This window comes from Epinephelus fuscoguttatus, linkage group LG14, assembly GCF_011397635.1.
Source record: "Epinephelus fuscoguttatus linkage group LG14, E.fuscoguttatus.final_Chr_v1".
Taxonomy (NCBI): Eukaryota; Metazoa; Chordata; class Actinopteri; order Perciformes; family Serranidae; genus Epinephelus; species Epinephelus fuscoguttatus.
This window is the reverse complement of record NC_064765.1, coordinates 8,717,803-8,839,572: the sequence shown is the minus strand read 5'-3', so window position 1 is coordinate 8,839,572 and position 121,770 is coordinate 8,717,803. Positions and strand designations below refer to the sequence as shown.

Below are 121,770 nucleotides of genomic sequence, written 5' to 3'. Positions count from 1 at the left end.
ACACCTGAGACATTTTACTGTCTGTGAGGAGGATTTTAAAGAATATTCAGTGCCTGATCCAAGTGAGAAAAATGCTTTGCCCACATGACAAATATCCTCTTCTTCCCATTTAAACAATATGATGCCTTGATTACAACTTAGCTAATTATATATAACTGTACATAAACACTCAAACAATATACACGGGACACATTTACACTCTTGTGATCACCTTGTATCAATGCAAAAAGACTTCTAGTCATGAGATGAATAACCAGCAGAATATTGTCTGCTTAAAAAAAGGAAACAAAAATCTTATCCTGTGAAGTATCTCAGCGTCTACTTCATCAATTGGCACATACATTTGTAGTTCACAGACAGTAGAGCCTACTGACTTTGATGATCCCTTGTCCTCTAGCGCCACCATGAGGTTCACATCTGTGGGGAGTTTTTGTGAACAATTACTGAGTAGACTGACATGAGATAGGGGAAAGTGGTGTGGACATTTTTGCATTGACATAAAATAACCCTCTGTCACTCACAGACAACTTGGACAGTAATGAAAATAATTTAGTCCCTGAACAGACACAAGTGTCTGCTAACAATTTATCTGATTTTTCAGAGCCCAACCAGATCGTGAAAGGCATGGTTTTGTAAAATGTACAAGGAGTGTTTTCCCAAAATTCAGCCTCCCTGGGATGCTTGAGACAGTGGGTAGGTTTAGTTTGGACATCTTGTTCTGGGCTTAAAAAAAAAACCCACCACCACCATTTAACCCTCTGAAACCTGAGCAAATCGTCTTGATTTCTTTTAAAAACATGAGCAACGAAACAAGAAATGACTCAAAAAAAACCCCAGCAACAACAAAAGAGAAAATTAAAAACAAGAAAATTAGTTTAAAAACCCCTAAAAGAACAAAAGAAAGAAAATTTAAAAACAAACAAATATGGTAATGAGCTGAAGAGAGTGCTTAAAAAATTATAATAATTCTGTGAAATAATTTTAAAATGTAATGATTGTAATTATATATTTTTCTTCAGTAGTTTTTTTCTTTTTTTTCTTAAAAAAAAATCTAAATCTTTTTTTTGTTTGTTTGTTTTTCAGTTTGTGGGATTGTTTGCTCAGGGTTCAAAGGTATAAATACCTGCGAAAGGCGTCTGAAAGCAGTACAAAGAAAGGGATGTTGCTCCACATTTAAAAGGGTTGGGGGAAAAAATTCTAAGTTTTATATTTATATTGTCACTTGTTCACACATTTGTTTAAGAAAGAAAAAAAATGTAAAATTATTATTATTTTTTTATATATAAATTACTGAGATATGTAATTTGGCTACATGTTGCCTATAGCAACTGTCCCAGCCCAGCCGACCCCGCACTCCCCTACGTTCCCATCCATTTCAGGACAAAATGTAATAAATATGTTGGGTCCAGTGTTTAGGATTTAGTGGCATCTAGCGGTGAGGTTGAAGAAGTAAAACTTGTCCTGTGTAGTAGAACTACAGTGGCTGATGTGAAAATGTGAATGGTCCCATCTAGAGCCACTGCTTGGTTTGTCCATTCTGAGCTACTGTAGAAACAATATGACAGACTCCAGGGAAGAGGACCCGCTCTGTATGTTGATATAAATGGCTTATTTTAAAGTGACGACAACATTATAAACTAATGGAAAAATAGTCATGAATATGATATACAGTTTATACCTATAGATGCCTCTAAATCGTACACAGTGAACCTTTTAGTTTTTGTCTAGCATCATTTGTATTACCTTTTTGTTCTTAAAAATGAGTTTTAGTTTTATGTTGTGTCATCTATGACCACAACCTTGTAGAATGCCACTCTCAGCTGTGCTTTGTCATTGGTCCCTGTGCCACAGATGTGTCTAACTGGCTTTGGGCAGATTTGATTTTACTGACAGGTGCTCAGCATCATAAACATTAAAATAACAAATGCTGCATTGAATAAATTCAATAACGAGAGCCCTCATGGAAGTAATGAAACTGTGACATCTAGTGGCTCATGTTTGACTCACATCTTAAAATGAGACTCTGTAGCATTCTCCTGTGTTTATTATTTTTTCTTTCATTATTTTTCCTGGCTATTGATAATGTTTACCAATAATTTCCTACAAGTTCTATTTTTTCCCTGTTTGTGCTGAATTTGTGAATTATTTATTCACATCAAGTCCAACTCAAAAAATGTGTTTTGCCCATAGTTACTTTACATGGAGGTCTGAGCTGAATCAAATAATTTTTACATTCATAGGTTTTTGACTTTTTATTATTATTATTATTAAGGAGAAGGAATAAATGTAATTTAAAGATTTCTAGTTAAACTTTTCTTGAAAAAAAACCCACTATTTTTTAAAGCGGGATATTTTTAAAGTATGTTTTTATCATGTTTTTATTTATTAAATGCAGTGATTAATTGTTGGATATTATTCCAACTTTACTCAAAAATGTTTTATGCCTATAGTTACTTCACCATAAATTATTTTCACAATCATTAATGAGAAGTTGAGAAGGAATGAGAGTAATTTTAAGATTTTTGATTCAACTTTTTTTTTTTCGAAGCAGGGTCATTTTAGAATGTGTCTTTAATAGGATTTTTAATTGTTAATGCTATTTGTTAGTGTTTTTATCATGTGGTGATTAGCCTTATTGTTAGATATTATTCCAATTCCACTCAAAAAATATGTTTTGCTAATACAGAGTGAAGGATGTTTGAGCCTAATTTAATTACTTACACATTCATAGATTTATTTAATTTCCATTAATTTTTAATTAATAGAAAGAAGTAAGAAGAAGAATTGTAAGATTTTTTTTTAACATGTTTTTAAGCCAGGGTGGGGGCACAAATATTTATTCAAAGCAAGGTATTTTTAAAATGTGTTTTTAATAGGATTTTTAATTGTCAGTGCAACTCCACTCAAAATGTGCTTTACTCATATGTTGTGAGGGATGTTTGAGCCTAATTAAATTACTTTCACATTCATAGTTTATTATTATTATTATTATTATTATTATTAATGAGAAGAAGTAAAAGTAATTTTAAGATTTTTGATTCTTGGTGGGGGAAACACACAAATTATTATTCAAAGCAGAGTGTTTTTTAAAAATATGTCTTTGAAGGGATTTTTAATTATAAATGCTGTTTGTTATTGTGTTTTATCATTAAATGCCATAATAAATTGTTAGATACTATTCCAACTCCACTTAAAAAATGTGTTTTGCTCATATATAGTTAATTGTGTTTGAGCCTAATTAAATTACTTTGACCTTCATAGTTAATTTAAATTATAGTTCATAGTTTCTTCATAGTTTTTTTAATTAATGAGAAGAAGTAAAAGTAATTTTAAGATTTTCGATTCAAATTATTTTAGTGGGGAAAACAAAAATTATTATTTCCTCTTTAAATTTCTTTAATTGGATGTTTAATTGTTAATGCTATTTGTAATTGTGTTTTTATCATTAAATGCGATGATTAATTGTTAGAAATTATTCCATCTCAACTCAAAAATGTATTTTGCTCATATATAGTGAAGGATGTTTGAGCCTGATTAAATTGCTGTCACCTTCATAGTTTTTTTTTTTTTTTTAATTTTAATTAATGAGAAGAATTAAAAGTAATTTTAACATTTTTGATTCAGCCTTTTTTTTTGGTGGAGTAAACACAAATTATTATTCAAAAGCAGGGTATTTTTAAAAATATGTCTTTAATACAATCCTTAATTGTCAATGCTACTTGTAATTGTGTTTTAATTGTTACATATTATCATGAATTTAGCTCTATATACGGAGATATATATATATATATATATATATATATATATATATATATAATATTGGAATTTTCTATAGCATCTGACCTCAGCAGCTGACCGACTGTTCCGAGTGTGATTGTGACCCCAGCAGGATGGTGCCACCTCCGTAGCTAGCTTGTCTTTAGCTTGACTGACGAAAATCTGTGAATTTTTAAAATAACAATTGTTAGTTTAATTTTCAACTGTTAATTTTAGTTTTATTAATGTGTTAGAGCGATAATGTGCTGGTTTAAATCGAAGTATAGTTATATACAAGACTTTAGCTTCGAATTTTAAGCAGGCAGTAAACGTTGCTGCCTAAATCCGTGTCAGCCGTCCTCACAGGGAGGCGGCCTTTTTTCAGGACCTGCCCTCCCACCCCGTAAAACAGGAAGGTAATTTGGCCGAAACTCGTCTTGGGACCATGAAAGCACGACAGAACATAGAAAAGCTTTACTAGCAAACGGACTACCGGCCGAGACACATCACTCTCAGGACAGGAAACAGCTGCCTGGACTAAACCCCTGTTAGCTGTGACAGCCTTGTTAGCCCCTGACTGCTTTCACCGGTAAAGCAGGTTTAGCTCGCTGCGTTAGCTTGTTTGCTAACTTTAACATAAATCCGGATTGAGGTTTTTCCACAGCTGGGTAGGTTGCGCAAGACTGCTAGCTGGTCCACTCGTTTATAATACCTTTTAGCATTTCATCATGGGATCCAGGGCGTCTACGTTACTGCGAGAAGAGGAGATTGAAGAAATAAAGAAGGAGACTGGCTGTAAGTTCAGACTAATTCCTGTGCTATACATTACTGTTGCCTCTCACTGCAGTTAGCCTGTGACTTAAAGCCTAACATCCAGTAAAATCCCCTAATCACGTACCAAAAGGAAGTTGCGCCAATACAATATATTGCATGACTTATTGCAGCTGTGTCCAATCTCTTGGCTGCTTAACTGGGTAATAGTGCACACATCTAAACTCTGAAGAAGACTTGTGGTTGTGTAGTGAAGTCCAGTATTTAGGTGAAAAGCTATTTGGCCTGAAGCACTGAATACCTGTTATCTTCTGCTCATCTGGTTGTAATATCTTCCCCCTCTTTGGTTTTCTCTGTTCAGTCTCCCACAGTCAGATCACTCGCCTGTACAGCCGCTTCACCAGCCTGGATAAAGGAGAAAACGGCACCCTTAGGTAGGTAATATCATAACCATCACTGTGAGCATAAACACATTAAACACCAGCCAGATGTTGAGGCTGATGTTTTGTTTATTTCACAGCAATTTGGCAGGTGACAGACTGATATAGCAGGACATTTCTTATCATGGAGGACAGATTGGAGAGTTAAAAGACAAGTTTTGCTTGTATGGGTAGTGTTTTAAAGTTAAAAGTTAAGAAGACATTAAGGATTAATTTTCACACTTACAGCTTTGCAAATTGTCATCGCTGTAAAACTGCCGTGAATATTATGTTTATTTGCTAAAATCCAAAAATGTACTTATAAAGCGCTTTTTAAAACAGGGTTACAAAGTGCTTTACATGTCAGAAATTAAAACAGATAAGACATGAAAACAACAACTTTTAAAAGAACTGATAAAACACTTTAGTGTATAAAAACTGAGGAAATAAAAGACAGTCTAAATGAACTTAAAACTCAAGTAAAATCAGGAAAGGCTCTTTAATAAAAGTGTGTTTTAAGAAGGGACTTCAAGAAGACCACTGACTCTGCCGACCTGATTTCCTCAGGCAGATTGTTCCAGAGCCTCGTGGCCCTGACAGCAAACATTTTGTCCCCTTTAGCTTTCAGCTGGGCCTCTGGAACAGACGCAAGACCTTAAAGTACGTCCTGGAGTGTACGGTGCTAAGAGATCGGAGGTATAGCTGGGAGATAGACCACAAAGAGCCTTAAAAAGAGAGCCTAACTGAAATCAACAAGCTTATATTTGGGACAGGCCTTTAATTCCTTTCACGCAGAACTGATGCTCAGCAAAGATCTGGAAATAGAATCAAATTGAAGCAGTGTGACTTGTTTAAAAATTAGGCTTCAGATAACATATCAATTATGAATCATTCATTTGATGTAGCTTCAACAGACAATGTGTCAGAGAGACGGCACCAGGCGTACTGACACAACACCACTTTAGACAGACAGGCGTTTATTTGTCCAAATGTAGCCACACTGGGCTACTAAAAGGGGCTGGGTGTTTAATTGGGACTAGACTTTTAATTGAGGTTTTACAGTAATTGAAGATGCCTGCAGGATACACTTGCCTTGTATGAGCTTTGCCCGTTTCCTCCCTTTTTAGATGTTTTTGCATTCATCAGCTGACACAGAATTTTCCTGTAACAGAATTACAGGCAAACACTAGAAATAAACGGAAAGAAAAATATCATTTAAATTGAATTAAACAGCTTGAGCATTTTAATAGACTTTACTCTTGCTGTTTAAAAATGTTCTGTCAAACAATTTCTATTCAGTTAATGCACTATTTGAATAAACAGTCAACTGGGCAGCACCCCTGTATTGTAATTAAAAGAAAGGTCAGCCAAAGTGTAGCAAGGCGTCACTCATTCTCTGATCGGTTTCATTGTGATTGATCATGAAATCTTTCATGTGGCTTAATCATCTGAGCTCAGGCAGATTTCAAGTATTCAGTTCAGACCTCAGTGTGACGTTTTTGTGGTTTGTGATTAACTCCTCGCTCCATCCTAAGTCTGGACAAAACAAGCAATAGGTGAAGAAACAGGTAATCATTAAGGCTGAGCAGTCATCGGCAGATCAATGTCTGAAAGGTAGAATAAAAAATAAACAGCTCTACTGATTCTGAGAGGTCGTCTTTTTGAAAGTCGTTGTGTTTACACAAAACAAGTTCTTGGTTCCGCTCCGGTGATTTCAGTCACAGCACAGTCAGGTACATTCTCATTTTTCACCAAGGTGACATTCTTATCTTTCATTAGTTGCCACAACAGTGAGATTTTACACATATCTGAGCTGAACAACCTCCAGTCCTTCTGATGGGACAAGGATCTTTTCAGTGACTGACAATTTAAAGGTCCAGTGTAGGATTTGAGAGGGTATATTAGCAGAAATGGTTTATATATATTTAAGTAGTATGTTTTCTTTGGCGAAGATAAGAATTTTTGTGTTTGTTACCTTAGAATGAGCCGTTTATATCTACATAGGGAGCAGGTCCTCATCTATGGAGTCCGCCATGTTTCTACAGTAGCCCAGAATAGACAAGCCAAATACTGTCTCTAGATAGGGCCATTTGTTTTTTGCTTCAGCTATCGTAGTTAGCAGCCCCTCCCTGACAAAAGCATTTGAAAATCTTGAATTTTTTAAACGTGAAACTGCTTTATTCAGTGTTTTTGCCAGTTTAAATCTCCTGCATCATTTGTTTTGGAGATTTGGCTCCCAGTAAAAACCTCCTGAACAACGAACGGTGAAGGAATCCTAACCAGGAGTTCCCGATTGGCACATGGGAGAAGTTTCAGCTGGTTACAGTCTGCAATCTTCACCGTTCTTCATTCATTTTCAGTAACCGCTTATCCTGTCAGGGGTCACAGGGGGCTGGAGCCTATCCCAGCTGAGCGGCAGGGTTCACCCTGGACAGGTCACCAGACTATCACAGGGCTGACACATAGAGACAGACAACCATTCACACTCACATTCACACCAACGGGCAATTTAGAGTCACCAATTAACCTGCATGTCTTTGGACTGTGGGAGGAAGCTGGAGTACCTGGAGGAAACCCACGCTGACACGGGGAGAAGAAACTCCACACAGAAGGGCTCCCCCACCCTAGATTAGAACCAGGAACCCTTGTGCTGTGAGGCGACAATGCTAACCACTGCCTCACCATTAGATCCAACTAAATACTACACACTGTTCCTTTAAGATCTGTCGTAAATTGGGGCATAGGCTAGCTCACCTGGTAGAGTGGGCGCCCTATGTACAAAGGCTATGTCCTACTGTCTTTACTGACGTTATGTGTTAAAGTATGTTGTGTTGGAGTTTAATTTTGGTCGTATCTCCTGGTGTCTGCAGCCGAGAAGATTTCCAGAGGATCCCAGAACTGGCCATTAATCCGCTGGGAGACAGAATCATCAATGCGTTCTTTCCCGAGGGGTGAGTCGTCCCTGTTATTGGTGCTGCTGTGTTTGGAGAGCTTGTTTTTTCTTGCAGGAGTGTGCATTATAGGTTTGAGTCACCACCACCACAAATCTGAACGAGGCCACCAGGCTTCTCAGTTGTGGCTGACTGGCTGCAGACTTGAGACACTCTGTCTTCTCTGCCAGCTCTGTGCTCAGAAAAAAATGGACTGACCACTGCAGGTTGTCTCTGCGCATTCTGCAGATGTTTTGCTGTTTTATCAGTCTGAGAGTTGAAAACCAGATGTTTTCAAATGTATCATTAAAATCCCAAAAAGTCCGATGTGTAGGCGATTTAATTTTAGCTGCTGCTCGTAATGGTTTATAGACGTGTTCTTGTTGCACTGGGTTTGGGTTGTTTGCGTCAGAACAACTTGAGAGCTTGAAAAGTGTTTGACTTTGTAAAATGGTGTTAGGTTACGACTAGTTTTCATTGTGTTGCCCGCACGGATAGTGTTTATGTGGAGTATAAAGGTAATTTGAGCTGCCACATATTGTACTAAGTCCTTTTTTTCTCCTTCTCTGGTTTTCAGAGAGGATCAGGTAAACTTCAGGGGCTTCATGCGCACCTTGGCTCACTTCAGACCCATCGAGGACAATGAGAAGAACAAGAACGCCGCTGCCAGCGAGCCACTCAACAGCAGGACAAACAAGCTGCTCTGTGAGTGTACAGCTCGGTCACACGGGCGTGCCTGGGTGGAGGTGGTGACCAGTATTGTGTACATTCACTCACTGCGTCTGTCTTGACTTGTATATTTCTTTTATTTTCCCAGTTGCTTTCCGTTTGTATGACCTGGACAGAGATGACAAAATCTCTCGGGATGAGCTGCTGCAGGTAAGTGGGTCGGTTTGTCATGTAAATACGCGGCTGAGTCACGGTACAGTTAGTGGAAACAACAGGTTCACGCAATAACTCAATCAGCCAGATGGTGAATAATTTAATTTTAAAGCGGTCCAATAGAAATCTCTTGTAATAACCTCTGAAAATATTTGCTGTCCAGCCTGTTCAACAAAGGAACAAATGCTATTATGCAATATCTGTTTCAAAATATTCCACAGAGAGGCAATTTCCTTGTCAATGAGAAGACTTTGCCCTTGTGCTGATAATGATGTGATATCTCACCTTAACTACAGGTTGATTTTTCCCAGTGTGATATCCTGTATTTTGGCCTCCTTCGTGTCATCTGTTGTCCCTCTGTGAAGCCATCTCGGTTTCAGTGACATTGTGTGACCTGTAATTGCTATAAGCTCGGGGTTAAATGACTCAGACAGATCTCTTGTTTTGCGCAAAACACTTGTGTGTCGCTGCTTCATGTGAGGCACGAGCCTCTGATACCCTGAAACATGCAGCTCAGAGTAATGTATGTTTGCCTGTTTTGCAGTTAACACATCTCCGCTGTATTTCTGATCATGTATTTCCTGCAGTGAAGTGAGGCCGCCGCGTGCTCGCTATTTAACTGTAATAACTGCAAATTATCTTGTGTGGTGCTGAAATACATGCTGTGCCATCACCGTACTGTTTGGGCAAACATCATGACTATTGTTTAATCTTTGACACGAAGTGTTTCACGCTGCTGTTCATTAACCATGGAGGCATTTTGTTTATTATTTACAGGTGTTACGGATGATGGTTGGTGTAAACATTTCAGATGAACAGCTCGGCAGCATCGCTGACAGGACCATTCAGGAGGCGGACACAAATGGAGATAACTCCATTTCCTTCAATGAATTCATAAAGGCAAGTTTTGTGATGTCTAATATACATGATAAGACTTTGAAATCACTATTTGCAAGACTTCAACTAAATTCCTTGTGAGATTATTTCCCATCCTGCTCCTGGTGGAAAATATTACGCCAAACTCCCTTTAAGAAATACGACATATTAACCTTGTGTGTCTGCAAAAACACATCACTCGAGAAACACATGATAAAAGGCGTCATATTCTGGAATTTGTCACCATAACTCGCTACCAGCCTCTGTTGGTTAGCTGCACTGTTTCAGTGGGAGGAGACTGTGGGAATGAGAGGCCAATTGTTTCAAAAATTAAGATTTTTCATTAAAAAAAAAAAAGGCCAGTTGGTTGATCAGATACCTGCCAAATTATAACCTACTCTTGTTCACTCGACAACTCCACCAGTTTGTCTTTGTTTTCCTCACTACAAGAGAACCGACACTCTTTCACATTCTTGTGCCTCCCTGGAGTCCCCTCCATGTTTACTCTGTATCCAGTTTTCTGCTTTTTGCTCGGAGCTGGAGAGCACAGCTATTGGATGTTGACAGTGTCCACGTCATTGGACTTCAGTATTTGCAGGAGTCAAGACTAAAAACTCAAGATAATATTAAACATCTTTAATTTTATCTCAACGTCAAGCCAAGAAAAAGAAAAGACTTCAGACAGCTCACACTGAGTTTATGACCATCTTACACCAAACGATAGAGATCAACTGAGGTGATTTTATTCTGACACTGGAGAGTTCTCTGCGGCGGTGCAATAGCTTGAAAATTCATTTGGCGTAAGGCTGATATTACTCATACAAATTTCTTGTGTATGTTCTTATGCTAAATGTTTCTACTTCACTTGGCCACAGAATTAAAAAGAAGTCCAAGGACACATTTTACATAGTGCCCGATGTTTGTGCACAAATAGCACTTGTATCGTTTTTTAGTTACTCTGAGAACAAAAGATATGAAGGATGAATTATTTTAGGTTAAACCTGGTTTACATTATTTTGAGCACAGTTTCTCAATTTGTGTGAATAACTGCAAACTAATTAAAATGTTTTTGCGTGTGTTTAAAGCTGTAGACAGTTACTTTTACACAAAGAACCTTTTGTCATATTTGCTGAATGAGAGTGCACGAGACAGTCTGTGAAAATCAGGTTCCTCCTCCTCATAGTGCTTCTAATGGCATTTGCTAGTATCTGCTGCATGTGAACAAAAATAACCAATCAGAGCTGAGGAGACTCTAACACAGCTGTCACTTGTGTCAGTCACTGCTCATGAACTGTGGTCAGACTGGGCAGTGCTGATCAAATCTGAATCAAGATTCTGTCACTGCATTGCCTGTTTCTCACCTCAAATGTTTCCTAATACATTTTTAGTGTACTGTTCAGCTGTAGAATGAGAAAGTTTGTCCAAAAAAAAAAAATATATATCCGACCAACAGAGGTAAACTTCCTTAAATCTGACTTTGTGTGTTACACATTAAGCCCAGTTCAGACCAGTGATTCGCTACGAGATGAAACTGTTTTAGAACGTTGCAGAGAAAAGTTGCAGCGGTGTGAGGTCAAGCTGGCCGATGGTGTCACCTGCAACTCAGCTGGTTTTAGAATGTAAGGCCAGTCGCCTGTTTCAGCAGCCAATCAGCTTGTAGTGAAGTCCGCTGGTCAAGTCAGAATGACCACAGACGGCGTGATCGCTTGCTGAGCCCTCTGTTTACATCCTCACATTTTGCCAGTGGGTCACTGCTGCTGCTCGCTGCGTGTGCTGATGCTTATTGAGAGCGGCGCATTGCAAGTAGTTGCATGATTCATGGTCTCATTGCGAATCTTTAGCCTGAACTGGGCTTTACAGAAACACAACACTGAAATTTTATTTAGCATCTAAACTTGTTTTCTTTCGATTGTTTCCTCAGGTCTTGGAGAAGGTGGACGTGGAACAGAAAATGAGCATCCGATTCCTGCACTAAATTATCTTTTTCTTTTTTTTTTTTTCCTTTTTAATTTTGGGTAGAGCTTCAACATGTCAGTTGATGTCAGAATACAACCTCATCCAGCTTCTCCGCAGGCTGCTGTGGCCCCACACTACAAGTACTACACGCAGTCAGACCAAGCATTAGGTAGATCATGTCATAGACCTGGAGTTTCTGCCTCCGCACTGCTCTGTAAACAAAGGGAAAAGTTGCGTGCCTTGGGTTGTTTTATGCAATGTCACTATGTATTTTTTTCCCAGTTATGGAACATTATTTATTAGACAACTTTCAGAGGGTCACAGTTCGTACCACTGCTGTTCCACTTTTCACATGAAAAATGATTTCAGAGCACGGTACGATGAAGCTTTTTGCTATTGCGGTGAGTAAGTTTACTCTTGCTGTTCCATGGATAGGTAGCACATGTTGCGTCGGTGTCGGTATAAATATGCAGTAGTTCAAAGCGAAACGTGTCGGATGTGATTCCACTCCAAAACAGACAGTGTTTTTAATGCTAACAGGATCTTATGACTCCTTTTTTTTCCGACTTGTGGCAGAGCAAGTCAGACCAGCCGGCTCGAAGTTTGTCCCTTGAAGCAAAGCAGGACCTGCTCCACAGATTTTTGTGTTTTACTCACTGAAGTGCCATGGCTATGGTTCCCCCCTTTGTAACTTATTATCTCAACAGTAAACTGGAACCTACGGCCATGTTTGTGTGTATTTTTTCATATGGGTTAACCTAGCTACTGCCAATAGATTGTGATTACCTGTTTAAGTTGTTGGACTTCAACCAAAGCAAGTTTGACCCTGGTAACAACGAGGGGCCTGTTGGAGCCACTGCTGATTCAACATGTGGATAATGTAATATTTAAACTGCTTATTCATTTATAGCTAAAAACTGTGGTGGCAAAAATTAGGTTTTCATGCAAAATGCTGATATCTCTTGCCTAGTACGTGTGTCTTCCCTTGCACAAGTTTTAGTAGATTTGCAGAATGGTATCAATAGGACTTAGCTTTTAAAAGTGTCCCCCTGACTGAGTCTTAATAAAGCCCCTGTGGACTAGTTAGTTTATAGATTTAGAACAGGTAAACCCATATTTATATGATCAGTCTCCACAGTGGGCTCAAAAAATTGTTGATTGACGTATGCACTGCTCAACATTTGTCTGGCAGTTTATTTCCAGATGCTAAAGAGAATCAAATGCATTCAAAATATATTTTCTGTACAGGCTCGTGATCATGAATATTGCAAAATGTCTGACCCTTTAATGTTTAATGTGAGTGAGTTAAATCATTACAAGGACACCCTCCAGCAGTTGAGAGCAGGAAATACAACTTATTAATCATTATGTGATTACCAATCAGATATGATTCACATGTAATGTGACGTTGGTCTAGGTATTAAGGTGATTCATGAATTTGATTTGAATAAATTAAGTGCCATGCGTGCGTTGTCTTCTTCATTTACATTTTATTCTGGTTTTATTTTAGTACTTAGACTGTATGGACACTTAAATTGAGCGTAAGAGAGACAGCTTACACTATAAAGACTGGAAACATACAAATGCGAACTGATGCCCAAACCTGATGCAAAAAGATATGTAGCTATGATTTTATGTGTCTAATGTGTTAAAATAGGGTTGCAGCTGGCAGTAATCATTATGGCCGCTCATTAACAAACTCTCCATTTCCTCTGAGACGGTTTCTTATTTTGGATTTGGACTCAATAGTTAGCCTCACTAAGGAGACTCAAGGCTAGCCATTACTATTGAAAATTGGCAAATTTTAAGCAAAGGCACCAGGCCGTAGACATATGATGCACATAGTTGGACAGCTGTTGAAATTTTTTTTTTTTTTTTAAATTAAGTGTATAGGCCACACATTTATACATTTAGAAAATGTAAGAATCAATTCATGGCTAAAACGATAAAATTAAAATGTTCAAAAACAACTGTTACTCATTTCCATACATTTGTTTGTCAAAACCACAGAGAGCCACTTGAGCTTTAACATGTTTTATATGGAGTTACCAAGAGATTTTGTGGTTTAAAACCCCACCTAGAAATGTATTTTCATATAGGCTACTCTTTCTACATCAACACCATCTATTCTCACTTGTACCAGAGTTTTGTTCTTTATTATTTGTGTTTTTAATGCTTAAGTACATGTATTGTGAATACCTACACACTATCCTATAGCACAACCTCATTAATCATTTAATTTTTGCTCATTTCGGTGACGTTTGTGTTCACCTAGCGGTAGTAAACGCACCACAAAGCTGATTGATAACCGTCAGGAGAGAAGAAGAAGAGGTACTTCCGGGGCGGGCTTCCATTTTGATTGACAGGTCTCCGGCACAATCGTCGCGCTCTTCCGTTGGCTCGTAGTAACAGAGCGAAAATGGCGTAGAGCGGAGGGTGTGCGGAGACGGGGACGAGAGGACCTTCTCCTCTCCGGGGTGTAACGGAGGGAGGAAAGGGGGGCCCGGCGGGCCGGTTTGTCGGTTTATTCTTCTCTGACCGTGTCCTCACCAAGCGCGGCCACACTCCACAGAGGAAACCCGGCGTACGTCCAGTTTGGGAGAAATGTGTCACCGTAGAGGAAGAAACCCCCCTGGCTTTTGTTTACCATTGTGAGCTGCAGCAGCTCGAACCCCGGTGGAAATACCTCTGCACCATCTCGGACCAACGCTCACACCAAGGTCAGTCATTTGCAACCATGCCAGACCTGTGTGTCAGCTTTCACTGTAATTTTTCTGCTCATTTTATTCATGTGGGGAATTGGAAATGCACTTAAAAGGGGGAATTCACTCTTACATTAAATTCAGCTTTTCCAGTGATTTTTAGACACTAAAATGAATATACTATAAAATCAGACAACTGTCTTAGCTGGATATCAGAGGACTTCAGTGGACTCATTGGCCAATTATCAATCAATGTCTCTTTATTCTTTGTTATGTGTTTATAAGTCATTTACATTTTAAGTTTTTGTCAAAATTAGAGTTAGTTAGTAACGTTAGATACATTCAATTGTTGATTGGCATGTACAACAACTGTGATAACTGACAAGTTGTCTGGGTTTTTTTTTCCCAAGCAAAAATACAAAATAGCTCCAAGTCTCAGGTTCATCAATGTTAATATTTACTGTTTAAAATACTGTGAACTTACTATCTTTTTTTTTGTAATGGACATGGATGGATTACTTGAACAGGCCTAGCGGGCACAGGCCCAGGAGCACAAAGTGTTAAAGGGCCCTCCCTGGTCTTCACCTGCAAAATGTCACTTTAATTAATGCATACTGGCCAGGGAGAGACACAGAGAGACCACAAAAAGATTCAAAGGAACAGCAAAGAGACACAAAATAACTATCAATAGGGGCAAAACAACCACAATGAGACATGAAATGACTATAAAGAGACACAAAACTACCACCAAGAGACAAATGACTGAAAAAGACACTAAATTATGTCAAAGAGATGCAAAAGGACTAAATAAAGACAAAAAAGGTCTACAAAGAGACTCAAAGGAACAGCATAAAAGGGCAAGACTGCCACAAAGAGACATAAAATTACCCCAAAAAACATAGCATTACCTGTAAGAGACAGAAAATTACCAAAAAAAAAACAAAAAATGACTTCAAAGAGACACAAAATGACAAAAAAGGACAAAAAAAACCCCCAAACAGACACAAAATGATTACAAAGTTGAAGCGAAACTACCACTAAGAGACACAAAATGACTTAAAATGACACAAAATTGCCTCAGAGACACAAAATGTCTACAAAGACACACAAAACTACCACTAAGAGACAGAAAACGACCAAAAAGACTCAAAGTTACCACCAAAAGATGCAAAATGCCTACAAAGAGATGCAAAACTACTACTAAGAGACACAAAATTACCAAAAAGGTACAAAATTACCTGAAAGAGACACAAAACGACTAGAAAAGGGATGCAAAACTACCACTCAGACACAAAATGATCAAAAAAGACACCAAATTACTTCAAAGAGGCTCAAAACACCCACACAGAGACACGAAACAACTGAAAAAGACACAAAATTACCTCCAAGAGACACAAAACACCCACATAGAGACACAAAACTACCACTAACAGATACAAAATGACTAAAAAAAAAAGACACAAAAAGTCTGGAGCCCTGTTTACACAGAGATCGCACTATAGGGCCATTACGATGTCCTTTCTTGGCGCTGCTTTTGGATTTTTACACAGAACCAAGCAACGGCAACACAATGCTGCTCCAGTGTGAGTTTTAATTTAGAATTGTTGAAAGAAGAAGCGTAATGGCAACGACATGTTACACAACATAAGCAGCCTCTAGTGTAACATATAACCTGCGTTGGCAGCGTTTTATAAACAATAATAGCACAACATGGCAAAAATAATCATTTACATTCCAGATTATATGGCGACTGATCTAGTCTTCTGCTTCCAGAAGGGGGCTCCTGGACCTCATTGTCTCCCCAATTTACAGACTGTTTTGGCTGCTGTTCTTCTTCTTTGTGTTAGCTGCTAACTGCTACTGCTGCTTATAAAATCTCCCACCAGCAGGTTGCATACTGAACACCTTGTCAAAACATCACATCCGCCCCCTCTGTGGTCCTGTCCTGCTGGCTGTTACTACCTCCATGGCCAGCTGACATGCAACACAACTCGGTCCCCCCCATTCCACAATTTTACCTTTTGCATAGAACGATGAGGTGGAAAAACGGTGTGACATTCCCGCCTCGAACAGGAAGTGTAAAAGGGGCTGAAGTGTGGCTCGTGTAGGAGAGGTGGTGGGGCCTTTAGCATATCTGTGCCCAGGGGCAGATGTTTTCATAATGAATCCATGGTTGTGGACAGTTGGTTGGATGAATGTTGATGTTCATTTTATAAACAATATGACAAATAATAGGCAGATGCTGGATGACGTAATCAATATAGTCCTCTTGTCTTTCAGCTGCTCTTAAAAAAGACTGATTTAAAATCACAATTGGAACAAAACTATATAATAATAAATTAACGTGATTATTTTTAACTCTAGGATGGGTTTTCCAGTCCATGCCGTTCTGACACCAGCCGCAGCCCAGCCTGAAGGAACAACTCCCCTCAAATCAGCCCCAGCAACACCATCGACGGATCACTTCAACGGCCACCCAGACTTGTGGAGGTAAAGGACGAAGAGTCACTGTGAAGATGACCTCTTTTGGGCTTTTGGGACATGGGTGCCCTCCTTCCTGCTGTTACTGGGACATTGGCTCTCTCTCCTCCACACCAACCCCCCTCTCCTGGCCTGTTTCTGCAGCATGATCATCAGTCAGGGCGTCTGCCAACGCTGTGGGCTAGTCTGACTTCCATCAAGCACACTCTGACTACGTCTACATGTAGCGTAACGTCGGCTTTGCAGCCACTAAGTTGGCTGTAAGGTCGGGGGGAGTTTCATGTCTCAGTGCATATAAACATAGTCACTTCTGCCTCCTGATTAAGTAGGAAAAAAAGTCCCCGTACGCTCTGTAATTAGATCAAAGCAGTTTGATAATGACCAAACTGCTCCGGTGTCCTGGGAAGAACGCAAAGACACAAGATACTGTAGCAAAGATCAAGGCCTGTGATTAAATTAGACTCATAGGGTGTTTTTCGTTTGTTTCGTGCACTACCTCATCGCCATAACAAGTCCAACAGGGAGTGAATGATCAGTACAAGTAGCATAATGGTTGTCAAGCGCCACAGCAGTTTTATATGTTGTTCCTGGATTCATTGAGGTTTGAATAGGAGAAGGCTGAGTAGCCCAGAAGCACACGATGCGTCATTTACTATTCAGTTTAAAGGTTTTGACTGCGGTCCCCTATGCATCTGCTCTAAAGGACGGTCACAAGGAAGTGTTTTTACGTCATGCTCTAATTTGCATTTCAGTGCTCTCTTTCTGTGGAGGTTTATTCCCAAATTGAAGGTAAAGACAGAATTGGCAATTTCCCCCTTGTGACATCGTCCTTGAGATCCCAAAAATTTGCCGATTTACAGTATTTAAAGATAATCCTTTTTTTTTCCCTTTTTACTATCTTCATTTTTTCTTTCTTCCCCCTCCTTTAGTATACTTTTATGTTGTCTTTCTCCGTGGATATGCTCTCATTTTGTCCTCTCCCCCACTTGACATGAGCTCTCATATAAGAGACATACAAACATGGCATTCTCAACACGCTGCAGGTAGAGACACAATTGACTTTTTGATTCCTTTTGTGCCACGAGCCAAAACAGTCCCTAAAATAAGTGAACCTGGCTTATCAAACATCACGCTTCGTCTCTACCTGCCGTCTCTGTGTCCAGTAAGTGGAGAGATACCAGTGCTGAAGTAGCAGCTCCTTTGATTCAAGCTTGGATTCAAACCCTGGTCTCATTTCTTCAACTTTCTTTTGGTTCATTTTTTTATATGATGAAAAAAAAAATCACATTTACCGGGATTTGTGCAATATTTGATCTTAACTGTCATGTTGTTGACCAAACTGTATATTGTATAAACAAGTGACAAGTTGTTTGAAAGCAACAAAATCACCAATGTCTTCCATTAAGATATGTATAGACTCATGCGCATTAGCTTATTTAGCGGGACTTTTGCGGTGCCAACATTATAGTAGCCATGCATGACCAGTAGTGATGCTTGCTTCATGAAGAATAGTGAAATCAGTTTCTAGACTAAGCTGGAGCTCAAAAACTGCAGAAAACCATTTCAGTCAAATTAGAGGGTGGTAGATTGACGTACTGCGCCTTTAAACACACCACGGTTAGGTACAGCTTTGCCCTAAAATCTTAGACTAATGCAGGATCTCCTTTTTATTCCATGTCTTGGGTGTAGAATAAGAAACATACGATTAAACACAATCACGGTTTATGCAGTTAATATGTATTGATTCAAGTTTATTTAGGCGCATATGCTCAATATAAGTAAGTGCTTTTTAACTGAACTGCTGTAGGATTCTTGTCTGAAAAAACAAATGCTTAAGAGATGTCGTAAATTAACCCAGCTGCCAGAAAAAAAAGTTGGTGTTATATGTTTCTGCATTCCACGTGTTTACAGTGAAACAACACTGTGATTAATGTATCGTTAGGTTTAGGCACGAAAACCACTTGGTTATGGTTAGGACAAGATCGTGTGTTAACTTAAAATACCCAGTTTTCGGGGCACAATCCTGGCAGGAAAAGCAGCGATGTCTCGATGAAAAACAACTGCTTGTTCGTGACACTATCCCAGACAAAGAGTTGCTACAAAACACCCACGATTGGAGCCTAAATAGCCGCTCAAACTAGAGATGTACGATAATATCGGCATGTCATTGCTATTAGCCGATATTTAAGATGAACTGTTGGAATCGGCCAACATGCTTTTTCTTGTTTTGCACAATGAATGAATATTACGTACATTGAAAAGCATCATATTTCATGTCTCCATCTGCTGGTGGGCCATCATGATAAGATTATGCATGTATAATATGATGTTAATTCCACTACAGAAGAGACTTGATGATCACTAAAATTAGGTGAGGAAAAAAGTGGATATATCGATATCGGTATCAGTTATCGCCAAAAGTAAATATTGGCATATCAGATATCGGCAAAGAAATCCAATATCGTGCTTCCCTAGCTAAAACGCAACCTTTTTTTTTGTGCATGTTGGTCTCGAACAGAGGTCTGCTGTAGTGACGGGCAAAAATGAACGAATGAATCTTTTTGAACGACTCTTTTTAGTGTCCGATATGTAACAAGTCAGTCTGTCGAACATGCAAGTGCTCATGAATCCCTGACTTTTCCCACTTGCTGTTGTCACACTACATGCTATGATGAGTGAACAAGAAGCAATCAAATCATGCTTAAGTCAAGACCTCCACCAGCCAAGGGCAATGGTGCATTCACGTTCACCTGGATGGTCGCTCTTTTGACTTCAGTTTGGTCATGAGCTTTAAATTATAATGTTGAAACAACAAATTATCCTGACACCACATAAATGCAGCACAAGGCAGCAGAGGAAACATCTGCGTCTTGCCCCTCAAAGAATGATAGACTATTGGTCAGTGATCTTTCTGTAACATCAGCTTATATATTACATCACTTAAGAAACAATTATGTGGTTCATATGAAGCGTGCAAATATTACGTCTTTGTGGTCTGCAGAAACTCACAATGCCAACATTTTCCTCTGGTGACTGAGCTGCCTAAATCGTATTCATGCACTCTCAAGCAGCAAAAGAATTAGGAAGTCATTATGCAACAGCCAAAAAGCTCCTGAAAAACATGTCTCAGTTGTGACAAAGATAAAAACCTTTAGAGAAACGTTCTATGAAGAGTAGCGCTTTAATCTTAGATTTGGGTATAATTGGTGGGGATCCGACGTAGCGTTTTAGTCCTAGAATTAAGATCTCACCATGACATTGTATTGTACATAATACCTCATAGTTTTGGGATTCAGAGCGAGATATTTTAATCCATAAAATTGTATTTGATTATAGTTTTAGAAGCAATAACCTACAATAATGCATGAGTTTAGTGCCAGGGTGTAAGTGTTAAAAGGAGTCTGTAATGTCATGTGGAAAGAATTCCTCCCCTCTCTCCTTTATGCTTACAGTAGCTGTCTATTAGTCACTTTTTGTTTTGGGAGTGGCTTAATATTTGGCTTTAGAATACAGTATCACTTAATGAAGGTTTGGGATACTTCCTGTAGAACAAAGTATACGCGAGAACAGTAGCATCGTGGTATTACACAGACAAATTAAAGCAAATAGTTATATTTTTCCCTGCCTTGTATTCTTGTATTCAACACACACCAAAACAATAAACGTATAGGTACATGAGAGATGCTTTACAATTCTTGTAGCATTTTTACATCCACAAAAACCCGCCCCTTCCTTTTAGAACTTTCAGTAACTCTGTGGCTGCAAAGGACTTACTGAATGAACTTGACACTTGTTTGAAAAGCACTTTCTCTCTATGTACTGACTTGCACTGTCATCATCACCATCCTGTCTTGAATACTGTGTTCTAAAAACCCTGTAATGCTCTTCGTGGGGATTTATAATCACAATTTATAAGCAAGTAGGCATCTAGCAACATGAATATATGGGTTTAAAAAAATATGCATGACTTAGCAGAATAACGAATGATTTGTATTGCATGCAATAATCCAACTTTGTAATGTGAATGAGTGTAATTAGGCTCTTGAAACGTTCATATCAGATGTTCTGTGACAAGGTGACAACCTGGGGACGGCTGTTTGACACAACAGCGAGCATGTCGGAGTAGCTTCGATCACCCTTTGTGATTTTTACGGACTAAACTGCACCAAAAAATAAAGTAAGTAACAGAGAGTAGTTTAAAGTGTTTCCTGCTCTCACTCTGTTGTGTCAAACATGACCGTGGCAGTGTGGCCACAGTGCAGCTGAAAAACACTGATCAGCCTTTGTTCCCATGTTAAAAAAAAAAAAATTAACAAAAGCTTAGGTTAAATGATTAATGACATTACTTTGTTGATCAACTTTTCCACTGAGGAGGTGGACTGTGTAGAAACTATGCACTCCAGAGGGAGGAAATGGGCATGCTTATTACGTGTGAGCCTCTTGTCTGGTTTTGTATTAACTAAAGATAAAAAAAAGAATCTGTATCAGAAATTGAGCAATAAAATGCAGCATGGTGCCAATTGGATGGCTGCGTGTTGATGTTTACTTTTACTGTTTAAGTGCTGTTATGGAATGAATGACATAATGTACATGTTTGCAGTAGACCAAAAGGCTTCACTAACACCCAAGTGAGGAAATTATTAAATGAAAAATAGAGTGACTTTATTGTTATTCTTAGACCCTCGACACCAACAGGGCTCAAAAATTCTTTCCACTGCATTTTTAGCCTTTAGGAATAGTTCAGGGGCCGTATTCACAAAGCTTCTTAACACACAAGAGTTGCTCCTAGTGATGAAATTCTTTTTAAAGATAAGTTATTCACCAAGTGTCCTAGCCCTTAAAAAAGCTCCTCAAGTGAAAAACTGTTGGGAGCAGGGAGGAGGACTTTTAAGAGGCTTAAGAGTTTCTTAATCAGAGGAGACAATGGTTGATAGACGAAGAGGATGGAAAAATATTCTCCAAATACAGGATGTGAGTAAATCAATAATAGGAAGGAATGCAGGGATAATATGTGTGGTTGATCTCATTAGGGATACGCACACATTGCCCACCTAACGCTATAGCACCAGAAATAAAATGATCACAACACTGAGATATTTGGAAAACTGGAAACATGCAGCAGAAATGACTTTGGTCTGTCTCAACCTTCCATCAGCAGAGTGATCGTATTAACAATGACAACACATTTCCACACCTTGCTGGCTCACAAAAGGGTGTGTCTGTGACAACCAATCACATCTGTTAAAATCAAGCCTCACACCTAGCAACAAGGTCAACCACACCTCCTCACTAAGGTAAACGTTTCTGTCCCTTCCTTGCTCAGAGTTGCTCTGAGAACTTTCCTAAATCACTCCTAAGCTAGGACTCCTTACTAAAATATTTCGAGCTAATTTAGGAGCTCTGTGAGAGTGTTCAGTAAAAACATTTCAGTAAGGAGTCCTAGCTTAGGAGCGATTTAGTAAATTTCTCAGCAACTCTGAGCCAGGGAGAGACAGAAATTTTAACCTTAGTGAGGAGGTGTTGCTAGGTATGAGACTTTCTTTTAACAGATGTGATTGGTTGTCACAGACACACCCTTTGTGCATCTGTAAGGTGTGAGGACACCCAGTGGAAGTGAAGTCATCACTGCTGCACCGTTGCATTTTTCCAGTCTTCTAAGAATTTTAGTGTTGTGATCGTGTTATTTCTGGCGTTAAAAGCGTTAAGTGGGAAATGTGTGTGTAGTCCTAATGAGATCGATCACAAATATTATTCCTGCACGATTTATCTGTAGCATTTCATTTACTCACTGTCATGCTGTGTTATTCCTCCTACCTCTGTGTTTCCACCATTTCCTCCCCTGCAGGTGTACAGTGTAGAAAAGTCTTTGACACTTTCCTATTTCAAGCAGCACAAATATTTATTTTATCGGATTGATTTATTTAAAGGAGCTTTAAATTTCAGTTTTGGACTGGTATTGGTGTCTGGAATTTATTATTATTATTTTATTAATAGAATATTGGTGTGTGAAATCTTGTTAAATTGTTAACCTTAATTGAAGAAATTAAGAATTAAATGATGATTTGAAACTGATATTTTTGTAAAAATGACAGTGTAGGATTGTGCTTATTCTCCTGCCTGGCGCCCAACTTATTCTTGACTCAACCGAGGATAAATCTACACTACAATGTCTTCTTTGAAGAAAATTCATCATGTCAGTCCAAAATATTTTAGTGGAAATGCAGTCCCAAAATTCAATTTACAAACCAGCCAGGAGCAGTGTGTTTTTACTGCACCATGATGTACACAACACATCTGCAGAGATTGATCAAAGCTATTAAATAAGACCAGGAGAGCGGTGCCTGCATCATCGAAAAATGTTTAATGGAAACACAAAACACAGAAAAAAAACCTTACAAGACAAACAAGTCTACAAGAGGGACTGGAGAACACACAGTTCTCTCTGTACAGTCGAGATTGCCTGCGCACACTACTTGACCAATTTGCTGGTGACGCTCCTGTCGACCAGTCTGTTCTTAGTGCGTGACATGTGATCCAACTGGGCCTCAAACTTCTGTCTCACCTGCAGCGTAAAGAAACAAAGAGATTTTTAATTCAGTAAAAGGAATTTGTTTTCGGCCCAAACATCCTTTAATCCTGTGTCCCTTGTCAAACTTTAACATTTACACATTTGGGGAACCTCTAGAAGTACAGATTCAAAGGGATCAAGGTTTAATGGAATAATGATTTACTCATCACACTGAGGCTGAACCTTCAGACTTAATCACCTGTTTTAACAGCTCCTCGGGAAGATTCAAGTAAGTGCTTATCATGTCACCACGGAACAGATTGTACCCTTATTATGAGATTATTATGTGAGTATGATGTACGACAGTTGAGTGGACAGGTACATAATGGTCAGAAAGAACACTATTATATTTGGTTGTCTCACCTTATTCATGTTGTCTCTGAGGGGCTTCATATCAAATGTGAGTGTGGATGCTTTCACCATTGAGCTGCGGTTGAGGATGTAACTGCAGAGACAAATAGAAAAAGGGATTTGTGAAGAATCTGTTGATGTAGGCTAAAAGCTTTTCATACCATAAAATGAACCAGTCACTTACATGCTGTGTATAAAATGTGAATTTGGCTGTGTTTCATCTGTAACCCTGAGCTTTACAAAAGCAATTCATACAGTGGACAACACTCATAAGTCACTTGTTTATTCCAGCCTCTCCAGACAGCAGTAAACCTGTACACAAGGACTCAATATGTTTGTGTGCTCGCGGACGCAGCAGAGCTTACCAACTGATGTTTGCTTTGTAGAGGAGAAACATGGAGCGAACTGCGGCCAAACGCGACGGGGCTGAATGAATAACTTTCCCCACAGAACAGCAGCAGACGCGGCATTTTAGAGAGCTGTAGATGCTGAAAGAAAACAGCACCAGTGGAAATAAATGAGTCACAGACAGAAACCTTTCAGTCAAAATACCACTGTTTTTTTCACTCACCAATTAGCCATATCTCCTTTATGTCCTGTGTCCATTGAATCACTGATGACCACATCATCTGTTACTCCTGAAGAGAGGCACGCAGCAAGGTATCGATTAATGTCAAATTGTGATGAAGCACGTCTTGCAAATGAAAAATTAAAGAACATGGCAGGACACAGATTAGCAAAGGTAAATCTAACAAAACCATTGATTGAAATGCAGAAGGTTTCCATGTGAAATAATGAAACAAAATCATAAAACCATTGGAAGAAAAACAGCCACAGTTTGACCAAAAATAATAATAACTCAGAGTCCACTTACTAGCTTTTTTTTCTCCAGAGTTTTCAACCACATCATGCTGTTTCCTCAGTGGATAGACTACAACTATGTTGTCTACTCTGGTTGCCAAGCAGTTTGTTGTTTGTTTTTTTTATAGAGGTTCTTTGGATGTTTAAAACCAGGTTGTTGGCTACCTCAAATTATGTGTCCATTCCTTGATTATCCTGTAAATTATTCATATGGCTTTAGTCCGTACAGATCAAAAGAATCAAAAGGGTTTTTCATAAAAATTAATCCAAGTTGTGAGTATTGTTTTAACAGGATAAAGTGGTGTTGTGTCGGTATGCTGGGTGCCGTAACTCACACTCTCTCTGATGTGTTCTCTGTTGACGCTAGATCAAATGAATGACTCATAATTGATGTATTATCTGAAGCCTAATTTTTTAACAACTAGTATTCATACTGGTTTAAATAAACATTTTGATTAAATTTCCAGATCTTTGCTGAGCAACATTTTATTGTGAAAGAAATTAAAGGCCTGTCCCAAATAAAAGCCTGTTGATTTCAGTGATTTAAGCCAGTGGGGTCCAGATTTCTCCTTGGTCATTAGTTCAAAATCCACAGTTTAATACATCTGGCGTCATACTTGCATTTGGCCACATCGTCAAGCTAGTTTGCTGTCTCTGTCAGAGAGAGCTGTCCATTAGTCTCTCACAGGAAACCGCTAAGGATGAACCGAAATGAAAATTTGTGGCCGAAGCCGAATAAAATTAAATGCTTGGCTGAATACCGAGTACCGAATACCGAATACCGTTGTTTAGTTTTTCATTAGTTTTTGCAGATGAACCCCCTCCAGATTAGTGTTGTCACGATACCAAAATTGGGACCCACTGTACGATACCAATGAAAATATCATGGTTCTGAGTAGTATCATGATACCACAGCGAAAATGAGGCAGATGTGCCTTTTGTCATTTATGAAAAGATAAATCACTTTTCTATAATACATCAGTGATATTTCAATGGAATAAATTACTTATTGACTTATTCATACTTCAAAAACAGCAAAAAAAAAATCAACCAGCCACCCTCCTCCCCTGACAAGTAAAGAACAGTCCCTTCATAAGTAAAGAACAGTCCCTAAAGTACGGTGAGGTTTGTGGACCTTTACCTGCCACAAAGAGAGAAATGTGAACGGCTCGTTTCTGCTCTGACACGTCACATATCTGTGTGCTGCCATGGCTCGGCTGTTCAGGTACTTTTGGGCAGTCATGACACCAAGAAGAGAATATTATTGGAGCCGGACTTCTCCGTCGCCGGTAAGCCTTATCTTGGGCCGCGGAGCACTATGGCCGCCATATTTGACAGGAATACATTCCTGTCTGTGTCTGTGACCCCCGTTCAACCCACAACCGGCGGGATTCGCCTTTTGTTTCTGCTGCTGGTTGAAGTCTGTACTCACACAGCGTGCTGAATGATTTAATTTGCTCGCACAAAACTGTTTTTAGTCGCAAATGCGAGTGCGGTGACGGACGGAGTAAAATATCGCCACACTGCCGACATTTTACTCCGTCCGTCACCACAAGCTGTTTGTGTTATCAAAACATGCCGCTATTATTTGGCCTTGCTTTTCACTTATTCTACCGAATACCGAATGTGTGGTTTTTTTTGCAATATTCAGCCGAATATATTCGGTTACCGAATATTCGGTGCATCCCTAGAAACAGCACTTCAAAGTGAAAGCTCTGTGCGGAAAATTCACTGTACTTAAAAATAAAGTGGCATTTTTCAGTCTGGACATGTTTGCAAGTCACTTGTAATCGATTCAGAGTGGATCTGTGACCCTTGTTGGGACCACGACCCACCAGTTGGGAACCACTGATTAAAGCAAATAGTAGCCCGGGCTATTAAATGAAGTTCTACGGTAATCTGGCGACTATTTTTTAGGATTAATCGATCAATTGTTTAGTCTATAAAAATGAAAATTGTAATCACAAGCCTCCACAACTAAAGTGACGTCTTCAAATCGCTTCTAATGTCCAACCAAAAGTCCAAAACCCAAAGACCTCTTCAATTACCATCATAAATTACAAAGAAAAGCAGCAAATTGTCACATTTCAGAAGCTGGAACCAGCAAATGTTTGATAAAATTTTGGTTAAAAATCGACTAATCAAAACAGTAATTAATAGGCGATTAAATTAATTTCGATCGACTAACCGACTCGCCAATGCAGCTCTAATCCCGAGACACAGTTTCAAACGGCAAACAAACTTGTAATAAACTAGTAACTATTAATTTTTCTTTACTGTTTTTTTTTTTTTTAAATAACTGACGTGATTTGCTCCTCAGGCAGGGTTACAAACAACATAACGTTACACTCAACTAGCCCATCACTAGTCCACCTACTAACGTTACACCAGAGAGACACACAACAGGTACATTTAACAACCTGAACAGATATCTTAATATCTAAGACAGGCAAACAACTCTTGTATTATTTTCTGAGTTTGCAGTGAACTTACTCAGACACACGATAGAGTCCATGAATTTAACCTCCCCACAGACACCGAGGGAGTCTCCCAGCACGGTGTTACACTGCTGACAGTGCAGAGTCATCCTCTGTCGGTGTTCTGCCTCCAGCTTCTCACCGTGGGTCCGGTTCAATAAGAGGCTGTCGTCAAACTCCATGTTCACAAAGTTTAACTAGCTCAGCAAACAGTTAGCCACTTGTCCCGCTTGTCGATTTGAACTGAGGAGGAGAGCAGGACGTCTCTTCCTTGTGTGTTCTTACCGCGGCTCACTGTCAGTTTGCTCGGTGTAACAGCGCCACATTCGCCAACAGCGAATGTGAGAAAGGCCGATATACAGCGAAAGACAGAACAATCGGTTGTAAACATTTTACATCATAAAAAAGTGAAAATAAATTAGCTCATGCTAAAATAACTTTTTTACTCACCCTAAGCAAGAAAATGCAAACGTTAACCGCTTTAAATAGTTTAAATCGTTTATGTTGGCGCTTCTTCTTCTTCTGTTGTTTAATGGCGGTTGGCAAACAGCTTTCAGATGCGTTACCGCCATCTTGTGAATGTGGTGTGTATCGGAACGGCCAAATGCCAACAGTGTGTTCTCCTGCTAAGCCCTTTATTTTCCAAAAAATGTAAATATACATTATGTTATATATTCCACATGCCCTTATTTCTACTGTAGTAAATTCTTTAGTTCCAGTTTGATGCGTTCAATTCAATTAAATTCAATAGGCTTTATCGGTATGACATTTAACATGTGTTGCCAAAGCACAAATACAGTTAAAGGGCAGTGAATAGATCAATAACATCTTGTTTACTTGAGCATTTTAAAAATATAATAATACTAATATATTTTTTTCCAGATATTTAATGCTCTATTGTTTTTGAAACTGGGCCCAGTGAGTGACCCTGACCCCGGGAACTGACTTGTTGTTCTGGTTATTACTGCTTGTGAATGTTAATTGTTGTTTCTGTAATTTCTGTCACTGTAATTTGAAGCACTCTCTGGCACAAGAATTTCCTTTGAGATAAATAAAGTTCTCTTGATTTGAATCTGTATATGACAAAAAACAGAAATTATTCATTTAATTTAATCATTTCATAGTTTTTTTTTAGAGTTTATAGAGTAAGCATATACGTTTGACTATTATACAAAAAAGAAAGGAAGAAAACCATGACACAGATGAGTTTGCCTTTTACAAGGGCTGTACATAGCAAATGGTACCTTTTTGAATTTAGTGAGGCTTCTTCTTTGAGCACACACATTGTTGGACGCCTTGGTATTAATTTTCAGTAGGTATGTAATCTGCAGCCAAGACTGTAAATTGGGTTGGCAGGAACCTCTGGGTTGGATGTAGTAGCATCTATTGCAAATCCGTCTGCCAAATTGTTCCCTTCTACCCCCCCTTTTTTATTATGATATTTTTTGTATGTTTTTTTTTTCTCTTTTGCATAACTTAAACATAGTAGTATATACGTTATTCATGAGAATATGCTAAGTAAAAATAGTTGGTATAATAAGCTTAAGCTTCAGTCTACACCTTTTTTTTTTAACCTCCTGAGACCCTGTGTCACCATATGAGGACATCACATTTTGGGTGTACTTGACCATATACCTCATTCTGCGTAACTTACACCTGTTGTCCTCATTCATGGACACTTTTTTTGTGCCATCCAGTGGCAGCAGAAGCACAACACACTGATCCATGTAAAGAAAAGATGGCAGCCATCTCTGCCAAGTCAGTCTGCAGCCGATCCCGACGCAAAAGTGGACAAGGTCCAGCACCTGATCAAATTTAATGCTGAAATCTTGTTTATTTATGAAGGTTGTAGTTTGATATGGCAACAAATTTGACCAATTTTAGCAACACTAAGAAAGAAGTATTCCTTTGAAGACATTAGGACTTTATTATTGTCTTTGTTTGAGCACACTGGGACGTAATTATTGTTGCCAATGTTGAGTTTTTTATTCATACTTTTTTGGGTCCTGCTGAAACCAAATAGCTAGGACAAATTAAAAATTCAGACCAAACAAAATTTTAGGTCTGAAGAGGATATTTTTGGGTTTCCCGTTTGTTTTTTCCCTTTTAATTTAATACCTTGATCTAATTTATTTCATATCATGTGCATTTCTCTAGGAAAATTGTCAACAAGGACCAAAATAAATTGTTATGTGCTGGAATCCAGATAATTATCTCTAATATTTCCAGGTGGATGTCATGTCCTGTGTGACTGCACACTCTTCACACTGGTTGACGCTCTGATGGAACTCATGTTGTTGACAATGGGCAGAACACAAAATATATCTGCGCTCTGATTGGCTGAGAGGCACATCCGGTCCCACGCAGGAGCCAATCAAACGCCTCCCGCTGCTGTGTTTTGAATCGGAGCAGTTTTTAACCGTCGGGCGCTGCCGCAGCTCACCGTGCCTGACTAACTGAACGTGTGTATGTTGAGGTCTTCTCACAAAACGGATTAAACTATTATAACAACATGGATCTGGACTCCATGAAATATGCCGAGTTGAGGAGCATCGCTAAGACTCTCGGTCTTAAAGCGAACATGAAGGTAATGGAGTCGTACTTTTAAAATAAACTTTGAAATACTGCGAAGTTTTTTGTGCAATTAACGCTAACGGTTACTGTGAGCTAACGTTTGCTTTCGTGTGTAGCTAGGCCAAATAACCGCAACTATTTTACACTTTCTGTCCGAAAACAGGCCGATAAACTCCTGAAAGCGATCAAGCAGCATTATGAACAAGGAGATAACAAGGAGAAGCAGGAGCAGGTATCGTGAACTCAAGCTAATACTGGTTAATGATACTCTTTAATGGCAAAGCTAGTATTAAAACCTGCCTTCTGACATGAACAGGGACAAGAGAGCGATGTTATTGCTGTTCAAGAAGAAGAAACTGCGGCACAAGACAGTGTCCAGGAGAATGAAGACGCATCTTGCAAGGAAGAAGTTTCCTGCCCCACTGTGTTTGTGAACACACGTCGAGGCAAAGGAAACGGTACCAAGAGAAAGATCTCTGATACTGCAGCAGTGGATGAGAGTGATGCCACAGTACCGCCAAGTGCTGCAGAGGTAACTTACCACACCTCATAGCATCCTCAACACAAACACATGGCACCAACTTGTGCATGTGTATCCTCCATTTCTTATTGGTTCAAATATGCAAAGTTGGTACTAGGATCCCTATGCACAGCAGGGCTACATATTATTGCTTTCATGAGGATTAAAAAGTCAAACAACTGTTCCTTTCAGGGTGGCACTGAAGTGGCTGTGTCTAAGAAGAGAAGGGTGTCCTCTGCCAAGGGTTCTGACAAAAGTGAAGCTGAGCCTCCTAATGAGGAGCCCCAGGACACTGTCAGTGAGCAGCAGCAGCCTGACATTAAGGATGAAGCACCTGTACGTGGTGATACAGGTCAGTGGTACAAACTTCTTACTGTTAATTTGTTTGGTTTGAATAGCCAGTGTCTTCAGAGATTCTTGACTTTAGCACAACGTTGCAAACACACACTACTACTTCATTTAAATATATTAAATGTCTTTGTCCAGAAAAAGCACCCAAAGCACCCCGAGGGGGTAAAATCCCTCGTTACCAGGGGCGTCAGCAGAAGAACAAGCCACCGCTGAAGCCTATCACTCCTAGTAAGTTATTTGTTTCTTCGTTGCTTCCACTCCAATCACAATCGGGTTTTGAGCCAAAAAGTCCGCGACCACAGAACAGTAAGAAAGTAGATTTCCCCCTCAAACTCTCAAAAATTATTTTTGTAAATTGTGTCTCTTCTGTAGATTTCAAAAAACTCCACGAAGCACATTTTAACAAGATGGAGTCGATTGACTCCTATGTCCAGCGAAAGACCAAGCAGATGGAGAGCTTCAGAAGTTCAGTTAAAGAGCTGAAGGTAACCAAAAGCTTCCTAACAGTCTTGGCTGTCTTTATTTAGAAAGAATTGTGTGTTATACCTGTAAGTGAACTTGATGTTTTGGTTTTTAAAATTTCTGTTCTATTTTCAGAAGCTGTCAGACAAAACTAAACTACAGCAAGTTAATGGCAAAGCTCAGGTGGTAAGTACCACCACTTGTTGAACTTCCAGAAATGCGCACACACTACAAGTGCAGTTTACTGACTATTTACAGAGTGCATTGAAGCTGATGACCTATGTATGTATGTATGTATGTATTTTCCAGAAGGCCAATCAGAGTCGTGCCTCCATGTTCAGCCCTGTCCCGCTGAATAAGAAACCAGCTGAGGAGAAACGCAGAAAAACGTTGCTCTCAGCCAGTAAAGCTCCTCCAAACAAACCTGCCGGCAAGGAAGAAGCTCCGTTCAGACCTTCTGTCATTTCCTCTCGCAGGATCAATGTTCGGTGAGCAGCTCTTTCTTTCTCTGGCCTTTGCTTGACAGAAATTAATTTCTACAGCCAAATATTATTCACTCCTCCAAGAACTTTAGCAAGTAAACAGCCGTTGCGGGTAAAGTTTTGGGCCTCTCAGCCACTTTCATACAGACAAATTGCTCTCTGCCTTGACCTTATCTTCTCCATAACATTTTATTGCTTATGACATTGAGTCAAAGGGCATTTAGTGTGGCTTTTTTATGCTGATCAACCAAAAAAGACCCTATAGTTAAGATTACTTGATCTACTCTCACTATTATACTATTCTATTTTTGGCTTTTCCTTAAATTATTTGCAGAATGTCCTGATTTGTTTTCCAGGTCTGTTGAATGTAGACTTGAGTTTCTGTATACAGACAAAGAGTTTCCGTTAGCTCAGTTTGTGTCAAATGCTTACCAACGGGTATGAGGGCATTTTATGTTTGATATTTTAAAGATATTGTTTCTACCATGATGTTATTGCTCTTGTTTATAATGTTTTGTAGTGTCATGTACGCCCATGTGGGCTGGGCATCTTTTGGTTTATGACTGATATTAGTCACACAAAAATGCAAAAGTACATCACAATTCATTGCATAAGAGACTGCCCACTACTTCTGTCTGCAGTAGAAGCATTCCCCTGTTTTATCTCTGACATTAAAGTGACTGTTTCTAGTGGCTGTTGTCAAAAAATTCACATTAAGTGCCCTATGAGTCATGAAAACTTAAAAGGGGGATGAACACACCTTTTTGGCACTCTGTATGTAGTATTCAATGTGATGCTTTAACAATCACGTGTGTTTGCAGGTTCTCTGAAGCCACACGTGACAATGAGCACAAGAAGTCGCTGGTGAAGACGCCGGCATGCAAGTCACTCTGCGTGGCCTCAAGCACCCCACAGAAGGAGACCACAGATGGAGGAAAGCCCAACGGTGTCAAGACTTCCACTTTCTCTGCCACAAAAACAGGTAACTGTAACATTTTAATCTTTGGATTTATATCTGAATTTGCCTATAGATATGTAGAGCTGCCATGAATTACCTTTTTCTCCCCCTTAATTCCAGGACCATTCATTTTCACCGGCAACACGAGTATGACAACAACCCCCGGAACACAAAAGAAGCCAGCTTTTGATCTGAAGGCCAGTCTGTCTCGTCCACTGAGCTACAAACCTCACACAGGTACAAACAGCTTTTTAATATCTCTGAAGTGTAGGATCAGTAGACAGACAATTCCCTGAAGGTTTATTTTCTTCTATAGGTAAACTGAAGCCGTTTGCCGAGACCAAAGAAAACACGGCAGGAAACAAGTCGCTGATCGTAAACTCCCATCAGAAAAACTACAAACAGCACCAAGTCCAGACGAGGTATTTCTAAAATTAAAATACAAACTGGCTTATCTCCCATAACAAATTTCTCTCTTAGCATCAGCCTCTTATGGATGTTTCTGTGTCTTATTTTAGGGAAAACAGGAGAGCAAAACATACCGAAGACCGGAAGCAGAAGAAAGAGAATATGCTCGGGGCAAGAAGAGGCCTTGTTATGATGTAAAAATATCGCGCTTGTTTACAGACCTTTTGTACAGCCTGCTTTTCCAGTGTAAATATTTTGTTGTCTGCAGCTGAAGCTTTCATTTCTGCAGTCTCTTTTAGCATACTGTTAGGAAGCTAACGTTTTCTGCATCTATCTACTGTTTTTCAATTTTAGGGATAAATGAAGTTGATTTGCTTTTGTATTTTGATGTGTAGAGAATCAATGTCACGCTTTGCTGCTTTTCAAACTGGTACTTTTGTTGTAGGAGGCAAAAACGGATAAAAAAGACGTTGATAGAAAAAAATTCCTTGTCTGCGTTCTACAGTTTTAATTAAAGTTTGCTGCATTGCAGTTTTCCTTACTGTTGTGCTTTGACATTTGTGCACATTTGTGATGTGATAGTGAAAAATGTCCTGCAAAAAATGGTTTTTAATATTAAGATCTGGTTGGTTGACATTATCTGTTGCAGAATAATGTTTAACATTTAGACTGTTGACATGATGAACAACTTGATTTTGTTGTGAAAGAGCAGCAAGCTTGTCTCAATAACTGTCCTGAAATTGGAGGGTCATAGTTGTATTTAATCTCCTTCAACAAGACATCACCAGAAACATACTTTTGGGCTCTAACAAGTTCTGTAGGTAAAAAAAAATGGCCTATCATTACATACGTATCACAATTTGTGTTAGAATCCAGATTTACAGTGTTAACAAGAATTGCTTGTAACTGATTTTCCACCACTTGAAGGTGGCACATTTGTTTGTTGACAGTTTGAATATAGCCACCAGTGTTCAAAGCAGTTCATGTGCAGTGTTGTAGCTGTTGCTCTCAATCTTCTGGGTTCCTCTTGTAGGCCTCGTAGGCAAACTCCTCCGTGTGTGCGTAATCTTTGCAGACGCCAATAAAATCGATCTCAAGCTGGAATGGACCGTCTGCTTTATCCCCCAAGGTGAATCCAATGGTGTTTACCTGTAAATACAAACACATGTAGTGAATATAGGTGAGCAAAATGTGTTAGACCGCAACAGTTTCAGGTTAAAAATATCCAAAGGCAATGATTCATACGTATTTAACAGTATAACTGTGTGCTGGCTTGATTTATTCATATATCTGATGCTACATCAGTTTGACTTTTCTTTGCTCTACCTTGTCCAGCCAGAGAGGATGCTGGTCGTCTTGTATCCTTCCACGACTTGTGAGGAAAAACTTGGAGAATGGTATCTGTAGATGAGGAATACTTAAGTGTCAGAATGACTGCTTACATTGTGTATTAGACAAAAAAAATCCCGCCAGCTATTTCCACGAGTAAAATTGCTGCAAACGCGGGAACAATATTCTCCAAATTCTGTGATACTTCTTTTCAACATACATTTATCAGCTCTTCCCTGCAGAAAATTTATAAAGATTTATTTTTGCTCACCTTGACATCTTGCCAGTAGGGTCCTCCCCTGGTGTACAAGAAATAATTGTAGAGGTCATCTTTCTGGTGAGAGAAGTATGTTTCTGTGGTGATGTTGATCATCCATGGACGGCCGTCACCTCGCACACGCAGATGCAGGGTGTTGAAACTGGACCAATCGTAGTGCTTTTTTCTATCGAAAGACATCTAGGAGAGACAAAAATGTTTGAGGGACAGGCTGTATCAGTTATCTAACTGACAACTATATGAATCTAGAGCAGTTGAGAACTGGATGTGGGCAGGTTTTCATTCCAGTGCAGACTAGCACCAGTAAACCACAGAGAAGGAAGAGAAACTAGTCGGTAAATTCAGCTGGTGTGTCGTGTATTTGAAATGAATACCAATAGCAGTTGGTAAACAGAGTTTTAGTTACCTGCCACCCACAATGGTTTTGGAGTTATCGGCCCTAGAGATGTCTGCTTTCTCTCTAATATAATGGAACTAGATGGCACTCGGCTTGTGGTGTTCAAAGCACCAAAAAGTACATTTGAAAAACTCAACAGCAATGTCTCTTTCCAGAAATCATGACCTGGTTACTCAAGATAATCCACAGACCTTGTTGTGAGCAGTTTCATGTAGGAACTATTTTCTTTCTACCAAACTACACCTGCCAAGTGTATCAGCGCAGAAGGAAGTGTGCATCTACTGCTAGCTCACCTAGCCCCACCAAGCTAGCTAAAGTTACATCTCAGCCGAGGAGGACGCTAATTTGCAAATCCTAGGATGGTTAAGGAATGACCCACCCTACTCTCCCTATCATTGGCTAGTACTCATTGCCTTTGTTGGTGGGAGGAGTGGGGTTGGTTAGGGTAAGGGGGGCCATTCCTTCACCATCTTAGGATTTGCAAATACACGCAGAGGACGCCATTAATGTTTACATGTTGCTCTGTCATGAGCACAAGCCTCTCGTCCATGAGTAGATGCACTCTTCCTTCTGCATGGTGATACGGTTGGTGGGTGTAGTTTGGTAGAAAGAAAGAGTTCCTACACAAAACTGCTCACATCAAGGCCTCTGAATGGCTCACCCTGACATTCTTACCCTAACCTTATCTAATCCCACTCCTAGCTTGGTGGTGCTAGGTGAGCTAGCAGTAGATGCACGCTTCCTTCTGCGCAGTGATACAGGTGGTGAGTGTAGTTTGGTAGAAATAAAATAGTTCCCACATGAAATTTCTCACAACAAGGTCTGTGGATTATCTTGAGTAACTGGGTCATGATTTCTGGAAAGAGACATTGATGCTGAGTTTTTCCAAATGTTTTTTTTTTTTTTGTGCTTTGAGCACCACAAGCCAAGTGCCATCTAGTTTCATTATATTAACGTGGGAAGACATCTCTACGATCAATAACTCAAACACTCTGCAACTCACACACTTGATTTGGGGTTACTGCCCCTTTGAATATATTTGAAATGAGAGTCTCCACCTCAGAGTCCTCAATGGCCCAGGATACTTTTAGAATAACTTCCCAACCTTATTAGAAGTGAATGTATGATTCCACAAACTTTAGGAAACAGCAGGGCACTAACCAGCTGTTGCTTTGAGCGCATGGTGCAGTAGCCACTGTATCGTGTCTCTCCATCTTTTGGAGGAGTAGAGCTCAGAGTCCCGTACAGAAAACAGGTATTATTGTTTCTGCCAAGCTTCAAGAAAGCTTCACTTTGACCTCCTATCTCATGATCCGAGGACACCGTCCACTGCTCCAGGCTCTCTGGACCTCTGAACTCCCATATCACTCTGTTCTGCTCTAACATGTGATCAAGAATCGGTTTGCCCTCCGGACCGACCCATGGGTCGGTAAACTCCTTCTTCAGCAGCGTGAAATTCTTCTTTATTCCTTCCAAACCCTTTGTGAAGCTAAAGTTAATCCCCTGCCATGGAAACTTGTGTTCTTTGGGCTGGCCGGGTCGTCTGTATTCACCCTGACTCACAGCTCTTCTGGGCACGCTGAGAGGAGTGATGGAGGGGAGGAGGAGCAGCTGGTGATGGTGCACGGAGCTCAGCAGCCTCGCTGAGGGGAGACGTGTGATCTTTGGCAGAGGCATTTCAGTGGTGATATGGACGATTCACTGATGGGAAACATACAGAAAAATGCTGTTATTGCACTGGACTCAGTGTGGAAATGGAAGTTTGTTTTAGATTTACAAAGAGACAAAATATTAAAAGAAATCTTATTCAAGTGGCTTGACAGTTCCTACTACTATTCTCTGTTCTTGTGTTGTTTGTTTTTTCCATATGTGTAATGTGTACTTGGGTTGCCTGAAAGGCGCAATTAAAAAAATGCAAGCTATTATTATGTATATTCTTAACATTATTATTTGGTTTATGAAACACATCTCAGATTAGTGCTAAAACTGTTATCCTATCCGTGTTCTGCCTATTTTGTTGGTCCTGTTAAGAGGTGCATCACACATGATTCAACTTGTATTAACTGATCCATTGTATTTATAGTTTATTTTTGTTTGTTTTAGTGGTTTGGCAGGCTTTTAGCTACACTAATGTCAATTAGACACTTATATTAGTTTTAGTATGTCTTCATATGTCAGCTCTTGTGTGTTAAACTTGTGTTTCTTTCCTTTTCTGGTATAAAATATGATTCCCCAGTGCTGATAAATTATGAGGGATTGTATGAGGGATGCACAGTAATATCGGCACGTCTTCGATACTGGCCGATACAGGGTTTAAAATGAGCGGTTCTAATCAGCCAACATGCTTTTTCTTAATTGAATAAATATTATATACATTGAGGGGTATTGTATTTCATGTCTCCATCTGCTGGTGGGACATCATGATAAGAATACGCATGCAAAATATGATGTTAATTCCACTACAGAAGGGACTTGATGATCTCTAAAATTAGGTGGGGAAAAAAGTGATATAGATATCAGTTACCGGCCAAATGGGTTATGACATATCAGATATCTGCAAAAAATCCAACGTTTAGCATATCTGTCATGTATCTATTTTCTGAAAAAAAAAATGTGACATTGTACATCTATTCCACCTGTGTTACTTAATCAACTGTTAATTAATTTCACATGTAAAGAAATACAGAGCATTTGCTGGTCTGAGCTTTACACACATGGTAAAGAGTTTGAGTAAAGATTAACTTGTCTTTTTTTTGTTTCAGTATAGCTTAATCCGTTTTTTTTTATGGAATTTCCCGTAATTCTGACACCTCCATTGAGTAAATAAATTATACAGCCATAATAAAGTCGCTAATTACAGACACGTTATGACTCCATCTTGTAAACATATAAATACATAGCTAAGGTTACAAAAGATGACCAAGGCTACCTGGTTCACATTACTCTGACGATAATATGATACTAAATGTATGTTTAGTACAATCTGTTTCTACTTACTGTGATCACGATGTACCTGAAGGTGACGCATGGATATTTCAGACTTCGGTTCCTGTTTTACTTTAACTCGACCACCAATTTATTTATCCAAGACACTGTTATTAAATGAAACAATCAATAAACTGGTTGTGTACATTTAGTTGTAAATCCAGGACACGTAACACACGGGGCTACATCTTAACGTACAACAGTAAAAGGTTGATTTATCGTGGACCTTGAATGCAGCCGTAACATTAGTGCACCAAAGATTCCTGTCCTGACTGACACATAGTAAATATATAGTTCCACTCATAGCTAACTGTCGATGTCCTCGCGCCTTTGCCAGGCGGTTTTATTTATTTGAATTATATTAAAAAAACTAATTTAATAAGCACAAACATAAATGTGAATTTTATTTCACTGAAAAATGTATAAAACACAGCCGTAGCCGAGGTTTCTATAAGAGCGCGCATGCTCAGTGCTGCCTTTGTGTGGCTGACTGCAGAGCCAACTAGCTGGATAGCACGAACGGCTAGCCTCAAACATATAGACGACACAGAGGTAGCTAGCAGGTTAGCCGCGCAGCTAATCATGGTGAATGTAAAGAAACGGAAAGGTCGAGTCGTGATTGACTCTGATTCCGAGGACAGTGCTAGCGACGATAATTTAGATCAGGTAGGTGCGCCTTTTTTTATTATTTCCTTACAACCTGAGCGTTGGTTAAGTTGACAACACTTTGAGGTGAAGCTAACGTATGCTAACCGACTGCGCTGTGGTTTGCCTCGCTTGAACAAGCCGAGTGTGGGCCTATCTTATTTCCAGTCTTTACCTCCCTTTTCCAGTAAACACGCATTTCCCAAAGACTAATAAATGTTTAAATGTTTCTCCAGTGGTTTTGTGTTATATGTGAGGTTGTGTGCGGTGTAAGTGTGAGGTTGTACAGATGGCAGCGTCGTAGCATCAACTAGCTAAGTTATGCTAACGTTAAGGTTACATTCCGAGAGATACACTCAACGCGAGCAATCATGCAGTATTATGTTGCCACCAAAATGCCGCGCCACGGGCCTGTTACTGGTTTCGACTAGTAAGCTGCTTGACAACGGCCCGAGCTAGGGATTTAATTGTTAGCGTTCAACGTGAACGACAACGGGGTATGTTTGTACACACTGGAGCCGTAGTGGAGTCGCTCTTGAAATAGCCAGAAGAGCCTTATCTGCTCAATGACGTCGCTGACAAACAAGTGCTGGCAAGCTGACCGAGGAGCTCACCGGTCCAACCTGTCAGTCTGACGTGTTGTACATGTCTACTTCTTCAGTTACTGTGATCACCATTAAAGCCTCCGGTTTACATTACCTGACAGTACACAAACACATAGTTGGTGCTCACAGACAGCCTGTAAACCAGACAGGGTTTAGAGAAGTTCAGTAAGCCTTGTTTCCATGGTTGCTCAAATCAACATTTTTGTGTGTATCAAAGCTGGTCAGTTCTCTACAATTATGTTTTGCGATCATCTTGTTGAGGAAAGGTATGCAGGTTAAATATTTGCAGTATTGAATTACTGGAGTGATGGGAATGTGTTAGAGACCCAACTTTGTCTCTGGCAGTGTTGTTAAAATCTGCAGAGCTCAATGTGTGGAACTCATTAAAATCATGTTTATGCAAAGTAACATGAGGCCTGAGATTTGTGTGGCACGATAACCTGAGTCAGAAACCAATCCTTTCCTGCCCTCACCCCTTTTCATTTGAGCAAAACTTTGTTGACCTATATAAGAACGTGTTAAAATGTGGTTTGGCTAACTAGCATGACCAAACCATTCAGGAGATACAGGCCCTTGAAGTTGACCCGTATTGGATGACGACCTCACCTAAAGATGCAGATATGTTCTTCAAAAATAAACATAACATTTTGCTTTTCTGATCATTGGAAAGCTGACAAACAAGGTTCTTCAAAAAAATCAGTATTTTAAGTCCAAAATAAATCGATATGCAAATCAGGGCATTTTTCCATCCTTAAATCTTAACTTGCAGGAAATAAACCTTTCAAATCAAAAGGGGTAAAGTCAGAAAATGATTGATTTCTGACAGCACTGAATTATATTATAACACAAGCAAGGAAACTGTTTAATGTGATGCAGTGCACTGGATCTGTGCATCCCTGCTTCAAGGCCACCTCTACGGACTGCAGCTTTAATACATTTTTACAGCGGAAAAATCAGCTGTGTGTCCATGCATTTTCACGGTTATCTTATTTAGCTTCACATTCTTGCTTTCGTGTATGATCTTGTTCAAATGTGTTCAGGTCCTGATAAGAACTTGTATCTTGAATCAAAGTTATGCGTGAGTACACGAGACAAATTATGGCCCACTCTCGCCATCAGGATGTTATTCGATGACAGCTTGTGACCGGATTTTGCATCTTTGCTCACATTTTGTCTTTTCTGTGAGAAACTAACCGCTGCTTAACAAAAATACACATTTGCTCCTGCCCAGTCTGGAGTTAGTAAGCTTTCAAGCCCTTGTCTTGACAGTCAGCTGTGTTTGTAAAGTTTGTCCTGCTATATGTATATTATGAAGTTGACTAGTCGGCTCTTAAATATAATCGGGGGCCATATGCATCTCACCCCTGAATGTGGCTTAAAAAAATGGATTCCAATGCATCCTCCGTGCAGTTTGGGTTTATTTACACCTGTATTTAGAGATGACTTCCCAGGATTGGCTCATCCAAGAAGACACATGTTATTGCAGAGTACGAGCAGGGCTACACTTGCAGGAGGCATTTTCCCGCCTTTTCCTCTTTGTGTGATTGTGATTTTACTTGGCGCTCTTTCTGAACCACATCACCGTGTTGTCATTTTCAGGAGCTTTTATCGTTGGCAAAGAGGAAGAGGGTTGATTCGGGTGATCAGGAAGAGCCGGTTAGCAAACCTGCAGCTTCTACAGACTCTGAGACATCCGATAGCGATGATGAGGTATGTCAATGTTTGTATTTGCTCTAAAACACTTTGTTTTTTGTTGAAAATAGAGTTTAAATGTGTCAGAGTTCTTATGTTGTCATTAAGCACTTTGAAGTTAACCAGAAATACTGTCTAACCAAAAGAATAGACCACTATTCTTTGTCAGATGCAGCTGTTTGATAACCAAAACTGAATTTTACACCTCTTTTTCCAGTGGACTGTGGGTGGCACCAAAGGCAAAAAGAAGGTTAAGCAAGGGAAAGGGTCTGAGAAGAAGAACGCCACAAAGAAGAAGGTGAACAAAGCGACGGCGTCTGGCAGCTCAGATGGAGACAGCTCAGCTGAGAGCTCTGCACCAGAGGAGGGTACGTCTCCACTATTGTTGGGAAAAATATTTTATATCTTCAACAAGCAGGCTGACGTAATGCCTGCGTGTAAAACCAGAAACGTTTCAGTAACTATGTTTGATAAGAGTCGAGGAATTGGCTGTAGTGGCAGCTGTACAAATGCCAACTAACAGCTCAGCACACCGACACACACGTCCTCAGGTTAATGGCATCTTACATAAAGTGCAAACTGCAGAATGGCAACACATTCTGAACTGTAAATTACACACATGTCACCAGGGTGCCATATCCACCGGTATCAGGTGGCTGGGATTAGGTGACTCACACACTCATCCCCTTTATCCTCAGCTGGCACACAGTGTAACATCTCAACTGCCATTTGTTTGCGTTACTTTGTGCTGCTATACACTGAGTCCACTTAGTTATGGAAAACTTGGAAAACTCTTTAGGAAAAAGTTCTGGAAATCTTCTGGTCAAAATCCAGGATGATTTAAGACATGACTGGCAAGAATAAACACCCTGCATTATTGCATCTCTTTTAAAAGATTTAATTCAATTGAACACAATGACAAATTAAACAAACTTTAAGATATAAGCAGCTCTGTAAACATGTTAAAAACTTTAGAGAAAAACATTTAAATCACATTCCAATTGTCTTTTGTATTTGTACTAAATCATATTAGTCATTTTGAAGGAAGCTGTTATTGCCACATGGTGAAACTACACATGGTGTATTGTAGCCATCACGAGTTGCTGTTAGGCTGCCTTTATTTTTCAGTTACAAGAAGTACAATGTCATTTCCAAGTACTTGTTATCTTTTTAAAATGCATGTCTCACTGCCAAAAGTTGTCCACAGATTTTTTTATAGAAGACATAAAACAACAGAGCACAATGGAGCTAAAGGGTAACCTCAGTGTTTTCCAACCGGGACCATATTTTTCCATGTTTTTTTTTTTTGACTAAATAACTAATGGGAACAACAACTTTTGAAACAGGTCCAGTACTGAGCGTGAGTGCTGCAGTCAGCAGCCGCGAAACCAGTTGCAGTCTAATCCCGAAGTCCACTGAAAGTGTTTGTTTTCGCCACTGACAGGCTCAGATTACTATTCTTAGTGTCTTGCAATATTATGGAAAGGATCCCTACAGAGATAGACCTCTTTAAAGAGTAAGATCCTTTTTGTTTTACTGGAAACAGCCCTAGAAATCGCCATCGCCACATACACCAGACTCCATTTAAATAAATACAAATTTAAGCATGTGTAGAGTCAGTATATTTTCACATCAAACCAGATAAAGTAAGAGTTTATTTCAGCCAGACCAGAGCTATTGATCGTCGGAAGAGTGAAAAGACAAAGCAAGATTGTTTCTGAGAGTTTTATTCTGCCTCTGTTGACTTTGAACAAAGTGCGTTTTACAAAGATGAAATTACTGTTTATTTAACAGTAGTCTGGTGGGTTTGATGACAGTGGTTTCAGGCTGTTTCTGGTTTGACAAAAAGGATCTTGCTCTTGAACAAAAAGATCTATTTCTGTAGGGGTTCCTTTCCATAATGTTGTCAGAGACTCAACAAACAATCTGAGCCTGTCAGTGGCAAAAACAAACACATTTAGTGGACGTAAAGTTATGGTGTTCAGTTGCCAGCAGGGAATACATTGCAGCTTGTTTGCTCAGGACTGGACCAATGTTCTTATTAGGCACTTAGATATGAAAACATGGGAAAAAAGGGTCCAGGTTGAAAAATACTGAAGTTGCCTTGTAAATTAATTAGTAGAATTTATTGAGGTTGCTGTTATTGTCATCTCCAGAATTGATCTCAGCTGAATGATTGCTATTTGTGCTGATTAATTGCTCTTTATCAGGTGAGGTGTCTGATTCAGAGAGCAACAGCTCGTCCTCCAGCTCCGACTCGGACTCCTCAGAGGACGAGGTGTTCAGGGACGGCTACGATGACGACCTGATGGGAGACGCGGAGGACAGAGCTCGGCTGGAGCAGATGACAGAAAAGGAGAGAGAACAGGAGCTGTTCAACAGAATCGAGAAGAGAGAGGTGCTAAAGAGACGGTGAGTAGGGACAATGTGAAGAATCAATCTCAGTTAAGAGAGAACATTACATTTATTTGAAAAGAGCACCTGTGTTGCTTTTTCTCAACTTTCTCCTATTTCTCAACAACATATTTGTAATAAAATGAGGAAGCGTTCATGCTCTGTGAGTCTGGTAATTTAACATAGTTGAGATTCTGTTTATTCAAGACTATGTTTGTTTCGACAGGTTTGAAATTAAGAAGAAGCTGAAGACGGCAAAGAAGAAGGAGAAAGAGGAGAAGAAGAAGAAGCAGGAGGAAGAGCAAGAGAAGAGGAAGCAATCTCAGGTTCAAGACACACAAGTGGTGAGTCCAGTTTCAGAGACATTTTGAACCATAATGGACGTGTTGTTTGATGGCACCATCGTAAGAGTCATGCTGGAGGCTTTTTAAAAACTAAAAAGAAGAAGAAAGAAATGTCAGTTTTTTGATAAAGAATCACCGATTGCACCTTAATTTTATTCAGTTTCAGTGTTTTTTAAAAGATGTCTGACCTGTAGATTGTGATTTTGGTCAATTCCAGTTTTCTTTCTTTCCAAAACTTGAATTGACAGGATACACAACCATTTTGATATCTTTTCTGTAATTGAAAAAATTAATTCAAAATCGATAACATAGACCAGATTACAGGACCTTCTCTCACGCTCACTCAAACTAGAAATAAAATTTGCTCCAGGTTACTGTACAGAGCTTTTGTACAAATAAAATCCAACTGTAAATGAGTTGCAGTATATCCCACTTTATCTAACATGTTTACTTTCCCAGAAGAGAGCAGGTGCAACACATCTTTACATGCTCAAATTGTTGACATACCAGAGAAAACACTGTTCTATACTGTGTGTGTAGGCCGATTATAGAGCCAACTATTATCTTAACTCCCACTGTAGCAGCGAGCGGCGTCTCCTCTCCTCCTGCCTGCTCCACATTGTGTGCATGCCACAGCACCAGAGGAGAGGGGAGACCCCCCGCTACTGGCAGAAGAGTCAGTCAATGTGATTACTCTGAGCAACATGCATGGGAACGAATTACAACTTTTATACTGATGGTCCGAAACAGTTGCTACATTTGTTGGTAGTTGCTCTTTAGAAATAAAGTCACTAAGAGGGTCTGATAAGTCGCTAATGGAGGGTGTGACAGAGCATCGGTAATTGACGACCTAGGAATGAGAACAGGTTGCAGCAGCTGTGACAATAGTCAGTTACTGTCTGTGCTGCTGTGCACATGACATTAATCATCTTGCGGTGCAGGCATGTAAATTTGATCGCCACAGGATTGGCTGTATCTGAGACTGACCTGCTGGTTACTGGTCATGGCCGAACAAGCTGCAAATCAGCAAATACTTGTCACCAGCTGAGCGATTGGTGCATCTCTGTTTTTTGGGTGCTGTGTCATAATGTCTTTTGCCTATGTCTGAGTGTTGATTGCATTATTCCTGCTTATTGAATCAGCATTAAAGTTCGGCTAATGTAGTGGCATCATTCCACCTCTTCTTCATCCTGAGTTTGTCTTTGTGTCTGATTGTAATATCCACCTCTCTCCAGGTGATGTCACACAACAAGGAGAGGCGATCCAAACGCGACGAAAAACTTGACAAAAAGTCCCAGGCCATGGAGGAGCTCAAAGCTGAGCGTGAGAAGAAGAAAAACAAAACAGGTTGGTGTAACTTTTTTTTTCTTATGACCTGATTGTTGTGATAATTCAGTCTGTTCCAAAAAGCTGACGTTTCATCTCTTCGGTGAGCAGCAGAACTGCTGGCCAAACGTCAGCCCCTGAAGACGAGCGAGGTATACTCTGACGACGAGGAGGAAGAAGAGGAAGACGATGACAAATCCTCAGTCAAAAGTGATCGCAGTTCCCGTTCATCATCTTATGATGACGACGAGTAAGTTTCATTCTGCTCCAAGTGGTTTAATACTTTCATCAGAGGACTATACTGGATTTCAAATAACGTCTGACTGTGTTCTGCCAACAGAAAAGAAGAAACTCCACCGAAGTCGCAACCCGTTTCACTACCAGATGAGCTCAACAGGATCCGCCTGTCCAGACACAAGCTGGAGCGCTGGTGCCACATGCCCTTCTTCGCTAAGACTGTGACTGGCTGCTTCGTGAGGATAGGGATTGGAAACAGCAGCAGTAAACCAGTTTATAGGGTAAGCTTGGGCTCTACAGAACATTTGTGAAGATTCGGCACTCTTTAAAAATAGATTTTATATAAATAAAGTCTGATTAGCAAAGTGTGATTTAATTTAAGTCCTCCTTTGTTGTTGAAAGGTGGCTGAAATTGTGGATGTGGTGGAGACGGCGAAGGTTTACCAGCTTGGATCAACGCGAACAAACAAGGGATTACAATTAAGGTTGGTGTAAAATTACAGATACGTGTTAAACTAGGTAATCGAGAGTCACTTAACGGACCTCTGCTCACCAAAAATTTGACCATATGATTGTATGTCTTCCTCAGGCATGGCGGTGACACGCGGGTCTTCAGGCTCGAGTTTGTATCGAATCAGGAGTTCATGGAAAATGAGTTCATGAAGTGGAAAGAGGCCGTAAGTGTGTTTTGAATCTAATCTCTAATGTCAGTTTAAATGACTTGACCTATGTAGCTTCAACTGCAGTTTAGTTGACAACTTATTGATGAATCAATTAGAGGCAAAAGAGATGGCTCTAAGTTTAAATTTACGGTTTTAATTATGTGTTCTTTTCCAGATGATTGTTGCAGGAATGCAGGTACCGACTCTCGACGAAATCACCAAAAAGGAGCAGTCTATCAAAGAAGCTCTGAACTATAAGTTCAACGACAAAGACATAGAGGATGTGAGTCTGCTTCTCTAGACTGTAACTCATGTCTCAGTGCTCGGGCATGATGCAGTGGAACAAAACATTTTTTGTCTTCTGTCTCGCTGCAGATTGTTAAAGAGAAGGACAGATTCCGAAAAGCACCTCCGAATTATGCCATGAAGAAAACGCAGTTACTCAAAGATAAGGTAAAGGAAATGACTGTTTCTGTCGAGAGAATGTGTCGTGACCTTGAATCTATCATCAGTTCGTGACTATTGAGAGTCTTACTGACTCTTTTTATGTGTTTTAAATGAAGGCCATGGCAGAAGAGAGCGGAGATGGTGACAAAGTGAAAGTGATCCAGGATGAGCTGAACGAGCTGGAGGAAAGAGCAGAAGCACTAGACAGACAGAGGACCAAGAACATCTCTGCCATCAGGTACACAAGCTACACTTAGGAGTGCCTTTAAATCCCTCTGCAGTTATTTTTGTAATACGACTGGATAGAGATCCTTGCTTCAGACCTGTGGTTGTAAAGGACTGAAAAACAACATGAACATGGGATGGAAACATACCTGAGGATTGGTGCATGTCATATATTTAAAATCCACAGTCTTTAAAGCTGGAGTGCAGGACTTTGACATATAGATGAACGACTGTTACACTCAAGGTCCTGCCAAACAAGTTCGCACGATGCTAATTACACGTTTTGCTGCCAAAGCTCTCTGTATTTTGCAGTATATCAGAGTTTTGGTGTCTGTGGCATCTTTCCCGGGTTCATGCGCCTGAAATGATGCGTTTTATGTCAACCAAAGAAACGTTTCTGGAGTGGATGCTCTAGATAAAAAATAAACTTGGCATTCAGAGGAAGGATTAAAGTGAAAAGACTTAAAGAGAGCACTCCTGGGGGCGGAGGAGATACAGCGAGCTCACCTGCAGGCATACGTCATAGAATGCATCGACAGTGTTTATGTAATTGCTCTCACTGACAGAGGGGGGAGACAAATGTTGTGCACTCCAGCTTTAACATAATGACTCTGTGTTGGAGCTGATTGTGTTTGAAGACTAAATTGTTTTTGATTCTTTTTATCATGCAGCTACATCAATCAGAGAAACAGAAGCTGGAACATTGTTGAATCTGAGAAAGCTCTCGTGGTAAGTGTCTCCTTCACCTTCTTGTTTTAATAATAGGACTGGGATGATAAAATATCTGTAGGCAATTGATTATTGCACATACTTGCTATAAAGCTTTTATAATTTAAGTGAAATGTGTGTGTTAGAATATAAGATGAGAATATGGAAGTGCTTGTTGAAACAATCATGTTGCATCCTGTTCACATCCTGTAGTTTCTGTTTGCACTGAAGGGGTGTGATATAAGTACAACAGAAATGTTACTGAAGGGCAGGAAGGGAAGTTTACACCTTAACAAATTGTCGACAAATAGTTTCTGATAGTGTATTTACTCTCCACCAAGACTTTGAAACACTGCCTGACCCCAGATGTTTTCCTAACGTGGCAGCTCTCCACTGTGACAGTATTCAGTCATGCTGCACTTCACTTAAAGCCACTCACAGCAGTGTGCAGAGCGTTCTGTGTGTCTCACAGTAACACACCCCCTGTGAACAACTCCAGAACACTGTGTCGACTTTACTGCAGTTTTGATTATAAAATGCTGAAATTGCCTATTTTTTATTTTTCTCACAGGCTGAAGGACAAAATGCCAAAAACCAACAAATGGACCCTTTCACACGAAGACAGTGCAAACCCACCATGGTGTCTAATGTAAGATTACTCTTATTATTTCTCGCAGCATTCCTTATATGCAAGAAAACAATAAACACCGCTGAATCTAATCTAAACTGTCGACCTGCTCCTTTTGGATTTTTACAGGCCAGAGACCCGTCAGTCCACGCAGCTATTCTCGCTCACCTGAACCAGAAGTACGGCTCTGGGTCAGCACAAGATCCTTCTTCTGGAGAGAAGAACAAACTGGTGAGCAGGACACACACTCAGAGACACTCCCAGTGCTTTCACATATAACATGTTTGGAGTGTGAACTCTAAGGTGTTCACTTGTTTCACTTGTTACAAGAGGTGCAAACACTGCCCAAATCCTGGTTGTCGTCCTGTTTCCTGTTGCACCAGGCAAGGCGTGCTTTGTTTTATTTGTCTGAATTTGAAGACGTCAGAAAATGAACTCTCTCAGTAACAGTCGATTTTCTGAAGACTCAGAAATATTCCTCACAAGTATAGTTTGCCTGCTAAATCTTTTGAGAATTCAATCAAAATTTTGAGAATAAAGTCAGCTCCCTGCCCGTCAAATCCTGTCTTGTGATACAAGATATTCTCGCTGTCTTACACGCAGCAGTAACCATTAGTTTCCTTGCATCTGTCTGTCACCAGCTGCTTCTTGAGTTTGCACAAATGCTGCCGCTTTTTCCAAATGTGTGTGGTTCCTCCTTCTGAACAGACAGTTTTCAGCGCAATCCTCCAGTCCTAAAGCCCACTACCACACTGTGTTAATGCTCATTAAGAGAATTAAAAAAAAACTGTCCTTGTTACCAAAACCAAAGTACAATTTCACCAGTTCATCTACACAAGGCTTTTTGTTTTAAACTATGCAGTTTGATTTGTTTTCAAAAGTTCGACTTTTATCGTAAACTGTCAAGTTCATTCTAGACATTATGACTTTTCTCGATGTTCTGGCTTTGATCTCTGCATGTCGACTTAATTCTCAACGTTTCAGGTTCAATTTTGAAATGTTTCTACAACATGGAGTTGGACTCCCGTACATGAAGAAAAATTAACAAATAAGTCTTAAAGGAAACAGAATAAAACAGTAATAAGCAATAACATGTCACACATATGTCCTCGTACATCTCTCTACAGGGTCACATAGTCACAGAGCAGATTTATAATTATGTAGGCTTATATTCCATTTTGATATGAGTCCATAACCAGTCCTACAGAGATACTCCTTTCTCCTGAAATCCAGGGCTTTGTTTTCTTAGGATAACTCAACAGACAGTTATTAGACCCACGATAATAACAGAAAATGCACACTTGGATATGTTTGGTATTTGTGATCGACCCCCAGTAAACACAACTTTGGACTTTAAGAGAATCTGAACCAAACCAACAACTTAAAATTCCTAATACTGTAATCCCGAGTGGTCTGACCAAATTACATTTCCATTTACAGTGCGGGAAAGTTCCTATTTCAGTTACATTCCCAACAGGTATTATTATTTATCAGCTTCATTCTATCCTCTACATTTTGACTTTAATCTTAAATTGTCAAGTTCAATGTGGAGGTTTTGACTTTATTCATATTTCAACTTTATTCTTAAAATATCACGTTCAGTCTTGACATTTCCACTTTATTCAAGACATTTCGACTTAAATCTTGAGATATCAAGTTCAAATGGACATTTTGAGTTTTTCTTAAAATTTCAAATTTCATTTTGAGATGTCAAGTTTGTTCTTGACATTTTGATTGAAAGTTTGATATTTCAGTCTCGACATTCCAACTTAATTCTCGACATTTCAGCTTTATTTTTTTACTTTTCAGCCTTAATCTTGACATGCCAAGGTCATTCTTGACATTTCATTTATATCTCGACAATTCAACTTTATTTGAATTTCAACATTTAAACTTTACTTTCAAAATGCAAAAATACCCTTTCCTACTATGATGACTATACTATGATTTTTCTTGTGCGTGGCATCAACAGTGAAAATTCAACTTTATTCTCAACATTTTGACTTTATTCTCATAAAAATCCTCCTCTTTTTTCCCCTCTCATGTCTGGCCCTAATACTTCCCTGCAGAAGTAATCACTAGACATAAATGCAGACTTTTTTAATGGCTTGAGAGCCAACAAGACTACAGACTACAGTAGATAAAACATTTTATCAATAATTATGAGCTTTTGAATGCATCCTTAACAGAGAAAACGGTTTTCTGTTAAAATTTTGTAACATAAATGCAGAGAACAACTTGCAGAGGAAATATACTTCAAAGTATCTAAATCTCTCTTTGCTCTGTTTGTGATATTACAGGGTCAACCAAACCCAAAAGACAAAGATGTCCCCAAGCCAACCACTGACCTCTCAGAGGACTTGTTTAAAGTTCATGATTTTGACGTTAAGATCGACCTACAGGTTCCCAATGCAGGTGAGATGATTTTACTCTGTGGTACAGAGATGGTTGTAGACGTTAACCGCAGCACATTAGAAACAAGAAGTATTAATATTACTCTTGTGTTCTGCAGAGGCAAAGTCTCTGTCCGTGAGCTCCAATGCGCTGCCCGTGAAGGATGGCGCTCCCCGTAGGTCCCTCAACCTGGAAGACTACAAGAAGAGGAGGGGGCTGATCTGATGTTGTCGTCCATCAATCAGAAACCACATTGCATGTGTAATTGGCTGCATAAGAGAGAGTGTTTGTATGTGTGTGTGTGTGTGTGTGTGTGTGTGTGTGTGTGGTTGAGAGAGTGAGAGTGTGTGTGTGAATGATTCCCAAAGGACATGTATGAATGTTGATACAGCGGACTGTTTATCTGAACACAGAGGAAATACTGATTGAGCAAAGACAACATTTTTCTTAAAGGATCTCTCTCAGAAGAAAATTGTCCAGATATTTGTTTTTGTTTTTTTTGCATTATCACACACAAACTCATATATTTTTTTTATGTATTTAATGTCTTTTCCCCTTTTTTGGGTCGTCTGGAGTCCAGGTTTTTTTTTTTTCTTCTTCTTCTTCTTCTTCTGAAAGGACGCAGCACTTGCGGATTATGACCCGAGTACGGACACTATCTTAGAAGACTTAGATTGCTGAGGCATTTTGAAATTACTGGACTGGATATTTTACAGAATCGACCAGCTCGTCTTTGCCAACGATGAATTACTGTTGTAAATCTTTTTCCCCCCCGACACGTGTGATCATCTGCCCTTACGGTCCATCCGGAGTTTTAACAGCCTCATGACTTTTTTTGTGGAGTGTAGATGATCACCACCTCAGACTCGAGCCTGCCCTCCACGGCACATGTGAAATGTTCAGTTCATGTCAACTGGATATTTATCACTTTTTAAGTCTTTGAAACGACCTGATTTAAGAGGAACCCTTTTCTATGACTGGCCGAGTAATAAAAGTGTTTCTTTATTTCTGTTATCTCTTGGTTGGTTGTTCATGGGATAACTTCCCCTGCCCTTAATTCCCAGAGCAGATTCTATGTGTTATCGATTGTGTCCATAGTCAGTTCCTGTATTGATGTGGCATGCCATGTAAATATGCATTTTGGAGTGAGTGCGGAAAAAATAAAGAGGCACTGTTTCATAACTTCTGAGTCAGTTTGTCTCTTCACACATATAAAGGTGACACTGCAGCAACACAAGTCACCTGCTGAGGTTGTTATTTTGTATTTTTTGGATGGAACTACCTTTACATTTAACTCCTTTGAGTGTAACTAGGTACCTTTTGTGCATGTTTGTTTTAATTTAGGATTTATTTTGTTACTCAATTTAAATTTAACTGTACCTCACTGCAATTCCTTTCATCATTGATTCATATGCCCATCATCTTCTGCATTAGTCAAAAAATCATTTGGTGTATAAACTGATTGAAAGATTAAAGACTCAAAAATGTTTATCCCATTTTCTTTAATTCCAAAGTGATGTCTTTAAATGTCTCATTTTGTTAGTCCAAATCCCTAAAATATTCGCTTTGAAACAATATGGACAGAAAGATGCAGGAAATGTCCATATTCAAGAGGCTGAAAACAGTATGAAAATTTACTTTAACAATTAATCACTTTTTGTACCTTTGTTAATAATTCCATTTAATGACTCTTAACAAGGGACTGTTCTTTACTTATCAGAGGACATGGATGGCTGGGGTGTGACTATTTATAACCCTTCCTGAAGCTGCAGATATTTTCTCTGAGCCTCCCCAAGTGGCTTGGGGAAAATGCATGACCCTCCCTCCACCATAAATTAGTTGTTGGATTTCTAAAACTTGACCTATGATACCTGAAAGTTAAAAGCTGAAGATGAAATCCTGGTGTTGAAAAAAGCTTTGGTTTTTCACCCTTGTTGCATGCTGGTTAGTTAGTATAAATGATTTACTTGTAGCAAAATTTTAAATGAGACATGTAAAACAGTGATTCTTATCAAAAGCCACTATTTGTAATCTTGAGATGTTAAGTTCATTCTCGACATTTAGACTTTAATCGTCAGATGTCAAGTTAATTTTTTTAAATTTAATCTTGATGTTTCAAGTTCAGTCTCGACATTCCAACTTAATTCTCAAAGTACTGGCTTTAATTTTCAAAATTTCAAAAATTTCAGCTTTAATCTCAAAATGTCAAGTTCATTTTTGGTATTTCGACTTTTTTCTTAAAATTTCTACATTACTCTTGAGATGTCATGTTAATTTTCAACATTTTGACTTTAATCTTGATGTTTCCAATTTAATCCCGACATTTCAACTTAATTCTCAACATTTTGGCTTTATTTTTGGCATTTCAGCTTTAATCTTGAAGTGTCAAATTCATTCTTGACATTTCAACTAAATCTTGACAATTCAACTTTTTTCTCAAAATGCAAAAAAAAACAAAACAAAAAAAAAAAAAACCTTCATCCTCAGGTTTTTTTTCTTGTGCTTTTTATATATCTTTTTATTGTTATTTTTTAAAGACAGGTAAAGCAAAGTGATTCTGATTAAATATCACCATTTTACGCTCAGCTTTGTTTATGTTTGCCTGGTTATTCCTACACAGTATATTCAAGGACCATCAGAAATTTACAAATCCAACAATGCATTTCTGTTGTTTTTTGCTAAACACAAAATACAGCCATTTACATTTGTATTCCTTCCTCTAACCCAAAATTAAAGACAGAAGTCCACCGCCACCTCCCCTAAAATAAGTAACGAACAGTCCCTAACAAATACTTTAAAGGTGGAAAGTCTGTGGATAAAGTATTTGCTTGTTATGTGACAAAAAAGACTGAATACTTAATCAAATTTGTTCACCATTGCTTATATTTGTATTCATAAGGTGACACAAACAAGCAGGATAATGTACTGTATATTGCAAAGTTCATCAGTTGATTTGTGATCAGGCTCCTGTGAGGTCACTCTGTTGTGGGGTCCTCGCTCGGCAGCGCTTCCTGGTCCACGTATGAGAAGATCACCAATATCCTCTTTGACATATAATGACATTTGGCCGTGTTTATTTAAACGGTTTTTCTCGTTCATGCCCACAAGTGAAACCCCGGCGGTAGCCAGCTGACCTGAGACATTTTGAGACTTGGACGTCGCCTCAAACGGTGCGTGTGAGCCTTTGCTTTAGCAGCCAGCTAGCCTGTTAGCTTTAGCAGTGATGGAGTTATCCTGGAGCAACTGTGTTTACTTTGTGATAACGTAAGCTCAGCTGATGACGACCCCTGTAATTGCTCCTTTATGTGTATGAATCTGTACTTATAGCAATACAGTGTCATTATTATAACTAACTAGCTGCTTTGACTCTGTTGAGTTACTGAGCTAGCATGCTAGCTGTGCAGATATTGTGTTGTCACTGGGGAGTTTGAGTCCTGAGTCTAGTCTCTCAGGCTGCTTATAAAAGACTGGATCCTGTCTAACTTTAGATATGGCTTTAATATAATCTTTACTTTAACTATCTATCAGTTGATGATGTCATGTTTATTAAAAATGGATAGCTCGTGCTTCAGTGTGGTGTGAATGCACCTACTGTATGTGCCGTTTTACAAAAGCCTTTGCCTAATGAATGTCATAATGTCAAATTAGATGCACAATAATCACCTAAATCAGGATAATGCATGACGCAGATTGGAAAATGGCCTATTATAAGGCCCAGGCACAGTCAATAGATGCTGTTTTAACAATATAAATGGTTATTTCACACCAGTCAGAGTAATTCACATCCTCCCTGATGCTCCAGATATTTGTGTTAAAGGCAAAAAATGTTCATTAACACATTGTTGATGGGGATGTCCAAGGCTACAGTCATTATGAATGTAAACTGTTAAATGTCGAGCCTGTGTAACTGGTAATAAGTTCAGTATATTATGAGATTTACAGCGTACTGCACATTTATTTACCCAGAAACAATGTTGTTACTTTGCAGCAATTATGACTCATTGACTTTATAAGAGCATACCTTAAATAGCAGCTGAGAGCCAAGTTGTCTTTGCAGGAACGCCCTGATCACACTCTGAAGCTGCCTCATTCAACCACAGTATGATGTGTTGGGCACTGAGCAGCTCTTCTTGAGTAGCTAGGGGTTAATGGCCTTGCATTAGGGCACCACGGTGGTTTTGAGGGAGGGGCAAGTGCTACCTGTGCCCAGATTTACCCTGTTGGTCTGAGGATCAAAGTGGTGACATCCTGGTCACCTCCCTGACTTTTCAGCCACCTCTGCCCTTCGTTTTTTGAAGGAGTGGGCTGGAGGGGACGCTGTTAGCTATTGGAATTATTTTGAAAGTCACACTATCAAACTATTTTGAAATTACCCTCTGCTACATTATGCTTTCGGAGGATAAATGATTCCTATGGATCCTCCAAATTAGGGCTGCTCTATATGCAAAAAATAAATCATTTTGCAATTATTTTGACAGAAACCTAAAAAATATAAATCTATTAATGATGAGAATTTTGCTGGAGTCTGTACCAAACAAGTAAGATCCCTTGCTTCAAGAATATGCTTTGTAGGCCCAGTCCTCTGTACTGTAGCAACATAATGCATCATTTATCATCATTTTACCTTTACCAAGAAATTACAGCACCTGCATTTTGATATTGCTCTTGGCCATATTGTAATTTCAATAATATTTCCATTAACTGCGCAGCCCTACTTAAACTCCTTAAAAGTTTCTGAATTTGAGGAAGAAAATCAAGGTCTCTCGAAGTTTTTTAAATTAAGATAAACGAGCATGAGTCAATGAAAGTGAAAGGAAAAAGATTTTTGTTATCAATGTTAGTAAATAGGCTACATTGGGCTGTGTGCATGTGTGTCCCCTGCAGCTGCGTCATTGTTTCACACGCCACCTGCCACCACCTACACAGCACAATTGAGAAGTGTTGACACATTCAAGCCTCTCTCTTTGTATTTATTGACTGTGAGCATCTGTAAAGCCTGCTAGTTCTCATTAGAAAACATCTCAGTGTTTAAACAGTAATTAACTTTGATCTGTTTCTCCAACTATGCAGTAATGGGTCCTTGAGTTTGATGTTTAAGAAGGCTTGGAAACCCTGGTGTTAACGCTTGTGTAATATGTTTAAACTTAAATAAGAATATTATCTGTCAACTCAACCTAAGCATGTTGGAACCTGTCAGTAATAAAGCCATCTTCAAATTGTGCTCTTACGTTTCTGGCATCAGGACCCAAAATGTCTTGGTTTGCTGACTTGGCTGGGAAAGCTGAAGACTTCCTGAATAAAGTGGACCAGGGAGCTGCCACCGCCCTGACCAAAAAACAGGAGAGAACATCCTCCTTTTCGTCACCTTATGAAGTACAATCAACTGCCAAACCTGAATACAACACTGCAGGGTACAAGGCCCATGCAGCTGGGACTCATCATGCCTATGCACCCTCTGATGATGCACAGAGCTACATCTCTGCAGCAGCTGGCAACATCAAGAGATCCAGTGCAACCCTGCTGGCCGGCACTGCCAACATTCCCAGTACCTCCTCCGGTTCTGGCAGCAGCGCTCCCAACTCTGCCAAGGTGTCATCTGGCTTTGTGAGGCCCAAAAAGAGCGAGCAGAATGTAGACGATGACTTGCTCTTTGACTTTCTGAACAGCTCGGAGCCTCCAGTCAGCAATAGGAGGGATTCGAGAAGAGAGCTTGTGAAAGTGGCAGTTCCGGTTACTGAGGCCCAAAACCCAACACCTCCTCCTTCCTCGACTCCTCATACCATCCCATCGGCCCCGTCGACGCCCCCCTCAACTCGGGGTGTATCCAGGGCCTCAAGCATGAGCTCACTGTCTGCTCACAGCCTCAAAACATCAGAGGAGAACTCTGCAAAAGAACCAAGCCAAGGTATGATTATTAAGACCACACATACTACAGTTGTAAGTTTCTATCAGTGCTGGTAAAAAGTGCTGTGTTCATGCATAAAGCAGTACAAATACTAAGACAGAATATTACTTTGGTAAGAGTACAGTTGTTGCATTTAATGGTAAGCTCTGCATTTTTGTCCCTGGAACCTATTTTCCCATGTTTTTGTGTCTAAGTAACAAATGGGAACATGATTTTTGAATAATCCAATATTTAGTGAAAGAGCTGCAGCCATCAGCAGCAAAAACAGGCTTCAGTTTAACCACCCGGGGCATGTTTGCACTGTCACTTTACATCCACTAAAAGCCACTGACAGGTTCAAATTGTTCATCCAAATGTCTGACAAACATCATGGAAAGAATCCCTAGAGAAATCGACATTTTTGTTAAAGAGGAGGATCCGTTTTGTTTAACCAGAAACAGCCCTGAAAACGCTATCATCAACCCCACCAGACTCCATTTAAATAAACAGTTATTTTAGCGTGAATAGAGCCAGCATGTTTTCACATCTAACTGGGTGAAATAATGTTTTATTTTTTTCTTGTATTTTTGGTTCCGTTAACTTTGATGATTTACGATGATAAAATTACTGTTTATCTAAATGGAGTCTGTTGTGTTTGGTAGTAGCGATTTTGGGGTTGTTTATGGCTAAACAAAAATGATCTTACTCTTTATCAAAAAGGTCTGTCTTGTGAGGATGCTTTCCATAATGCTGTCTAACAAGCAGAATAACAATCGGAGCCTGTCAGTAGCAAACAAATACTTTAAGTGGATGTAAATAGCGGGTGTGAAAATGCCCTGAATGGTTACATTGCAGCATGTTCGCAGCTGCCGGCTGCAGTGCCCTTGCTTAATACAAAATCAATTGTCTCAGTCACTTAAGACACATAATCATGGGAAAATAGGATCCAGGCTGAAAGATACTAAACTTACCCCTCAAATTAAACCTTAAATTAATTCATATGAGTTTTCTGTATCTTGACTGTTTGTCTTTCCTGTTTAAAATGTGAAAGTATTTCATATGACAACATAGCTAAAAAACCTAAGGTGCCCAAAATGATCAGGGATGCATGATATTGGAATTTTTGCCGATATCCAATATGCGGATACGCCGATACCTAACAACTCATTTGACCGATAACCGATACTGATATATCGATATATCCCCACCTAATTTTAGAGATCGTCAAGTCTCTTCTGTAGTGGAATTAACGTCATATTATACATGCATACTCTTATCATGATGGCCCACCAACAGATGGAGACATGAAATAGAATACTTTTTAATATATGTAATATTATTCATCATGCAAAATAAGAAAAAGCATGTTGACCAATACTGATAGTTCATTTTAAAGCCGATATTGGCCGATACTGATGCTGGCCGATATTATCGTGCATCCCTAAGAATGACAGTAATAATCAGTCAATCAGGATTTTACTGAAGTACAGCAAGTAAGTGAAAATGCAAAGTACTTTATTGTGATATTAATATCAAAAGATGATATTTTGATAGGTTATCAAGGTGTTATTCTGTTATTACCATTACATGTTATTGTCCACCTGTAGATGGACAGCTGTGCAACAAATAAGAATTCCCAAAGGCAGCCAGCTTTATATTGCCTTATTTAAATAAATTGTATGTCCAGTTTATATTGGAATGATCATTTAGCGTGTTCTTTTTCCGCCACCACAGACACACCTGAGAGTTCAGACTCAGGCTTGGCTGTCCCTCAAGAGTCCATCAGGCAGGAGCTTCCTCCTCCTCCTGCTGCTCCTCCCACAGAGGAGCCGCAGAGCCAGATCCTGTCCAGCCTGCGTCTGGAGAATCAGCTGCTGCGCAGTGAGGTGGCCTCCCTCAACCAGGAGATGGCTTCAGTCATCCAGAGGGCAAAAGACTTACAGGATGGTAAGAGACGAGACCAAACAGGAGGAAAGATGGCCTGCATGTCTGCCCCTCTCCCTCTGTATTAACAAAGTGGTTTTCTGCTCATGTAGAATTGAACCAGTCTCGCATGCGTGCAGACAAATGGAACTCTGAGCAGTCTCAGACTAACCGGATGGTACGGGAACTTCGGTCAAAGGTTGATGACCTAACAGAAGCCCTCTCAGCCAAAGACGGTCAACTTGCGGTCCTAAAAATCAGACTCGATGAAGCCGATCAGATGTTGAAGTCTCGCAATGCTGCATTAGAGGAGGCGCAGAAGGAACAGTCAAGGTACTCTCTCATGACCACCTTCTAAAGTAGAGATCAGATTCAGCTTATTATGAATACGTTTATTATTTTCCTTGTCTGTTCTTTCTAGAATTATGCAGGACCACACAGAAGGAAGCAGCCTGCACTCCAAAGCTCTTGAAACGATACAGGAGAGGCTGCGAGAGGCTGAACTGGGCCTCAGGAGGGAACAGGACAGCTACCGGCAGATGCAGGTGCACATGATAACCATTCAACTTCTTTTATATATATGACAGTCAAGTCCAAACTGAACACATGCAGATGATAAGATGTCTTAACTCTGTGTCCTTGTGTAGAGTGAGTACGCTGGCCGCCTGTCCAAAGTGGAGGCTGAGAGGCAGACCCTCGCAGAGACGGTGACCGCAGCAGAGCGGCGAGCTGCAGAGGAGAAGCTTAAGGTCGACGACGTCCAACAGCAACTGAAAAGTGCCAAAGCTGCAGCTGAGTCTGCCAAACAGGAGTTACAAGACTACAAGCACAAAGCTTCACGCATCCTACAAGTAAGACTCGTTTATGATTGCCTTTGTGATTCTGTTTTTTGATAATAGGCTTTCTTGATAAGCTCACACTGTTGCTGATAATGTTTTTAATGGTCTTCTAGTCCAAAGAGAAGCTGATCAGCAGTCTGAAGGAGGGGTCTGGTCTGGAGACTGTGGACGGCAGTGGGGCCGTGGCTCTGGAGCTGGAGGACCTGCGTCACGAGAAGGAGCTGCAAAAAGAGGACATCCAAAAACTGCAGGGGCAAGTGCACACACTTCGAATAGAGATACAGGTGAGATGCTTTAAACGGCAGAAAATATAGAATAGAGGAAGTGAAAATTCAGAGTGCACATGTATCTGTGTGATGTGAGGAGCTGTGTACCTCCCTCACAAACAAATGCTTTCTGAGTAACTTTGATTTGAGAGTGTTGCTTGAATACAGCGGCAACATTTATGATCTGCAGCTGCGATGTTGACTCAGCTGTACAAGTGAGATATGTTTTAACTGGCAGGATCTGGAGAATCAGGCTCTGACAGAGGCGGAGACATGGCGGGAGCAGCAGCAGCATCTGGAGGAGCAACTGGCCTTACAGAACAGAGCTAAGCAGGAGGTGGAGGCTGAGGTCGAGCGCTACAAACAGGTATAAACTGTCAGAGATATATTTGTCCTGAAACTACACTTGTAGTGTTTGCATGTCTGATCAGTCTCTTAATTTATGTGGGATGTTTGTTGTGTTTTTCTTGAAACACAGGAGCTGCAGTATCTAGAGGAAGAGCAACATCGAGCCAAAAGCACCCTCCAGAGCAGAATCAAGGACAGAGAAGACGAAATCCAGAAACTCAGGAACCAGGTCAGTCCCTTCACAGCGCCCTCCTCTGCGGTCACCACTTCTTGGTCAATATCTGCTGTGTGACAGGAACAAGCATGTTAAATTTAGCCATTTGTCAAACAGTATTGATGATGTTCTCTTCCAGTTGACCAACAAGACTCTCAGCAGCAGCAGCCAAACAGAGCTGGAGAATCGTCTCCACCAGCTGACGGAGACGCTGATCCAGAAGCAGACGATGCTGGAGGCTTTGGGCACAGAGAAAAGCTCCCTGGTCTTCCAGCTGGAGCGTCTGGAGCAGCAGCTGAAGAACACTCAGGGAGGACAGAGCGGAGGGCCGACCATCAACATGAGCGGTCTGGAGGGACCAGGTAGGAGGGGCTTAGATGAAGGTCAAACACAGGTGATTGTTAAAGATCAGTGATACAGATTTTGCCTTTCAACACCAACTTGTTCATATTCTCAATACTTTTATGAGGCTGAGGCAAACAAGATAAACCGTCAAGCAAGGTAGTTGGAGCTGACATTTCAACATGGAGAACATATTTGATAAGAACAAATGAAGATTTACTCAAGAAATTCAGTTTTGTAATCAGTCTTTTGCAGAAGTCTTGTTTACCGCAGCAACAATTGCTGATTCACCGTGTTGGTACAGTTGATCCAGTTTATTTCTGCCAAATTGTTTCATTTCTGTTTTTCTATTTTAGGAGTCATTTTTGTGTTGTGTTCACACTGGGCGCGAATAGAACAATTTCCGTGAGTGAATTACATGTAAAGTCGGTGTTAAGACGGGATTAGATGCAAATTCCTGCCTGGTGGCGAGAGGGACGCAGTTAGACTCACAAGTCAGTCTTTAGATGCTTTGCTTAACTAAAGACTGATGTCTTTCTCCCTGATTTTGTGTTTAGATGGGCAGATACAATTTCAGAGTTTAAAAAAACTCCCTACGTTGCAGAACCAATAGTAAATCCGCAGGGCGGTCCTTTGGTTGCTCGCTGAACTCTTGTGCTCGTAAACATAGTCCGACTAGAAACACATGTAGCGGTACAAAATGGCTCGAGTCGCTCATTTCCACAATCTTGTGGACTGAGCACACGTTTAATAAAACGGAGTTAAATCTCTCGGCATCCATTTTCAAGCTCTCTGTGTGTTTGTGTCCGTGCAGACGAGAAAAGGGGGAGCGCACATTTCCGGGAGGGCGTGTCCTTTTCAAAAATGCAAGAGGCGTTGCTTTGTTGCCGGCCGTTTTCTCCGGTGTGTTAAACACACTTTAGAAAGGAGTGTCCCCAGACTATCAGATGGCGGAGATCTCTGATCGTCTGGTGGCGAGAGGGGCGCAGTGGACACGACGCAAATAAAGTAGTGCGAATTAAGCGAATTGCGCAATTACGCTCATACGCTTTTTCAACTTCAGTGACCAATTCACGCCACGATAGCTAATCAGCACTGAGATCCTCTGGGGACGTATGACACAGATGACCTACTGATGAAGTTCATTCATTGATTCAGTGATTTCACCCATGTATGACGCATGTATGAAGCAAGTCAAGACAAAATATTTTAGCATTTAAACTCACGCGAGTCTGTTTAATATCCTGGTCTGCTTAATATAGATGCAAAAATGATGGAATATAACAGCACATAAATTTAAATTGTAACATTGCTATTTTTCAACCTGGACCCTGTTTTCCCATGTTTGGAGTCAACAATTTCTGAATTGAAAATTAGTCCAGTATTGAATAAGAGCGCTGCAGCTGGCAGCCGCGAAACAGGCAGCAGTGTAACCACTTGGGCCATGTTCACACTGTAAATGTATGTCCAGTAAAAGTGTTTGTTTTTGCCAGTGACAGGCTCAGATTGTTATTCTAAGTGTCTGACAACATTTTGGAAAGGATCCCTACAGAGATAGACCTCTTTGTTAAAGAGTAAGATCTTTTTTCAGCCCTGAAATTGCCATCCCAATTCCACCAGACTCCATTTAAATAAACAGCAATTTTAGTGTGTATAGAGTCAGCATGTTTCCACATCTAACTGCGTGAATTTAAGGTTTATTTCAACCAAACCAGAGATGGTGATTGTTTAAACAGTGGAAAGATGAACCAGGATGGTTTTTGCGAGGTTTATTTTGTTTGTCAACTTTTAAATGAAGTGTGTTTTACGATGATAAAACTACTGTTTATTTAAATGTAGTCTGGTGTGTTTGGCCATGGTTATTTCAGGGCTGTTTCTGGTTAGAAAATGGATCTTACTCTTTAATTAAAAGGTCTATCTCTGTAGGGATCCTTCCTATAAGTTGTCAGATATTTCAAATAACAATCTGAGCCTGTCAGTGACAAAACAAGCACTTTTAGTGGATGTAAATAACGTTGCACTCTTGCCCATTATTGTTAGATTACAGCCTGTTTCGCCGCTGCCAGCTGCAGCAGTCTCATTTATTGCTGAACCAAATTCAAAAAGTGTCGTCTCCATCAGTTACTTAGACACAAAAACATTGACAAATGGAGTCCAGGACGGAAAATACAGAAGTTTCCCTTTAAAACTGGATGTATCCCTTTTTGTTTTATTATCAGACTCAGTAGTTGATCAGATTTTATTGAGTCCACCGTTAACTTTTTAATGACCTTGTTTTCTGCGTTTTGAATTTCCAGGGGCACGACAAAGAAACGCACCAGTACTTTTCAGTGATCAGGAGAGCCCAGGAATGTACGGCAAAGTACGCAAGGCAGCCAGCACCATCGACCGTTTCAGGTAACATTTTCCTCACCGTTACTGTTCTGTAATGACACTGTGTCTGTGTGTCTGATGATGTGTGAGATATCATCCTCAGTGATAAATGGAAAATTGTTATTTCAGCATCAGACTGGGCATCTTCTTGAGGCGCTACCCTTTTGCCAGAGTTTTTGTTATCCTGTACATGGTGAGTGTCTGAAAGTGTGTCACATTTTACCTTTTCAATGAACTCTTATTGATAAAGAAGGTTAACAACACTCTGGCTTCTTTTTACAGGCGGCGCTGCACCTGTGGGTCATGATTGTACTCTTGACTTACACACCAGAAATGCACCGTGAGCATCCTGATGGAAAGCTCGGATGTTAAAAGATGTTTGTTCTATGGCCTTCAGTGTAAGGATGGGCCAAGCTGCTGACACATGGGCTCTGGGTCCTGACTCTCCCTGTTTTGCACAGAAATGCTATGAAATAAAAGACATTTCCTCTGATTTATTCTTTATTTTTTACAGCTGCAGGTTGGTAACTGAGAGCTCAGTTGAGTTTTAAAGTAATGACAGAGTGATATATTGTATTTGGTGGTCTGCTGAAAGGACGTTAAATCAAACTGATCTCACGTATGTTTCTTCTCATCTGCTTTCAGACCTCTGGTCTCTTGAGAGATTGTATTTAACACTATGTAAAAAAAGAATCTTTTAATAAATGAGTTAGAAGAAACAACACAGCCTGGCAGTGTTTCTGATTATCTGAGCAACAAAACAACATTAAGGGGAACTTAAAAGGTTTTACACCCAGTCAGTTCACCAGTCATGAAATGTACGACTGGAGCATGTGAATACAGTCGTATAATGGGCTCTGGAGGAGCTTTGAGGAGTCTCAGTGTGGGTTTGGAGACCACAACTTTGTAAGCATGTGTTACAAATGAGGGAGTCTGAAAGATGTGGCCATTGACCTGGCACCGAGGCTCTTTGTATAGTTGTTATAGATATATGAAAATCTATTCACAAATATTACAGCTCTTAATAAAATACACTAAAGCCTAAATATAATATTTGGGTTCAATGTGGTTTATTTATGAAATATTCTTTTCATAACTTACTCAAGTTTAATTCAAGGCTGTACCCATGGAGTTGGGCAGGGGGACCTGATCTGCCTGGGGTACTGGTGTATAAATCAAATACATACCTGAGTGAAAGTAGAATTCCACCTTGGAGGATAATGAAATGTTATTTAATAGCCTTTTTGTTCTTGGAATTAAATATGTGAAAGCACAGGATGGACAATATATAATTCAAGATCAGGCAGATGAGGATTTACGTTTATTGTGGATTAATATGTGTCTGTATGAAGATCAAAGTCAGGTCTGCTATGAATTCTTAGGAATTGTGACTGAATTATAATTCTGTGTCCATCTTAAATTTAAGTTTTTGTTTTAAGTGCTCAATGTTAAAGTGACAAGATGAGTTGTTTTCTTTGTTGTGTTTTGTGTATATATGTGTGTGGACCCCAAGAAGAAAAGACAATGCCGATGCTGATTTTATTTTATTTTACTTTATTTTATTATCATTTAATATATATATATTAAAAATTTGTTCTTTTTTTATTTGTATATTTATTTACAATATTTACAATATACAACAAATAGCTGATGCTGATACTAGAAGAGGAAGATTTTTGTAACGTTATCTTAATAATAAACTTCATTCATTCATTCATCTTCTAACCGCTTCATCCTCTTGAGGGTCGCGGGGGGGGCTGGAGCCTATCCCAGCTGACATCGGGCGAGAGGCAGGGTACACCCTGGACAGGTCGCCAGACTATCGCAGGGCTGACACATAGAGACGAACAACCATTCACACTCACATTCACACCTACGGACAATTTAGAGTTATCAATTAACCTAGTCCCCAATCTGCATGTCTTTGGACTGTGGGAGGAAGCCGGAGTGCCCGGAGAGAACCCACGACACGGGGAGAACATGCAAACTCCGCACAGAAGGGCTCCCACGCCCGGGATCGATCCGGCAACCCTCTTGCTGTGAGGCGAGAGTGCTAACACCACACCATTGTGCCGCCCATAATAAACTTAGATAATTAATTACTATTTTTATTCTTCTGAAGATATTATTAAAATATTAAATATACAAAACATTAATACACTTATCAACAGAAATCTACACTGAACAAAAATATAAACTCAACACTTGTTTTTGCTCCCATTTTTCATGAGCTGAACTCAAAGATCTAAAACATTTTCTATACACACAAAAGACCATTTCCCTCAAATATTGTTCACAAATCTGTCTAAATCTGTGTTAGTGAGCACTTCTCCTTTGCCGAGATAAGCCATCCCACCTCACAGGTGTGGCATATCAAGATGCTGATTAGACAGCATGATCATTGCACAGGTGTGCCTTAGGCTGGCTACAATAAAAGGCCACTCTGATACCCCGTTTACATGTAGGAAAAACGCACATATTTTCATGCGGTTTAGCCTCTTGTTTACACGCAAACAGTTTTTTTCACGGAAAACGATCATTTGTAAAAACTCCGGCCAAAGTGGAGATTTCTGAAAACGCCGTTTATGTGTTGCCGTCTAAACTGGGTGAAATGGGGTTTTAGGTTCTGAAACGTCACAGCATGCGCCAGCAAATGCTTGACGTCATGTGAGCGACCTATGTTTACACTTTGTTTGGCTACTGATCATGGATGCTGTTAAGGTGGTACTCATTTTTACGTTTGTGCAAACGCTTTGTTAAGCGACATTTAGGAGTAGCTCCACTTCACTGTCAGTCCACACAAACGAACCTCTCGCCATGTTTACTGTTTTGAAAGGAACAGGAAGTCGCGAGTCTTATTCGTTGTTGTTGTTGTTGTCGTCGTCGATTCTGAGGATTCTGATTGGCTTGCATGGCTTCATCCTTCTTCCTACACTGCCACCCATAGATTTGGCATAGTTATGACGGCGCTCAACGGCGTATTTATCCGGGTTCATGTAAATGACAACATTTTTGAAAACGATGTGTGCACGATGTTATTATTGAAAACGGAGGGGGGGAAATATTTGTTTCTCTAAATACCCGGCTATGTGTAAACGTGGTGTGAAATGTGCAGTTTTGCTTTATTGGGGGGGTTCTGGGGGGGTCAGAAAACCAGTCAGTATCTGGTGTGACCACCATTTGCCTCACACAGTGCAACACATCTCCTTTGCATAGACCTGATCAGGTTGTTGATTGTGGCCTGTGGAATGTTGCTCCACTCCTCTTCAATAGCTGTGTGAAGTTGCTGGATATTGGCAGGAACTGGAACATGCTGTCGTACGCGCCGATCCAGAGCATCCCAATCATGCTCAGTGGGTGACATGCCCGGTGAATATGCTGGCCATGCAAGAACTGGGATGTTTTCAGCTTCCAGGAATTGTGTACAGATCCTTGCAACATGGGGCCGTGCATTATCATGCTGCAACATGAGGTGATGGTCGTGGATGAATGGCACAACAATGGGCCTCAGGATCTTGTCACGGTATCTCTGTGCATTCAAAATGCCATCAATAAAATGCACCTGTGTTCGTTGTCCATAACATAGGCCTGCCCATACCATAACCCCACCGCCACCATGGACCACTTGATCCACAACGTTGTCATCAGCAAACCGCTCACCCACACGACGCCACACACACTGTGTGCCATCTGCCCTGAACAGTGAAAACCGTGATTCATCCGTGAAGAGAACACCTCTCCAACGTGCCAGACGCCATCGAATGTGAGCATTTGCCCACTCAAGTCGGTTACGACGACGAACTGCAGTCAGGTCGAGACCCCGATGAGGACGATGAGCACGCAGATGAGCTTCCCTGAGACGGTTTCTGACAGTTTGTGCAGAAATTCTTTGGTTATGCAAACCGATTGTTGCAGCAGCTGTCCGGGTGGCTGGTCTCAGACGATCTTGGAGGTGAACATGCTGGATGTGGAGGTCCTGGGCTGGTGTGGTTGCACGTGGTCTGCAGTTGTGAGGCCGGTTGGATGTAGTGCCAAATTGTCTGAAACGCCTTTGGAGACAGCTTATGGTAGAGAAATGAACATTCAATTCATGGGCAACAGCTCTGGTGGACATTCCTGCAGTCAGCATGCCAATTGCACGCTCCCTCAAAACTTGCGACATCTGTGGCATTGTGCTGTGTGATAAAGCTGAACATTTTAGAGTGGCCTTTTATTGTGGCCAGGCTAAGGCACACCTGTGGCTAGTGATGTGACTTGCGAAGCGTGTGTCAAGTAATCCAGGAAGTGTTTCCGCGATGCGCGTATCGAGGCTTGTGTCGTTCTAGACGAGTGACGTCATTGGTTACGTCCGAAGCCTCGCTGGCCGGCTGTAAGGCAAGGCAAGGCAAGGCAAGTTTATTTGTAGAGCACAATTCGTACACAAAGTAATTCAAAGTGCTTTACAGAACAAGAAAATGCATTAAAATCACAATACAAAATAAAAACATAAATAATCATTATAAAATGAACTTTAAAAGAGAAGAGTGCAGATAAGATCCTTTCAGTCATATGCACAGTGAAATAGAGCTGTTTTGAGCCTAGATTTGAACATTGTCAGAGTAGAGGCCTGTCTCACATCTTCAGAAAGACTGTTCCAGATTTTAGCTGCATAAAACTGAATCCTGATTCCCCATGTTTAGTCCTGACTCTGGGCACCAGCAGGAGGCCGGTCCCTGAGGTCCTCAGAGTCCGAGGACTAACATGTCAGAGATGTACTTTGGTGCTAGGCCGTGGAGAGACTTGTACACAAGCAGTGCTGCTTTAAAGTCTATTCTCTGAGCCACAGGAAGCCAGTGTAGAGACCTGAGCACAGGACTAATTTGCTCATACTTCCTGGTTCTGGTCAGGACCCGAGCAGCAGCATTCTGGATGTACTGCAGCTGTCTTACAGCCCGTTTGGAGAGGCCAGCGAGCAGGCCGTTACAGTAGTCTAACCTACTAGAGACAAATGCATGGATAAGTCTCTCCAAGTCAGGTTTAGACACTATACCTTTGATTTTGGCAATGTTTTTTAGATGGTAAAAAGCTGCTGATGTTATTGATTTGATGTGGCTGTTAAAGTTCAAGTCTGAGTCCATTATTACCCCGAGATTTCTAGCCTGATTTGTAGGTTTTAGAGAGAGAGACTGGAGGTGACTGCTGACACTTTCTCTTTGTTTCTGTGGACCAAATATGATGACTTCAGTCTTGTCTGAATTTAGCTGGAGAAAGTTGTTTTGCATCCATACACTGACCTGTTGGATGCAGTGACAGAGTGAATCCACTGGTCCATACTCACCTGCTGTCAGTGAGACATAGATCTGAGTGTCGTCTGCATAATTGTGGTAGGACACATTATTACTTTGTATTAACTGGCCTAAAGGCAGCATGTAGAGATTGAACAGAAGGGGTCCCAGGATTGACCCTTAGGGCACCCCACAGGTCAAGGCCATGTGGTCTGAGACACAGTTACCAATTTCAACAAAGTACTTCCTGTCTTCTAGATAGGACTTCAACCAATTTAGGGCAGTGCCAGAGATGCCCACCCAGTCCTCTAGTCTCTGTGAAAGGATCTCATGATCTACAGTGTCAAAAGCAGCACTCAGATCTGGCAGGACTAAAACTGAGACTTTGCCTGCGTCAATGTTCAGGCGGATGTCATTTGTCACCTTAATAAGAGCGGTCTCAGTGCTGTGATGGGGTCTAAAACCTGAGTGGAAAACATCAAAGGAGTTGTTCATTAGGAGAAAGTCAGTAAGCTGTTGGTACCATGTGACTGGTTGGGGAAGTGGTTCAGACAAAGAGCATGGATACCAAGAGGCGAAGCTCAATAGAACGCCCCATAGCAGCAGACTCGCCCATGGTTTCGTCCTACCGCCGCCATTTTGGACTGTCAGCAGAAACACAGACAAACTTAAGTATATCGCTATTAATTATGCTTACAATGCTACTCACCTCGTGATAGCTTGGTCACAGCTGCTTTTTCACGTTTTTGTAAAGCAAAATATAGACTTAAAAAAAAAAACAAAAACAAAGAAAAATGGTCTAGATGGCATCTCTACATATTACATCCACTTATGAGAAGAAAACAAAATACAACAATACAAAAATAATATAGTGTGTAAAAAATACACACTATATTAATATAGGTGAATCATATATTTACTGTTACTATAATGGAGAGTAGATTTATTCAATTCAGTTAAAAAAGTATATATACAAACCACTAACTGTAATAGCTTTTCTGTCCAGTAGATGGCTTAGTAGAGCAAATGAAGCATCAAGAAGCTTTGCCCTTGAGTGAACCAATTTGATGAGAAGCTTCAGTGCTTCATGAAGCTTCAGCTGCCCATCACTAACGTTACCTGTGGCTTTATCCAGTATCTCTGATTACGGATACGGTGCCTTCGCGTTCAGTTGTAGTTCCCTGTGGTTCTTGAACGCACCTTGAATTTGTTGGTCCTCCAGTATCCCACAATGCACCGCTGCCGTGTTCTGTGTCCACGTCAAACCTGACAGCCATCGCCGCAGCCGAGTTGATAATATGGCTGCAGTTGAGGTGGCACTTTCTGGGCGCTGTGTTGTTTAGACCGGCTAAAAAACTGCTGAAAACACCGCTAACACTCAGCGTACGCGACTCAGACCTGAACGCAGCGCCGCCATTAAAGGTATCAGCCGTTTGACTGCGATATAAGTTAGCTTAGCTTAGCTTAGCTTGGCAAATTCCTTCAGGCAAACGATCAGCTGTTACTAGCCGGAGTCTTTGCTAAATGAGCGTCTGTCAGCCTGAAAAGCGACTTTGTTTCGGGACATTTCAGTGGACTGTGAAGTTTAACGACGTATCTGTGGTTTCGTGAGAACAGTTGAGCTTCATGACCGAGTTCACGGTGTCACCTCTGGAGTCAAAGCTAGGCTAGCCCCCCCGGTCCTCCTCGGCCCTGCTTTGTTTTTGTTTGGTTTGTAGCCCTCCTCGAGATGTCATCGTGGCTGGGTGGGATCGGCTCCGGCCTCGGTCAGTCTCTGGGCCAGGTCGGCGGGAGCCTGTCCACCTTCACCGGACAGATATCTAACTTTACCAAAGACATGCTGCTGGAGGGGGTGGAAGAAGTAGGAGGTAAGTTTGTGTTCCTGTTTTTGACACTTTGTCAGCCACATCATCAGAACTTTGAATTACACTGTTGAGCAGAGAGCATATATTATATTTTAAATGTGTTTTGCACACATACATTAGCTGCTTGATTGTTCTGGTACACCCACATGAATTAAAATCGCTACCAAGGGTCAGGATCTCAGGTCTTGCCAGTTAGCAGGTCCTTAAATAAAGAGTTTGATCTCCAGAAAGGTTGTAAAGATATCTCAGCTGTCCTGGGAGGCATCAACAAAAAGAAGAAGCAAGACATGACACAGCAGCATAAGCATTTTCTTGCAAAAACACTGCCACTAATTGAAAAATAACCCAAAGGAGGGTTGCTTAAATTATCAATAAAGCATCCAGTAACAGGAAAACACCAGAAAGGTCTGGCTGACCTTCTGTAAGTGATGTGAAACACAGGGACACAGAGCTAGAAAACATCAGAAAACAAATGTTTATTTTGACTGGTTGGTATTTTCATTGCATCTGCCAGTTAGAGGGAACTGAAATATAAAGATCTTGGTCTTAAGAAGCACTGTGAGATAAGCAGAGTCCATAAATAGAAGCAAATCACACCATATTCATGATAGAAAGAAGGATGCACATTAGACTGAGCAGTGAAATACTGTCTTTCACTTATAAATATATTAGAGCACTGTCACAATATCAAAAGATATCTTTAAGACTACAAAAGGAGAATATCCAGTAGGGGTGGGAATCACCAGAGGCCCCATCATACAATATTATCATGATGCTCACGACAGCCACGACACAATATTATTGCAGAATGCTGAGCATTGTGATTAAGTTTTCAGTCTGATCATCTCACTCCAGCCATTTTTATTGCAGCTAAATGTCTCTAGTGGACTGAAAATATATAGTAGCCTACCAAAAGTTTAATTTGCATTTGTAATATTATTAATTTATGTAATAAGAAAACAAGATACTTGTGACGACGATACGATATTGCCACACAAAAATATCGCTCTACTGTGCTGTATTGAATTTTTCCCTCACTTGTAGCATCCAGAGCTATTCGTACTATATTAACAATAGAATATTTTTCTATAAAGGTCTTTTCAAAGTTACAAAGTGCTTTACATGCCAATAATTAAAACAGATAAGACATAAAAACAACAACTGAAAAAAGAACTGATAGTGTATAAAAACTGAGGAAATAAAAGACAGTCTAAATGATCTTAAAACTTAAGTAAAATCAGGAAAGGCTCTTCAATAAAAGCATATTTTAAGAAGGTACTTAAAAGAGATCACTGACTCGGCCGGCCTGATTTCCTCGGGCAGACTGTTCCAGAGCCTCGGGGCCCTGACAGCACACGCTCTGTCCGCTTTAGCTTTCAGGTGAGCCTGTGGACCTTAAAGTGCATCCTGGCGTGTACGGTACTAAGAGGTCAGAGATAGAGCTGGGAGAGAGACCATGAAGAGCCTTAAAGTAATCAGTAAAATCTTGAAATCCATACTAGTTTTTCCCTCTAAAGAAATATCTCTTTCTAATTTATCACAACAAATTGCTGGACAAGCTTTTGCTCCTTGCTAGTAAATGCATTCTGTTAAAACAGGTTAAAGGTACTCCTCCCACAGTAAAGTTTGTTACAGAGAGACTTTTAGTGTTTTACTTCATGAAAGGATGAGTGCGGTCTTTATAATGATGGCTCATTTCTTAAGATGCGGAACCCAATCCTGGATTATTTAACATCAGAGCTCAAACACACAGCTGAAAGGCCGATACCCTTCAGAGTGGAAGCAGCTGACTCAGTTAAATGAGGAAACGAATTAGTGATGCTCTGAATTAATTCATCTTCACTGCTGCTTTGTTTGTCTTATGTTTTAAAGATATTCCTGTTCTCATGTGGAGATATGCAAACACTACAGCACTGAGAATCTTTTCCATTGCTGCTCTTTTGACACTGAATGAGTCGGACTGCCTGCATGACAACGTTTGTTTGCATCCAAACGGTTTCATCAGCAGTGAGCTGAACTGAATGCTGGCATTAAAATCTGACTGACTCTTAATTTTTTTTTTCCTTTCTGTAGTTTATAGCTATTTAAGGTTTGAGGCTGTCAGGATGATGTACAGTGTGCAGTTTAATTTACAGTGTGCAGTGCCAAAAACTCTGCCTCCACTCCACTGCATTGGTCTTAAATGTGTAGATGTTACAGCCACATATTTGCAGTTAATTCCACGTCTGTGCTTCAAGCTAACTGAACGCACAGGATTATAAACAACTCTTTATTAAACACAGGCGAGAGCACCGCTCACAAAACACAATGGTCTGACTTTTCCTGTCAGGATCAGGTTACAGTGTGAGAATGAACCTGGAAAACAGACTGAAGACCTCTGACTTGAGTCAGTAGCATTAAAGGGACAGTTCGCCTCAGAATCAAAAAGACATATTTTTCCTTTTACCTGTAGTGCTGTTTATCAATCTAGGTTGTTTTGGTGTGAGTTGCAGAGTGTTGGAGATAAAGAGATGTCTGGCTTCTCTCTAATATAATGGAACTAGATGGCACTCAGCTTGTGGTGCTCAAAGCAACAAAAAATACATTTGAAAAAATCAACAGCAATGTCTCTTTCCAGAAATCATGACCTGGTTACTCAAGATAATCCACAGACCTTGTTGTGAGCAGTTTCATGTAGGAACTATTTTCTTTCTACCAAAGTACACCCTTCTACCTAATGCTCATGCAGCTACTTGTATCATGGGTTAATCATGTGTTTCTTCAGTTTAAAATCTGACCCACATACTTTGGTCTAACTTCATATGTCAGATCTGCATCAGAAGTTTTTGGTCTGATGCGTGACGCTGGAATGTTGTCATACATGTATAAAAGTCAAGCATGTTCCTCTGTATCAACATCTATAGAACTTAAACTTAAAAGTTACGTGGGTGTAAAATCTAAAGTAGACATACTCAGTCGATGCAGTCACTCCCTTGTTGGGAGGTCCCATTGTCAGTGGAGCTGAGCAGCCTGATAACGACACAGATTACATCCTTCATGACAAAATTCAATTCTAAAATGATATCCTCCCTCGAAACGTTGGAGCATGATTCTGATTTAATTCTACGGTAAGTCACTGATTTGCTTGTTGTTTTGTGTCAGTCTCGGCTCGTGAATATTTCATGATGTCAAAAATGCAATAATTTTGGAGCTTCTATCCAAAGAGCTTCCTCCCATTTGGCCAGTGAAACCCAAAAGCACCATCCCTCTGAAGCAAACAGACAGCGAGTGATAAAGCACTGACGCAAAGAGAACTTTGGCCGCAGATCTCCAACTCACAGCTCTAATCAAAAAAACAAAAGAATGAATTCTTATCACTGAGTGTGGAGCAGCGGGCCAGCTGTGAAGCATTTTGCTTGTCAGGCCTTAAAAATCCATCTCATGAGTACATTTTAAAAAGAGAGGACATTAGCTGGAACGAGAGTTGCCTGTAGAGTTGATTCAGTTTGTGCAGTAATGTCATGTGTTGGCAGAGATCACATAACTGACAAAACCTCTAGAAATGTTGGCCCGCTCAGCTGTGCATGTTTGTTTGTCATGTGAGCCGGGTTAAACAGATCTGTGTGTGTGTGTGTGTGTGTGTGTGTGTGTGTGTGTGACTCGGAGAAGGACAAAAAGGCACCAGTTATTATCTCTTGAATGTGCAGTGTTCATGGGAGCATTTTGAAATACATTTCACAAGACAACAGAAAGAGAATAATCCTGTGTTTTTCTTAAATCAAAATCAAATCAAACTTTATTTATATGGCACCTTTCATACACTCATGCAGCCTGAAGAGCTCCACAGAGCAGGATTAAAACAGAAAAAAATACCAAGCAAACAACTAAAAATTACAACAATAAATGATAAAATGTTTAAAATAAATAAATGTCAACAGAACACATAAACACGGGATAAAAATAGTATAAAAGACCAAAGACAAGACAAAATAGAAGTATGATGAGGCACCTAAAGTAAAAGCCGAGCTAAAAAGATATGTCTTAGGGTTTCTTTAAAGACACGTCCACAGAGCTGGATTCCCTTAGATGTTTTGGCAGACTGTTTCATAGGTTTGGGCCATAGTGGCTAAACGCTGTGTACGTAAAAACATTTAGCTATGTTTGTTGACCATGCTTGCATTTAATCCTCGCTGTCTGACTCTACACATCATGATATATTCAATGCTGTTTTCTCCATGTAACTGCAGATGCTACCACAGAACTGCAGGTGTCCAATTCCAGGTTGGCCGAAGTCGAGGCTGCGTTTGCCACTCAGAAATCTGAGGTGAGAGTCTTCGTGCTCTTATTTAGAGTCAAGGAGTCAAACTATACTGTGTGCCTTTCTCACCATGGACGTTTTGACTTGTTATAGCAGGAAAAGTACAGCTGTAAAGGCCTTAACACACTGAGACAGTTTTTTTTTTTTACTTGTCTGAAATTGTCGCACGTCTAAAAAAATAAAAACGACCTCATGTTGCGTCAATCATGTTTACACACTGAGTTGCTAAATTTTGTCTTTTGCGTCTGTCAGAGCCTTTAGAAAGTTGTTTGACCCAGAATCAGTGAAGAAAATGTGGCGATGGGACACAGCTACAAGAAGACAGAGGAACAGGGTGCACAGAATCATTTCATGACTCAGATAGCTCGCACTCAACAGGTCAGATAGTGATATTCAAGGCGATGATGATGAAGAAGAGGAGGGGGGTTGTGGAATGCACACAGAATGTGGAGGACAGAGAGGGAGGACAGCTCCGTCCCTTCATGAGGCTGTGATGCCAAATGATGGATCAAATCCAAACTCTGACTGTCATATCAGTGAGGTCTTCACTGAAAATGGCCTGGAAAAGATCCCTGAAAAAAAGAGTGGGAGCCTTGAAAATGCAACCATTTTAAGTGTTGTTATTTGTTGTTTGCCTCAGGCATGTATGGTCTTGACCTTCAGTGGTTCCTGTGTGTCTCAGAGGTGCTCGTAATGCCAGTGTTGAAAAGTGTACTTAACCTTAAAATGGTTGCACAACAAAGGAAGGGGCTGCAGATAAAGATTCTCCCTGCACAATGCGAATCATATCAGTAAGTAAGGGGGGTGCTTATAGTCATCAAATCCTGTTAAAAGACCAAAACCAACAACAAATTTAACTTTAAATTTTCTGTGCATCGAGACTCGTTTGTATTTTAATCCTCTGCATCACACAGCTTCATTATTGTCCAAAAACTAAAAAAAAAAACATCAGTGAGTCACACTGTTGCCCTGGGTGACATTTTCCTTCATTTCCTTGAATACACAGACTGTAGTTTATTCTGAGTCAGTCCCACAGACACCGTCCTGCTGCTGTAAATACTCTCCAGAGCACCAATTGTGTATTAATCCGCAGCTAAAACTAGTCCCCAACAAATGTACTGTATGCCCCTTTTTTAAGTGACATTTGATAAAAGCCACAGTGCCCAGCTGCTTTGGTGAAGTGTCAAACCTTTTTAAGAATAAAACTATATATCTGTGACATGTCTTGAGAAATTATGTCTTCATTAGGAACAAATGGGCTTGAAGCTGAGAGAGAGCCACAGATTAGGAAATGAGGCCTGCTGGAAATATTTAGTATAAGACAAGCCTCATTCCAGCCAAATTGTCCTTCAGCATCTGTTAAAGCTCTGACCACCTTCCTGTTAAGGGGAAGAGACAGATATTAATTTCCTGCATATTTCCATGTTACTGACTTCCTCTCTTCTCTCTGTTTCTCTTTGTTGCAGTATGAGAGATTAAGAAAGCTCCATGCAGAGCTGGAGGAGAAGCACGAGGCGTCAGAGATCCAGATTAAAGCACAGTCTGCAGAGTACAGAACCCTCCTGCAACAGAAAGATGTATGTATATTTGTAATGAAAGCACTTAGATGGTACCTCTGTACCATCTGTACCCGCAACCCTATATTTAGATTAAATGTTAGATGCCATCTTGAGTAAACACATCCATACAATTTATGTAAAACAATTTTATGTTAGTGCTTGGTATAAAGGGTCCTAAAGTTTTCTTTGTCTCCTCCCAGGTGGAGATCAGTCACCTGAAAGCTCGGCAGAGTGGACTCCAGGAGCAAGTCCAGAAGCTGCAGCACTCAGCTCAGTCCTCCTCCATCGGCCCCGCCGTGCTGCCCGTCACCACTGCTTCCTCGACCACTACTTCCTCTTCTGTCTCCTCTTTCCTGTCACGGCCTGCAGGGTCCCACCAGGGCTTCCACAGTGACGAAATGGACTTCAGCGACGTCCTCTGGTCGCAGCAGGAGATCAACCGGCTGTCGTCAGAAGTCACGCGTCTGGAGGCTGAGGTGGCGCACTGGAGGAGAATGTCTCAGGTAAAGTTGATGAGAAGTTGATGATGTAGCAGGATGGATTTCTGGTAGAGGGAGTTGAACCTGGGTCGTCCAGTTCAAGGAATAGTTGACATCTTCAAGGTCTACAAGACCCAGAAAAATATCAATTGTCCAAACTTTGATTTTACACTTTTATTATATATACACTGTTTTTATAAGGATTTCCATGGCTTAAACAAACAATATATAGTGTTTAATCTTTAATCATTTCTAAGCTTTAGAGATGCTGACAGGAGGTTTTGTTACCTTTGAAAGGAGCCAGGCTAGCTGTTTCCTACTGTTTTCAGTCTTTATGCTAAGCTAAGCTAACTGTCTCCCAGTTGTAGCTTAGTTTTAGTGCACAGATACAAGAGTAGCTTCAATCTTCTCATCTAACACTCAGCAAGAAAGAGAATAAACGCATTTCCCAAAATGTTGACATATTCCTTAACTAAAGAATCAAGGCTTTAAAGCTAAGCCACATTAAACCCTGAAAACATGACTTTCAAATGAGTACTATGGTTGTTTTTTTTTGCAGGTTTTGGTACCACATGTATGAGGGTTGCCACACAGTTTGTCAGATATTACAAGTTAAGACAGTCACAAGAAACCATCTTACATTTGTTTTAGTCTGATCTGAATTGGTTAAAACAAATGCTAAGACATGCTGATGCACAGCTAAAACTCAATTAAATTTATTCTGTTTGTGCTTTTGCTGACATTTAATTTGTTGTTTTTTGTTATTTCAGGCATCAACAGCAGCAGGAGGTGGTAACGGCGACCAGGGAGAGATTGTCAAACTTCAAAGAACCATTAAGGTGAACTTTTCATTGTTTCTGGAAAAAATGTATTTTATAGTGGAATCTAAATCTTAAAGATGCTATAATCAATATGGTTATGTTAACAATGTATTAGAGATCAGTGTGTATGTGGAAAAAGTTGCTTGCATTGCCCTACTCTTAAGTTTCTCCTAACCCTCTTTTGGACTGTGAGATTTTAGCAATCGTCTAAGTTTAGTGCATCTACACTGTGCGTCATGGATCTTATAAACTTGGGTTTAACATCAGTGTTGATGTATGCGGACTGTACAATGACAGTGCCTACTGAATCACAGGCTACGACGTACGATGCAGTAGCGTAGGACCACTGTTTCAGAGCCATGACCAAAGATATCGCCTCATTTCTTTCACGTTGGTCATCTTTCGTCTAGGACAGCCCAAAATCACCAATCTATACTGGGCGTTAGGCCGAAGATATATTTACTTTTTAACTATGTGTTTGTGCAGACAAGTGGCTGTGTCCTGACCGTAATTGTCACACACTCGCCCATGTACTGCGCGTGTTACTGGGGGTTTCCACTACAGGGCACACCAGAGAACTCAGACAGTGTACATCTTCCTGATTGCATGGCGACACTTGAGGAGGTTACTATATTGTTAATTCTGAGATCACAGTAGAAAAGGCGGCAGCGCCACCATTGTGGTTGGTATATAAGGCTCCTAAATTAAGCATGTTAGGAAAATGGCAAGTACTTATGTTACACAGCCCCTGCCGTTCATGTGTGTTGCATCTTGAGCATGCGTAGTGTTAATTTCTGAGGATGTGCACAACCAACACTCCAAACGGACGCAGGATACGCGAGGCAGTAATCATGCGCAGACAAACACATAGTTAAAAGCAAGTTTAACACAGCTGGTAACGCAGTGGAGCTTTATACCTGTCAATGTTGTGTTTACAGTTTCTTTTCATGGTCCCAATGTGGCCAAAATTTCAGTTAGTGTAGATTTGAATAATTTAAGACAACAGCTTGCACAGACGTAGTGACACTGAGATTCTAACCTTGATGTTATGGCTGCTTTGGAACAGGAGCTGCGAGAGGAGATGAGTCGTGAGGTGGATGAACACCAGCATGAACTGGCGGCTCTGCAGGATGCCCAGCGGCAGAAGATGGCCGACATCACACGGCGACACAGAGAGGACTTAGCAGAGTACGAGGAGAGGATAGAGGAGCTGGAGGAACAGATTCAGAGTGGTTAGCCTCACTTTGGTATTTCCTATTGAAACAAGAATTCGGAGATGTTACTGAGGAAATTGTGACTTAACATGTTTTATTCCTGTGAAGCGTGTCTACTCAAGCACGACACACAAAATGAGCTCCCTCCTACAAATCTTTCTCTCCAGGTGGTGGTCCAGCAACTCCTTCATTAGATACCTCCAAAGTGGCTGAACTGCAGAAAACCATAAGCTCCCTGCAGGATGCGGCAGATCAACGGGAGAAGCAGCTGGCCGAGCTGTCTGCCAGTCTGGAGGAGGCGCAGAGGAAACAGGCATCGCTACAGCTGGAGAAGGACGAAGCCCAGGAAGAAAACACCGGGCTGCTGCAGAACTACACGCGGCTGCAGGCCTCTGTAGCTGAGCTGCAGACACGAGTACAAGAGCAGGAGGGGAAGTCTCTGCAGAAAGCCCAGCTGGAGCACGAGATCCAAGTGTTGAGAAAAAACCTTGAAGGTATACTGTCATTATTTTTTTGTTATGTCGAATACCACTTAATTAAAGCTCTAAAATCAGTGTGGCATAGATGCAGAATAATGTCATGGACTTCTACTGTAAGCCATAGGTTGTTTTTCTTCATAATTAATCTGCATTTTAATTAAAATTTCTTCTTTCCAGCTGCCGAAAAAGAAATAGAGGAACTTAAAAGCCTGGTTGAGGTGAGTCATGTTGAATATTTATACTGTATAGAGTGGTACATTTTCATGATTTATCCTCTCAGTTTAATGTCTTCTCCAACTTTTTTTTTTTTTTTTTTGGTACATTTAGGCAGGACCAAAGGAAGAAGTTGAGCACGCAGACATCTTAGAGCTGAACACAATTATTGGGACGTTGAGACAAGAAAAGGAAGACTTAGAAGAAGAAAAGGTTTGTTAATCTATTGCGTCTGATTGCATTCACCACAGGCTGCTCGAATTATCTGTGTTAGCTTTACTGACAATTACTGTGTGTGTCTGTGCACACTTTGTTTTAGTCAATGTGTTGGTTGTGACATAAGCAATATTGAACATAGTGTTATAATTTTATTACGTGTTAAAATATTGGTAAGACAGAAAAAAAATCGGCAAATGGTTTTACCTACACTTGTTAGTTTTTTATATAGTGTTAATAATGGGATATAAAAGAACACATTCTGGATTATAGCAAAAATTCATGGAGTATAATTCTGGGGTTTCATGTCTTTTCACAGCTTAATCTGCAAGAAAGACTAAAACAGGCAGAGGAGCAAACCATTAGCAATAATGAAGCTGAGTCTGATGAATCAGAGTCAGTGGATATTCTGAAGGCGGAGCTGGAGAGGAGAGAAAAGGCCCTGAGAAACATTGAGGAGGAACGCGACACTCTGATGTCTGAGCTGGAGGAACTGGACCGGCAAAACCAGGAAGCAACACAGGTTTGACTGACTGACTGACTTTCTTTGTCACTATGTAATAATAGTATTATTAATAAAATTTATTTTAAATCTATATAACGCAGAAAAGCATTGCTGGGGAGAAGGACACCTGTAACGCTTTGGCCTGCTGCCTTAGCAACCCAGCTTCGGATAAGCAGTAATTAGTCACGATGTGTCAAGCCAAAACATTATAGCTAAACTTACATAGCTTTTGTGTAGTCATTCTTCTCGTGTGGGTACTCCTTTCCCATCGCTGTGGCTTCCTCTGGTGATGGATAATGCTCCAGGTATCGCTCTGATATGTTACCACATTTGCTTTTCAGTAACTCCAGATCTGTTTTCTACCGCCTCGACTGCATTATACTCGTTTTACTCGTTTTACTTTCAATAACAGTTCAACATCTTTGGCAGTCCAAGCAAGGAAATCTTTGGTATTATTTTTCACTTTCTGTGTTCCATTTTCTGCAACTAAGCAGCCAACTGCAGAGCAGACAATCTCCTTCCTGTTTACATTGGCATGTGCTTTCCCAGTGTACATGAATGTCCATGCGATATGCGCTTTCAGGCGTGTTAGTATGGACGGAGATTATTTCTGAAATAGTGCTAAATTGCTTGCGTGTACAGAGTTTTCGTCTTTGTGTTTTTAAATGAAAACGTATTAGTGTGGATGTGGCCTTAGCCGACTGGGTTTTATAGTCTTGAGTCACCATCAAGGCATCATGCTGAGCAATCATGATTAAAGCTTTCAAATCAAGCTAAAACTTAGAAAAGTAGGACATTTTGAAATGAAAATTTGTAGAAATCTTTTACAAGGAAACACAATGAGGAAAATTTAAACAAATTTATTAATTTTTATTTTGTTTCTGCTTTGTCTGTCCCTAGCACATGATCTCGGTGAAGGAGCAGCTCTCTGGACAGCTGAAGGAGGCCGAGGCAGAGCTGAACACAACCAAAGAGCAGAAGAGGGCACTGGAGCAAGAGCTGGAGTCCCAAAAAGAGAAAACGAGCCACAGTGCTTTCACCCTCAACGAACTGCATATGGGCAAACAGGAGCTGGAACGGACAGTGAAGGAGCTGAAGGATAAACTTGGACATGCGCAGGAGCAGAGCAGGGAGGCACGTAGAGAAATCACACAGCTGAAGAAGACTCTTCAGGAGCAAGAGGAGCAATTTTCTTATGCCAAAGCACAGGTGGATCAAGCGGGGGAGAGAGGAGGTGAGGCACAGGACACTAGAGAGAAGCTAGCAGGGAAGGAGAGGGAGTTGATGGAACTCAGGAGAGAACTGAACGAGTTGAGGGGCTCTCAGGAGAAGGCGATGTCTGAGGACTATGAGTTGAAGATAGAGAACAGGAGGTTGAAAGCGGAGAATGAGGAGGCTTTGGGTAAAGCTGAAGAAGTTACCAAGCAGATGAAGGAAAGCCAGGCAGCTCTGAACAGGACTGTACGGGAGAAGGAAACTCGTATTGAAGCTCTGAAGCTGGAGAAAACTCAACTGGAGGGTGAATTGGGGCAGACTGAGAAGACTTTAGCAGAACAGGCGAAACAGTACCAGCAGACCATCGAGGAGTTGACTCGCGCACGCTCCATGGATGCCTCCGCTTTACAGACGGAGCATGAGCGAGCCATCAAGCTCAACCAGGAGAAAGACATGGAGATAGCTCAGCTGAAGAGAGACATAGAACAGTTGGCGTCTGACCACAGAGACACCAATGAGATGCTCTCCATCACTGTTGCAGGGCAGAAGCAGCTGACAGATTTGCTGCAGGAGAAGGACACCTTCATGGATACACTAAAACAAAATGCTTCAGATTTGCAGAAGGAGATGGAGAACCGTATTACAGTCTTGACAAGGGAAGCGGACGCTCTCAAACAGGCACTAGAGGAGAAAGATAAGCAGTTGGGGGGTATGAAGGAGGACAACAGTCATTTGAAAGAAGAGATCGACCGACTCAGGGATCAGCAGAGCAGACCTCAACCTCTGACTGAGCCCCGGACCTTAGACATCATCACTGAGCTGGAGACAGAGATCACACAGCTCAAGTCCTCCAGGAGTGGTCAGGAGGAGGAGGTCCAGACTCTGAGGAGAACCGTGGAAGAGCTGCAGGCCTCTCTCCTTCTCTCGCAGCAGTCCCTCCAGACTCAGCAGACTGAGCTTGAGCAGGCTCATGCTCGCCATCAGCAGACCACACTTAACTACGACAGACTCATCAATGCCAGAGATGAAGAGATATCCTGCCTCAAGCAGACTGTAGATCAGCTCAGTGAGAGTCGAGTTCGTGCCGATTTCCCTCCTGTGCAGGGAGAGGTCATCCTGCAGGAGGAGAAGACGCAGACTCTAAATCAGGAGAACGGCAACGAGAAACACGACCTTTCTAAGGTAGATATAGAGAGACTGGTGAAAGGCATCAAGGAGAAAGAGACTGAGATCAGCCAGCTGAACGAGAAGAACCTCTCACTTGCCAAACAGCTGGATCAGCTGGTGGTGTCCCGTGATGAAGTGGGCAAACTGTCCCAGATGATCCTGCAGAAGGATCTGGAGATCCAGGCGCTTCATGCCAGAGTGTCCATGGTCGGGGGTGGCGGACACAGCCAGGATGTCATGTTCCTACAGCAGCAGCTGCAGGCGTACGCTGTGGAAAGAGAGCAAGTGCTGGCCGTGCTCAACGAGAAGACCAGAGAGAACAGCCAGCTTCGCTCTGACTATCACCGTCTCATGGACATCATGGCAGGGAAGGAGGCGGCCCTGATGAAGCTTCAGCAGGAGAACCAGCGCCTCTCCAACATGAGCGATCCCACAGGAAGCCAAGAGATGTTCAAGGAGACCATCCAGAACCTGTCCCGCATCATCAGGGAGAAGGACATAGAGATTGATGCTTTAACCCAGAAGTGCCAAACCCTGGTGACCGTCCTGCAGTCCTCAGGAGGAGAGTCCGGCGCCGGCTCTGGGGGCGTCAGCAGCAACCAGTTTGAGGAGCTTCTACAGGAGAGGGACACACTGAAACAGCAGGTGAAGAAGATGGAGGAGTGGAAGCAGCAGGTGATCACCACGGTCAAGAACATGCAGCATGAGTCAGCTCAGCTGCAGGAGGAGCTGATCAAACTACAGGGACAGGTCTCCGCTGACAGCGACTGCAGCTCCAAGCTGTCAGTGGACTATGCTGGACTGATCCAGAGCTATGAGCAGAAGGAAAGGAGGCTGGGAAGTCTGAGTCAGGAACTAGCTCAGGTCCAACAGACTATCACCCAGCTCAGCACCACCAAGGATGTCCTGCTGGGTAAACTGGACAGCGTGGCACAGACTCCTGAAGCTGTAGCTGCTCAGTCTAGTGCACCTTCTCTCACAGCTGATGCTCCAAGCCAGCAGATGTCTCCAACAGCAAGCAATGAGAAACTACAGGAAGAAATTACACGATTGCAAACTCAGTTAGCCCAGAAGGAAAACATAATCAGGACTCTTCAGGAGAATAACCACCGGCTCTCCAACTCAGCATCTGCCACAGAGAGTGAGCAGAGAAGTCAGGCGGAGGAGGTCCGGCTGGTCAAAGAGAGGCTGGAGGCCCTGCAGAGGTCTGTGAGGGAGAAAGACCTGCTCATCAAAAACAAAGGCGACCAGCTGAGTCATGTCAGCGATTCGCTACGTAACCGTGAGAATGACAATGAAGTCCTGAAGCAGGCGGTGACCAACCTGAAAGAGCGCGCTCTTATCCTGGAACTGGATGTGAAGAAGCTGAAGGAGGAGAACGAGCAGGTGGTTGCACGCTCTCGAGAGAAAGAGTCAGAGTTCAGAGCGCTGCAGGAAACCAACATGCAGTTTTCCCTCCTGCTGAGGGAGAAGGAGTTTGAACTGAGTGCAGTGAGCGAGAAGTCTGCAACTGTGGAGAGGATGCTCAAGGACAAAGAGCAGGTCAGTTGGCAACTAAGACTTCAGTATTATTATTTGTTTCTCTTAAAGGGTCCAGTGTGAAAGATTTAGGGAGATTTTTCCTTCAGTGCTTATTGTTTAATTGAATGCCACTAGTAAAAAAAAAAATGTCTGTACACTAACCTTCCTGTGTAATCAATTACTATTCCTTCCCCAATAACTAGTGGCTAGTTCCTAAAATGTTCAGGCAGAGGGTACTTGACTTGGCTGTCAGCAAATAGTTTGTTGGGCACAAGGAGGGTGGGTCACAGGGAGTACCACCAGTTGGTTCAGGAGCTTCGCCTTGTTCACAACCTGCTGTCTCTGTCTATTTTCAGGCCGTATAGCTCTGGGTATCCAGTAACCGCTACCGCTTCACCAAACTGTGAACTTGTTGTCGTGACCACCACAGAATTCTCATTCTCATTAAAACAATTACAAAAAGCCGCCTCCAGCTGCTTAAACGCTTTCTGTGTGATCAGGGCCTAAGACCGGTAAAAACACTGAATAAAGAAGTTTCACATTAAAAATCAGTGTTTCTCCTAAGCTGTTTGGCATGTCAGAGATGGGCTACTTGCCCAGTGCCTATGTGTGCTCACCTTTTTCCTCTAATAACTCAATGTGTCCTCACCTTATTTATGATTCAAATGTTCGGGAGGTTTTTACCAAGAGCCGATTATCCACAGAGGTCCTCTCCAAAACAAACGGACCCTGTGATTTAAAGCGACTAAAAACCCTGAATAAAGCAGTTTAACATTAAAAAAATCAGTGGTTTTCCTCTGCTGGTCGTTGTGGAGGAGCTTCTAACTGCAGTATCTGGCCTGAGCATGCAACAACATAAATAGCCCTTTCTAAAGCCAGTATTTGGTTTGTCAGTTCTGGGCTACCGTAGAAATATGGCAGTGTAACACGGCTCCCTGTGTAGATATAAACGGCTCATTTTAAGGTAACGAAAACACGACAATTATAACTTTCAGGGGACACTCTAAGGAAAACATAATTATTATATTATATTTCATTTCTGCCAATATATCCCCCTAAATCCTACACACTGGACCTTTACATTTTTCTGTATTATTACTATGGGAACACATTTTGATCATTTTAGTTGAGAGATGCTTTTTCAATTGAATATATTTTTTCTGTAATGAATATATCTTGTATAGCTTAATGCAAGATAGCAACATTTCTAGTGTTTGTGTAGTGTGGTTTGATGAGTACCCATGCTGCCTGATGGAAAAAAGGTAGCTGTCAAAGTTATTTCAGACTGGAAACAGTGATATTCTTTTGTCCTTTATTCCTCACATAATAACATTTCTGACACTGTTGATGATGTGCTGCAGGGTAACTCTGGTGAGCTGAATCAACTCCTGAATGAACTGAAGTCCATGCAGGACAAAGCTGTGGCGTTCCAGCAGGAGAGGGATCAGATAATGATGGCACTCAAGCAAAAACAAATGGAGACCACTGCAGTACAAACTGAGGTAGGACAGATGACATTTCTCTCATTACCCTTTAAATTTAACTGTGGACATATTGAGTCTGCTGGGATTTCTGTGCAAGACAAATTCAGTGCATGATATTCTATCTAATCTTTTCTTGTTTGGTAACAATTTTGTACACATCAAAGTTAATATTCAGTCATGTTCAACCGGGGATTTAAAATGGTATGAAAGCATCTTACCACTAGCAAGTAATGTTTTCACACCATGTTACATTTCAAAACACAATTTATTCAGCCCTCTGAGTAGGATTTGATGATAAGATAATCTCCTCTGCTCCTTTGATCATATTGATCACGTCATAATGTTTCTGTTTCCTTCACAGCTTCAGCACATGAGGGACAAAGAACAGCGTCTCAACTTGGAGCTGGAAAGGTTGCGTAATCACCTCTTAGAGATTGAGGACTCATACACGAGAGAAGCCCTCGCTGCAGAGGACAGGGAGACTGAACTGCGCAGGAGGGTGGCGCTGCTGGACGAGAAGCTGGCCTCGTCCTCGAGTGCTGTGGAGAATGCCAGGTAAGCATGAACTAAAACCGCAGTGTGTGTGAGGTTGGGATACAGCATGAAGTAAAACCACAATCATTGGGTATATCACTGCACCTTTTCACCATGGTTTAGATATTGTATAGGATTAGTATGCCACATAAAATTCAGTGTAGGTGTCAGTGGTGGCAAAGAAAAAAGATGTTTAAATGCCTTACAAATAACAATGGACTGTCAAATTTTAATTAACTGTCTAAAAAAATGTGTTGGCATCGGTGATTTAGTACTACACTAGTTTAGTTCACGTCAGTCAACTTTGTTGTCGTGGTAGAAGCTTCCTCCTCTGGTGTCCCACTCTTTTGTGGGGTCCCTCAAGGCTCCATCTTAGGTCTCCTGTTGCTTTGTTTTTATCTGCTCCTCCTGGAGCATATGACACATTTGAACTACAGTGTTAGACAGATTACATGCAGCTGTATGCCCTGATACTGACAGATGACACAGATGTGTCTTGATTTATGTTGTGTCTCTCATATTACGTGCTTGACATCTAAAAAATGTCCTCTAATTAAGTGATTTGAGTGAGAGTACTTGCGCTCCATTAGCTCTCCATCAATTTTATAATTGACTTAAAGATTTTATTGTTATCAGCAGTTCCCAAATATTTACTTTTACACTGAGGATGACAAGACCTTTGCTGCCTGAGCCCCTCAGCTGTAAAACCTTCCAGTATGAGATCTAAGACATGTAAAGTCAGTTTCCCACATTGCCACCCCTCAAAACAGTTTATCTCAATGAGATCACAGCATTCAATAAAAGTATATTAATGAAGTATATCCACTCATTTCTTCTGCTTACCGGCCCTCTACCTCCAGCCAACAGGCCAACATGCAGGTGGAGTCTTTGCAGGAGCAGCTGAGTGGGGTGGTGAAGCAGAGGGACGAAGCACTCATCCATCTCAGAACCTCCCAGGAGCAGGTCAACCAGTATGCGGTGTCACTCTCCAACCTGCAGATGGTGCTAGAGCAGTTTCAACAAGGCAAGTCAGCAGCTGAAGACCCTGGTCTTCAAGCAGTATCTGGTATTTTGGAGTATTTTGGCCAGCTGTTAAGGCAGTTTGAGCCTGTAGAGTGGTTATGGAATTCCATATTACCTGTAGTAATTGTCTCTTCCCCCATTAGAAGAGAAAGCCATGTACTCGGCAGAGCTTGAGAAGCACAAGAAAGAGAAGGAGGAGTGGAAAAGAAAAGCTGAGAAGCTGGAAGACCAAGCATCTGCCCTTCAGGTAAACCAGCAATCAATAACTGGTCAGATAATCTGTTTAGTGTATCCATACCCGACGGGTGGCGTCAACAGCAAAGCCACAAAGTGAACACATGTGACATATTTCTTGATGAAAGCTGCAGTTTCCTGAGGGCCACATTAACTGGCGGTGTCATGCTCTGTATCAGATTAACCTTGACGAAGCCACCGCCGCTCTGGAGTCAGCGTCTCGCCTCACCGATCAGCTCGATCTAAAGGAGGAGCAGATTGAGGAGCTGAAGAACCAAGGTGAGCTGCAGCTGAGTGTTTTCACCTGCCAACTTTTGCACGTGTCCTGAGAGTATGATGAGGATATCAGACAAAACTCCTCATAAACGTCTGCCTTCCACTTTTACAGGAAATTAAAGGTATCTCTTCACAAGGTTGTAATAAAATAAATGCTATTTTAGATCTGTTTGGTTTAAAGATCAGTGCAGCACTCTTCAGTGTTTAAGATGTAGTGGAATGCATCTGCCAGCCTTTGAATATCTTTTTTTCTTTCTCCCAGTCTCACGTTTTTATTTTAGCGTGCACATGTTCTTATCATCGTCTGAATAACAGAGTGATTGAAACTCTGGTTGTCTGCTGGCGTTAGGTTCTCCTGTATTATTTTTGTGTCACACTCAGCAGATTTCCCTCTTATCACTGTCAGATTTTACCATTACATCACGGCAAATTCTCAGACTGTTTCTTTTTTCACCCCTCTCCGGCTGCTCAGACTCGCATCCAGTCAGACCTGATATGAGAACATATATTTACTTTATGAATCAGACACCTATGGAAAATTTACATTGGGTCTATTAATAGTCGTGAAGCTGTGAGAAAGGCTCGATCCCCAGTCTCACCAGTGAGGGGATAACGTTGGTATGTCTGTGGAATAAAGCCCCAGTTTGTGCCCCTCTTGTATAACACTAAACTCAAGACCCCTCAAAGACTTTTCTGTCCATCTGCATTAAAAAATATGCTGTCTGCTGCACAATCTAAATTTTTTTTAGCATATTATATAGTCAATTATTTTGGTATATTTTGATGTTGCTTTCTTATATTCTATATTTTCATACAAACCAGTATTTGTGTTTGTATATGATTATAAAGAGCGAGGACGTTTATGACTACGTGGCAAGGAAATAGGTGCAACTTGAAAAGGGTTAAAGATCCTCTTCATCATATTTATTGTAACCCTCCAGACTTGTAGTGGCCTGGAAATCAGACGAATCTGCACACTCTTGTTTTATTGGCTCTGGTAGATACGTCTGGTCGTCCTGTTCAGACAGATTTCCACCTGGCACGCTTCTGGCCAGTTGCAACTCTAATATCTAATACTGGGCAGGTTCAATGCGTTGACTGACAACTTGCAGAGCATTCACACTTTACGCAGTAATGATTATGTCATTTTTGCCGCGTGCACCCTAATGCCAGGGGACGTGACAGAAAACATAAACCTAGCTCACTAAGGAGTAGCGCCTTTGAGGCATTTTCAAACACAACCAAGATGCCTGCAGCTGATTTGGAACTTTCTGGTAAAGTTCTGTTTTTGAATTCTGATGGCAGAAATGGCAACACTCATTCACAGACATATTGATGCTCACTGCTCATCTCTGTACTCTGTGTTTACACTTTTCCGTCACTCAGTGCTACTGTAGCTAGCACTGAGTAGCTAGCTTAGGTAGCATTCACCAATATGGAGTGTCGGATCAGGACATGGAGGCTGGTTCTGGGTTTATGAAACTTTACTGAACAGTTTTGGCGTCAGGAAAGTTTCCTTGGTTACAGTCCTTTCACACTGACCGCCTCAGAGTGAGAGTGAGAGTGTCTGTTGCATGACACGGATTTCCAGAGCCTGCCTGGGCTGGGGTTGCTATGGTGATTAATTGCAGCTGCATCACATGTTTCGTTGCTGTGACTGGCTATAAGTCTATCCAGTTGCTTCCAGAGGCATTGTGATCCACAGGCTTGATTATGTCCCTTGAAAATCAAATATTAACTGAGAGGTTCCAGCCTTGTTTTTACACAGATCTGTGTATGTATGCAAGTCAACTGGAAGTCCATTTACCCCTATAAGAACCTCCCTGATCTCCAGTGTATTTGCAAAACTCTTCCTCCTGTTTTGTTTTTTGTTGTTGTCGTTTTTACATTGAAAAAATTGAACTTTAGCAGCAGATTTCGGACAGGAACATGAAGATTATGCCAAAATATATCTCTTCACTCTGCCTGTGTCTGTGCCTGTGTGTGTGTCTGTGTGTGTTACAGTGGATGTGAGACAGGAGATGTTGGAGGAAGCGCAGAGGAAACTGATGAACCTCCTGAACAGCACAGAGGGGAAGATAGACAAGTAAGTTCAGTCCTATCTGTGGTCAGTCTTACATTCTTGTATTCATCTAAATGCGATTATGATTAGGAACACATGTGGTTTCCATTCTTTCTCTCCCACAGTTTCATGGGATTGTAGACAATCACTCTGCAGCATAAAAATGAGATAAAGTCTCATCTTTTAAGGCATTATGACAATGAGACAACCTCGCCTGTGGCTGCAGCAAACTTAGCCAAACAAAGTCCTTCACGTCCAAAATTGGAGATATTAAATTTTTAAATGAAGCATTTAAAAATCCACTGGATTACAGCAAAAATGCACAGTCACAAAACTGAAATAGGGCCGTTTTAGTTCATAAATAGCTGGAGATGCATGGTTTCCACAGAACAGCTACAGTTATGGGAAAGAGGTCTATTCTCTCAGCCTTTGCAGTGCTTGATTTGCTATAAATAAATCTTGTGTGCCTCAGTTTCCCCGGAGAAACAAACGTAAACAAATACTGATATTAATACATTTAGGCTTTATTTATAATCACGCAGCTGCATAAAAACAGGATCTTGGATCACATCATGACTTTTTATTCATGTTGTTCTGTTTCCAGAGTCCTGATGCGAAACCTGTTCTTGGGATACTTCCACACACCTAAAACCAAGCGTGCCGACGTGCTGAGGCTCATGGGAAGTGTTCTGGGACTGAGCAGAGAAGACGTCGATAAGGTGGGAGATTCCTTGACTCATATTCAAAGTATTTACTGAAGCAATCACGTATTCACATAGTAATGTTTTTAGGCAGCACTTGGTTTTATTAATACAACATTTTGGCAGTATAATTACATTAACAGACAGTGAGCTATGTTTGTGGCAGTGGGCTTAAAGCCCAATAAGGCAATAAGGCAAAATTACAGCCAAACAACCAAATACATTACATGTACAAAGATTTATTTGAGTATCTTTGGTTGCACTTAAAATCACCCGCTCATGTGTGCACAAATTGACTCGCAGACACACATCCAGGCTTCTCAGGATCGCCTTTTGCTAAACTAATGACAAGCATAGGAACCTCCCACTCAGCCCAGCAAGCAGTTATCCATCCGGCGAGAGTGTGTTAAAGACTGGAACATCTGCATTCCACATCCGCGGACAGCTGTGGACTTGTACCAATCACGCAGATGCTCACGCGAGTCTGAGAGTGTGTGTGAAAGAGACAGAGAGAGACGTAGAGTCGTTCGGAGCTGCTCGTTTGTCCAGCATTGTGATCCGAACTCCCCCCTTTTTCCTTTGGGTACAGTATTCAGTTTTAGCGACTATTATTTCTGGAGCTGACAGGAAATGTTTAGTCGACTAATCGCGAACATCTGTAGTCTGAATACCAGATACACTGCTTTATTATGACAAAAAGAACAGTCTATTAAAGCATGACAGCAGGGAGACACTTGATGATAAACAGTGTCAAAGCCCGCTGACAGAGACAGACAATTAACAAGACAGTTGCTAAACAGCTCACCCCAAGAGTCGTCTTACTTAATACTGGCTTGAGTCCAGTATTTGCAAACTGCCACTGTTCCAGGTCACTGTGACTGCGTGCAACTGACCTTTATAAGCCGACATAATATTTAATTAGTTGGTTCAACACATGCTTCAGAGACAAACCCTGAAACTGTTCAACTGTGACTTTTAACTCCAGCAGCCCCTGAAAATGCTCTCAGAGCTCAGCCCTGAAAAAGAAAGCATTTCCTTATCCAGATCTTCTGGCAGGAGCCTTGTGGGACTCCGTCCAACGATTCCAAAGCATATTACCCAACACTCCTAAAGAAAAACAGATACAGGGTGAGGGGCAAATGCGATTACAACTCCTCAGAAGACCCATTTTTATTGTGTTGGAGGTCGTTCTTCACTTCTTTCTTTTTCTTTCTTCCCTCATCTCCTGTTAATGCTATTTAACTTTTTCCACTCAACTCGTGTTCACGGCGGCCAAGCGTCCCACAAAACCAGACGACTTTTCAGAATCAGCAGAGCAGCTCGTATCCCCCTCCTCTGCTGCCTTTTTTAGCCCAAAGCTGCGATCCATACACTCTATATATGGTGTCTATCCAGCTGAGTCCTGCCAGGCTAATGATGATTTGGGAGTATGAATGATAAAGCCTGGAGTTTCTTCTAGGAGTGTGGGCTGTCGGCAGAGAATCTGAGTGCCTGTGTATAAGCTTAACTAGTGAGTGGGTCCAGAAAATAATTTTCCAGAACGCGATGGCAGGCAGAAAGGAAACCGAGGGCAATTAAAACTGAAATAATCCGACCGCTTCTTTGAAAAAAGAAGAAAATCTACTCTTTAAAAATAGCCTGAATGAGCTGTATGACTGTAAAGTTTACTGTACCTGGCCTCTTCATGCTTTTGCTTGGTTTAAGGGATCCTTTGAGTTTAAACCTGCTAAATGAACTACAGTAAACCAGCACCCAGATATCCCTGCTCATCTCCCAGTTTAGATCACTGGATTTTGGCTGGTGCTAGGGCTCAAACTACAGATTGTACTCATTTTGAATGCCCGCCGTCATGGGCACAAAAGCCCCGTTTCCACCAGACATTTTCAGTATGGTTCCTTTGGAACCAAAAGTATCCCTTCAGAGATGGTACCTAGACCTTAGGTCCGCGTAGCATTTAGACACAAAGGCCTGTGCTCTCTTTTGAAACAAGCTGTCAGTGTCATCCCTTTATATGAATGTTATAAACCAATAGTCCTCAACTAGGGGTGACCTGGAAACCATTCGCCCTCCACCATCATGGAGGATCTTAGATCCCTTAAATGCACCTTGAGGTGACAAGGAGCAAGGAGAGAGCATTCTTGGAGGATTCTCTGGAGGAACTCAGAGTGAGGAAACACAGGTGTATCCCACGTGTCTTCTCCTCACATCTCTCTCATATGCTCGCTGCGAGGGGCTAAGATGTGAATGAGGGAAGCAAGGAGACACGTTAGCCTCATGAAAAGCACCCTAAGAGTCATAAGAGTGACTATTTTGTTCATAGGCTTCATTTCCTCCACAGTTATCTCTGTGACTTTAGGTGATAACTGTGTAATTTGGTCCTAATCTTTTTAAATGGAGGTCCCTGAAGCAAAATCGTATCAATTTAGGAGTCCTTGACACAAAATAGGTTTAGATTCACTGTAATAAACCTACAAATGTCAGTTAGATAGTGATCTGCGTTAGAAATAAAGTTATCGTAATCGTCAGCTTAAAGTGATCTAAATCAAGCGGGACAGATGTGATCCCTACAAGCAGTTTCCATTGTACCTTCCTTTGTGTCATTGATCATAAAATATTAGGTGTCTATGATGATTCTGAGACTTTTTTCCTTTTAAAAATCATTAGTATCTGTCTGCTGTTCCTTACCTCCCACCTGCAGATGTTAGAGGAGGACGGACGGCACGGTGTTACTGGATGGGTGTCGAGCTGGCTGGGAGGCAGAGGAGCACAGAGTGTCCCAAACACTCCTCAGAGGCCCACCAGTGGCCAAGGGTTCAACCACGTAAGAAACACAGTTGATATTTTACACAATATTCTATACTGTATATCTCGGCACACAGCACTTGATACTTCTTCAACATTGATTCAGTCCTAACCATCGAGTTCCTGCTCCTCCTTTTAATGTAGCTTCGACTGTGATTGTGTTTTATTGTGTCCTGTGTGGAGGTGACATGATGTGTGTCAGTGTGTCTTTTCAATAGCAGATTGTGCACATGCAAATCAAAAAATGTCTGCCTTTTACATGCATAAAGTAGACAATAAAGTCTTTTATTTTCTGCTCTGCATCAGTGGAACACAGAGGAGTTAATAGTAATGGGTCTAACTGTGCTTTGTGTTGTGTAATGGACATGGACCACACTTCCCAGGACTGTCTTTCAGCACGTTATCACCAAGCACCAGAAAAATGGCATCAGCATAACTTCCCTGCATTTAGAAACAAAGCACTCACAGAGTCTCTTTCCCAAGGGAAGGTCCAGAGTGAGACGAGGAGAAGAGAGCACGATACGCACACTTGGATTTACAAAAAGAAAACATCCCATGAAATAAATGAATGGGCAAAATGCATTAAAAATAACCATGTAAAAACCCTAACCCTAACCCTGAGAGAGCATTCATAATGTCTCTCACATACAGCTCTGCCGCCAAGGTTGCCAACCGTCCCTTAAAATTCAAAATCATCCCGTAATTGGAAACTAAAAGACCTGCCCCGCATTGAAGTGATACAGGACGCACTTTTGAGAACCAATTGAGTGCAAATAGAGAGAAATATTACAAGCTAGATTCAAGTCAGATCAGTGGTTCCCAACTGGTGCAGCCACTGGGTCCAGATTTCTTCTTAGACTTTAGTTCAACGTCCACACAGTTTAGTTTTTGCTGTCTTTTTCAAGGAGCTGTCTGTTAGTCACTCACTCTACAGCAGGAAACAGCACTTCAAAATAAAGAGTCTGTGCTGATGATTCACTGGCATGTTTTTTTACAAACTTGAAACATTTGTGAGTCACTTGCGTTCCATTCAGAACGGACCCGCGACACACTTTTGGACTGTGACCGAACCACTGAGTTAGATTATCAAGACAGAGCGTTTTGGATGAAATGGAGGGAAACTCTTCTGGTCTGTCTTGTTATATTACACTACTCAGACTAGTTCTTATTGGTTGTGACTGACTCTCGAGTGACGAGCGACAGCTTTGCTACGGTCGCTTTACAGTGGTGGCAAGATTTAAAACATGGCAACTTAAGAGCGTAGCCCGCTGCCAAAAAAGAGAAGAGATCACAGAAATACAGTCAGGCATGGAAACATTATTACAAATGATGAAACAAGTGTTTCCACTTTCTCTCAAAACACAGAACATTTAATGTTAGAGGCAAAGTGTGCAAATTGTACATGACATGTTCACTCCCATTAAATAAAAAAGAACAACACTTTTAAGAATTTGCATTTCCATTACAACATGGCTACCTTCTTGAAGGTGTGTCCTAAACTGATGACGGCTTGATGTTTACAAGCTGCGGGCTGATCCACGGCAAAAGTCCCTTGTTATTTTTGCTGCATGTGTTTTTCCACAGCAGGGCAGGTGAAAGAAGTTTACCTGTTGGAGGTGCAGAGGTGCAGTAAGAGCCTGTGGTCCGCAGCTCTTCATCAACATCTCACTGTGGCTGTTTCTGATTTTACTCTCCCTCCCTGCTGTATTAGTAGACTCAGCTTTACTGTAGAGAAGCCACTAATAAAGTTCCACTAAGTCAGTAATAACATTTAATTTCCTACAGATTCTTCACAGTAAAAGTCCCCTGTTATTTTGTTATGTAAAATTGTGGAGCAGCAAAATGAGGAAATGTTGAGTTTTTGAGCAGCAACGTCACACAGCTTCTAATACGGCTGATAGCGAACATGAAACAGTAAAATAAAGCAGATGTAATCTAAAGTAAAAACAGGATGCAGGAGAGAAACTCAACTCCAAACCACAGAGATTCACTGACCAATAAACACAGACAGACTTTTGAAAACGCCTCTCTCTCTGGTCTCCTGCAGACAGAGGGGAGTAGAGTCTCGCAACACACGCGCTTGTTTAAGGGGGAGAAGCGGGGTTGTCGGGGATTGGCTGTGGTTGGCAAGACGTCATCGCTACCTGCTTAAGAGCAGGCGACCCGGCTCTTGGACCTACTCCTGACAATGTCGATCTCGGGCACAACTTGGCATGGCACTGTGCTTCTAAACTGACAATGGAAACAACAAAAAAAAGGGGTACACCAGGGCTGCCAGTAAGGGGAGAAAAAGGGGAAAGCTTTCTTGGGCCCGGCTGCTAGGGGCCCTTGGAGGCCAGCAATAATTACTTCCATCCTAAATAGAAGAAATGATAACCACATTTTATTGTGAAACAAAATATTCACCGTGACTTATTAAAACAACAACAATAAAATGAAATATACTGATCTGAACAAGGTGAGAGCTCACACGCATGCAGTGTTAGGAGTAAAGTAGATTTATGGAGGGCTCATTCACTGGACCCTTTTAGGGGCCCAGCCGTTTCTCTGGGTAGACCGTCACACATACACACACAGAATATTTATCCATCTAGCCAGTGTAGTATTTATACACACTTTTGCAGGGATGTGGGAGATGGCAGCAGAGAGGCTGGTTCAACAAAAACATTCTTCAACTGGCAGGCATATGCTCTGCTGAAATGCCCCCAGGCTAAACACTGATCCCTGACCAGGCTCTGAAGCTAACTCTGAAGCTAACTCCTCAGTTTAGACTCTTGTTTAAAATGTAAAACAGAATTCCCTTTCAGAAATATCTCTACACACTGTTCTGCCCTCTCCTGTTGCAGTCCTTCTCAGAGATGTTTGTAAAGTTCCTGGAAACTGAGTCGACCCCTACGCTGCCGGCCCCAAGGCTTCCAGTCCATGACATCAAGCCCCTGAGCGCCCCGCCTCCGAGACGGACCAGCGGTGCTGCCTCCAGCCCCGCCGCAGGTAAACGGCCCCTCTGGGACCAACCGCCGCCAGGATGTTTCTTTCTCTCATGTGCCTAACCAGTCCTGTCAGACGGGAGGCGTTGTTCTTTCCCTTACATCTCCAAACACATCAAACCTCATTTAGATTTACTCTCCTCACAGGAGCTGCAGCCGTCGCCAAGAGACCTGGCGAGTCCAATCCCTTCCTGGCCCCTCGCTCTGCGGCGGTGCCCCTGCTGGCTGGCTCCAGCTCCGGCGGCTCGGGAGGTCACCTGCTCATGAAGCCCATCTCTGACGCTCTGCCTACCTTCACGCCTGTGCCGGTTTCAGCTGAGGCCAGCGCTGGAGCTGTGCTCAAAGACTTGTTGAAGCAGTGATTGCTCAAATAAAGAGTGCCAGATAGACGTTAGGTTTTACACTACATAGACTCTGAGCAGCTCTGCTACTTATTGCTGCTCTTTTTAAAGATATTCTGCAACAATAAATGATCAGAGAATTCATAAAGGCTTAATATTCCCTTTTTGGGAGGGGATACAAACTAAATGTTTTTTTAGGTTAAGTTTTACTTGCAATAGCTGCTCTATGCAACAGAGTCTCCCTTTACACATCATCTCAGCATTATTGTCACATGTTGACCTACAAGTTGTTCAATGAAGTGGCTCCACATCAAAAAAGGACGCAGGATGAAGCATTCTAAACTTGTAGTTCATTCAGAGTGAGAACACCAGTAGATTTTCATAGAAACAATTCATTTAGTTGTTTGATTTTCCCTCATCGCGCCTGTTCTGAACACAAGTGACCTTGTTAACTCACTGTGTGCAGTTCAATACATGTGGGTCGAGTCTTATCATCACCTCTGTCTGCAGCAGGAAACATCTTCAGTCTTCATCCTCTGACTTTCATTGGACAGCTTTTATTTTCTCCTGAGTCTTTTCTTCTTTGCAGCGATGCAGTGAATTGTTTCTGATCCAGGACTTGCCTAAAACTCTGGCAGCAGGAGCCTGCATAGAGATTTATGTGGTTCAGTACATCTGTTTAAACCATAAAGACATTTTTTTGCTAAATCTTGTCTTTTCCAGACGGCCTGACTGTGATATGCAACAAGCGTTGTAATTATGGCCGTAACTGTGGACTGTGGTTGATCAGAGGCTTGAGACTGCTCACATGTATGTTGAAGTACAGTACTATTATATAGTTATATATATGTAAATGGGTGGTTTTCTTCCTATTTATAGGCACTAAGGAAGTTTTGGAAGTCAAGTGCCTGCATTTTTTGCTAATTAGATAGTTGTATAATCAGGATTGTAAATGGTTAATATAAATATATATATTTACAAAATGTAAAAAAAAAAACAAAAAAAACCTGCACATTTAAAAAGTTTTACCTGACCAGAGCTGGCCAGAGCTGCTCTACATGGTTTTTTTTGTATAGACATCAATCAGCCGCTGCAGAGGGAATGTTACAGGGTTTCTCCAGGTGTATTGATAAAGTGTATAAAAATGTAAAATCCTCGCTGTAAAAGAATTTTTGTAGATGATAAAATCTGAAAATCAGAGGTGACAAAAAAAGGAGTTGGATTCACTTGAAGTTGGATGATCTTTAAATTAAGTTAGTACCTGTGATTTAATTGGGATTTCAGATCAAATAAAGGTACTGCTGACCCTTTACTGCTGTGCGTTTTGTGTTTTTTCCCCTCTAACGCGGATTCATGCGAACCAGATGTGGCTACTACACCGTGGATCGCTCGCGTTGGCTGCGCCAGATGTGCAGTGTCATTCAGCTGTACGAGGAGGAGGAGGAGGGAAGAGGGGGGGCTGTTTATATCTTTGGAAAACAGACACCCACTTTGTATGCTTTATGCCTTTTTACCCCCCAACAGCACAGGAGTAGCAGCTTGTTGGAGTGAGTGCGCCGCTGTCTCTCTGTGCGCGCTCTGACCGGAGGGGGCTGGCTCTCCCCTGATTGAATCCAGCTGTTGTGAAAGCGCTCGGAGGGGGCCAGTCAATTTGCATTGCTAAATAATCTCGTAGAGGACGACAGAGCGGGGCAGAAACAGAACGGTCCATTTTGGAAAAAGGCATTCCTGCAACACTTGGTCAATGTACCGAAGCTTCAGCTCGACCAGACAGCGCTTAATGAAAACCTGGTGTCGGCTTTCGCGTAAAGGCGCATAGTTGGGGGGCGGTGAGAGCGCTGCTGGGTAGTGGCGAGGGGATTTGGGGAGAATTTACGGGTCGTCTAAATCTTTCGTTTTTGAGAAACCATAAACCATGCTGTTTGAAATACGTGGCTTCAGGTTTTGCTCTTCCGCAAGGTCAGTAATCCTCCTCTTTTCCTCCTTTGCGTAACGGACTCAGTGGAGTCATTCCTGCTTTAGTTATGTGTTTGAATGAGTATGTAACGGGGTGCTTGCACCGAGCTCCTGGTTTTTCAGAGTTGAAAACTTGAAATTCCCTCTTTGCAGGATGTTGGCAGCTCTGGTATTTATTCTGCTTTGTATCAAGCCTGGACACGGACAGGTAACACAACACCTTCCTTCAGTGTTTGCAGGGACTTCATTCATTTAGACCAAGGTCATGGTCATAGCCTGGAAATGTGCTGTAGTCAATGGCTTTAATGACAAGAAAACTGTGATTACACTGTAAGAAAGCCAGCCTGTAAAGATACAAAGGCATGGCAGAATGTAACAGACAACACTTGTTGAATTTGCATGAAAACTTTAACCTTATTTGATGAATAGTTTGTCAGAAATTTTATACAAACACACTGAAACAGCCTCCTGATCATCTCTCCTCAGACCTGCACAGAAGGTTTTGCTTATGATCGCAGGTCGAGACAGTGTATAGGTGAGTGACATGACCTCTAACCTCAAATTTTTGAAAGTTGCATCATGGACATGAGCCTCATCCAGAGTAAAAACACATTAGAGTGTGCAGTGGAATAAGTTCCCAGACTTAACACAGTATCGAGCAGTAAATTGATCACAAGCCCACAGATGTTCTGTGTGCAGGAATGGCCTTATCACTGCACCGCTCTGTATTCCAGATGTGGATGAGTGCCGTATCCTGCCAGATGCTTGCCGTGGAGACATGCGCTGTGTGAACCAGAACGGAGGCTACCTGTGCATGCCCAGGAGCCTGTACAACCAGCCGTTCAGACCGGAGACCCCGGTCCTGCCTGAGCCGGTTTACCCGGACCCATCGGTTGGATTTCCAGACACCTTCCTCCCGAGTGTTCCGAGATCTGTGGAGCCCAGCTATCCCAGAGTAAGGAGCACGGCGCAGTGCATCCTGGGATATGCTCCTGCAGAGGACGGCACCTGTAATGGTGAGTCAGTGTCTGCTGTGTGATTTCAGTGGTGGAAGAAGTGCTCAGATCCTTTACTTACTGTGCATAAAAGCACCATTACAACAAGGTAAAAAATTCTACTGCAAGTATGTCATGCATTTATAATCCTACTTAAAAGTACAGAAGTATTATCAGCAGAAAAGAATTAAAAGTAAAGGTGCCTGTTGTGCAGAAAAATGGCCCCTGATACTGATACACACCCACCAGCCACAACATTAAACCACTGACAGGTGAAGTGAATAACGTTGATCATGTTGTTACAATGCAATTTTCTGCTGGGAAACCTGGGGTCACTTGACACGCACCACCCAAGCACCCTCCTCATGGCAACAGCGCCTCCCCGATGGCAGTGCCCCTTATTAGGTCAGTGTACCCTGCCTCACCACAAATCACTTCTCAGGAATGGCCCAAGGAACGGCCTCCAAATTCTCCAGATCCCAATTCGATCAAGCATTTTACAGATGTACCGGTACTCCAGAGTTTCTCTGTCCATGCTTCAACAGGTCAGAGCCAAGTCCGATCCAAGGTGGAGCTTCTGACCAGTCGGAGCATGGGCTCAGGACCTCTAGGAGGGTCCTGGCACCAAGGTGTTGGCAGTAGTATGAACAGTGGTTACATGAGCCTCGAAACCAGCCACAACTCAGCCCTGAGCAGAGTGACCGTCCTCTACTGACCAATCAGACTGCAGCGTTCACAGCTCCACCTTTTAGTACCAGATCTGTGTGCTAGGTACCCCAACAGAGGGGGGACCAAACATGGGGACGGTGAGGAACGGTTTCATTGGTACCATCCACAACTTTTCACATTGGAAAGACAAAAAACGCGTACCGAACTGAACTGAACTGAACCTGTGTTGCCCATTTCTCGCCTAAAATGGTTTCTTAAACATATTTTAGCTCACTGTTTAACTGTCACACGAGACTGTTTGTTACCAGCTGGCTGCCGTATTATGCCCAGGTAGGAAACTTGCATTATGTCAAACACACACACAACTTTTCACAGTGGAACTTAACTGTACCGTACTGCTTGGTGGAAACAGAGATTTTGAGTCCTGTGAATTGCAAAGTGAGGTACCGTCACATCCAACGAATGCTTGATCAGATTGGGATCTGGAGAATTTAGAGGCCAGGTCAATGCCTTGAGCTCTTTGTCACATTCCTGAACAGTTTTTACAGTGAGACCCAGCACACTGTCCTGATGTAGGAGCACTGCCATCGGAGAATACCTTTGCCATGAGGAGGTGTACTCGGTCTGCGACAGTGTTTGGGTGGGTGGGGCATGTCAAGTGGCATCCATGTGAATCCCAGAGCTAAAGGTTTCCCAGCAGAACGATGCATTGTAACATGATGATCAATGTTATTCACGTCACCTGCCAGTGGTTTTAACGTTGTGGCTGATCAGTGTATATGACTATAAATTACACAGTAACTCGCAGGGGATGGACAAAGTCATTGTTTTGCAAGTCACAAGTCAACTCCCAAGTCCTACACTTTGAGTTTTGAGTCTTAAACAAGTCATAGTTTGCTCTTCACCACATGTAATGCCATTTTAACAACTGAGTAATACGATATTAGACATCCAAAAATCATGAATTCTTTTTGTGCATTTATTTGTGAAACCAAGTTTGTTGGAAGTTGTTGGATCTTCGTTTTCGACCTGCACGTTCACACTCAGTACCGTAATGTTAGTTCTGGTTCACTCCTGCGACTTAATTGGATGCTGTCAGATTGGTTCAAAGTGGATCTGGAGAATTACTATATTTTTTGTTCACTTTAAGAATTAGTATTCTTATTATTACTGTTCAATTGGTTATCGGTTACTTCAATGTGCTGTCATGCCCCATTGCAACTTCTGACAGCTGTCAGTCAGCTGGCATCTGTTTGCAGCTCAGTCGATGTGATGTATCATCTGCTGTGCAGAGGATTGTGGGTCAGAATAGCCAGAAAAGCATGCTGGTTTGCAGACTGCGAAATCAGACCTGATGTAGTAGAACATCCTGGTATTTTTGGCATACTGCGTTTGACAAACTATGTGTTGGGACATACTAAATCTTTTTCTGGCACACTATATAGTATGGTGGAATGGGTATTGGAAGGCACAGTCTGACTGAAGTCCAAGTCATATGGATCAAGTCTACACCTCTGCTAACTCCAGCTGTCGGATGAATACAATGGAGTTAAAGTTCAATAATTCCATTTGACATGTACTGGAGTAGAAGCAGACAGCAGCATAAAATCAAGTGTACCTCAGCGCTGGACTTAAGTGTAGCACTTGCGTAAATGTACTAACAGTCGTGCTGTGTAGCAGTCCTCACTTTTCCTGTCTACATGACAGATTTCAAAATGTGAAGGAAATACCACTTCACCCAAGTCTGTTGGTCTCATTTATCAAAAGTCGTCAGCTTTTCCAGAAGTGCTGCTCATTGTATTCATTGTTTGTTTATTGCAGCCACACAAAAAACTTCTGTTCGGTATCAGAGTGTGCCAGCATATGCTCCCATTCATTACAGAAGCCAGAAGTCAGTCTGCTGTTTCTGCAGCCACAGTGGTTGCAGAGCCGAGCGGGGTTCTTGACCCTTTCCAATGAAGCAATATCTACTTCCAGCCCCTTTGGCAAAGACCGCTTTTTCCTTTTCTGGCTATTTTATTTTACGTTTTAGGCACTTGAAAATACAAAAGTATCAATCAGTTCATGAGGACAGTTGCACAGTAAAAAAAATAATTTTGTGACACATCAATATATTTTCTTGCTTCCTACCATTATTTCATAACCTCTCAGTTTTATCTTCAGTTGGGAAACACTTATATGTGGGTCACATTTTCTCCCCCAGAAGCAGTTTTTCAACATTGTTTTTAAAGTCATTGGATCCTCAGTTTAAGTGAGTCTTTTGGCTACCACGAGAGCTCAGTGAGTCTTAAAAGTGACATCATATTATAAAAGATTAGTTCACCCTAAAATCAAAATGACCTATTTTGATTCGTGTTTATCAAACTAGATAGTTTAAGCAACAAAAAAATATGTATGAAAAACTTAACATCAATGTCTCTTTCTAGAAGTTATGACCTGGTTACTCAAGATAACCCACAGACCTTATTGTGAGCAGGTTTTTTTAGGGATGATTTTCTTTCTACCAAACTACACCCACCAACCGTATCACCACGCAGAAGGAGGAGTGCATCTACTCATGGATGAAAGGCTCATGACAGCACAAGATGTAAATGTAACCCACTGCCTCTGCACACCTGTCGCCAGACTCTCCCTCTACACCTCCCCTGGAGGTTTTTTTTTTCTTTATAGTTGTGGCGGAGTGTGGTGCGGAGAGAAGGAGGCACCAGACGCAGGATTGGGGAGTGTGGTTGAGACCGGGACTGTGTTTTATTTCATAGTAACACTCAGTAACATCTCTGCTGCTGGCATCACATCCTCAACAAAATCGTCAACCTTGCAGGGCAAGAGAAAATAAACTTTTTCTAAGAAATAAATCTCCTACTCAAACAATAATTACCATTAAAAAAATAAATAAATCAAATAAAAATAAATGTAACGCAGAAGTTTTACAACTGTGTCAAACCGACGCCGTACCTACACCATAGACTCTGCATCGATGCTGAGCCTATGCTGTACCTACGCCATAGCCTGGCGTGCACCTCCCCAGAAATTGACTACACGTTGCCGCGATGCAGATCTCCTGTCTAGTTTTGTAAGCTGAAACCATTTCCTTTTTTTTGGCCATTTTGCCTTTAATGGACAGGACAAGTAAGTGTGAAAGGGGGAGAGAGAGAGAGGGATGACATGCAGCAAAGGGCCACAAGCTGGATTTGAACCTGGGCCGCTGCAGCAACAACATTGTACATGGGGCGCCTGCTCTACCACTAAGCCACCAACGCCCCAAGCTGAAACCATTTCCCTCTGTGGAAACAAAGCTTTTGTTTACTTTAATTTCACAGATAAGAAACAATAAATTGTGAAGACAATAAAGCCTCCACAAAAATAGCATTTTAAGTCTTGTGTGCGATGTATCCTGGCTTCATATGAACAGAGGAAATCTCTGCTCGTCGCTAGGCTAATTTCTACAATGTGAAATGCCATAGACTTGTGCTAATAATGTTAGCATGTTATATTTGTTTGGAAAACATGTTTAGCATAAGACTGTTGTTTTGTCTGTGAATCTTGTAGGCTGTAATGGAGCTGAATTTTGTAACGTTACCTTTGTTAAGTGTTGCTGTTGTCACGGGCTTCATATGAGTAGAGGACAAGTACGCTAGCCGCTAGGCAAATTTATAAAATGTAAAATGCCATAGGCTTGTGCTAAAAACATTAGCATGTTGTATTTGTGGGGAAAATGCGTCCAGCAAAAGAATTGCTTGGTTGCAAGTTATAGTGAAGCCCAAACACCGCTCTCTCAGGTGAATGTTGGTGTTGGACCCATTCACCATCACTCCCGCCCCTCTCAGACTTTCACCTTAACTTTCGTCCTTGTCCTGCCGCATTTCCCCCTAATGCCTTCAGGCGCCGTTAAACTAAATAGGCAACTGGACGCGTATCATGGCAACATTAAAGGACGCCTTTTTTTTTGTTGGTTTCTGACGCCGCAAGTCACTGCCCAAGTGGCGGATTTTGACAATTTAAGAGTGAACCCGTGCTTGTTTGACAGATGAAAAGCTCTGGGAGACCTGAATCAAAATGATCAGCTTTTCCATATTTACCACAGACTGATATTTACAGAAGAAGGGAAACACATCTGTCGACTGTGATTGGTTGTTCCCCATCACATGACATGTGGTACCCGCTGCTGCGACCCAAAAGTTGAACTCGATGTATCTTAGTGTTGTCATTGCGCCCTGAAAAACAGGCGCTCGGGAATGCGTGCATGCTGGAGTTGCTCTGGCATTTGAGAACGCCTGCCGCGTGTCTTCATTGAAAACAATTAATTTGAGGACGCAAAAAACGCAGCATGTGTGCGGCCCCTTAAGCAGGTAGCTGCCTTACATAAACATTAATGCCATCCTCAACTGAGCTGTAACGTTAGCTAGTTTAGTGGTGCTAGATGAGCTAGCAGTAGATGCACACTTCCTTCTGTGCAGTGATTCAGTTGACAGGTGTAGTTTGGTAGAAAGAAAGTAGTTCCTACATGAAACTGCTCACAACAAGGTCTGTGGATTATCTTGAGTAACTGGGTCATGATTTCTGGAAAGAGACATTGTGCATTGTGCTTTGAGCACCACAAGCCGAGTACCATCTGGTTCCATTATATTAGAGAGACAGCAAACATCTTGACAGCTGATATCTCCAACACTGCAGTTCACACCAAAACAATCTAAGCTGATAATTAGCACTCCAAGTAAGAGGAAAAATATATGTTTTTGATTTTGGGGAGAACTGTCTCTTTAAGGATCATTACTGGATAATTATCCCAGTCTGTCTTCTGCTGCAGCAGCTTGCAGCTTGGAGCTGATTCTCTGCAGCGACTCTGCTTGAAAGATGTGAATGTTTTGAGTCCCGACATCTGCCGCCTCCTGCTGTTTATCAGATGTTAGAGTGAAACTAGATGGACATGGTGACACACGGGAAATGCACTCGAGGCCAGGGATTCAGTGTAAGTCTTTAGAGATTATGGTTGAACTCCAGGGGAATGCATGAATCCATCAGATCACAGGGACAGATGGTGTTTGATGCTCGGTGCAGCGTCATGTCTGCCGTCACCCGGCTGCAGCAGAGGGGCCTTGAACTCCTCACAGTGAGGAAATTTCTGCTCTCTAATTGATTCTGTTGAATTTCACAACTGCAAGAGATCCCAGCTGTCAGATAAACACTAAATGTCTGATGTCCCCCCCCCCCGCCCAGCTGTCTTAAATACATCTCAACATAATTTCCCCAGTGTGTCCAGCCGGGACAAGCTGTTGAGAACAGCCTCCTTAAAGTCCAGTTGGAGTGTTTCTTTGGATAAATCAGCCATGACCTTGTAATGAGTGGAAAATGTACACATACAGTACAGTTTTCTCCCTCTGAAGAGAGCTTTAGAGTTTAGCTCATGCACAAATACGGCCTGTTTCTCTTTCAAGGGGAGACGGCCTGTCAGTGGGCTCACAACCTTGTTTGGGTAAACTATACCATCACAGTGCCAAACATGAGGTCATGTGTTGCCAAATCTGTGCCTGGAAAACAGGCATACCTCTGTGGGGGCCGTTCCTAAGAAGTCCTCGCAACCCTACAGGCTGGTGTGTGTGTGTGTGTGTGTGTGTGTGTGAAGTGATCTAATGGCTTGTTGAGTGATGCTACGGGGCAGAAATTACACAGACTGTGACTTCCTGTCTGAACCTGCAACAAACATGGCTTTGTCTTCAAGTTAATGGCACTACGCTCTATCAGTGTCACTAATGGCACCAGTCTGGGGGAACAACAGAACAAATTAGCCGTTGGGTATGCGTTAATGCATTTGTGGGTTTGTTTTTTCAAGGTCAAATTTGTACTACAAAGGGCGGCCTTTTCCAGGCAGTGTTATGGTGTGTAATTGTCCTCTTTTAGCTGATATCTGGAGCCCATCCGTGCAACAGATTACACTGCTTGCAGAAAGTCTGTTATTATCTGCCCCTTGTGGTATCTAGCCAAGCAGATACACTATACGGACACCCGATTTTAAAGCCTGGCTGCAGGGGTGTGCTCCCAGTCAGCCACAAGAGTATGAGTGAAGTGGGCCATGTTGAGCGATAAGGCTTGGCTTGCTGTCAGCGTTAGAGTTCATCACAAAGGTGTTGGACGTGGATCGAGGTCAGGGCTTTGTGCAGACCAGTCAAGTTCTTCCAATCATTTCTTTGTGGACGTGGCTTTGTGAACAGGGGCACTGCCGTGTTGTAACAGGAGAGGTCCTTCGTCAAACTGTTGACTCAAGGTTGGAGGCAGAATTATAGTCAAAAGAGCCATAATGTGCAGTATCATTTAAAGAATAATATTGAAGATTGTCATGTGAATAAATGACAGGTGAATTGTGTTTATATAGCGCTTTTCCGGTCTTAGGGACCACTCAACACAAGCACAATTCACCTGTTCACACATAGATTCATACACTGGCGACCGAGGCTGCCATGCAAGGTGCCACATACTCATCAGATACGCATTCACACGCAATAACACACCGATGGCACCACCGTTGATAGAAATTTGGGGCTCAGCATCTTGGCCAAGAACACTTTAACATGTAGACTGCCAGGGCCAGTGATCAAACCACTGATGTTCCGATTGGTAGACGACCACTCTACGATGTGAGCTACATCTTGTTAAGTCTTTATCAAGTGCCAAATGAGGTGGTGTTTGAACCAATGGCCCACTGATTAATGCCTTTGTATTTGCAGTATTACAAACAGGTTGTCTGAAAAAATCCCTTACAGCACACAGTTAGTGACATGTTTTTCTTCAACTAGCAGTGGTTGGTTTGCCAGAGAAGGTAGATGGAGCTAATGCAAACGACTCGCCTTTTAACTCACTCGTGTGTGAAACGAAGTCTGTCTGTTTGTATTGTGAGTAAATGATTAGTTTGGCCGAACAAACCAATGCCAACTGAGTGTGGTTACACAGGGGATACTTTTTGGATCTCTGGGAAGTGAGATCCAAAAACAAACCGGCACCTAGCACTTACCACCATTGGTGCCCCCACATCTTCCAGATTATAAATTCAAGGGCCGAGACACACCAAACCAGCATCAAAGAACTAGTTGCGACAAAGGACGACGGTTGCGTCACCTCACGTCGCCTGTGTCTCTGCCAAAAAGTTGCTCTCATACACATCACAAAGACTTCCGCGACAGCCAATTTGTGCGTATGTCTGCACCTGCACGAGAGAACATAACTCTCCATACCAGCAGGCGGCAGTAGTCTGTACTTATCGCTCAAAGAGGGAAAGCAGAAAACTCACATGACGGATTCAAGATGCTAGTTAGCCAGTTAGCACATTGACAACACCCCGATGTTGAAAGAATAAATGATAATTACCGTGTGCTAGCAAACAATAACATTTCTAGATTTCTAACTGTTTCTGCTAAAGAGCTCAACAGATAAAAACATAATCTTACTTAATATAACAAGTATGTTGCGATCTCACGCCTTCTTGAATGTAGCCGTTTGTTGTCTTCTGGTGCGCAGAACTGAATTGCCAATGAGAGTAATTTCTCTTACCTATGGGTTCTGCAGGCTCTGCTGCCCATTCAGCATGCTGAATCAGCCAGAAAACAGCAGTCAAGGGACGTCTTAGTGCCAGCAGTGGGGGACACGCTACAATCGCTCACAAACAGCCTGACATTGACCAATGGCAGATCGTCAGCTTGGTGTGTCGGGGCCTTAAGCCTTTCCTGAAAGGAATGGTTTGACATTTTGGGAAATATGCGAAGGCCTTCCTTGCCAAGCATTAGATGAGAAGAATGTTACCACTGTCACATTTGTGTGTTAAATATGAAGCTGCAGCCAGAAGCCAGTTTGCTGAGCATAAAGACTGGAAACAAGAGGAAACAGCGAGCCTTAAGTCATTGTCATTCTTGATTGTTTAATCTAAACATAAACAAAAGTCAAGAAGTAGTCTGGCACAGCTTGCAACCACAACTGGTTTTTGTACAGATTAAAGTAACAAGATAAAGAGCTGCTGGTAAGTGGATTTTGTTATCTTAAGATAGCCGTGTGCCCTCGTCTCCTGGCTCCAGCTTCATATTGAACAGACAGATGCAAGAGTGTTATCTATACTCTCATCAAAGTTTTATCAAGAAAGTGAATAAGTGTGTTTCACAAAAAAATATTCCTTAAACTGGAACAAGGGGGCATACCAGACCAAAAGTATTTGGACAGTTGTGTCACAATTGTGAACTTTATTTTACTTAGAGAACTACTTCCTCCCAAATAACGGTCCCTTTGGAAACAGTTTGCAGCAAGGTTTTAGATAATCCAGAATAAAGGGAAAGACATGTTTCTGTTAAGATTTTATGCTTTGTGGACAACAAATGAAAATGTATGCACCTTTATTACAGTATTGGCAGAGATCTCATCATCTCACTTCTGCACATACCACCAAAAACTTGGCCGGATACAAATAGCAGCAGATGAGAGAATATGTTGTTGAATTTTGGGTGAATTGATTGCTCAAGCACACTTTTACTCACTGTCATATGAACCAGCAGCAGCACAGAGTGTTGTAAGTCACATGACACCTCCAGAGGTCAGATACTGTGTTTTTCTCTTCACATGGGACTGAGCTCTTCATTTCCGCTCGTAACTTCAGTTTTGGGGATTTTCATGTTTTTTGCTCGAGTTTCAGGATTACGTGCTCCTCTGTGGCTTCAGAAAAATGTCCGACCTCGTGGGCTTTAGAAACCAAGAGATACACTAAAAAATGCATCATAGCTGATCTGAAAACAAGACTATTTGCTTCTGATTACATTCGTTGAATTTTCCATGTGGTTTGAGAGGAAGGGGAAGTACGGCAATTTTCAAAATTCATACTTGTTATTCCTGTGGTCTAAGACAGTCCAACAATATTAGTAAACATGAACAGCTCTCTCCCAAACCTCAAATTTGTGATGTCAGGAGCTGCTCCATTGACATTGAATTGGGAAAGATATTAAAGATGGCACCGAGAGCTTGTTTATATTTGGTATAAGGTAATGCGTCCTGATGCATCATCGTCAAGGACTTCTTCATCAGTGCAGGACATGGTGGTTGTCTTAGTGACAGCATGCTAACGCTCTATAACTACGACAAGTTGGACGACGTGATGCATGACTGTCCATTGTTTTGCCCTGTGGAAGAAAATGTGTTGATATCTCCAGCTGTACCAACACAACCGCTACATGATTAGCGAGCAGTTAGCAAGAGTGTGGACGTAATAACTGTGCTCTCTGACTGATGTGAAAATGATGTAGGTCGCAACAAAATCCAAACACAAATGGTTTACTGGAGACACATGATAGAAACAGGAGGAAACGGTGATGTATCTTGGCTGTCCACTAGTGTTTGGATAACCAAAATGCGTGTTAATACCGTGTGTAAACAGGCTCTGAGAGCACCCAGGGGTGTTCTGAGTATTTTCTGTTTCCGAGCTGATGACACTACAACAGCATAAAGCTCATTTGGGTATAAAAAAGAAAAGAAACATTCTGTGTGTCCACACAATCAGGCTCCCAATCATTGTTTATGGAGCTGCTCCAGACTTCATACTTGATATCATCACAACTTTGAGACTTACTTCTCTGGTGTCTGGCTCTGAAAGAGAGGAGCCCGTGTTCACATATATTGATTGAGGTTTAGTAGGCCATTAAAATAACCAATCCAGTGTCACTCCTAACTCATCAAACACTGACGCTTGGTCACTGGCGGTCGTCATCAGATACTGACGCACAGAGGCACCTGTTAGCACGATATGAGACACACCAGGTGGCGTCTTACAAAGAGTTCAACTATCTCGGGGTCTTGTTCAGGAGTGAGGGTAGAATGGAGTGTGAGATGGATCGGTGGTTTGGCGTGGCATCTGCAGTGATGTGGACACTGTGCCAGACAGTCATTGTTCAGAGGGAGCTGAGCCAGAAGGCAAAGCTTTCGATTTACTGGTCCATCTACATCCCAACCCTCACCTATGGTCATGAGCTCTGGGTAGTGACCGAAAGAATGAGATCGCGGATACGAGCAGCTGAAAAGAGTTTCCTCCGTGGGGCGGCTGGGCTCAGCCTTAGAGATAGGGTGAGGAGCTCTGACATCGTAGCAGGAGTAGAGCTGCTTCTTCTGCCCGTTGATAGCAGTCAGTTGAGGTGGTTCGGGCATCTAATCAGGATCCTCCTGGGCGCCTCCTGGTGGAGGTGTTCTGGGCTTGTCCCACTGGTAGGAGGCCCTGGTGCAGACCCAGAACGAAGAAAAGCAGAGAAAGCGAGCGTTGCTGGGGAGAGGGACGTCTGGGGTGCTTTGCTCAGACTGCTGCCCCAGCAACCCGGCTTTGGATAAGCAGATGAAGATGGATGGATGGATGGGTGGGTGAAGCAAATTTCTGATTTTATTCGGAAGACTGCTGTTTGTGTAAAACCAAAAGTCAGTTCATATAATAGCAACATAGTGTGCTGGTATGAGTAGCATACTACGCTAGTGACGTATGTCCTGTGATGTAACATGACATCAGTAACAGTTGTACTTATTTTTAGCCAAACCATGTTTTTTTTTTTTTCTCAACCCAACCACGTACTTTTGTTGCCTCAACTTCAGGAAGTAAATCTGAATCCATGAAATCCACTGGGGGTTGTTTTGTGTAAGTTTGTGTACAAATTTGGTATCACGGTCTGTCAAATGGTCAGCTTCTCTCAGTTTTCTGTACATTCAGCCATTTTAAACAAATCCCATCTGTCATGTCTCCTCTGAAGCTGATCGAGGTTGTCAGCAGTGACCCCAAAGCTCATGGGCAGCTCATGAATCAGTCTATATAAGGAGCTGAACTGAGACGCTCCTGCAGCTCGTGTGTGTGTGTGTGTGTACGTTGGAGATCTGCAGTAAGGCTACACATGGGGTGCAGATGAAGACCTTTCAGAGAGGTTTTGACTGGTAATTGCAAGCAGGTGTCGGGGGGCTGTGTAGATTTTGGCCAGAGGCCGAGCGCTCCGGGCCTCCTCCACCTCTTGTGAAGGGTCAGTGGTCCAAGTTGGCACAAAGGCCAACAACCCCACCGACAGACGTTATCGCTTCCCATAACTGCCTGTCCAAACAAAAAACTGGGCTCCCACCCACTTCCCCCACCAGGTTTCTAGAGATTGGTGACTTCATGGTCTGAGAACCATAAACAGAGGTTGGAATTTTTCATTTGTCATATCCTCATAAGGAAATGTGGCTATTATGATGTAGTGTGTGAGCTGCTCCAAGGGCGTTAAAGGAATTCAGATCGTAATCTGAGAAATCTTTAATCTGGTGCAAAAACAACAGTAAATTGATGCTGTATTGAAATGTTAACTATTGTGTTAAGAGTTTTTCTAAACACAGGGTGGTGAAAACCTGAGAGCTGGACAAACAGACTTTGGACTGGAAGTCGGTGCAGTCTTAAAGCCCAGCAGTCTGGTGGACATGCTTATGAGCAAGGCATGTAGAAAAATTACCATCAGTAGGCTGTGTAGCTTTTGTGAAGTGTGGTGACTGGCAGTTTTTATTTTGAAATATAACATCAGTAGAGACAGTCAGAGAAAAGGACATCCTATTTCCTGACAAAACTTCCCATCCCGATCCCGAGAGGTCAACCATATAAGGGGCTTGCTGAGAAATGAAGCAAAAAATAAGAGACCATACATTTCTGAAAGTGCAAAAGCATAACTTCCACATGGAAATTAATAGCATCAATGTGCTTCCACCGTATTCTTTCACTCATTTCTAAAACACATGTACATTAACTGTCTGTTTTACATCCTAAATAACATTCCTCATGTGCATCAACCTTCCCTAACTCTGTCCGCCTTAAAAGGAGCCTCTCCAGGCATCTCCTTTGTGTAGATTTTAAAGGCTAACTGCCAAACTGAAACACAAAAACCATGTACACCAGAGGTCGGCAACCTTTACTATCAAAACAGCCATTTTTGGCCATAATAGCTCTCAAGTAATCTGCCTGGGCTGCAAAACATATTTCAGCCTTATAATGAAGGTGAAAGTCTAAATTTGCCCATTATCATTCCTCAAAATGAGTCTAGCTGACACTGGGTGAGAGGCGGGGTACACCCTGGACAGGTCACCAGACTATCACAGGGCTGACACATAGAGACAGACAACCATTCACACTCACATTCACACCTACGGACAATTTAGAGTCACCAATTAACCTGCATGTCTTTGGACTGTGGGAGGAAGCTGGAGTACCCCGAGGAAACCCACGCTGACACAGGGAGAACATGCAAACTCTGCACAGAGGGGCTCAACTCTCTTTTACCTTTGAGTGTGTGTATGTTTGTGTCATCATGGCAAAATGTGATCCTGGTGGTAGCTTTCCTAGCAGGAACTACCACAGAAGCCGTTTAGTGGTTAAGTGTTTTGCCAGGTGTTGATATGTCTGTCTGCCCGTGGACAGATTTTGTTACCGCTAAGTGTCACAACGAAACTTTACAGGTGTGTAGAAGAGATCACAATGAAGGATGTGTTCACAGATGGATGTGGTCCAAGCAAAGGGGCCTAAAGTAGGGAGATAGGAAGTATGGAAGGGACCATTTCCCCTGCTTCTCAACCCCTTCAAAAAAAAGTCACTAACTACAGCTCACAAGATGGTCTCTAGTTTATATTACTATTATTGCTCTTTTATTGTTCATATTTCATTTGGTGATTCTTTGATTTGCCCTGGCTGCTGCTGTGTAATTTCCCTTTAGGTTGAATAAAGTACGCTATCTATGTGTCCATCTATCTAGTTCCTTAAACGCTCCACATGGGAATCAACAGGTGTCTCATTTATAAACACAGTGTATGCACAAAACGAGGCCTGAAAGAGGCGTGCGCCACTTTCCGCGCAAAAGTTGTGATTTATAAAAGCAGACTTGATGGGAGCAACTTTGACCCATGCTTTTGAACATTTTGGAGACTGGAAATTGGCGACACAGGTGGTGAGGTAGAAGCCTGACTGTAGAAACTGTCAAGTATTTTTTGGCTTTTGTCCATAAGTACATTTTTAGTATTGATCCTACGCACTGTTTTATAAATGAGAGCCCTGTTTTGTTTCGTTTTCTTCCTGCAAAAAAGGAAAGGCACTGTTAATAACAACACCCCCTCTCTCTCTGTTGCAGACATTGACGAATGTGAGACAAACTCTCATCACTGTAACCCCACCCAGGTCTGCATCAACACATCAGGTGGCTACACCTGCTCCTGCACTGAGGGATACTGGCTCATTGGTGGACAGTGCCAGGGTGAGTGAACTGAGTGAACATCAGCACAGCAACATTGTTAAATTCTTCATGAGGGAGTGGCTTTTACATATTTTAGCTAATTAACTTCACATTGCACATAATTTACACTAGTGCCGAAAGTTATCAAAACCATATCAGTTAGTTCAGGGGTCAGCAACCTTTACTATCAACAGAGCCATTTTTTTTTTTTACCAAAAATTTATCTGGATCTGCAAAACATATTAAACATTATTATGAAGGTAACACAGCCTATTAAATCTAAATTAGCCTGTCAACATTACAAATAGATCTAAATGAGCATTCATCAGAGGTGGGTAGTAGCTAGTTACATTTACTCAGTTACATTTACTTGAGTAACTTTTTGGATAAATTGTACTTTTCCGAGTAGTTTTAATGCAAAATACTTTTTACTTTTACTTGAGTTATATTGTTTTAAAGCAACAATACTCTTACTTGAGTACAATATTTGGCTACTCTACCCACCTCTGAGTACATAATTACACACACACATATATATATATATATATATATGTGTGTGTGTGTGTGTGTGTGTGTGTGTGCAGTATATATAAGAATATATTTGTGTTTCTTGTGCCTTGATTTATGTTATGTTTATAAAGATTTAATTTATTTTTGTTTAAGTTAAAGGGGTATCATTTAAAATACATGAATTTGCAGATTATTATTTTTGATTGATTGATTACGTTCATGTTCTTATTTTACAAATAAATCAGACGTTACTCAACAGTTACTCAGTAATTGAGTAGTTTTTTCACCAAATACTCTTTTATTCTTACTCAAGTAATTATTTGGATGACTACTTTTTACTTTTACTTGAGTAATATTGTTCTAAAGTATCAGTACTCTTACGTGAGTATAATATTTGGCTACTCTACCCACCTCTGGCATTCATTAATATGTTCCACCACCAGGTGGCACTGCAGGGGTTTATTTATGATTATTTGGACCTTTAACTTTGCAGAGTTGGCGGTAAAAGCAAACAAATCTCTCACGTACAATTCAGTTTTTAATTCCTCCAAAACTTTTCCGTTTTTGCATTTCAATAGATAGCCAAGCTAGGGAGACTCAAGACTAATGTGGCCACCAGAATTGAGATTTGGTAAAATGTAGAGGAAAAGGTATTAGGCTGAACATATATTTAATTGTCGAAATGTTAAAACTTGATTGTAGAAAGCAAGTGTCACACACTCTGGCTCCATATGCATTCCTTTTATTTTGATAATGATAAAGTTTCAGCCTTTGGCTTTTGTCCGAAACGTGATCAAAATAAAAGGAATGCATATGGAGCCAGAGTGTGTGACACTTGTTTTCTACAATCAAGTTTCTTGCCAGTGATCAGCACCTCATGATAATTTTTGGTGTGCGTTGCTTTTATATTTTAAAGAAATGTTGAAACTTATCATTTAGTTGATAAAATGTAAAAACGTTTTTTATTCAGTGTATAGGCAACACTTTTTTTTACATTTGGAGAATGCCAGTATCACTTTAGGCCTACAGCACTGATAGTACGAATTAAAATGTAAAAAAAAAAAAATAAAAAATACATTGTTCATTTCATATGATTTTTTTTTTTTTTTTTGAAGCAAGCCACTCGAGAGTGGCTAAAGAGCAGCAGGTTGCCTACCCCTGAGTTAAAGGATGTGAAAATCAACTTGGTGTAAAACAGACATGTAAAACTTGTGTTATAGTGAGCATCATTATTGTACACTAATGCAATTATGAACAGAAACAGTTGGTGCATCTACAGAGGCTCTGACATTTGAAAGTCAATCTAAAGTTGCTAAAAGGTGTCGCATTCATAAGCTTTGTTCTGAAAAAATCTGAAAGGCAAGCAGTGACCAAGCATTGTTTGCCCCCCCCCCCTGCAATTTGATATTTTAATAGTAATAAATGTGATGGCAGCCTTGAAGGTACAAAACTGATGCCACAGTAAAGTTTGTTGCACATGATTCGTAGTTAATGGTCTAAACTTGTGTGAGGCATGTAAACAAATGAGTCAGTGACCAAGAAGGAATATCAGGGAAGTATTTCCTAAAATTAAGACCATATTACTTCTAACCACAGTTGGATGCAGAAAAAACAATGCTGCTTTTTGTCTGCTGTACAAAATGCCTTTAATGCCTCTGAAAGCTAAACAGCGCCCTCCTCAGGTTATGTGCAGTACAGCAGCTCAGCAGAGGTCTTGCTTAATCAAATCAATACAGCACACCACACTGTGGGTTTTCATTTATATCACAGTAAACAGAGCTGCAGTATGATGATTCATAACCAGTGTGTCTCTTTCTTTTTGGCCAGATATTGATGAATGTCGCTATGGTTACTGCCAACAGCTGTGTGCCAACGTCCCCGGCTCTTATTCCTGCTCCTGTAACCCCGGCTTCATCCTCAACCCAGATAGCAGGACCTGTCAAGGTACACACACACACACACACAGAGGCACAATAAATGCCCCGTGTAAAGAAACACATGCACATTGTTTCTTTTCAGATAAGCACACATGCTCACCTCCATGCCGTGCCCCACTGTTTTTGATTACTCTCCCCTCCTCTGTTTGTTCCTCCAGATGTGGACGAGTGTGAAGACGAACCGTGCAGTCACGGCTGCTTCAACACCTACGGCTCCTTCATGTGCAACTGTGACGAGGGATTCGAGTTGGCAGCAGATGGCACCTCGTGCATTGGTGAGACCAGCTGGTTGTGTTCTTTTGTATTGTGGTGGTGTTCATTACAGATTGGTGAGCCGTTTCTTTTTGACTTTGAGATGTAAAATGGAGTCTGTCTAAAGAGTATTTAAGTTTGACATCCTATAGAGTAAAAGTGACCTGAGCTATGTCTGAGCTGATAAATAAAGTATAACATCACTTTAAATGAGTGAAGCTGTACATTAATTAACTGTGTATACTTTAGATTTATATGGTAATTTGATTCATTATACCATCAACACATATACTTTAGACTACAGATACTCTTACCAGGGGTGACTTCACCAAAGTGCCAATTAATAAACAAACATGATTAATATGTCTTGATGATCCTGCACTTTTTCTTGATAAACAACCCATATTTCCGTGCCTTTTTGTGCTCTCTGGCGCCTTAGCTGCATTCAAATACATAAAAATACATTTCCAGTGTAAATTAATTTGCTTTCATCATGAAATAGAAAATATTCGACGGGCCATACAGCATCCAGTTGTTGGCTTTAAGTTGAACATCACTTCTATAGACAGACAAACACATTCACACCTACAGCCTCTTTAAACATCGGACTGTGGGAGTGAATCAGAACACCTAGAATGAAATCCATAGACCTGGTCAGATTTTAGCCCAAGACCCTGTTGCTGTTCGGCAGCACTGAGCAGCCCTTACAGTCGTTTCCTGATTAGTATTAATCCTTTTTTATTCCCTGTAGACCTGGATGAGTGCAGCTTCTCTGAGTTTCTGTGTCAGCACAGATGTGTGAACACACCCGGCTCTTTCTCCTGCATCTGTCCGCCTGGATATTATGTGTTTGAGGATGGACGGAGTTGTGAAGGTAAAGTTCAGGACAGAAGACAATAAATGTTTATTTTTAATGTCAGTTTGGCCGCAGTACAGATGTCACAGATATTTGGGCAACTATGAATGAAAAAAAAAATGCTAAAAAGCTTCTGTGAATTGTCTTGTTGTGTATAGTTTATACAGGGTAGTAGTTCCTGTTTGTCATGTTAATTTTGCAAGGAATATTTTTCACCTGTCACCTAAAAAGTTTTGTATTTGAGGTTTTTATTTAGTTAAAATGACCCATCTACATCTGCAATTCTACAGTTAAGATATTTAAGTAAACTTGAGCCAGCACTGAGATTAGCTGCATGTTTATGGATCAGGTTTACATCAGCTAATGTTTAAAACAAGTGTCATTTTACGTTTATTATGTTCTGTCTTTGTTTTGTAGTTCCATTCTCAGGCACAGTCATTCTCATGAACTGTATTGTTGTTGCTGTGTAAATGTTGTTTCTCTGATGTTGATGATGATGATGATGATGTTTTAACTGACTCTGATTGTTGTGTGCTTGATTTTAAAGATATCAATGAATGTGACACTGGTAACAACACCTGTACAACAGCACAAGTATGTTTCAATTTCCAGGGAGGCTACACATGCCTGAATCCTTTACAGTGTCTCCTTCCTTACATCGAAGTCAGTGACAAGTGAGTGTTTCCACCAAAGTTATATTTACACACATGCTCATATGTTGTATTATAACCTAACCTCCCCCTGTGTGTGTGTGTGTCCTCCTGTGCAGTCAGTGCATGTGTTCAGCTGAGAACCCTGCCTGCAGGGACAAACCCTTCACTATTCTCTACCGACACATGGACTTGTCGTCGGGGCGCAGTGTGCCTGCTGACATCTTCCAGATGCAGGCCACCACGCGTTACCCCGGCGCCTTCTACATCTTCCAGATAAAGTCGGGCAATGAAGGGCGAGAATTTTACATGAGGGTGAGTTACTGTACAGATCTGTAAACTGTAGACGAGACGGGCAAATACAGCATGATATAGTGGACTAATGCCAAAGTGTCACATCAGAGGAATGAAATGAGACATTTATTGTTTTAAATAAATTTATACTTGCTGTTTAAGCAGAGCCTCCTGCATTTTATGTTACTGACTGCAGCAAGCAACTGCATGTTTATTTGCAAAAAAGAGAACAAGAAGTGGGTTGTAAGCAAGAGCTATCACTAGTTAAACAAAGAAAACAGCGCCACCTGCAGAAACTCAAACTATCACCAGAGAATCCAATGAAATTACAGAGCAGAGCAGGAAGGGAAATGACAGTGCTGTTTGCTTGTTAAACTATCTGTGTGAAGAGCAGAAACACCACAGCTGTGACTGTTTGGTCGCCAGTGAGGCTGCAAAGCAACTATAAAAAGTCTGCGATTTATCTGATGTGATCATGGTGCTTGTAAATGAGGTCAACAATGAGCATGTTGTCTCAGAATCATGTTGCAAATAAGATTATGCTGCATAAATGTCAGACTGAATTGTCATTAAGTAAAAAATCATGGGCCTTTGTTAGTTTGTCATAATATAGCAATTTAAAGACATGTTCCCTGATTTGGAGGCACAAAAACAAACTTAATGTTTTTGAGCCTTTAGCACTGTAACTCCACACAGTTATAAATGTTCCAAGTTTCAAGTTCTTCATTATCCTATAGGATTGTATGATATTGGATTTTTTGCCTGATATATGCCAATATATAACAACTCATTTGACCAATAACCAATACTGATATCGATATATCCACCTAATTTTAGTGATCATCAAGTCTCTTCTGTAGTGGAGTTGACATCATATTATACATGCTTACTCTAATCATGACAGCCCACCAACAGATGGAGACATGAAATATAATACTTTTCAGTGTATGTAATATTAATTCATTGTCCATATTAAGAAAAAGCATGTTGGCCAATTCTGATTCTCATTCATTTTAAAGCCAATATTAGCTGATACCGATGATGTGCCGATATTATCGTGCATCCCTATCATCATATGATATGCCACAACAATAACAGAGAAGAAGTCGCTGGATCTCAGGCTGTTTCCAACAATGCTCACTGAACATGTATAAATATATATTGATTAAAAAATTGCACAAGTAAAAACAAAATGATAATCTTAAGAGATAAGTTAAAATATAAGCTAAAATATGAATATAATTGAAACATGAAATGAAGTAGTACTGATTTGTGTAGACAGGGCACTGCAAAAAACTGTTATTTTATCAAATAATAAGAAATATGATTTGGAAAATTAACAACTTTTGCTGCTACTAAGCTGTATGGGATTTTGGAGCAATGTCAAAAATACAAAAACAGGTCTGCGCACCAGAAACAGCTCCTCTTGGAAATTTTAATTGTATCACCACGTGTGATGTTTCGGGCACCATTCCTTCATCAGACATGAACAAGATAAGGAGACACACACCAAGCTATACAGGAACACCAATAAATAATAATCCCAAAAAATAACTTTAAGCACATGTATATCTACATTTTAAGGTCATGTGTTTTATCCCATTCTCACTTTATTTTAAATATGTTTGCGCATAAGAAGCTTGCATTAAAAATCTGCAGCAAAAAATAGCAGATATTTGATCCTGAGTCAAGTTTAGACTTTAAACACTTTGTTGTAGTTTTGATTCTGAACAGGAAACATAAATGATTAAGCTCCAATATAGTTTGTTTACATACATAGACCTTCTCCACAACACATTTTAACATGCCAGGGAAAGCACAGGTGTGTATAATAAAATAAATGATGGCTAAATGACTGAGACATTTAAACAGAGCAGAGTTAATGTTATCAGTAACACCTGTACTTAAGTAAACACATATACACTTGGCATAATGTCTGTAAAGAAAAGGGAAGACGCAAAACATGAAGCACCTATTCTTGGCCAGTAGATGGAGCAGTATGTGTGTGTGATGTGTTTTGAGGGGTGCTTATGAAATAAATATAGACATAGAAGAGACTTTAAGGAGGATTTTAAAGTATAAAGATTCTCTGTGGCATTATTTAATGACCACATGAGTTTTTTCAGTATCTTGTTAAAGTTATCTTCCCTTGTCCTTGTTTAATCAAGGCCCAGTCTGACCTCATGCACTATGGAAAACACATTAACTTTCCTTGACTTTGTGCTTGTGTTTGCTAGTTGTAAATGACACGACCAAGCCCGGGGACCTGGATTTCCTCCATCGTGTGCAGCTGTCAGATTCAAGCGTTTCCTGTACTCCGTTCCTCACATTCCTCCCCTGTCTTCTTTATCTTTCAGCAAACCAGTAATGTGAGCGCCACACTCGTCCTGTCACGGCCAATCAAGGGGCCCAGGGAGTTGGTGCTGGACTTGGAGATGGTCACAGTCAACAATGTCATCAACTTCAGAGGCAGCTCCATTATACGTCTGACGATATTTGTCTCAGAGCACCCGTTCTGAGAGTCCCAAATGAACTTCAGCATATCCCCAAAGAATCAAGCTGCAGTGGTTTGTTTGAGACAGCTCGTCACCTTTTTTTGTTTGTTTTTTAAAAGTCATTACGTCATCCTCAATAAAGACACGTCCGATAAAGACTCAGTCAAGATCAGCTGATGGGAAAGCATCCCTGTGCTTGAATCCCCACCCTGGTTTAATGGACACTGAGCTTTTATGGCTGCGATATGGACTTTCGACACAGAGGGATATTTATGGTGTACAATTTCTGACATCCTCTATTTAGAAAATGACCCGAAAATGATGGGAATTACCCTCGCTGAATACCAGTGTATACACAATACATTTCTTTTCATGAGCTCCCCTCAGTTGTCTGTGAATTTTCATCCCCTCAGATAAGCTGTGAAAGTGACATTTATATGCTTTCATTCAAGAGCTGTCATTGCATCATGATTTGTTTCGTGTTTCTTTACGCGACGGGAGGAGAGCCAGATATCTGAGCAGAAGTGTAATTGTACATTTGCAGTGGCAATATTTGAAATGATGTAACAACCAGTCATCAACTGAATTATTGATCACAGTTTCTTTTAGACCAATAAATGTCTTCACCACACAACTGTCCCTGGCATGAGCCGCCTACTGAACTCCAAAAACTATAAACTGCAACTTATTTTGGTATTATTAATCACAAATGTAAGTAACACTAATTGGGGGATTATATAAAGTTAAGATAAGTAGGAAAACTAAAAAAAAACAACAGGTTTTTGGCACTCAGATCTGGGAATAGATTATACAAAATTGGGAAAAACAGAAAAAATAAATATGTTGTAGTTATATCAGAACACGTCTTAGCACTGTACCAGTTTTGGGGGGTGTACTAATACAAAATTTGGGATTATATAAATTTAGTAAATTTTGGGGTCTCTTCACCAAAGTTGGGGGATTTGTACGCACAATAACAAAAATAAATCTCTTTACTAATCAACTGTCTCTGGCATGAACAGACTTCCGAACTCCTGAACTATGGCAAATTTGGAATTATATGACTCCCATTTATATGACACACATTTTGGGGGGCTATACCAAATTAAGGCAACTCAAAACATTGTGGGACCATAATGATTAACAAACCTTTTTGGGGGATTTTGGTGCACAGTATTTGTCTTCCCTACAAAACTGTCCTGAACTCATAAAGCTACAGCAAATTTGGGGATTGTAATGACATATTTTGAGGACTTTCACAAATTGATAATAATTAATTAATATTGGGGGCACAAATTTAGGTAATATTTAAAAATGACAAACAGAAAAAATAGAAAATGTTATAAATGTTATGTAATACATCATAACATGTTTTCGCACTATACCAGTTTTGGGGGTACACTAAAACAACATTTGGGATTATATGAATTAGCATATTTTGAGGTCACTACTCCAAAGTTGGGGGATTTGTACGCACAATAACAACAATAAATCGCTTCACTACAAAACTGTCTCTGGCATGAGCAGACTCCTGAACTACAGCAAAGTTGGGGGGGGATTTTGGAACACAATAACAAAATTTTACAAATTTTGGGGGCTATACCCAGTTAAGAAAATTCAAAACATTGTGGGGTTTAACAAACTTTGGGTGATCCTGGCGCAGAATATATGTCCTGAACTCATAAAACTGCAGCAAATTTGGGGATTGCAATGTTAAATTTTAGGGGGCTAAAACACATGGTGGGATTATATCTATTAACAATAACATTTTGAGGGCAATTATAGCAAATTGTAGGATCAAATCAAATAACACATTTTGGGATATTATCAGCACATTTTGGAACACCATAACAAAATTTAGAATTATACTAGTTAACAACTAACAATATATGTCTTCCCCACACAATTTCAGAATTGTAGTGTCCAATCTTGGGGGAATATAACAAATAGTTGGATTATATCTATTAACACTGACATTTTGGGGGGGAGGGGTTCCACATTTAGGCAAACTCAAAATGTTGGCACCTAATGATTCACAAACGTTTGGGGGAAAAATGCCAAATTTGGGGGCTTTGGGTGCTCAATATATGTCTGTCCGTCTACAGCAAATTTGGGGATTACGATGCCTTTTTTTTGTTGTTGTTGTTGTTTGCGGGGATTACATTTTTGGGGAGATTACAACAAACTGTAGCATCAAATTTTAGGACTGTATGAGCACATTTTGGAACACTATAACTAAGTTTGGAATTATACCAGTTAGCAAATTTTGGGGGGCTATACCAAAATTAGGCAGATTCAAAACATTGTGGGACCAAAACGATGAACAAACTTTGGGGGTTAAAACAGCGATTTTGGACGCACAACATATGCCTTACCCACACAACTGTCCT

The 121,770-nt window shown here is 41.1% G+C and overlaps 8 protein-coding genes and 1 long non-coding RNA gene across 9 annotated transcripts; 7 read left to right on the top strand and 2 right to left on the bottom strand.

Moving 5' to 3' along the window:
* Positions 1-4,153: 4,153 nt before the first annotated feature.
* chp1 (calcineurin-like EF-hand protein 1) lies at positions 4,154-13,058 on the top strand. Its single transcript, XM_049596375.1, has 7 exons — positions 4,154-4,551; positions 4,889-4,961; positions 7,817-7,897; positions 8,454-8,581; positions 8,694-8,755; positions 9,536-9,658; positions 11,556-13,058. Exons 1-7 carry the CDS (start codon positions 4,485-4,487, stop codon positions 11,607-11,609), a joined length of 588 nt encoding a protein of 195 aa, XP_049452332.1. The 5' UTR covers positions 4,154-4,484; the 3' UTR covers positions 11,610-13,058.
* An 890-nt stretch (positions 13,059-13,948) lies between these two features.
* LOC125900773 (uncharacterized) lies at positions 13,949-21,298 on the top strand. Its single transcript, XR_007450874.1, has 2 exons — positions 13,949-14,310; positions 16,657-21,298. It is a non-coding gene; the product is annotated as an uncharacterized LOC125900773 (long non-coding RNA).
* A 1,820-nt stretch (positions 21,299-23,118) lies between these two features.
* On the bottom strand, positions 23,119-29,209 carry oip5 (opa interacting protein 5). Its single transcript, XM_049595601.1, has 5 exons — positions 27,047-29,209; positions 24,264-24,330; positions 24,058-24,180; positions 23,705-23,786; positions 23,119-23,335 (listed from the first exon to the last, which is right to left on the bottom strand). Exons 1-5 carry the CDS (start codon positions 27,210-27,212, stop codon positions 23,243-23,245), a joined length of 531 nt encoding a protein of 176 aa, XP_049451558.1. The 5' UTR covers positions 27,213-29,209; the 3' UTR covers positions 23,119-23,242.
* Positions 23,483-33,034, top strand: nusap1 (nucleolar and spindle associated protein 1). Its single transcript, XM_049595598.1, has 13 exons — positions 23,483-23,570; positions 29,260-29,617; positions 29,768-29,836; positions 29,921-30,136; positions 30,317-30,476; positions 30,611-30,703; positions 30,848-30,960; positions 31,073-31,123; positions 31,247-31,425; positions 32,241-32,401; positions 32,498-32,614; positions 32,694-32,799; positions 32,896-33,034. The coding sequence occupies exons 2-13, from the start codon at positions 29,543-29,545 to the stop codon at positions 32,981-32,983; spliced, it is 1,428 nt and encodes a 475-aa protein (XP_049451555.1). The 5' UTR covers positions 23,483-23,570; positions 29,260-29,542; the 3' UTR covers positions 32,984-33,034.
* Positions 33,035-33,221: 187 nt separating this feature from the next.
* Positions 33,222-38,055, bottom strand: ndufaf1 (NADH:ubiquinone oxidoreductase complex assembly factor 1). The gene is made up of 5 exons (XM_049595600.1): positions 37,786-38,055; positions 35,950-36,489; positions 34,386-34,571; positions 34,112-34,186; positions 33,222-33,934 (listed from the first exon to the last, which is right to left on the bottom strand). Exons 2-5 carry the CDS (start codon positions 36,463-36,465, stop codon positions 33,794-33,796), a joined length of 918 nt encoding a protein of 305 aa, XP_049451557.1. The 5' UTR covers positions 36,466-36,489; positions 37,786-38,055; the 3' UTR covers positions 33,222-33,793.
* Positions 38,056-38,220: 165 nt separating this feature from the next.
* Positions 38,221-51,262, top strand: rtf1 (RTF1 homolog, Paf1/RNA polymerase II complex component). The gene is made up of 18 exons (XM_049595597.1): positions 38,221-38,439; positions 40,623-40,733; positions 40,933-41,083; positions 42,926-43,127; positions 43,336-43,453; positions 44,689-44,800; positions 44,891-45,029; positions 45,120-45,297; positions 45,419-45,501; positions 45,606-45,693; positions 45,854-45,961; positions 46,054-46,131; positions 46,242-46,363; positions 47,022-47,079; positions 47,630-47,707; positions 47,816-47,917; positions 49,987-50,101; positions 50,199-51,262. Exons 1-18 carry the CDS (start codon positions 38,236-38,238, stop codon positions 50,303-50,305), a joined length of 2,154 nt encoding a protein of 717 aa, XP_049451554.1. The 5' UTR covers positions 38,221-38,235; the 3' UTR covers positions 50,306-51,262.
* A 1,813-nt stretch (positions 51,263-53,075) lies between these two features.
* On the top strand, positions 53,076-62,993 carry golga5 (golgin A5). Its single transcript, XM_049596410.1, has 13 exons — positions 53,076-53,250; positions 55,323-55,985; positions 57,699-57,911; positions 58,001-58,220; positions 58,309-58,432; positions 58,535-58,738; positions 58,840-59,010; positions 59,231-59,359; positions 59,471-59,569; positions 59,694-59,916; positions 62,194-62,293; positions 62,399-62,462; positions 62,552-62,993. The coding sequence occupies exons 2-13, from the start codon at positions 55,331-55,333 to the stop codon at positions 62,639-62,641; spliced, it is 2,292 nt and encodes a 763-aa protein (XP_049452367.1). The 5' UTR covers positions 53,076-53,250; positions 55,323-55,330; the 3' UTR covers positions 62,642-62,993.
* A 5,671-nt stretch (positions 62,994-68,664) lies between these two features.
* trip11 (thyroid hormone receptor interactor 11) lies at positions 68,665-96,838 on the top strand. The gene is made up of 21 exons (XM_049595560.1): positions 68,665-69,401; positions 73,625-73,701; positions 75,162-75,272; positions 75,455-75,757; positions 76,504-76,572; positions 77,621-77,786; positions 77,936-78,262; positions 78,425-78,465; positions 78,575-78,673; positions 78,996-79,199; positions 80,082-83,105; positions 84,446-84,586; positions 84,930-85,123; positions 85,963-86,126; positions 86,269-86,372; positions 86,539-86,638; positions 88,640-88,721; positions 89,302-89,416; positions 92,097-92,219; positions 95,047-95,191; positions 95,335-96,838. Exons 1-21 carry the CDS (start codon positions 69,263-69,265, stop codon positions 95,547-95,549), a joined length of 5,943 nt encoding a protein of 1,980 aa, XP_049451517.1. The 5' UTR covers positions 68,665-69,262; the 3' UTR covers positions 95,550-96,838.
* Positions 96,839-97,032: 194 nt separating this feature from the next.
* Positions 97,033-120,819, top strand: fbln5 (fibulin 5). The gene is made up of 11 exons (XM_049596029.1): positions 97,033-97,487; positions 97,638-97,692; positions 97,971-98,019; positions 98,219-98,500; positions 112,285-112,407; positions 114,724-114,840; positions 114,992-115,108; positions 115,837-115,959; positions 116,489-116,615; positions 116,711-116,906; positions 119,243-120,819. The coding sequence occupies exons 1-11, from the start codon at positions 97,444-97,446 to the stop codon at positions 119,402-119,404; spliced, it is 1,395 nt and encodes a 464-aa protein (XP_049451986.1). The 5' UTR covers positions 97,033-97,443; the 3' UTR covers positions 119,405-120,819.
* The last annotated feature ends 951 nt before the right edge of the window (positions 120,820-121,770 follow it).

What these genes read in the sequence shown, in the direction of transcription:
- chp1 (XM_049596375.1), top strand. Translation starts at nt 4,485, where the DNA reads ATGGGATCCAGGGCGTCTACGTTACTGCGAGAAGAGGAGATTGAAGAA. An exon ending in CAGGACAAACAAGCTGCTCT is followed by an intron (nt 8,582 to 8,693) that starts GTGAGTGTACAG and finishes TTATTTTCCCAG; the next exon opens with TTGCTTTCCGTTTGTATGAC. An exon ending in CTCGGGATGAGCTGCTGCAG is followed by an intron (nt 8,756 to 9,535) that starts GTAAGTGGGTCG and finishes TATTATTTACAG; the next exon opens with GTGTTACGGATGATGGTTGG.
- oip5 (XM_049595601.1), bottom strand. Translation starts at nt 27,212, where the DNA reads ATGGAGTTTGACGACAGCCTCTTATTGAACCGGACCCACGGTGAGAAG. An exon ending in GGACTCTATCGTGTGTCTGA is followed by an intron (nt 24,331 to 27,046) that starts GTAAGTTCACTG and finishes GCCTCTCTTCAG; the next exon opens with GAGTAACAGATGATGTGGTC. An exon ending in AAAGGAGATATGGCTAATTG is followed by an intron (nt 24,181 to 24,263) that starts GTGAGTGAAAAA and finishes GTTTTCTTTCAG; the next exon opens with CATCTACAGCTCTCTAAAAT.
- nusap1 (XM_049595598.1), top strand. Translation starts at nt 29,543, where the DNA reads ATGGATCTGGACTCCATGAAATATGCCGAGTTGAGGAGCATCGCTAAG. An exon ending in GTCTTAAAGCGAACATGAAG is followed by an intron (nt 29,618 to 29,767) that starts GTAATGGAGTCG and finishes GTCCGAAAACAG; the next exon opens with GCCGATAAACTCCTGAAAGC. An exon ending in TTAATGGCAAAGCTCAGGTG is followed by an intron (nt 31,124 to 31,246) that starts GTAAGTACCACC and finishes TGTATTTTCCAG; the next exon opens with AAGGCCAATCAGAGTCGTGC.
- ndufaf1 (XM_049595600.1), bottom strand. Translation starts at nt 36,465, where the DNA reads ATGCCTCTGCCAAAGATCACACGTCTCCCCTCAGCGAGGCTGCTGAGC. An exon ending in TGCGCTCAAAGCAACAGCTG is followed by an intron (nt 34,572 to 35,949) that starts GTTAGTGCCCTG and finishes TGTCTCTCCTAG; the next exon opens with ATGTCTTTCGATAGAAAAAA. An exon ending in CCTACTGGCAAGATGTCAAG is followed by an intron (nt 34,187 to 34,385) that starts GTGAGCAAAAAT and finishes CCTCATCTACAG; the next exon opens with ATACCATTCTCCAAGTTTTT.
- rtf1 (XM_049595597.1), top strand. Translation starts at nt 38,236, where the DNA reads ATGCTCAGTGCTGCCTTTGTGTGGCTGACTGCAGAGCCAACTAGCTGG. An exon ending in TCATGAAGTGGAAAGAGGCC is followed by an intron (nt 45,694 to 45,853) that starts GTAAGTGTGTTT and finishes GTTCTTTTCCAG; the next exon opens with ATGATTGTTGCAGGAATGCA. An exon ending in AATCTGAGAAAGCTCTCGTG is followed by an intron (nt 47,080 to 47,629) that starts GTAAGTGTCTCC and finishes TTTTTCTCACAG; the next exon opens with GCTGAAGGACAAAATGCCAA.
- golga5 (XM_049596410.1), top strand. Translation starts at nt 55,331, where the DNA reads ATGTCTTGGTTTGCTGACTTGGCTGGGAAAGCTGAAGACTTCCTGAAT. An exon ending in GGCAAAAGACTTACAGGATG is followed by an intron (nt 57,912 to 58,000) that starts GTAAGAGACGAG and finishes CTGCTCATGTAG; the next exon opens with AATTGAACCAGTCTCGCATG. An exon ending in ACAGCTACCGGCAGATGCAG is followed by an intron (nt 58,433 to 58,534) that starts GTGCACATGATA and finishes GTCCTTGTGTAG; the next exon opens with AGTGAGTACGCTGGCCGCCT.
- trip11 (XM_049595560.1), top strand. Translation starts at nt 69,263, where the DNA reads ATGTCATCGTGGCTGGGTGGGATCGGCTCCGGCCTCGGTCAGTCTCTG. An exon ending in GGGGGTGGAAGAAGTAGGAG is followed by an intron (nt 69,402 to 73,624) that starts GTAAGTTTGTGT and finishes ATGTAACTGCAG; the next exon opens with ATGCTACCACAGAACTGCAG. An exon ending in AAAACCAGGAAGCAACACAG is followed by an intron (nt 79,200 to 80,081) that starts GTTTGACTGACT and finishes GTCTGTCCCTAG; the next exon opens with CACATGATCTCGGTGAAGGA.
- fbln5 (XM_049596029.1), top strand. Translation starts at nt 97,444, where the DNA reads ATGCTGTTTGAAATACGTGGCTTCAGGTTTTGCTCTTCCGCAAG. An exon ending in TCAAGCCTGGACACGGACAG is followed by an intron (nt 97,693 to 97,970) that starts GTAACACAACAC and finishes ATCTCTCCTCAG; the next exon opens with ACCTGCACAGAAGGTTTTGC. An exon ending in AGAGGACGGCACCTGTAATG is followed by an intron (nt 98,501 to 112,284) that starts GTGAGTCAGTGT and finishes TCTCTGTTGCAG; the next exon opens with ACATTGACGAATGTGAGACA.